This window comes from Pseudonaja textilis, chromosome Z (genome assembly GCF_049901715.1).
Source record: "Pseudonaja textilis isolate UNSWEBS1 chromosome Z, rPseTex1.2, whole genome shotgun sequence".
NCBI lineage: Eukaryota > Metazoa > Chordata > Lepidosauria > Squamata > Elapidae > Pseudonaja > Pseudonaja textilis.
The window spans coordinates 128,407,463-128,550,736 of record NC_142008.1 but is presented as its reverse complement, the minus strand read 5'-3'; the positions used below and the strand labels follow the sequence as shown (position 1 = coordinate 128,550,736).

General features: G+C 43.3%; 5 protein-coding genes across 5 annotated transcripts in view; 4 read left to right on the top strand and 1 right to left on the bottom strand.

Annotated features, from left to right (window-relative positions):
• ARMC5 (armadillo repeat containing 5) overlaps positions 1-6,568 on the top strand; it is a 14,402-nt gene extending 7,834 nt beyond the window's left edge. The window contains exons 4-6 of the mRNA XM_026711887.2: positions 775-2,009; positions 4,140-4,272; positions 4,877-6,568. Of these exons, the coding sequence (XP_026567672.1) occupies positions 775-2,009; positions 4,140-4,272; positions 4,877-5,672 (2,164 nt within the window). The 3' untranslated portion in view covers positions 5,673-6,568. The remainder of the gene's footprint in view (positions 1-774; positions 2,010-4,139; positions 4,273-4,876) is intronic.
• A 4,104-nt stretch (positions 6,569-10,672) lies between these two features.
• Positions 10,673-43,610, top strand: TGFB1I1 (transforming growth factor beta 1 induced transcript 1). Its single transcript, XM_026711941.2, has 11 exons — positions 10,673-11,056; positions 21,228-21,364; positions 24,218-24,297; positions 25,496-25,638; positions 28,745-28,841; positions 30,721-30,820; positions 32,264-32,536; positions 35,415-35,588; positions 37,551-37,632; positions 39,589-39,737; positions 41,893-43,610. Exons 1-11 carry the CDS (start codon positions 11,044-11,046, stop codon positions 42,157-42,159), a joined length of 1,515 nt encoding a protein of 504 aa, XP_026567726.1. The 5' UTR covers positions 10,673-11,043; the 3' UTR covers positions 42,160-43,610.
• Positions 43,611-55,948: 12,338 nt separating this feature from the next.
• On the top strand, positions 55,949-82,365 carry LOC113443750 (integrin alpha-D-like). Its single transcript, XM_087918271.1, has 18 exons — positions 55,949-56,082; positions 57,977-58,192; positions 59,324-59,454; positions 60,539-60,696; positions 62,043-62,194; positions 67,998-68,129; positions 70,214-70,287; positions 71,152-71,296; positions 72,241-72,354; positions 72,458-72,537; positions 73,889-73,969; positions 74,098-74,176; positions 74,399-74,506; positions 75,029-75,109; positions 75,380-75,496; positions 81,317-81,409; positions 81,586-81,696; positions 82,151-82,365. Exons 1-18 carry the CDS (start codon positions 56,032-56,034, stop codon positions 82,271-82,273), a joined length of 2,046 nt encoding a protein of 681 aa, XP_087774397.1. The 5' UTR covers positions 55,949-56,031; the 3' UTR covers positions 82,274-82,365.
• A 5,446-nt stretch (positions 82,366-87,811) lies between these two features.
• COX6A2 (cytochrome c oxidase subunit 6A2) lies at positions 87,812-94,655 on the top strand. Its single transcript, XM_026712013.2, has 3 exons — positions 87,812-88,064; positions 93,293-93,435; positions 94,434-94,655. The coding sequence occupies exons 1-3, from the start codon at positions 87,977-87,979 to the stop codon at positions 94,527-94,529; spliced, it is 327 nt and encodes a 108-aa protein (XP_026567798.1). The 5' UTR covers positions 87,812-87,976; the 3' UTR covers positions 94,530-94,655.
• An 854-nt stretch (positions 94,656-95,509) lies between these two features.
• ITGAX (integrin subunit alpha X) lies at positions 95,510-142,279 on the bottom strand. The gene is made up of 30 exons (XM_087918239.1): positions 142,133-142,279; positions 137,336-137,450; positions 136,273-136,385; positions 134,759-134,823; positions 132,888-133,002; positions 131,067-131,197; positions 126,543-126,688; positions 125,122-125,275; positions 122,650-122,800; positions 121,270-121,355; positions 120,709-120,838; positions 118,598-118,740; positions 117,861-118,004; positions 115,828-116,034; positions 114,738-114,868; positions 113,740-113,897; positions 113,146-113,306; positions 112,852-112,986; positions 110,695-110,768; positions 106,629-106,770; positions 106,405-106,518; positions 105,478-105,557; positions 104,912-104,995; positions 104,626-104,704; positions 101,782-101,889; positions 100,731-100,814; positions 100,456-100,569; positions 98,997-99,089; positions 98,480-98,590; positions 95,510-97,166 (listed from the first exon to the last, which is right to left on the bottom strand). Exons 1-30 carry the CDS (start codon positions 142,173-142,175, stop codon positions 97,059-97,061), a joined length of 3,519 nt encoding a protein of 1,172 aa, XP_087774365.1. The 5' UTR covers positions 142,176-142,279; the 3' UTR covers positions 95,510-97,058.
• Between the last annotated feature and the right edge of the window lie 995 nt (positions 142,280-143,274).

Here is a 143,274-nt window from a genome sequence, read left to right as displayed (position 1 = left end):
GCTAGTCCTTTACTTACATGAATTCAGTTAGTGACCATTCAAAGTTGTAATGGCACTGAAAAAAGTGACTTACAACAGCTGGTCCTCACACTTATGACTTTCACAATGCCCCTGGGGTCCCATGAGCAAATTTTGGATCATCTGGCATCCTGCATGTATTTACAATCGTCGTAGCATCCTGGAGTCATGTGATGAATATCTGCAACCTTCCCAGCTGCCTTCAGAGGAGCAAAGGCAGTGGAGGAAGCCAGACTTGCTTAACGACTGTATGATTTATTTAACAGCTGCAATGATTTGCTTAACAATTGTGGCTTGTGGTTGTAAAATCGTGCATGACTCACTTAACAAGTGCCTTGCTTAGCAACGGAAATTCTGGTCCCAGTGTCTGGCTGGGGACTTCTGGGTGTTGAAGTCCACATATCTCAAAAGTTGTCGAGATTGAGAATACACTGCATTGTAATAACGTGAAAATCCAGTGTCAGGACGCAACTATAAACCAGTGGGCTTTGTGCCCCGAATGGCTTGGCACACCTTCTTTCTACCACGCATGGATGGCTTGTGGCAGCATCGCTCTGCAGAAGGAGAATCTTCTGACTTGCTAATTTGGATAATTGAAAAATTTGCAATTGAGAGAGTTCCAAGCGTACAATCCGTACAGAATTTTTCTACCAGTGATTTTAGCCAAACGTGCTCCTCTCCCCACTCCAGACCTTCCACCATGCATATATTTCAAAGCTTATTCTTCTGTGTCTCTCTTCTTTGTCCCCAACGCAGATCCTGGCTTGTCTCAGAAGGTTATATTTCCAGTCCGGGAGATCTTTCTCCCCAGTGGTCTCCTGATGTCACCCTTTCCGAATTGGAGGCCCGAGGAGAAATCAGTCCCACCCAAGAACTGCAAGATGAATCTCTAGAACCTTGCCACAGCACGTCTGGGATGAAGATCCACTCTGGAGCTGAATCTCCCGACTTCATACATTCTCCTTTCTTGGATTTGCCTCTTGGGGGGCAGCCCAGCCTTTCAAAGACTTTAAACTCATCAACAAAAGGCCGGATTCTTCCAGATCACAACCTCAGTCCTACAGCATTACCTTTGTCGGGTGAATCTGAAAAACTCCACCCAGAAGCTGTTTTGGAGATCCCACATTCAGAGGGGAATACGGAGGAAAAAATAGACGGGGCCAATAAGACACCGAAGGAGCTGGCTTGGTCAGAACTGGCAAATTTAGAGGAGGAGGTTCTATCTGGAGATGATGCGTTAGAGCTGCCTTGTTCCTCCACGCCAGAGGAAATGCCAAATTCAGAGAACGTCGGTGGACGAGCTGAACAATCCCCTTGGGTTACATTGGTAGCCAGCCAAAACAGCCCCGGGGCCAACTCCATTCCGTTGATCGTGATTCCAAGCCACAGTGACCGAAGCCAGCCGTCACGCGCTCCTGTTGCCAAATCCCCAGCCTCAGAGGAAGTGTGCTTGGCCTCTCCGAAGCTGAATGTTCAGGCTCTCCCAGCTTCTCCCGAGGAGCACAAGGCATCTAAACGGCGTGCCAAGCTCCGCTCCTCCTTGGAGCAAAGCACACCGCCGTATCAGGGCGTGTTCCCTCTCCCTGAGGTGTCATCTCCCTGGCTCTCCTTGGCCCTGCCATTGTCGTTCTCTCCCCACGTGGGCGACCCAGACCTCCACGCTCCCGAAGCGCCAGCCCTCCTGCTCCTTTCCCGTTTCTCTCAAGCCGAGGATCCTAGCCGGAGTTTGGTGACGCCAGACACGCTGCAGGGACTCTTGCGTTACGTCACCGGGAGCCCTTCCCCTTCGTCCCGCTGCCTTCGGCTGCTGCACCGCCTCACCTGCAATCCGGCTTGTCTGGAAGCCTTCGTGCGCTCCCACGGGCCCTCCCTCATCCGGTCTTGGTTGATACTGGGCGTGTCCCCTGAACAAGCCGCTGCCGCCATCACTGGGGAAGCCAAAGAAGAGGAGACAAGTGGTCCGGACGATCCCAGGAGATTCAAGGAACTTGGTGTGTGTGTGTGTGTGTGTGTGTGTGTGTGTGATTATCCCCGTTGTTTAGGACAACCTTCCCCCACCTCTGACGGATGTATGGCTCCCTTCATCCTAGCCAACATGCTTCCTTGGGATTACAATTAGCCCTTGACTTAACCACCACGGTTGAGCCCAACGTTTCTGTTGCTAAGCGAGGACAGTTTTTGAGTGACTTTTGCACCGTTTTGCAACATTTCTTGCCACAGTTGTTAAGTGAATGACTGCAGTTCTTAAGTTAGTGACACGGTGGACAAGTAAATCTGGATTCCCCCTTCGGCTTCGTTTGTCATAAGGTCTCAGAAGGGGAACCCAGTCGCCCCGGGGCACTGCAACCATCAGTTGCCAAGTGGCCAAATTTTGATCACGTGACCATGGGGATGCTGCAGTGGTCATAAATGTCATCAGCCATTTCCCCTCAGTGCTATTACAACTTGGTGCAGTCATTAAATGAATGATAGTAAGTTGAGGACTTCCTGTGTAGGTGTTGGGTGGCTCAGGCTACGTTCCTAGGTTAGGAAGCCTTCCCAGAATTCTGTAACGGGGTTTTGTCTCTATTTACAGGTAGTTCTTGACTTAACAACAGTTCATTTAGCAAACGTTCAAAGTTACAACGACGGCACTGAAAAAAGTGGCTTATGACTGTTTTTCACACTTATGACTCTTGCGGCCTCACTGTCATTAAACAGGATCAAAATTCAGATACTTGGCATCTGACTCATATTTATGACGGTTTCAGTGTCCCGTGATCCCCTTTAGCGACCTTCTGACAAGCCGAAGCAATGGGAAGGAAAGATTCGCTTACCAACCATGTGACTTACTGAACAACTGCAGTGACTCACTTAACAACTGTGGCAAGAAAGGTCATAAACCATGACAAAACTCGCTTGACAAATGTCTCACTTGGCAAGAGAAATTTTGGATTCAATTGTGGTAGTAAGCCGTGGATTACCTATACTGGAGTCGATGTCGGTTCAACTGCGAAGGAAGACAATTGTTAAGTGAATTTGTGTTCATTTTACTACCTTTTTGCCATGTTCGCTAAATGAATCACTGAACTTGTTAAGTGAACCATGTGGTCGTTAAGTGAATCTGGCTTACCACATTGACTTTGCTGGTCAGAAGCTCCCTAGAAAAGTTGCAAATGGCAATCCCAGCACTCCAGGATGCTGCAACCATCATAAATGGATGGCGGGTCATGTGCCTATGGGGATGCTGCAACAGTTGTAAGTGTGAGAACTGGTCATAAGTCACTTTTTTCAGTGCCGTCGTAACTTTGAATGGACATTAGGCGAATGTTTGTCAGTCGAGAACTCCTGACATCAGTGGCTCTCGCACTGGGGATCTTCTCTGCTTTGGCCCTAATGTCCCACCTCACTGGGACTTTGATACTGCGGCAGCCCCTGTTAGAGATTTCGGGGTCTCCAAACTTGACAGCCTTAAGCCAGCAGGGAGACTCCTGATCTCTTCTAAGTATTACAGGTGGTGCCATCAACCAACATTCAGTGGGCCTTGGGGACGGGATGGGCAACAAGCAGCAGTTCCAGATGTTAAGCTGCAGTTCTCATTGAGGTCTTGTCTGGGATCACGAGAGCTATAGCCATAGCACTTGCATGCTGCTTCAAAATGCTTTTACAGCCCTCCCTAAGAGGTTTACCAGAGTCAGCTTATTGTCCCCAACAATCTGGGCCCTCCTTTTACTAACCTACCTCGGAAGGAATGGAAGGCTGAGTCCATCTTGAGCCTGGTGAGGTTTGAACTGCCCGATTGCAGGAGTCAGCAGAAGTAGCTTGCAGTACTGCTCTCTAACCACCGGGGCTCATTATAGCTGAGAAGGTCTGGGGTTCATCAGCGTGAGATGGGGAACATTATTTCCCTTACTGCTTTTCAGCCGGGAGATTACCCGTGCAATCAGTGAAATGGGCCTCTTTAGCTTAAAGCGGATCAGGGAGAGAAATTGGGGTGGGGGTGGGGTGGGGACACCGTTCAAGTTAGTAGGACATATTGATTTACCCAGATTGTTGGCTGCTGTTCTCCCCAGTCAGTACAGCTTACCATTCTGGATGGCGACGCTGCGTCTAACCCTCTTGCTTTCCCCCCCGCTCCACAGGAGAGGCGCTACTGATGAACCTCTGCGTGCAGGCAGAGTCCCCCTTTGGCGTGGGGCTCCTCACTCACATGCTACTGTCAGGCTGCGAATCGGACCAGGCATCCGCTGCGCTGGCGCTGCCCCTCATCTGCCGGTGAGTTGGGCACCAGAAGAGGCCTCAAACTGGACCCTGTGGGCAAAAACATTTATTCCTTGGGTAGCTGGTCAAACTGGCAGCAAACTTTTGGAATGAGACACAGGCTGCATTCACAGGACTCGCTTAAAATCCCAGCAGATACTTATCCGAAGTCTTCACGTTAACCTGGGTGGTCTTTTTTGCAGTTGAGTTTCGTGTGAACGCAGTCTGTTTTTTTGAGAACAGAAATAATATGTAAATACAGCCCTTGCATGTGGTTGTCTCGGATTTTCCTATTGATCCCCAGAAGTTTAAACATTGGGAGGAGGGAGGCTTAGTGACTCTGGAATCTCGAAGCTACATCCATGCTGCTTATCCTCTGATGGATGAGGTCACTTTAAACGGTGGGAGATATTTTTGAAAGAGACCGAGATGTGAGAGGCGACCAGTAAATGCTGGAGGTACAACCTCACGGAACTGGAAGATGAGGGGAGAAGGGTGCATACCACCTGAGGTGGCTCCAAATTTGGGGAGAAATATTGTCAGGAGTAGGAGTGGGGAGAGAAATGAGATTGAGTTGCCACGGTCAGCAATGTTTTTCGTTGTTTCCTCCCTGCTGCAGGAAGGATCTTGTTTGTCGGAAGCTGCTGGTGGGCCTCTCTGGCCTGCGGATCTTGCTAGGGGTCCTGGCACGGGACCATGACCCCCACTTAATCTTCTATACCTCAGATGTTCTTTCCCGCCTCCTGAGCTCCCCAGCTCCGTCTCCACCTTCTTTCTCGCCTCCTGCCTTGAAGCGGCCTCGCCTGGACTCCTCACAGCCTTGCCGTTACTCCCACATGGTGGCGGAAGGTGGGGTCGACTTGTTCTTTCAGTTGGACTCTGGCCGCAGGGTGCCTGCCGTGCGGCAGGTGATCAGCGACGCTTCCGAGGTCTTCCGGGCCATGCTGAGTGGGGGCTTTGCAGAGTCGTCCCACACCACCGTGATGCTTCACGACGTGTCCCCAGAGCCTTTCCTGGCTCTGACCCATTTCCTCCACGGCTGTCGTGGCAGGGCCTGCCAGGTGTTGGGAACGCCGTTCCCCCTCGCTTTAGCGGAAGAAATCTTGGTGGTTGCTGAACAGTATCTCCTCCCGGACCTCCAGGCCTTGGTGGACGAGGCCTTGTGCCAAGACTCTCTCTGCCCTGGGACTCTCGGGGAGGTGTACCGGCTGGCCGAGCGGCAGAACCGGCCCCGTCTCCTTCGGGATTGTGTGGCATCCATTTTCATCCGGGAGGGGTCGACCTCCAGCCACCGAGCTGCTGCCCTGGCAGAGCTGCTGCGATCTGCTGCAGATCCCAGCGGTTTAGCTGCCAAGCTGCTGGCAGTGGTGTTGGAATCCCCGTGGGGCAGTGGCTCGGAGGGCCAGCTAAGCTGACCCATGGGTCCTTCGGTCTCCTCTCTCCCGGTTCTTACAGCTGGTGCTGTTGTGGGTCGGGCAAGGGAGGGAGCGGTTGGAGTGTTAAGCGAATAAACGGCAGGGTGCTTGGAGAAGGGTCAGCGGATGGTCTCCAGAGTGGTCAGGACTCGAGCCTAGCAGGGAGAAAGGTGCGGGACGAAGCACTGTTGGATTATTTGAGGGTGATGCTGGGGGCAGAAAGAGAGAGGCCTGGTTTCAGAAGTAAGATTTGTTGCCCCGCCAGCTGCTACAACAGCATTTCTTAATCTCTCTGACTTTAAGAGGGGGTTGGGGGGACTTAGGCTCCCCAGGAATTCTGGCTGGGGAATTCTGGGAGTTGAAGTGCATCACCCTTCTTAAAGTCACAGAGGTCGAGAAACACTGTGCTGGACTAACCGACCTGGGTAGAAGCCATAGAGCTCCTGTTCAGCAGCTTTGAGAATCCTCCCTCTCCTAAAGGGACTCCTGCTTTTTGATTGGTCGAAACTCAAAAGAGGGGGAGTCTCCCTTTGGCCAGGGGCCAGCTGTGAAAAGGGTCCGCTTTGACTACGTAGCCTATGGGGCAACCCAGTCCTGGTGCTAGTTAATTCAGAAACGAACCCCAGTCTCGGGATTGGAGACGTTTCTTCTCCACAGGAAGGAGACATCAAAAGCGGGTGACTGTAGCAGAAGGAAACTGAGTCAGCAGGAGCCCCCCTGATGTCCCCAGGCACCTGAAGGAACTTGGCAGAGGTTGAGATGTCGTCTCCTTCCAGACGAGGCGAAGAAGCAGTTGTCCCGAGAACTTGGTATAAAAAGATCGTGCAGTTGGAACGATAAATGTATTATCAACTGTTGTACATAGTGAAATACAGAGAGCCACAAAACTCTCAGAACGGCTGTGTAATTTGCCCTTATTTCCTCAACAGCACCTAAGAAAGACCGGGGCAGCTCTTCGCGATTCACAGTGGAGACTCGCGCTCCGTGGATAGCCTGCCGAAATCAAAATTGAAAACCGGTCGAGAGACTCCGTTGTGCAAATCCACCAAGAATGTATTCAATTACTCTCTTTCCTGTGGGCTAGATATCGTGCTGCCGACTTTCGGCCCGAAGTCCTCTGGGATACCCTGGTCTCCGATCTGCTGAGTAAGCCGAGAGAGCTGGATGGAATTTGCCTGCCCTCTTCATGCCAGTTACGTCCCTTTGAATTGAATTGTGAGGCCTCCTGGCCCTGCTCCCGCCCTCCCCTTCTCCGCCTTCCCAGGCTGAGAACAGGAAACGCCTGTTTCTAACTGCATCCAGATGGTCTCCAGCACCCGGAGAAGGGAGAGAGAGAAACCACTTCCTAAGAGTCTTGGTTTCTATAGGCCACGTTTGTCTGGAATGGGGCGGGAAAAGGAGTCCAAATTTCCCCCCCCCACCACCTTTTTGGGGAGGGTGTACTGTCATCTGGTTATTCTGTTCCTTTTTTTTTTTTTTTGCTATTCGTGGGCACATCCTGCAGCAGCCAAGATATGCAGTTTTTTTCCCCCACTGAGATAATGAGAGCATATATTCTTACATTAGCTACTTTTTCCCTTGCTTCTGCTGCAGCTTCAACCAAATTGAGAAAATTATCCTCTTTCGTATCTCCGGGGCTTTGTGTTATGGAAAGCCACAGGAGTCATCCACCAGCGCTGGCAGCTGATTTTTCACAGAGCTGTCATTTTGGCACTGAAGCAAACCAAGTCATATAACTTCTTTGTTTCTGAACCTGTGTCCTTTGCCCAAAATTGGGATAGGGTGCACGCCTCTGCTTTTGTAATTCTGCTAGTCCACACCGAGAGTGCATTCAGCTCTTACGTCTTGCATAAGCCTTTGCTATAGCCAAAATGTCGTGTTTTGTGTGATCTTGTCAAAGCCTTTATCAAATGTTCCCTCTGGATTAGTTCTTATTCCCTAGAACAGTCTTTCCCAATTTTTCAGATGCGTGGACTTCCATCCCACAATTTCCCAGCCGGCATACCAGTTAGGAAATTCTAGGAGTTAAAATCCACACTTCTTAAAGTTGTTGAAGTTCAAAAACAAACAAACAAGCCAGTGCATGAAGACTTAGGGAAGTTGTTAACGTGATGTAGGTAGTCCTCAACTTATGACCTCTTAGTGACTGAAGGTACAATGGCACTGGAAAAAGTGACAAATGGCCCGTGCACTTTTGCAGTGTCCGCATGGTCGCCTGAATAAAATTCAGATTTGGGGGCAACTGGTATGTACTGATGGTGGTTGGAGCACCCTAGGAGCAATGATTGCCATTTGCAACCTTCCCAGCCAGGGAAACTGGATTTATTGAATGATCCTCTGAGTTGCTTAACAGTTTTTGCAAAAAAGAAAGAAAAAAAAGAAAAAAGAAAAATACAGAATAACAAGATTTGGGGAATCTATTCAGATGAAACTTAGGACCACAATTGGCACCAGATATTTTGTTGCTAAGTTGTTCCAATTTTGTTGCTAAGCCATGCCCGATTTTACTGCCTTTTTACCATGGTCATTAAGCGAATCTGGTTTCCCCTATTGACTTTGCTCATGAGAAGCTGGCTGGAAAGTCCCAAATGGTGACTACATGATTCCAGGACCCTGCAATCATCCTAGTAGATACATGCTGGTTGCCAATTTTGATCATGTGACCATGAAGGTACTGTTCTGGTTGTTAAGTGGGAGAACCAGACATAAGTAGCTTCTTTCAGTGCCGTTGTAATTTTGAACCGTCACTAAACGAATGGCTGTAAATCAAGGGTTACCTGTACATTCCACAGGCCATACTGTCTATGAATTGTACTCAAATAGCAGAATGTACCTTAACTTTTCCATCTAGACATCTTCCAGATGTCAGAAGACTTGAGTCCCACCACATCTGGTACATACCAGAGCTGCAACAGAAAAGTTGTTGTGAAACCTCTACTTGGTCTTAGTAACTAGAGATTAGGGTCTACAGCTGTGTCCTGCAAACTCTTGAGTACACAAGCACACACGGAGACTTCCTTAGGGAGGAAAAGGCTGTGTATATTTGGCTTAGGAGGCCTGGAATAGGCCCTTTTCTGCTTCAGGACTCTCACAGCTAACTGCTTCTCGATCTCACTGATAACATTTTGTACATTTGCCGTTTTTCAGTTTTTCTTTTTATTCTCTCTCTTTCTCTCTCCTCCTCCCCTCCCCCCATCCCCGTGTGTGTGTTACTGTTCAATCGTGTCTTGACTATCTTGAAGATTCTTGGACAAGTCCTGCAGTTTGCTTGGCAAAGTTTTTCCAGAAATGGTTTGCCATTCATTGCCTCCTTCCTAGGGCTGCGAGGAAGTGGCTGGCCTAAGGTGAAACCCAGCTGGCTTCGTGGACTAGAACCAGCTTTCAGAAAGTGGATTTTGGGGAGAGTCAACAGAATAGGAAAAGGTGCTCAGGGACGTTTTTCTGTTGATCATCAAAACATCCTGCCCCAGGACTGCATTAGCATCCATATTTGATGACTTTTTCTCTCCTCTCTCATTCTCCAACTTTTGTTCAGATTCCCGCCCCCTCTTTGTATCTTGCCTCCTCCCCCCAAAAAAAAAATCCTCTTGAGTCAAATCATTTCAATGATTCAGTGACTAAATTCTCCCACGATTCCCCAGACAGGAATATCATCGTTCACAAAACCACTCCTTAATTCCAGAACCGCAAACCTCTTTCTCTGTTTTTTGGCATCCGGAATACCTGGGGGCAAACAGATGTGATATCACAGAACTGCTTAAACTGGACTTGCCTTATGGGTGCCCAACATCTCTCTGGATGTGAACCTCAAAAAGTGTGGGAAAGAAAGATGCCTGTGCAAATGTTGGGACACCTGGAGCTTGATTTAAGATGATTTAAGGAGCTGGGAATCTTTGTTTTATATAGAACATTGTTCAATTAGAATTGGATGCAGGTTTCATACAGGTAGTCCTCTGCTTATGACCACAATTAAGCCCGAAGTTTATGTTGCTAAGTGAGACATTTGTTCAGTGAGTTTTGCCCTGTTTTGCGACATTCCTTGCCATATTTGTTAAGTGAATCACCATGGCTGTTGAATTAGTAACCTGGGAGGCTGCAACCATCATAAGTTGTGAGTCAGTTGTCAAGCATCCAAATGTCAACCACGTGACATGGGGATGCTGCCACGGCTGTAAATGTGAAAAATGATCTTAGGTCACCTTTTTCAGTAGTGCCACTTCGAACAGTCACTAAGTGAACTGTTGTAAGTTGAGGGCTACCTGTACGTCCTCCTCTTCCTTAACTCTCACTGGCATTGTTGTGGCTACTGTTGTGTGTTAATATAGCCACACAGTGCTAGTTTCTCTTAAGCATCAAGGATCCCCTTCTTCGCCCACCCAAGGGGCCTAGAAGTTTGCAAAAGGAAGCTGAAAAAGCCGCCTCTTTTGGAAACTCCCGGAGGTTCTCACTTCTCAACACCCTGCAGCACGTGGGAATGCGCCTCTTTGCTTGACATTCATTCCGTATCACAGAATTCTTCCCAGAGGGGCGTCCGGGGAGTTCTTCAGAACGGTTCCAAAATCCTGATACCCTCAACTCAAAATGTCTGTGTTGGTTCTGTCACCCAGACCCTATCCATCCAGGCCCGCTCCTACTGAATTTTGGAGGTGTGGGGCAATGGGGGAGAGGGGTGGATTTTGAGATGAGAGTCCCAAAGGTGGTTTTTTTCAAGAGGCAACTGGACTTTCTGGTTTTTCTTTGAGGACGTTTCGTTTCTCATCCAAGAAGCTTCCTCAGCTCTTCCAGAGAGCTGAAGAAGCTTCTTGGACAAGAAGCGAAACGTCCTCAAGGGGAGGGGGGAAACCACCCAGAAAGTCCAGTCGCCTCTTGGAAAAAAACCCCATTTGGGACTCAAAATCCACCCCTCACCCCACGCCTCCAAAATGTCACTAGGAGCGGGGCGTCCTGCCTGGAGAGGCGGGAGGGGGGGGGAGTTCACTTGGATGGTCCGACGGTCCCTCGCTCTTAATTTAACCATCTTCCCCGGAGTAGACACGAGGCCACGAACACCCGCGCGACGTGTGTGTTTCTAGCTCCGCGTCGGGGCGGATTGCGGCGGTGTGTGTGTGTGTGTGTGTGTGTGTGTGTGTGTGTGTGTGTGTGTCGGGGGGGCGCGTCCATCCTTCCTGCCCGAGCGCGAATCCCCTTTGCCATAAATGGTCACCCGCAACTGAAGCAGCAGCGGCGGCGGCGGCAAGGCAGCCAAGTCGGGCTGACGGGCGGGCGCGGCAACAACGCGGAGCCGCGCTCCGGGAAGGCGCGTCACTGGGGAGGGGGCCGCCCAGCCTGCAACTGCCGGCTCTGAGTCCGGATCCAGCTGCGCCGGCCCGTGATGGACGATCTGGGTAAGAATCGCCCGGAGGGGAAGAGACACCCCCCCCCCCCGCCGCCACCTCTGTCTCCGCCGCTGCCGCCGCGTCCTTTGGGTCTCCCCTCGCCCTTTCCCCCCCCCGCCTTCCCCCTTCGCCTCTCGGCTTGCTTTATTCTTCCACCGCGTCCCGGCCGATCTTCCCTTCTTCTGCGTTGCCCGATCGTCATTTCTTCTTCTTCTTCTCCTCCTCCTCCTCCTCTTTTTTCCTCCTTCCTTCTTAACATTCCCGCCTTCGTTTATTGCTCTATTTCCTTCCTTCGGCCGGACTTTTTTTCCGCTCTTTTTCTTCCTTCTTTTCATTTCCAAACGGAGTTATATGGGGGCGGGGGTTGAGAGGCCGCTGCCGTCGCTGCACATCATTTTTTCCAATTCCACTTTAAAAACAACAACAAAAACTCTTTTCTCTTTCTCGCACAGCGACCGCCGCGTTTTTTATTACTCTTTTTTTTAAAAAAAACACACTCGACTCCCCCGACCCCAACAGCTTTATCCACGCCCTTTGCAAAATGCCCTTCCTTCCCTCCTTCCTCCGAGACTCCTTCGCGTGAGGGTCGCCTCCTTTTTCACCGGGATTGCCCTTGCGAGGGAAGGGCGGGGTGGGTGGATGGGAAACCGTCTGGCTTCTTCCCACGAGAACGTGGGAATGCGACTGCCGCGAGGGACGCGCGTTTTGCAAACTTCGGTTTTTGTCTTGCGCGCGTAGGGTCCCTAGTTTTAATTCCAAATTGGAGGATTAAGCCTGACATTCATGAGGGGACCATCACGTGTGAAGGGGCTGTCGTGCTTTGCAAATTTCCAGGATTGCAAGTTCTTAAGTGTGACCTCTGAAGAAGAATTAGGGGTGACATAATAGCAATATTCCGGTATTTGAGGGGCAGCCACAAAGAAGAGGCTGTCAAATTATTCTCCAAAGCATGGGAGGGCAGGAAGAGAAACAATGGTTGGAAAGTAATCAATTAACCAGTGGGCCCTCCATCACTGGAAGTTTTTAAGAAGAGACTAGACAGCCATTTGGTCTGAAACGATATAGGATCTCCTACTTGAGCAGGGGCTGGACTAGAAGACCTCCAAGGTCCCTTCCAGCTCTATTTTCTATTCTTTTACCTTTCTCAGGGTGGGGGTGGGGAGCGAGAATGGGAGAACTTGCCATGGGCAACTCATTACAGGATAACTCGCTGTGGGACAATTTAACAGTTTTATTTAGTTATTTAAAATAAATAAAAATTATTTTCATTTTTGCCATTCACATTTCATTCTGTCCTTCCCTTTGCATCCTTTCTTTCATGAGTCTATTCCACCATTCGTTGATATTAGCGTAATTCTCGTCCCGCAGTTAATTCTCCTGCAGCGAGTTGGCTGTAGGGAATTGTCATAGACCCTTCTGGAGTGGGACAGCTTGCTGCAGCCAACTTGCTGTGGCCAAGTCACCATGGCCTCTCATCCTTGTAGCTGGGGGGCGGGGGGGGGGAGGAGAAGGAGAGTGTGCCTTTCCTCAGCCCTTCCCTTCTCAAGAAGGAAGGAATGCTATTTCTCAGCGTATTCCTGTGGCTTTGTGGAATTGCTGAACCAGCCTGCTAGATGAGCTTGCTTTACAGACTTAATTCTCCTCTCCTACCTTCTACATCCTACAACTACTTCCAAAGAAATCACGCCCCCCCTTCTCATTTTGCCTTGGGAGAAAGCATCAAAACGCAGGGGGATTAAGACCTGGATCCATCACTCCAAAAAGTGCTTTGATGCTGTCTTGCAAATTTCTCTGGAAGCTGCCGCTGGAGCTGAAAGCTAAATTTACCCCACCTGACCCTGTGCAGTAACAACTACAAAGCCCATCCACTCCGGGCCAGTTAGGGGAAGTTGTGCAATATAAAGTTGTGCAATGTAAAGCCACCCAAGGCAGCAGTTGCCAAACCCCAAAAGAGGACTCTTCGCATTTGTTCTGTTTTCTTTCCCCCATCCTGCCCTTCTGTTCCTAACATCCCAGTTTTCCAGTGGTTTTGGTCATTGGCATGGTTTTTATCTGGGACGAGATGCAGATTTCTTGGCTGTTGGCCTGAATTAGTATTTATCAAACTTGGCCTCTGGTGTGGACTTCAACTCCCAGAATTCTCTAGCCAAGCCATGCTGGGTGGAAAATCCTGAGAGTTGAGGTCCATAAATCTTCAAGTGGTTCCACAGGTCTTCAAGTGGAGTTGCGGTCCACAAGATCTTCAGGTGGTTCCATAGATCTTCAGGTAGCTGAGATTAAGAAGCACGGGTGATACAAGCACCCCAGGGCATCTTCTTATGTGCAGGAAATCAAACCATAATAGGCCTAGAAGGAGGATTTTCTGGTTACCAGCGAGCTCGCTTGCCCCATTCCGCAATGCATGCTTGTGAATAAAAGCTTCATTCCAGCCTCTGTAAAAAGATCCTATGTTAGTTTCTGCATTCTCTAAAATGGATTCCACAAGGATTTGCTAAAATACCTCTTCTACCAAGCAGGAAGCAGATTCGTGGGGGCGGGGGGGTGATTCCTGAGCTGGGTCATCGTCTTTTGCAAAATTCTCCCAAAGTGGCCTCAGAAATCCACCCGGTAATCTTGGTTAGCTCCCAACCTAGCCTTCCTTGCAGGGCTGTTGTGGAAGTGCAAATGGTGGAATTAGGCCTAGAGGAAGCTGAGCAGGATTACGGTAGGAGAAATAAAATGAGAATGAAGTTGCTGATCTGGTGAGGATCTTCCAATGGGATACTCTGGCTGGGGCATCAGGGTGAGGGATCCATGCTATGGAGAAGGGGGGGGGTGGATTGATCCTGTCTCTTTCCCTCCTCTCCCGCCCCTTTCCATGTCTTACTCTCCCTTCTAGTGCATTGCATTCCTGCCTCTCCCTTTGTGGTTTCTCCCTAGACACATTTCTGCCCCATGACATCAGACCAACGGGAGCAGGAATGAGAGAGATCTTTCTTCGTCCCCTTTCCCCCCTTTTTATGCTTTGCCATCCCAGAAAGTGGCTGGAAAAACGGATAAAAAGCCCCCCTTTTCTAAGAAGGATTTCCAAAGCTCTCTCCTTCCGACACCCTCTTCCACTTCTATCCAAGGATAATCTGGAAGCGAAAGCCTGCATTGCCTGGCAAAGAGAGGGGTACAGAAGGGAGGGGGCTTGCTGTGGGGTAGGGAGTTGGAGGACTGTGGGTCAAGGGGAGGTTCCAGGGGAAGAGAGAGAGAGAGAGAGAGAGGAGGGGAGGGAGGGAGAGAGAGAGAGAGAGAGAGAGAGATGTGAGAGGGATTTCTGGGTAAGGACAAATGCAAAAGTCACCCCTCCAACCTAGAACTTCCTGGCAGTTGGAACAATTAATCACTGGGACATCTTGCCTTCAGAAGTTGTGGGTATCTCAACACTGGAGGTTTTTAAGAAGAGGCTGGACAGCCATTTGTCCAGAATGGTATAGAATCTCCTGCTTGACAAGTTTTCGGACTAGAACAGGGGTCCCCAATCTCCGGTCCGTGGACCAGCACAGACCCATGACATGCCAGAAACCCAGCCATGCAAGCAAGCGAAGCCCCGTCGGCAGAATGCAGGCAGCACCCAAAACCACGCCACGGAAATACCTCTCTCCACAGAACCGGTTCCTGGTGCCCAAAAGATCAGAGGCCGCTGGACTAGAAGACCTGCAAGCTCTCTTCCAAATTCTGCTATCCTGTTATTTTTTGGATACCAGAATCAGTCCCTTGGTCTTGTCTGGGGAGATTAGGCGAGACCAGAGTTGGCCGGACTGTTTATTGTAGAAGAGGGTTTCTGTGTGTGTTGCAGGGCCCCTCTTTGGAATATTAATTCCTCCCCCCAGTCAGATTTGCCCTGATCCTACTTTCACAAGACATTTAAAACCTGGCCTTGCTATCAAGCCAGGGACCCTGAATATAGTGGGAGCGAACCAATTAATTCCTGGATTATATTGATTATGGGATGTTCTCGAGGGTTCCTGCCTGTTATTTGATGTCAGTTCCATTTAATATTTTGGTGGTGGGTTTATTCTGTTTTAATCGTCAGCCACCTAGAGTCATGTACATGAGTTGAGGAGAGCATATACATTTATTAAATAAGTACATAAATTTTCAAGAACAATTAGAAATAATCAGATCTTTTTGATAGGAGTGATCTGCTTAAAGAATTGAGGTAAAAAAAATAGATTTTTTTGTTCCACTTTTATTATGGGTCATAGATCATTCAAGGTGGCAAGCATACTTTAATACTCCTTCCTCCTGTTTTTCACACAACAACCATCCTGGGAGGTGGATTGGGCTGAGAGAGAGGGAGTGGCCCCAAATCACCCAGCTGCCTGGGTGAATGAAACCGGGGGAGGGGAGAGGGAGGGAGGGGAAGAGGGAGGGAGGAAAGGAAGGAGGTAAAGAGGGGGAAATGAGGTAGGGAGTGAAAGAAGCAGATTGGGAAGGGAGAGAGGGAAGGAGAGAGTGGGAGAGGGAGGAAGGGGAGGAAGAGAGGGGAGGGAGAGAGGGAGGGAAGGAAGAAGACAGTGGAAGAGGGAGGGAGAGGGGGAAGGAAGGAGAGAGGGAAGGAGGAAGAGGGGAGAAGGAGGGAGGGGAAGGGAGGAGAGACGGAGAGGGGTGAGGGAGAGTGGGAAGGAAGGAGAGAGGGGAGGGAGGGGAGGGAGAGAGGGAAGGAGGGAGAGAGGGAGAGGCAGGGGGAGGGGGGAGGGAGGGGAGAAGGAGCGAGGGAAGGAGGGGAGGGAGAGAGGGAGGGAAGGAAGAAGACAGTGGAAGAGGGAGGGAGAGGGGAAGGAAGGAGAGAGGGGCAAGGAGGAAGAGGGGAGAAGGAGGGAGGGAAGGAGGGGAAAGGGGAGAGGGGAGGGAGAGGGAAGGAAGAAGAGAGGGGAAGGAAGGAGAGGGAGAAGGAGGGAGGGAAGGAGGGAGAGAGAGAGGCAGAGGGAGAGGGGGAGGAGGGAGAGAGGGGGAAGGAAGGAGAGAGGGAAGAAGGAGCGAGGGAAGGAGGGGGAAGAGGAGGGAGAGGGGGAAGGAGGAAGAGAGGGGAGAAGGAGGAAGGGAAGGAGGGGGAGGGAAGAAGGGAGAGAGAGGGAAGGAAGGAGGGAGAGAGGGAAAGAGATGTGAAACACATCAGAGGCCACAGTATGAATTATAATCCAAAATGGGAAATCTGAATAAAATAGGAAGATACTATTTGAAAAGACGGTTCCAACCAAATACTTCCATGAACCATGTTTCTGTGTTGTCTTGGTGTGATTAGCTGCTGCTAATTTTTCTTCGGTAGTGTTCATGGACTGTGTTACTGTCTACATAGAATCAGAAGTGGCACAGTCCTTCATTTGGAATTTAAAAGCACTTAAAACGTCCATGGAAGAAATACCAAACTGCCCTGGATTTTGGGGAGATACTAACACAAGTATTACCAACCAAGTATTATCATATGAGTGGATGCATCTGGTAATACTTGGTTTGTGTTCATAGCTCCCCAAAATTTAGGACAGTGTAGTATTTCCTCCGTGGTAATTTTATATATATTTTCTCACTGACCAAACACTACACAGAACCCATAAGAAATATAAAATATACACATTTTTTGTTAAGCATAAGGTATTTTGGTTAAGATTTGGACTGATAACCGTAACCTGGCAAGGAAACTGGTCCTCCAGAGCAGATTGAATTTCTACCCCTTGTTATCCCCGCCAGCATGGACAGCGGTCAGGAGTTAAGGGATTTGCACTTCCACAAATGACCAATTTAAATGGTAAGACCTTTTGTCAAGATTTTGCATTCCATGGCTTGTCCTCAAAACCCAAGACTGAATGCTGTCTTCTTGGCGAGGGCTATGGATGCAAATGAGGAGGGAGCTAGGTCTGGAGAAACATTTTATTTATATTTTAGGAAATTTTTTAGCTGGCAGTGTTTAATACCATAGTTGGTAGAGCCTTCCCCAGTCTGGTCCCCTGCAGAATTCCCAAAATTGCTGACTGGAATTTTGAAAATTGATCCAGGGGTGTCTAATCTTGGCAACTTTAAGACTTGTGGACTTCAACTCCCAGAATTCCTCAGCCAACTGGTTGAGGAATTCTGGGAACTGAAGTCCACAAGTCTTAAAGTTGCCATAGTTGGAGACCCCTGCTCTAATCCAATACTTTCGGCCATAGGCTACCAGCTTTCTGAAACTCTAGAGCAGTGTTTCTCAACCTTAGTAACTAAGATATGTGGACTTCAATTCCCAGAATTCCTCAGCCAGAGTGTTTGTGCATTCAAAAATGAACGCCTAAGCTGAGGACAATGAAAAAAATGTCACCCTTATTTAAAAGGTGGACTGCTTTAGTCAGGGAGAGGCCTTGGAGGACCCTAGCACCATGAAAGGTAGAACAGAAATCTTATTTAAATTACTAGGACAGTGTTTCTCAACTTTGGCACCTTTATAATGTGTGGACTACCAAGCAAAGTGGGATGGGGAATTCTGGGAGTTGAAGTCCTCACATCTTAAAAGGGGCCAGGATTGAGAAAAACTGAAATAGGGAATTGTATGAGGTTAGGAAGAAATACAATAAACAGATTATAACATAAATTGCCTGTTTATAGCGCAATTCAAAGAGTTTTTGTGTCCTTAAGCACTGTGGGAGCAGAGGATGGTGCAAAGAGGATAGAAGTGAGGAAGACAAAGATTTATGGATGGCTCACCCTGCTGGGTTTCAGAAAGGCCATCCAAACTAACTTGTTTTTTGCAACAGGCCTGCTTTGGGAGGAGGGGCAGAGGGAGAAGGAGATGTGAGCTGCTGCTTCCTATAATTTGGAGATTAATGAAAACAGAATTATCTGTCTCTGGCCCTGTGTTTTCCATTAGGTGATCCTTTGCATTTCAGGCTGTGTAGTTTTAAATTTGATTGATATAACCGGAACCTGGAAGCTACCCCAAAGTAGCTTCAACTGGAGTGGCACATCAGCCCTGCAAATAAATAAAACAAATATTTGTTAGATTTATATCCTGTCTTTTTTCTAAGGGAAAAAAAGCTTCCATTGTTAGGAGCTAAAAATGTCAGGATGGTTGGCAGAAATGAGCAATTAAACCTCTGCCTTCCCCATTTTTTTGCACATTTTACAAAAGGATCAGAACTTTGATTCCACTGTTATACCCACGATTTTGATTTTTTCCCCCTCACACACATATAGGGAGTCCTCGACTTACAAGCATTCATTTAGTGACCGTTTGAAGTTATAACGGCACCAGAAAAGTGACTTATGACCATTTTTCACCTTATGAGCATTAATGGGATGCAATAATGACAGTTGCAGGGTCTGTCTCGGGGTTGCGTGATCCCCTTTTGCAACCTTCTGACAAACAAAATCAGCAGTGAAGTCAGATTTGCTCAACCATCGTGCTACTAATTTAACAACTGTGGCAATTTGGTTACCATCTGTGGCAAGAAGGGTTGTAAAGTGGGCAGAACTCACTTAACCACTGTCTTGCTTAGCAACAGAAATTTGGGGCTCAATTGTAGTCATAGGTTGAGGACTACTTGTATCCCACGTGGACAGTTCAAGCGCTCAAAGTGCTTAAAGGAGATTTTTGTGGCATTTTATCCCCACGGGAGAGAAACAAGTTGGACAGGAATGAATTTCCAGGGTTGAGGGTAAAGTCACACCTGGATGTCCTCACTCCTTGTCTGACACCTTCACCCCAAACTGCTCCTGTGGGCCATTGGGGAGCTGTTTAAACCAGCTGTTGTTCCCGCAAATAACTCTTTCTTTTTAACCGACCAGGCCGCAGAACACTGAATTTGGGGTGTGAATGTGTATCTCTCTGTGTGTGTCAAAAGAACCTCTATAAAACTTGCTCCGGGGTTGAAGAAGTTTCTTGCACAAAAGGTTAATTGTGCGGAAAGCAAAGAATGTTTTGGAGGGTTGAAAAAGATGCAGAAAAAGACAGAACAAAATGGCGTCACAAATCTCTACAGGGAAATGATGTCAGAGTTAGAAATCCTGGGCTTTTTAGTTTTGAATACGAAGCAGTGAGAATGTTTCTGAAACATGTGCAAAGGACTCCTTCCTTCCCAAGGTAGCCTGGAAAGCTCATGCTGACAAGACGTGAGCACACATAGAATTATGAAACTCCTGGATCTTGGATCTGTTCTCTTTCTCCCAGCCTGTGGCAGCCTATCTTATCCTTTTATTTTTAGCCTTTTTAATTTAAAAAAAAAAGCCTTTCAATCAGCATTGACTCCTGGCAAATGCCTGGAATACTCCCTGTTTTTTTTGTTTTGTTTTTAACAAGATTGCAGAAATGGTCTGCCATTGCCTACTTCCTAGGGCTGAGAGACAGTGGCTGGCCCAAGGTCATTCAACTGGCTTTGTGCCTAAAATGGGGCTAGAATTCAGTCTCCCGGTGCTTTAACCGCTACACCACACTGATTCTCTTTCTAGCCCAGTCCCTCTCTGTTTCTCTTATTGGGTCCTCATGGGCTTATTGCAAACGGCTTGGCATCACACGAGTGGAATTTCCTATTGTGTCATTAGTGAGGACTAGTGACTTAGACAAGCCTCTGCTTTAGTTAACTGTTTCAGGTTAAGGGGCTTGGAGATGAGGCCCAAATTTTGCAAGTTTCCACATACTTCCTTGCCTTAGAACATGGGGTTTTTTTTTTTGCAGAAGGAATTAGCTTTATGCTTCAGTTAGCCATAGTTGATTTCAATGGGACTGAAGGATGTAATATTTTAAAATTTAACCAACATCGGAAATATCATGTTGTGGCCAAATATAGATAGTCCTTGACTTACAACAGTTCATTTCCTGACCGAAGTTACAACATCACTGACCGGTGTCATGTGATCAAAATTCAGGCGCTTGGCAAATGACTCGTATTTATGACGGTTGCAGTGTCCCGGAGTCCTGTGATCCCCTTTTGTGACCTTTGGACAAGCAAAGTCAATGGGGAAGCCGGATTCACTTAACAACTGTGTTACCTAACTTAACTGCACTGATTCACTTAACAATGGTGGCAAGAAAGGTCGTAAAATGGGGCAAAACTTAATTCACACCTATCCCACTTATCAACAGAAATTTTTGGACTCAATTATGGTCGTAAGTTGAGGATCACCTGTAGATCAAGCATTTTTCTTCCTTGTTGGAATCCCCACTTAAAATCCTTCTAAATCCGTGAGGGATTAGAGGAAGAAAGAACAATTCCACAAATGTGTGTTTGTTTAAACTTTGTCACCTTCTCTATCTTTCTTTTACGTTGCTGGGAACATTTTGACATTGTGGTGCGGGGGGTGCCTTATTTATTTATTTATTGGATTTGTTTTTTTGGCTTTCTGTTCAATAAAGACGGTTAAGACAGTTCACAAAACATCAAAGACAAAGGCAGGAAAAAGAGGCTAGGACTCTATATTAAATACAACAGCAATCATGGTGATAGTCCAACCTGGAATTTGTTTTTTCTGGAGAGGTGGAATAATAATAATAATAATAATAATAATAATAATAATAATAATAATAATAATAATAATAATAATAATAATAGTCACAAATTTCCCAGTGGGATAACATTTGATATCCAGCCAGGATTTCTGCCCTATGATGGGAATAACAACCCAACGGGGGCTGTCCTCGATTTATGACTGCAACTGAGGCCAAAATTTCTGTTGCTAGGCGAGACGTTTGTTAAATGAGTTTTGCCCCCATTTCACAACTTTTCTTGCCATCGGTTGTTAAGGGAATCACTGCAGTTGTTAAATTAGTTACACAATTGTTAAGTGAAGCTGGTTTTCCCCCGGTGACTTTGCTTGTCACAAGGTCGCAAAAGTGAGGATCAAACGAACCCAGAACACTACAACCGTCATAAATACATGTCAGTTGCCAAGCACCTGAATTTTGATCACATGACCACAAGGATGGTGCAATGGTTGTAAGTGCGAAAAGTGGTCATTAAGTCACTTTTTTCAGTGCCGTTGTAACCTCAAACCGTCACTAAATGAACTGTTGTAAGAAATACTACCCGTATTTCTTTGCAACATTTCTCTTTCCTCTGCTGCTCACAAGATTTTTTAATCTCTGCTCTCTCCCCTTAATATCTGGGGAGACACCCTTCCACCTTCCCTTTCTGCCGCTTCTGTTTCTTCCTGAGTCTCATTCTCGGTTATGCGGTCTTTCCCCCTGCAGATGCTCTCCTGGCTGATCTGGAGACCACCACCTCTCACATCTCCAAACGCCCGGTTCTTCTCACCGACTCCGGGGGATCCCACACTCAAGAGAGGACTCCAGTTTCCAAGCCGGCAACTTCATCTTACAACTCCCAGGTGGGCCGAGAGTAGCGGAAGGCCACGGAATCAACTCACTTGTTCTGTCTAGCACAGTGTTTTTTCAAATTCGACAACTTTAAGATGTATGGACTTCAACTCCCAGCAAAGGGAGTTCTGGGAGTTGAAGTCCATACATATTAAAAGTTGCTGAATTTGAAAAACAGTCAGCTATCCAGTTAAAGTGCTGGAACAGAGGTGAAACAAATCATGGGAGCAATTAATAGTTTCTTTCTTTCTTTCTTTCTTTCTTTCTTTCTTTCTTTCTTTCTTTCTTTCTTTCTTTCTTTCTTTCCTTCCTTCCTTCCTTCCTTCCTTCTTTCTTTCCTTCCTTCCTTCCTTCCTTCCTTCCTTCCTTCCTTCCTTCCTTCCTTCCTTCCTTCCTTCCTTCTTTCCTTCTTTCTTTCTTCCTTTCTTTCTTCCTTTCTTTCCCCCTCTCTTTCTCCACTTTTTCTTTCCCCCCTCTCTTTCTCCCATTCTTTCCTTTCTCTCCCCTCCTCCCTCCCTCTCTTTTTCTCTCTCTCTTCCTTCCTTCCCTCCCTCCCCTTCCTTTTACCTTTCTTTCTCTCTCTTTCTCTCTCTCTCTTTACTCTCTCTCCCCCTCCCTTCTCTCTTTCTTTCTCCTCCCCACTCTCTTCCTCCCTCCCTCCCTCCCTCTCCCTCCCTCCCTCCCTCCCCTGCCTCCTTCCTTCCTTCCTTCCTTCCTTCACATATCCCATTTGTTCCTACTTTGGCAATGCATGGGGATCTCATCCTGTCTTCCTAGGCTGAAAGCCTTTACATCCTAAAGTGAGCCTGTAGAAGGCAGAAATGGTGAAGCTTTCTGAGGTCTCAAGATCAAGTTTCATTCCTAACTACCAGCATCTTTTCATGACATCAAGTCCTTGTTCTATTAAAACAAAAGACAGTCACTATGTTTTCACTGTGGTACACCAACCCAAAATTGCATCAGCACTAATATCATAATCAACTATTCTCCATAAATAAACTACTGCTTCTGCTTACTTCAGAGTTATTCTGGGTGTAAAACTATCCTGGGAAGTTGCACAGGAACAATAGATTTGTGGTTAAATGTGTGAAACAAGAAACTTGGTGGGTTCCCTGTCCCCTCAGTTCAGACGGGCTTGCTTTCCTCTTTGCAATTGATAGCCCATTGTGGTTAGGGGTTTCAATGCTATTCCAGTAATTTTTGATCTCATTCCTTCTCGTTTCTCTCAAGTAGCTTAAAAAAAAAAACCCACTGTTTATTCAGGCCAAGTATTTTGTCTCTTTTTGAAGGACAGCAGCACACGTAGTTTCCACCCCCCCAAAAGTAAAAGGCAGATGGATTAATTGTCCTCGACTTACAACCATTTGTTTAGTGACCATTTGAAGTTACAATGGCACTGAAAAAAGTGACCTATGGCTGTTTTTCACACTTATGACCATTGCAGCATCCCCATGGTCACGTGACCTAAGCTCAGTCACTTGGCAGCTGCCCTGTATTTATGACGGTTTGCAAGTGTCCTGGGGTCATGTCATCCCCTTTCTGACAAGTAAGATCAATGAGGAAGCCATTTAGCCACCATGTTACTAACTGAAACAACTGCGGTGGTTCAGTTAAAACAGTGGCAAGAAAGGTTGTTAAATGGGACACTTAACGACTCCCATGCTTAGCAGCAGAAATTTTCAGCTCATTGTTGTGAGTGGGGACTACTTCTATGCGTTAGTTTCCAGCCTTGTGCCTCCATACTAAAATCACTTTCTGTATTTACTCAGCAGGTTTGTTTCCCCTCTGTAGGGAAGAAAATAATTTCTCTGACAAAATGCAGAGGATAAAGCTTTATTTATGGTGTCTGTCTGCACGTCCACAGATCCAAATGGGAATTTAGCCCAGTTTTCTTTTCTATAATGTGCACACACACACGCGTTTTGGTCCAGCTGCCTGTTTATGAGCAATTTTTTCCATAAACCTATAAAACCTTTACATTGTACAGAAACCTAAGAAAACTTTAAGATGTTTCCAGCCTCCGGGGGCAAAGAACATAATGTTCTTGGAACATTTGGTTGAAATTTTTACTGCAAGGCTCATTGGTGTCTGGCAGAAGCTCCAATGACATCATGGCATAATGATGTCATCACACAAGTGATGTCATGAAACAGATGGCATCACCCATACCCACGGCGGTTGTGGAAATTCTGCTAATGGAATAGAGTCCTGCTGCAATTAAGGGAGTAGCCTGCTTAGGTTAGTAGGCCTCCCATATTGCTCCTAGCTTTAGATTTCAGCAGAAGAAAACATCCGGAGATTTTAGAGCAAGGGGTCTTCAAACTTGACAGCTGTAAGACTTATGGACTTCAATTCCCAGAATTGCTCCTCCAGTCATATTAGCTCAGGAATTCTGGGAGCTGAAGTCCAAAAGTCTTAAACTTGCCAAGTTTGAAGACCCCTTGCTTTAGAGCAAGGGTGGGCAATTAATTTTCCCAAGGGGCCGCATCAGAAACTGGAACTGTTATGGAGGGCCAGACCAATAGAGCTGTGAAGCAGTGGTGAAATGCTCCTGGTTCAGCTTGGTTCACCTGAACCGGGAAAGAAGAGAAAAGTGCAGGATTGGCCCTCCCACCCGCCCTGAGCTTTTCACCCGCCCCCAGTTGTGGCCCCAGTCTGTTTTAGAGCAATGTTTTTCAACCTAGTTGAAAGCCTTTCAACTTTAAAATGCAGAGACTTCAGTTTTTCAAGCCTTCTGCTGTTCTTTGCTGTGAAGTTGTATTATTCGGGCTCATCAGCATTGAAATTCTTATTTGCCTTCTGAGTCCAGTTCTACTCCAACTCTTCCTTCTGCTTTATAAGTCACATCATCTCGTTTCTTTCAGGCTGGGAAAGCAGTCATGTCGGTTGATCCAATCCCAGCATCAACCCTGCAAGGCGGGAGCGACAAGGAGCATCTCTATAGGTAAACCGCAGGGCAGGGGTGTCAAACTCGTGTCGTCATGGCTGCGTCACGTGATGTATCGGGACTTTGCTAAACTGGGTGTGGACGTGGCCAGCACGTGACGCATCTGGCCTATCGGCTTGGAGTTTGACACTCCTGCCATAGGGCATTCTGCGAACAGAGGTGTGCTGGTGGGTTTCTTTAACGTGTGAAGTCACTATTCTTTTCATTTTATTTTGCTTAACCATTGCAGGAGGGGGGGAAAAAAAGACCCTGAAATATAAAAGGACAGAAATAATTGGATCAAACAGGCCTTGAGTAATCCCTGGCAATTCTAAGCAGACTTGATAGACTCCGGATGGAAGACCGCTATGAGAGCTCAACGTCAAGCTAGATATAGAAGTAGAAAAGCCTTTTTTAAAAGAAAAACCAGACTATTTCTATGCTGCTGTTGCCATGGTCCCCAGGATTCAAGCTTGTTACAAGGGGGTGCTTTATTTTCTATGCAGAGGAGGACCATTTGGTGAAGAGTAGGGAGTGGAAGGAATAGAGAGGGACAGAAGCCTCCATGGGGAAGAAAAGACATGATATGAGGAGGAGGAGGAGGAGGATCTGGGCTGGGAAAAAGCCAGGTGTTGGAAGTCACTCCAGTGCTCTGCAGGGCTGGCCTGCTTACATAAAGAAAGGCAGGCCCTGCTGTTTCTGTTGTCCCTGATGGAAACAGAGCGAGCAGCTGCTGCTTCTGCTATCAGGGCAACTGTTAGGTGGCAGAGCCACAGCTGGAAACATTCCTCTACCCTCTTAGCAAGGCAGAAGCTTCATATGCGACATCCTGGAAGGAGAGGGTGCAGTTACCCCCTGGGGTAGCCTTTAAGCTGGCAGGGCATGGGGGCAGCGAACATTGATCAGGGGACGGAGGAAGAATGATGGGGGGGGGAGAGAGAGGAGTCTGGAGGCATTTGGCCTCCCTGGGAGCTTTGCCCAGATCCTCTGGCCTCAGTCCAGGGCTTCCATTAAGCGAAGGGGTCCTATAAATAGCTGCCACCCTTTCTTCTCCATCTTCCCCAAAGAGGCAGGCACCGCATCGCTCTCTTTCAAGGTGCGGTGTGAATTTCAGACTCCTCTCCCTCCTCCTCCTCCTCCTCCTCGCCTTCCTGGAGGGGCTGCCCCCAAGCCCTCTTCAGCCGCTCACGCTGGCCTCTTTTGCTTCCCACCTCAGCACGGTGTGCAAGCCCCTCTCGCCCAAGGCGAAGGAAGCTGCCCCTCCGCCCTTCTCCTCCTCCAGCGGGGTGCTCGGAGCTGGGCTTTGCGAACTGGATCGGCTTCTCCAAGAACTCAACGCAACCCAGTTCAACATCACCGGTACGTACGTACGTACGTGTGTGTGTGTGTGTGTGTGTGTGTAGGGGGGGGTGCTATAGTGCTTTGGATGGCTTTTCACATGCAGAAACGCTGGGCCTTGGAGTAGTTATTTTGTGATGTACACATACCTTACATTTCTTCTGGCACGTAGAATCCACTAGCATAGACGGCTTTGGAAACAAAATTGCTCCGGTTATAGAGGTGGTAGGCCGCTAGCTTTTAAAATAGAACCTCCATGGACAGAGGCAATTTACCTCAGAGGATTAGATGAAGTTGCGAGCCAGCTTCAAGGGGCACTTTTTGGTGCTGCCAACCTCCTTGGCAGGAGGTCTTTTCCGTATTGTCCTTCGCGTGATTGGAAGTGGCATCAAACTAGACTCTGAAGCATCACACCAAGCCGGAATGTCTATTGTTTTTGGCTTGGTGTGATGCGTGAACCCAACCATTGTCATTTGTTAACCGTGATTTATGGCTCGGCGTAATGTGTGTGAACCCAGCCAACCCAGTGGTGGTTTTTCAGTAAACCATCGCTAAACTAATCATGACTTTGAGTGCCAATGTTTGCTGTTGTCCAGAAGAGTGATTCTAAAAGGATGAAATCATACATTACAGCCCTCTCTGGGTGTGCTGGACCAGGGGTCGCCAACCTTTTGGACCTCGGGACCACCAAACTCATAATTTTAAATCCCATGGACCACTAATATGAATTTTGACTGACGGCAGCTTGCGCTGACGTTGGTGGAAAGTTGGTCCCATATTCGAAAACTGCAGTAGTCACAGAACTGGTCCTTTGGTTATCCCAGAGCAGCTGCTCCTCCACTCCTGCCCTGGACTGTAGGAGCTGCTCCGGGATGACCAAAGGGCCAGTCTTGTGACTACTGCAGCTCTGGAATATGGGACCGACTTTCCCACCAACAAGCCACCCCGGGCTGGATTCCCCTCCCTTGCCATTGGTCTTACTTTCGGTTCCAGCTCGTGGCTCTACTCAAGGTAAGGTTTGTGTTCGGCCAAAGGATGGGCCCAGCAGGTGGGTGAGCCATGTGGATGACACAGCCTTGTGTTCCCGTGCAGCCTGGATTAATTCCTTTTTGGGGGGGTGCTTTGGGGGGGACATTTCTCTGCGGACCACCAAAATTTTCTCACCAGTGGTCCCCGGCCCACCAGTTGGCGACCACTGTACTGGACTACAACCCTCATAATTTCTAGCTGGCCTAGGACCAAAATGGGCCATGAGTTGTAGGAGACGTGGTCCAATACATCTGGAGAACATCTGGTTTGCAGTGGGGTGAGGGGAGATAAGCAACCTCTGAGGCGGCTCCAGATCCTGAAACTGAGGCTGGACTAGCTAGTGGGACACGAGGATTTCAGAATAAGGTTTTCTCCTTGGTCTTTAGGTTATCTTCTGGTTTGGCGCTCCTTGTCTCCCTATTATCAGTAGTCCTCGACTTAACAATAGTTCATTTAGTGACCATTCAAAGTTACAATGGCGCTGAAAAATGTGACTTATGACCATTTTTCATAGTTACAACCTCTTCCGCAACCCCATGGTCATGTGATCAGACCTCACTTAACAAACGTCTCACTTAACAACAGTAATTTTGGACTCCATTGTGGTTGTAAATAGAGGACAACCTGAGTTCTTAATTTAGCTGTTATAGGTGGTCCTTGGCTTACGAACACAATTGAGCCCAAAGTTTCTTTGGCTAAGCGAGACATTTGTGAAGTGAGTTTTGCTTCATTTACTTTTTCTTGCCGCAGTTGTTAAGCGGATTGCTTGCAGTTGATAAGTTGGTAACCTGGATGTTAAGTGAACCTGACTCCCCCGTTGACTTTGCTTGTCAGAAGGTCACAAAAGGGGATCACGGGACCCCGGGATACAGCAATCAATGGTCATGAATCATATGAGTTTTGATCATAGGATCATGGGGATACTGCAAAGATAACTCGATAACTGTGAAAAATGGTCATAAGTCACATTTTTCAGTGCTGTTGTAACTTCAAACAGTCACTAAACACATTGTTGTAAGTCGAGGACTACCTGGAGTTCTTAATTTAGCAGTTATATGTATGTTCTGCCTTTTCCTTTGAGGCTCAACTTGGGGTGGCTGGGATTTCGCCTTCTTTTATTATTACCACAACAATCCTGTCAGTCAGGTCAGGCTGAGAGAAACATTCAGTAAGCTCTATGGTTGAGTGAGAATTAAAATGGAGTCTTTTCTGACCCCCCCACCCCAGTCTCTAGATGTTCTCAAACGTTCAGTACTAGGTAAATAAATCTGGGTGGTCCTTAAAGTCCCAAGAATACAAGGGTTGGTTTGAGTGAAAGGGCTGTGAAAATTGGCTCCAGGCTGTGGTATCTGGGTGTTTATTTGGTGCTGGTTGGGGAAATTCTGGGAGTTGAAGCCCATACGTTTTATGCTTGCCAAGTTTTGAAAACATGTTGTAAATAGTCCTGGGCTGATATAAAGCTGGGCACCCAAAGTCTGTTTCATTTCTCAAAGTTTGTAACTTCCAAAACCAGCCTAAGGCTGTTTCTCTCTCTCTCTCTCTCTCTCTCTTGGCGGCAACAATCCCGTCCGCTTCTACGTCTTAGAGGCTCTCCTGTTTGCAAGCAGATTTGCCCCACCCACTGCCAATATATCCCATGAGGCTTGACCTTTCCTTGCAATGGAGCATTTATTCCTTCCTCCATCCGCTTCCTATGATTTGCACTTTCCAACATGAGGCAGGTTTGAATGAAGAGTGGAAGTTCCTTCTCTGCCCTGGGTGAGGTAGCCAGATCTCAGAGCAGCAGGAGGAAGTTGCTTCTTCCTTTCCATGTATTTCTGCCCAATTTTCCAAGCTTTTCTTTTTAACATGTACTTCCTCTGTGGGTGTAATATGTGTTCTCCAGATGTTCTTTCATGCCTAGAAGTGTGCCAGTGCTGCCCTCTGATGGCTGGTATGTGGAATAGCACATGACTCAAAAATTTCCCCTTTCCTTTCCTTTCCTTTCCTTTCCTTTCCTTTCCTTTCCTTTCCTTTCCTTTCCTTTCCTTTCCTTTCCCCTTCCCCTTCCCCTTCCCCTTCCCCTTCCTTTCCTCTTTCCTCTCCTTTTTATCTCCAGATGAAATAATGTCCCAATTCCCATCCAGCAAAAGTCCTGCTACAGACAAGGACAAAGAGAGATTGGAAGATTCGACAGATGGTACTTCTTTATCCCGGTAAGTGGCAGATGCATGGGAGAAACTGAGACAGAATTTGTCACTAGGTCTGACAAACATAGTTTTTGATGCACCAAATTTAAATGCTAACCAAAATTGGTAATTAGCATTCCCGTTTTATAGCCCGGAGCAGTGTTTCTCCATTGTGATGGCCAGTTTAAGATGGGTGGACTTCAACTCCCAGAATTCCCCAACCAGCCATGCTGCCTGAAGAATTCCAGAATTCCACCCACCTTAATGGTCAAGGTTGAGAAACACTGGCCTAGAGAATGGAGAGATCAAAATATCCACTGCTGAAGTGGAATACATTACCATGAGCCGTAGTGGCACAGTGGTTAGAATGCAGTACTGCAGGCTACTTCTGCTGACTGCCAGCTGCCTGCAATTTGGCAGTTCTAATCTCACCAGGCTCAAAGTTGACTCAGCCTTTCATCCTAAAATGAGGACCCAAATTATTGGGGGCTGTAAACCACTTAGGCTGTAAAGCTCTGTGAAGCGGTATATAAATCTAAGTGCTATTGCTATAGCTAACTCTTCCTACTGCCAGGAGTTTGATCCTGAGCGGCTCAAGGTCGACTCAGCCTTCCATCCTTCCGAGATGGGTAAAATGAGGACCCGGATTGTTGGGGGTAAGAGGCCGACTCTGTAAACCACTTAGAGGGGGCTGTAAAAGCACTGTGAAGCAGTATGTAAGTCTAACTGTTCCCTCTTTTGAGAGTTATAAAAAGGATAATTTTTCAAGGACAGATTTTTCTATCATAGGAAATTGGATGCAAAGATGTTTCTCCATTAGAGACTTTTTTTAATGGTTTTTGTTGTTCTTTTTCAATTTTAACACACATTAATCTTGATTTTAACAGTATAGTGTCATTGTTGTTATACAAATTATTCTACACATCAATCTCATACAAATATCTACATTTGATATATCTTTATGTACAATCATTTACTTTAATCTACAATTTTCTTATTACCTTTATCTTTATTTCTATTATTCAGCCAATTATACCAATTATCCCAAATTTCATAATATTCCAATTCTTCTTTCTCTTTAAGTTTGAATATCAATTTGTCCATTTTGGCACAGTCTAATATTTTTTGAATTATTAATTCCTCAGTAGGCAGATTATTTTATTTCCAACATTGTGCGTATATTATTCTTGAAGCTGTCAGAATGTGTAATAAAATATATTTAATCTTCTTTCTATAATTTCCTTTGACTACTCCCAATAGAAACAATTCCAGTTTAAATTCTATTCGTTCTTCCACTATCTCTTGTAGCCAATTCCATATTTTAGTCAATATTTCTGGGCTTATGGGCATGACCAGTGGAGAGATTTTTAAGATACAGTCATTTAGGATTTGCAGTTAGTTATTAGAGTGAGGATATAGATATGTAACCCCATCTCTAACTCCTTAACTGAAGCAGCCATACAGGTAGTCCTTGTTTTCTGACCATAACTGGGGCCCTTGCTAAGCAAGATGGTTGTTAAATGAATCTCAACCGACTTTATGACCTTTTTTGCCACTGCTGTTAAGAAAATCACTACAGTTTTTAAGTGAATTGTGTGGTTGTTAAGAAAATCCAGCTTCCCGCAATGACTTTGTCAGAAGGCACAAATGCTGATCACATGACCGCAGGACCACTGCAACGATCATAAATAAATTCCTGTTACCAAGTTCCTGAATTTTGATCCCATGACCGTACGGATGCTGAGGTGGTTGTAAGTTATATGGCCCATTTTACACTGCTGGTGTAACTTCTAACAGTCACTAAAACGAATGGTTGTAAGTCAAGGATTACCTGTATCATCCTGCGAGTGGGAGAACCATAGAAACACCTCCCCTTCCCGCCTTTTCATGGCTGTTCTTATCACAGGTCAACAACGTCTCCATCTGCCAAGCCAACGGCCACCTCAGCGACTCTGGAGCTGGACAAGCTCATGGCTTCCCTGTCAGATTTCCGCGTCCAGAGCAATGTAAGCATGCTGATGAGGTAGTCCTAGGGATGAAGGTGAAGGGGCCCCAGAGGTATTCAGGGCTGTTTGGGGTTTGATGACAGTATTATGCATGTAAGTGTAGATATTTGAGTATCAATAGGATATTTGTAGTTCAAGGTTGAACTGTGGGGCCCTTGGTTCTCTCTGAGCCTGGTGGTTTCATTACCAAACTAAGTGACATCATCAGTGCCATTTGGCAGTGGCAGAGAGTGGAGAGAGAGCAAATCCCAACACCCTACTAGCACTGATGATGTTGTCTGGCATGGTAATGAAACGTCTACCAGAAAAGCTCAGAGAGCACCAAGGACCACACAAATATTTGAGTGCAAAAGGTACAATGCGATTTCTTTTTTAAAAAAAAAATCCTTAGTTGCAAAGAAAGGCAGAAGATTGTGATAAACTATAGAAGCTTTGTGCGTACAATTGGTGTGTGTGCGTATTTCCTACAGATAGAAATTTTGAGAAAGGTTCAAGAGCCTGCATTATTTCCTCTACGTAACACATAATTTCTATAGACAAGGTAGAAAGATTAGGTTTGCCTAAATTAAAATAAATGGCATGAATAATTGGGCTGCACAAAAAGCAACCCATTGCCTATATCCACACACACACGCATACACACAAACACACACCAGTTCTACTTCCAGCTGCCTCCTTAGAACGTAATGGCTCTCGATGCCCTCAAAATCTTTTTTCCTGAAGTGAAACTACCCGCAAAAGTTTTTAAAAACAAAACAAAAAAAATGCTTGAAGATTCTCTGACCAATTTTTGAGCCATGAGTTTACTCAGAGAAATTAGATGTTTGGGGTTTCCCCCACCCCCGCCACCCCGCCCAGCTATACCAGGCATTATTCTAACTTTATTTGATCAAAACATACAGGTAGTTCTCGACTTACGACCACAATGGAGCCCAAAATTTCTGTGAGAAATTTGTTAAGTGAGTTCTGCTGCATTTTATGACCTTTCTTGTCAGAGTTGTTAAGTGAATCCCTACAGTTGTTAAATTAGTAACACGGTTGTTAAGCGGATCTGGCTCCCCCATTGACTTCTGTTGTCAGAAGGGCGCAAAAGGTGATCACATGACCCCAGGACATTGTGACCATCATAAATATGAGTCAAGCCTCCGAATATAAATCACATGACTGTGAAGATGCGACAATGGATGTAAGTGTGAAAATGGTCATAAGTCACTTTTTTTCAGTGCCGTTGCAACTTTGAAAGGTCACTAAATGAACTGTTGTTGTAATTCGAAGACCGCCTGTGTTGTAAATTCACATCCTTTTCTCCCAGCACAGAAGAAAGCATTTCTCTTAAGGTTTCTGCAGATCGATTCTGGAGCCTTGCCCCAAATAAGAGAAATAGCAATGGATAACTCTCTTCACACGTGACTCTTAACTACCTTGTGTTCCCTAAACCTTTAGCTTCCAGGAGCCTCTGTCCCAACCACGACCGTCACCACAACCACCACGGTTCCTCCAGCACCGGCTCCTGCCCAAGTGCCCTCAGCTCAGCAGCCTGTGGTGTCATCTGTCTGCCCAGGGCCCACGGCTCTGTCCCCCCAGATGTCCCCAGGCCAGCCCAGCGGGAACCTGGATAGCATGCTCGTGATGCTGGAGTCGGATCTCAGCCGCCAAGGCATTTCCACCACAGCCAAGGGGCTGTGTGCTTCCTGTCAAAAACCCATCGCCGGGCAGGTCAGTCTCATCTTGCATATCTGGGTCGATCTGACAGGTACAAACAGGGAAATAAGGAAGAGCCAACGTCGCATCTGGAATTAGGAAGGCATTTGCCTGCCAAACTTTCCCCCTTCTTGTGAATTGCTAACTGCGGTGGAATCCTTCTCCACCTTTGCTGCCCTTCTGAATTATCATAGAAGGCTGAAGGAGAAATTGCTGGCCCTCTCTAGTCCTGTAGACTTAGGTTTATGCCTAGGCTTAGGTTGTGGAGGCTAAAACATATGAAGAACGGTTGCTAGAATTGGGTATGTCTAATTAAATGAAAAGAAGGACTAGGGGAGACATGATAGCAGTCTTCCAATATCTCAGGGGCTGCCCACAAAGAAGAGGGAGTCAAGCTATTCTCCAAAGCACCTGAGGGCAGGACAAGAAGCAACCTGGATGGAAGCTAATCAAGGAGAGAAGCAACCGAGAACTAAGGAGGAATTTCCTGACAGTTAGAACAGTTAGTCAGTGGAACAACTTGCCTCCAGAAGTTGTGAATGCTCCAAGACTATAAGTTTTTAAGAAGAGATTGGATAACCTATTTGTCTGAAATGGTATTTCCTGCCTGAGCAAAGGGTTGGACTAGAAGACCTCCAAGGTACCTTCCAAGTCTATTATTCTATTATTTATAACTGTTCTGCTTATTATTCTCTGGATGGTATAAAGCAAACAGTGTAACACCACAAAATATCCATAACAAAGTATTTTTATTGGTTCATCAGGTATCCTCATAACTCACATTTGTGACGAAGTTCTTCTTAATGTCCAATCCTTTGCATATCTGTCTTGTAGTGTAGAAAGATAAAAAGGTCTCAACCCCATGATAATTGAAGCATGGTATCGTATGGTGGTTTCAGGCAAGAGTGAGGGAGCCTTTCCCAACCCATCAAGGGTCAATATAGTGACCAATCAGGATTACAGATGTGGTCACGTGACATGGACTACATTTCCCGGGAAACCTTTAACTACATTTACCACAATGCATTCCCTTAAAGGGGCAGCTCACAATTCCTAAGTAACTATCCCAAATCCGATTAGCTCTAAACTGTCTGGACAGCACAATAGCTGCTGCGTACTCTGATCTGAACCTTTTAAAGACATTTCAGAACTGGAGTGGCCAATGAGATGAGTGGCCTTTAGCAGGGCTCGGCCAACCCATGTCTTGAACTCATTTACTGCTGGACTTGCACAAAAGGCTGAATTAGTTCAGTTTAAAGGCTCAATGTAGTCTTTTTCTTCCCACTTCCCTCTTGACCTCGTGCAAACCAGTTCGTTTGGCTACTTTACAGTTAAGTTTCCTTGTATGAATCCAGGAAATGGGTTGATCCAGGAACTGACTCCACTGGCCATTGAGTTCCACAGTGTACAGGAAAAGGGCCTTTTCTGCTGTGGCTCCCGGTCTCTGGAACATTGTGACCCTCAAGATGAGACTGTCTCTACCCTCTCGGCCCTCTGAAAGAGTCTCAAAACCTGACTCTGCTGATTGGCCTGGGGCCACAAAGCGGGCATCCCCCACTGTAAGTGGTTGGTGGACTAGGAAGAAGATCTACCCTTTCATATCCTGGGTTTTAACTCTTTTAATCTTCATTCATTTTAATATTTAATTTTGCACTTTTGTTTTTATGATGTAAGTGAGACAGGTGGCAAATAAATTTAATTAATAAAATAAATAAATTGCAATCCATGGAAGAAAAGAGGAACAAGAGACTTTTGGGAGCAGAGATCTTTCATAATAAAGGTAAAGGTTTTCCTCGCACATACGTGCTAGTCGTTTCCGGCTCTAGGGGATGGTGCTCATCTCTGTTATACAAAGCCAAAGAGCCAGCGCTGTCCAAAAACGTCTCCGTGGTCATGTGGCCGGCATGACAAAACCTCAAAGGAACACTGTTACCTTCCCACCAAAGTGGCCCCTATTTTTCTACTTGCATTTTTACATGCTTTCGAACTGCTAGTCTGGCAGAAGCTGGAACAAGTAACAGGAGCTCACTCTGTTATGCGGTGATAGGGATTCGAACCACTGAACTGCCGACCTTTCTGATTAACAAGCTCAGCGTCTTAGCCACTGAGCCACCACATCCCATGAGATCCATCATAGAGATCTTTCATTAATCTGGTGGTTAAGGTGCTGGCCTAGAAATCAGGGGACCGTGATTTCTAGTCCTGCTTTAGCTGTGAAGGCCAGCTGGGTGACTTTGGGCCAGTCCCTGGGAGACAGTGATTTCTAGTTCATGTTGGGCCTGAAAGCCATATAAGTAACTTTGGGACAGTCCCTAGGAGACCGTGCTTTCTAATCCCACTTTAGGCATGAAAAACGGCTGACTGACTTTGGGCCAGTCACTCTCCCTCAGCCCAGCCCACCTCACGGGGTTGTTGAAAATTGGAGGGAAAGGTACATGTTGGGTATGTTCATCTTCTTGAACGATTTGTAAAAATAATATTCTACCGTTTTGGACTGGTTCAGGCAAACCGGATGTTAAATTTATATCTGGTTTGCTGAACTGATAGTTGAACCGACCAGCTGGCCCTGCCCACCCCACCCCGCCCCTCCAGAGGGCCTCCAAGCCCCCGGGGAGACCATTTTTGCCCTCCCAGAGGCCCGAGGGAAGCCTCCGGACCCTAAGGAAGGTGAAAAACGGCCCTCCCGGAAGTTCTGGGATTTTTGAATCCCACCACTGGTTGTAAGAGTGAAAAATGGTCCTAAGTCACTCTTTTCAGTACTGTTGTAACTTTGAACGGTCACTAAACAAACTATTGTGAGTTGAGGACTAACTGTCATGTCACCGTCGGATAGACAACATGCCAGTTGTTGACGTGGTCTTTCTATTTTTCCCCGTCTTCTATTTTCTTCCAGGTGGTAACTGCCTTGGGGAGCACCTGGCACCCGGAGCACTTTGTCTGCACTTACTGCCAGAAGGAGATGGGGGGCAGCAACTTTTTTGAGAAGGATGGCGCCCCCTACTGCGAGAGAGATTACTTTCAGCTCTTCTCTCCCCGCTGTGGATTCTGCAACGAACCCATTCTGGATGTGAGAGTTTTTTCCCCTCCTCCTGCTTGAAAACGTTTGGTGTGGTCTTGAGCAAGTGCTGTGTGTGATCTGTGTGTGGTTTTTCTGAGAGTCCAATCTTGAATGTGGGTTTTGGGGTCTGTTCACTCATCTCTTTTTCTCCTCAACGCCCTGACCACCAGATAAGCAGTAGGGGGACAGTTTCTCTTTTTATTTCAGACCACAAAGCTACTACAAGGGCCTTTCCTGTTTTTCATGCTCTGATAGGGTTAGAAACCACTGGGTGTCATGTTATTTGCATGGGTGAAATTCAATTTTTTTCCCTACCGGCTCTGTGGACATAGCTTGGTATACTTGGTATAATAGTAATAGCAACCAGGGGTGATTTTTTTACTGATTCAAATTATCCCTATCACCTCTCCCAAGGTGGGCCGAGGTGGTTGAATTTCACCCCTGGTAAACACCTGCAACGTTCAGTTCCTGAATGGTAGCAGGAAGTGGGTGGTATGATAGTCCTTGACATATGGCCATAATTGAGCCCAGAGTTGCTGTTATAAATCATGGCAATCGTTCAGTGGGTCAGCACCTGACTGTGGAATGGAACAATTTGTCTCAGCCAACTCACCACAAGTCAATTCAACAATTCAATTATTTAAAATAATTTTTAAAAAAATATTTTAATTTTTGTCATTCACATTTCACTTCATCCCTCTTCTGGCATCCTTTCTTTAATTATTCTATTCCACCATTTCTTGACATTAGAAAAGAATAGAATAGAATAGATTTAGTTTACTTTACTTTAGTTTACTTTATTGTCATTTCATTGTACAATGAAATCAAACACCATCTTCAGTGCACATCATGACCATGACCATGAAAATAAAGACAAACATACACCCTTCACCTTTCACACATTGAACCGAAACTCCCCGACACCACACCAACACTGCACCACACAGTAGAATTCAAAAGAGCTCCTGCCCTGGGATAGAAGCTGTTTTTCAGCCTATTTGTCCTTGTTTTTATTTTCCTGTACTGTCTGCCAGATGGTAACAGTTCAAAAAAAGGGTTCCCAGGATGAGATGGATCTTTGAGAATGTTTTGAACTTTCTTAAGGCAGCGGGAGCTATAAAGCTCTTCCAAAGAGGGGAGAGGGCAACCAATGATCTTCTGGGCAATGACATTAACCCTCTGGAGGGCTTTCCTACCTGCCACTGTGCAATTGGCAAACCATACAGAGGTGCAGTATGTTAAAATGCTCTCTACGGTGCAGCGGTAGAAGGTCACCAGCATAGAGTAGAGTAGAGTAGAGTAGAGTAGAGTAGAGTAGAGTAGAATAAGAAATGAATAGAATAGAATAAGAAATGAATAGAATAAGAATAGAATAGAATAAGAAATGAATAGAATATAGAACAGAACAGAATAGAATAGCATAGAATTCTTTATTGGCCAAGTGTGATTGGACACACAAGGAATTTGTCTTTGTTGCATATGCTCTCAGTGTACAAAAGAAAAAATAAAATACAACCCCAGCGAGTTGCCTTATGGCGAGTTGGCTGTGGCAAAATGGCCATGGGCAGTTGGCTGCAATGAATTATCCTAAATTTACCTAACTGTGCCTGATTTTACCATCATTTTGGGGGGGAGGGGGTGACAGTCGTTAAGCCAACTCTGCAGTCTTTAAGAAACACTACAGGTTTGTAAGCAAACTCTATTTTTTTTCTGGCATTTTTTTTGCCAGGGAACTGGAAGTAAATGCCAGCACCCAGCAAACAATAGGTTTAGAATTTTAAATTTGCTGGGAAATTCACAGGGAGCGGTGATAGAGCAGGAATGGGTTGAAACATAGGAGGTTGAAAAAGAGGGCTGAGCAAGTAAACCCTGGGAAATGCAGAGCAGCGGTAATAGCCTTGTTTAGCGCATTTCTGACAAAGCGTTTTTTTTTTTCCCCTCCCACCTTCGGCCTTCCTGTGGTCCATTCAGAAAATGGTGACTGCGCTGGACAAGAATTGGCACCCAGAGCACTTCTGCTGTGTTAAGTGTAGGCGGCCCTTTGGAGAGGAAGGTCAGTACGGCGGCTGGCAGGGAGACATTTTGACTTTGACCAGTTCCATCCCGTTTGGGTCTCTTTAGATCACGGGCCCCAAACTTGGCAACTTTAAGACTTGTGGACTTCAACTCCCAGAATTCTTCAGCCAGCATAGAAGTCCACAAGACTTAAAGTTGCCAAGTTTGGAGACCTCTGCTTTAGATGAAGCTAGCCGGATCTTTCAGTGGGGTTCAAAATTTTGCCAGGAATTGACTTCACCTGGGTAATAGGTAGTCCTTGATTTACCACCGGTTGCTTAGCAACTGTCCAAAGTTACATCCAACCTAGGAAAGGATCTCTTCTGTAGTCACGTGACCAAGCTCCAGGAGCTGAGCAATATGGCTGCATTGACCATGGTTTGCAGCATCCTGCAGTCGCGTGATCGTGTTTTACAATGGTTTTGGTGAAAACTGGTACTTGGTTCTGGTTTTCGGGAAAACTTTGCACCACAGTGAACCATTGGTTCACTTAATGACTGCACATTCACTTTAGAACTGCAGTGTCTGGATTATGGTCTTTAGTTAAGGACTGCCTGAGGTAGTTCTCGACTTATAACCTCAATCAAAATTTTTGTGGCAAACCGAGACAGTCAAGTGAGTTTTGCCCCATTTTATGAGCTTTCTCGCCACAGTTGTTAAGTGAATCACTGCAGTTGTTAAGTTAGTAACGTGGTTTAAGTGAATCTGACTTCCCCGTGGACTTTACTGGTCAAAGGTCGTAAAAGGGGATCACATGATCTTGGGACACTGTAATCTTCATAAAGATGAGTCAGTTGCCAACATCTGAATTTTGATCATGTGACTATGAGGATGGTGCAATGGCCGTAAGTGCGAAAAACAATCATAAGTCACTTTTTCAGCGCCATTGTGACTTCAAACAGTCATTAAATGAATGGTTGTAAGCCAAGGACTATCTATAATGGTATGTGGGAAAGACCTTGGGAGACAGGAGGAAGAAAGGCTGCCTAGTGGATGATTAGATAAGAAATGGGGGAACCTGGAGCTGGGTAACAGGCAGAGAAAGAATCTTCTTGCCATGCTGGAAAAAGAGACAGTGGGAGACCTGTACTTTCAGACTTGTTAAATTCTCAAATGGAATCTTGCAATAATGTAGAATTAACCGTGGTAGGGGCCGTGGTGGTTCACGTGGTAAGACGCTGGGTCTGCGTGCTGCTGAGGTCGACAGCTCGGTGGGCTCAATTCCCGTGAGCACATAAACCGCAGAGGGACAATAAAGGAGCTTCCTCTGATTGCCTACTGGCATTTAGGCATCCCGCGAATAAAGATAACACCACCCTAAAAAATTCCTTTCACAGAAGCAGCCAGCCACAACATGGTGATCCCTACCATACGCTACATAAATAAATAAAGCTTGTTTAGTTGTGTTTTCTGTCTTGATCTAATCTGAGAGGGATGATATAAGGCAGTTGGTTGTATCTACTAAATCATGAGCAAGTCTCTTTTTTGCGTCAATGTTTAAAATGTATCCTTTTATGCTCCAAAAGTCATAGGGAGAATGGCAGAAATGGAATGATGTCATGAAGAAGGTTGGGTACAATGTATGACTGGGTAACAATCTTTTTCGCATGCAACACAAATATTCAGTTGAGTATCATGGTGCTTGTTGGCCGTTATGGGCTTTTGGTTGCCCACAGAACCAGTCTTCCCAACCAGGGTCTCCTCAAGGTTTTTAAATTTCATTTCCTGTTGTCCCCACCCAAATGCCTGCTGCCCATTATATGGCCTGAGGTCCATCTCAGTTGGAGATCTGGTTGGAGAAAGTTGTGGTGTCCTTAACTAAATTTCCACAGCTTCAACATTGCAAAAGAATTCTGAATTGGGCCTTGTGCAATACTACTGATTTACCTTAGATGGCCGCTGAACTGCACCATTTTTGGTCCCTTCCCCATTGACTCTTTGTCTCCCCCTGCAGGCTTTCACGAGAAAGACGGGAAGCAGTACTGTCGCCAGGACTTTTATGAGCTCTTCTCCACTCGCTGTCAAGGATGCAGCCAGGCCATCTTGGAGAACTACATCTCGGCTCTCAACGCCTTGTGGCACCCAGAATGTTTTGTTTGCAGGGTAAGCATCAGCTCTGGACCAGGGTTGGATTGTGTGCAATCTTGTCAGAATGGCTAGAAAACCAATGATGGGAAATGGCTTTTCAAAGGAGAATATTTAGTCATTTTGTGTTCTCAAGCTGAAAATGAAACTGACCGGCTGTGGTTCTTCTCTCACTGTCTTATTGGCTTAGTTTTAATTTTGCCCTAGCTTCAATTGACAGGGGAATTCTCCATGGGGGAGAATTTGTTGATGTATCGACTTGTGGCTCTTCCTTGCAAAGGTGATAGAAGTTGGGTGAGAAGAAGAAAAATGGTTGCTTCGTTAATCATACTGACATTTGCAAGAGGAAGAAAACAGCAGTTCGGTGCTAGCTCCTGAAAGCAACCTAAGATTTTACTTATTATGTTTCTCTTAGCTTGGCAAAATAACTCGACTCCTTTGTGCCAGCTGAAGACGGCTCTGAAATTGGGGAATATGGTACCTCCAAGAAACTCATTTTGGGACGTTAAAGGTGTGATTGAAACCCAGAACACCCGGATCTGGTCCATAGCTGAGTCTTGAAACAGCTGGGAACCTAGATCTTGATGTACAGTAGGTTGACTTGAGCCCAAAATGTCTGTTGCTAAGTGAGACATTTTTAAAATGAGTTTTGCCCCATGTTATGACCTTCCTTGCTATAGTTGTTAAGTGAATCGTGTCAGTGTTGTTAAGGGAATCTGGCTTCCCCACTGACTTTGCTTGTCAGAAGGTCGCAAAAGGGGGTGACATGAACCATGGGATACTGCAACCGTCATAAGTATGAGTCAGTTCCCAAGTGCCTGAATTTTGATCACGTGACCTTGGGGATGCTGCAATGGCCTTGAGTGTGAAAAATGGTCCTAAGTCACTTGTTTCAGTGCCGTTGTAACTTTGAACGGTCACTAAACAAACTATTGTAAGTCAAGGACTATAGGTACATAATGCCATCTAAACCAGAACGCACAGCACAAATTAAGGGGGAAAATGCCATCTGGCAGAAATGGACTCTTAGTAAAGGGTTTCTGGGCAGAATTCAAGAAAGATAAAAGGCAAGGAACTTTTTTTTTTTTAAAAAAAGAAAGATCTGCCCAAATTAGGAAAACAAGTTAAGATAATTACTAAACAAAAAATTAAGTTAAGAACAAATAAAGAACGTCGTGTGGGTCTACTTGGCGCACAAATCCCAGCATTTTTCATCTTCTAATAGTTCATCCTAAAATCAACTTCTGATCAAGCCTTACTTGGAGGCCATCAAATCCCACAGATTGTGAACCGGCCTCGCATTGTTGGGCTGCTGCCAGTAGTGAACTGGTAGTTCCGACCATCAGCTGGCCCCGCCCGCCCACCCACACCGATCCTATCCTATAGGCTCAGCTGATTTGCACAGCACAGCTGATTTCCACGCCTCCTGTTGTGGTTCGCCAGCAGCCTGTGCAGACGGCAGTGGAATCAGACAGTGATGAAGAACAGGGACCAGTCCGGGGTTCTAGAAAGGACTCGCCCGATACAGAGATGGGGCCAGGACCACCTGGGAGTTATGTGTTGACTCCGGAGCCTCCAGAATCTGGCAGCAGCAAGGAAGAGGAACAAGGAGAGCCTGTTCCCAGTGTGTGTGTGCACAGAACTGCTAGAAGGCAAGAGCAGCTAAGACAAAAGGGACAATTCAGGAAGGAAAAATGTAGCTTTGTTACAGGTTGTTTTTGACGTATGACCACAATTTGTCCTCAACGTGACCAAATTGGGACCAGCATTTCCATTACTAAACAAGGCAATTGTTAAGTGAGCTCCACCCAATTTTATGTCTTCTGCCATGGTCGCTAAGTGAATTACTTCAGCTTTTAAGTGAACTGTACGGCTATTAAGTGAATCCAGCTTCCCCCACGGTCTTCGCATGTTGGAAGTCAGCTGGGACGGTCCCTAATGGTGACCCCATTACCCCTAGGATGCTGCAACTATCACATAAATACAAGTGCATAAATTCTGATTGCGTGACCATGGGGATGCTGTGACGGCTATGAGCAAGAGGATTGATTGTGTAAGTCCCTTTTTTTATGTCCAGTTGTCACTTCAGTCACTAAAACAAATGGTTGGTAAGTTGAGGACTACCTGTAGAGGTGGCCTTCTTTAATCCCTTATGGTCTGTTCTCTGTTCTAGGAATGCTACACCCCTTTCATGAACGGCAGCTTCTTCGAGCACGGCGGGCGGCCCTTCTGCGAAATCCATTACCACAAGCAACGCGGCTCGCTCTGTTCTGGCTGCGAGAAACCCATCACTGGCCGTTGCATCACCGCCATGGGCCGGAAGTTCCACCCGGAGCATTTTGTCTGTGCCTTCTGCCTCAAGCAGCTCAACAAAGGCACCTTCAAGGAGCAAAACGAGAAGCCCTATTGCCACCCTTGCTTTATCAAGCTCTTTGGGTGATTGGGAGGGCCCTGGCCTTGCTGGGGTCAGGCCACGCCTCCTGATGGCGTGGGAAAGGGGGGGGCATCGTCGGCTTTTGAATGAGCCACACCCGCTGCCACGCATGGGGGGTGGGGGGAAATACCTGTGCCTTAAGGGGCTCAACCTGGGAGCCCATCCACCATTGCCAAAAACCACGCCTGTAGATCAGAGCTACTCGCAAGCAAGCAACAAAGGAAGCAAGTCGGACCTGCTCCTCCTGCTCTTCTCAGGAGCCAGCCCAGCGTTATCTCCCATCCCATCCCAGGCCACCTTTAAGCCCCCATTCCCTACTCCAGCACCAGCACTTCTGACAGGAGGCCCTGCCTTAAGCCACATCTCCAAGATCAGCTGGTGAAGTCCTCAGGAGACCAGGATGTGATGGAACCACATCTCTGGTGTTTTTACCCCTAGGTCCAGCTTTATGGGTTGGAGGCCTGGGGGTTGAGAGCTCTGCCCTACAGCTCTTCTAAACCATAAAGCTATCTTGGTGGGAGCCAGCTTAATCACATCCAAAATTCTTTAGAAAATCTGGATAATTTTATCCTGGTATTTAATTTGTGGAGAGCAGTGACTCCATTCAGATCTGTCTCAAAGACCTCTTGATCTCAACCCCCAAATTAATTCCATTGCAACCAAAGATCAACAGTAACTCCTTAGCCGACCTCTATTTTTATTGTGTATGGATACAGAACTGTGACCATCCAAACATCTCCCAGAAGCTCCTGCCAACAGAAAGAGATGCTAAGAAGATGCTCAGGAATGTCTGGAGTCTTCCAGCTTAGTTTATGGACTTCGATGCATTGAGTGACTCCTTTGTGAGTTGGGATAGGAGAGGAGAGGGGTGTCGATATTTCTAAGGGAGTTGGTGGCACAAGGGCCTTTTTCAACAGTGGGGAGACTGACAAAACATACATGGTTGTATGATGCTGCAGTTTATGCATTTGCCTCAGATAACCAGGATGCAAGTTGTGCATTGACCCTGCTGCAGGTTATTTTTGTCTCCTTGTGGCCTGATGTGGAGCTCTGTGGTTTATGGCCTGTTGGACTTCCTTGAAGGAACTTTTGATAAGGGACCAGCTAATGCAGGGGAAAAAAGGATACAACATCTTCGCCCCCCGCCACTTGCGTCTTCAGTTTTTTATTTCCCCTTGAAAAAAATGCCACAAATGATGACAATCCTTCTTTTATTTAAAATAAATGACCCCGTAGAGAAAGCAGGGAAGGAGAATATGTCACAGCTCGCCATTAGGCTGCATCAGGGCCATTTTTAAAAACCTTATTGTGTAAATCCCCATGGCGGCTTTTATTATAATACGACTTGGCCGGGTTTAAAGAGCACGACTATTCCTTCTGCCACTCAGTTTTTTATGCCAACTTTTTACCTGCTCACTGCTGTATTATATAATAAAATTCACTTAATTAAAAAAAAACCAAGCAATTAGAATCAGGTTTATTGTCTTTTGAGCTAACCATGTCTTTATAATATCATTAATAATATCATTAATTATAATATAATTATAATGTATGGTATCAATACAAAGACTGTAGACAGCCACTGCTCCATGGATCTGGAGTACATGACTCTTAAATGTAGACCCATATATCTTCAGCGGGAATTCAGCGTGGTTTTGATTACTGCACCCTATGTCCCACCTGATGCCAATGCTACCATAGCTTTGGGATTCTTGTATAACATTGTAAGTAATCAGCAAAATAAGTATCCTGATGCTGTACATATCATAGCAGGGGACTTAAATCAAGCTGATTTAAAAGAAGCGCTCCCTAAATTCTATCAGCATGTTAAGTGTGCTACTAGAGGAGCAAACATATCGCACAAAGTATATACCAACATCAAACATGGCTATAAGGTTATACAATTACCACATTTGGGGCAATGAGACTATACGTCACTGCTTTTAGCACCAGCGTACATCCCTTTTAGGAGATGGGCTCTGACTATAATAAAGACAGTGAAATCTTCACCAGAAGATGCTTTCCAACAACTTCAGGATTGTTTTGAGAACACAAACATCTTTTACCACCCTGACCTAGAGGAGCACACTGCAACTGTTCTGTGCTATATTAAACACTGCACAGATACTATCACTGTGGATAAACATATTAGGATCTATCCCAATCAAACCCTGGATGACCAAGGAAGTCCAGTGCCTCTTGCGTGACAGGACCAAGGCCTTTAGGTCCGGTGATGGGGTAAGAAACAGTGTTGCCAGAGCTAATCTGAAGAAAGGTATTTGGAAGGCCAAGACTGATTATAAGAGGAAGATTGAGGATAATTTTTCTAGCAATAACATGAGGCAGGTGTGGTGAGGGATTCAACAAATTACAAACCATCAACCGACCAGTTGTCATCCCTGCTGAGGGGGATGCTTCATTGGCAGAGGAACTGAATCAATACTTTGCTCGCTTTGAAGTGGAGACATCGAAGACAGATAAAATACAACTAGCAGCTAATTGTAGCCTCCACTTCATTGTGGAGGAACTAAACTAAATAAGGTTTGGAAGACTGAAGTGCCTTATTTTCACTTCTAATTCCCTATGAGTGAAGGCAAATATACGTATTCCAGGATACGTGCCTCACCAGACACATCCTGGTCCCGGAAGAACTTTCACTTCCATCGTGAATCCAAAAGCTCCGAAGACTAAACCTCTTGCCCAATGACCAAGCCAGATTGGATCCAGTTCCTTGTTTGATGTGCAGTGATTTAACTAATGCTGTGCCGTAAAAGAATAATGATTAGGCTGCTGTGTGGGCAACTTTTCGGTCATCAGTGACCATTTGGGGAAGTACAGAGTTGGAATTTATAACACAAAGTGTGTGGGATAGAGAGATAGGCAAGTCATATATTCCTCAAATATTACACAGAAAAGATATTAGTCATTTAGTCTATTTTAGTTTACTTCATTGTCATTGTACCTCATACGATGAAATCAAACATCATCTTCAGTGCACACGTGACCATGAAAATAAACACAACAGACATCCTTCATCCTCCACACATTGAACTGAAAACCCCCGACAATGCACCAACACTGCACTATACAGTAGAATTCAAAAGAGCTCCTGCCCTGGGATAGAAGCTGTTTTTCAGCCTATTTGTCCTTATTTTTATTATTCTGTACTGTCTGCCAGATGGTAATAGTTCAAAAAAAGGGGGTTCCCAGGATGACATGGATCTCTGAGAATGTTTTGAACTTTCTTAAGGCAGCGGGAGCTATAAAGCTCTTCCAAAGAGGGGAGAGGGCAACCAATGATCTTCCGGGCAATGACATTAACCCTCTGGAGTGCTTTCCTACCTGCCACTGTGCAATTGGCAAAACCTACAGAGGTGCAGTATGTTAAAATGCTCTCTATGGTGCAGCGGTAGAGGGTCACCAGCAATTTCTCATTCAGTTGTTTTCTGAGAAGTCTCAGGTAGCATAATCTCTGCTGGGCCCTTTTGACCAGGGCTGCAATGTGGGCACCCCAGGTCAGGTCCTCTTTTAGGGTAACACCCAGAAACTTAAAACTGGCCACTTGCTCCACTCAGTCTCCATTGATAAGCAAGGACTGAATGTCTGATCTGTTCCTTCTATAGTCCACTATAACCTCCTTGGTCTTATTGGCATTAAGGACCAAGTTATTGTCTCCACACCACGAAAGCAACCGGTCCACCTCATCTTGATAGGCAGACTCAGCTCCCCCAGAGATAAGTCCCACCACTGTTGTATCATCTGCAAATTTAGCAATAGTATTACTAGCATGAGTGGGAATGCAGTCATGCACATGAAGAGTATACAGTAAGGGACTCAGCATGCAACCCTGTGGTGTACCAGGGTTAAGAATAAGGGCTGAAAAGGTATGATGACCTAATCTGACCCTCTGTGAGCGGCCAGTCAGGAAATCCATAATCCAAAGGCAGATTGAGTTGGAAAGCCCAAAGTCCAGAAGTTTAGACACTAGTCTATGTGGAAAAATTGTGTTAAATGCAGAACTAAAATCCACAAAAAGCATCCTCACATAGCCCCCGCTGTTCTAGATGAGTCAGAGCAGTGCGAAGAGTGATGGCTATAGCATCCTCTGTAGATCTATTTTTTCTGTATGCAAACTGGTACTTATCAAATGTGTGCGGAAAACCAGAAATGATATGCTAGCAGACCAATTTCTCAAAGCACTTCATGATGATAGGAGTGAGTGTCACTGGTCTGTAATTGTTGAGGTTATTGATAGGGAACTTCTTTGGCAGAGGAACAATGATGGAAGCTTCAAACAAGATGGAATAGTGGACTGGGATAAAGACAGGGGTGGGATTCAAAATTTTTAACAATCGTTTCTGTGGGTGTGGCTTAGTTGGTGGGTGTGGCTTGGTGGTCATGTAACTTTGAATGGTCACCCCACACAAGCAAAGTGCCAGCAAAGGTGGGGGGAAAAACTCCAGAGAAGTTCCTGAGACAGGAAGTCTAGTCCTGCCAAGAAAGTAATAAGGGTTAACGGAGAGGCAGTTTCTGTAAGCAACACCAGAATGTTTCCTTCCTGCCTTCCTTACAGGATTAGGCCAGTAATTTCTTCTAACAACCAGTTCTCCGAACTGCTTAGAATGTTAACAACTGGTTCTAGCGAATAGGTGTGAACTGGTGGAATCCCACCCCTGGATAAAGACCGATTGAAGATCCTGGTAAGGACTCCAGTCAACTGATCAGCACAGTCTTTAAGCACTTGGCCAGAGATACTGTCAGGACTAGCAGCCTTTCTAGGGTCCATGGCCCTCAGAATGCTCCTCACCTCCTGTTCCTCCACAATTAGGTGGGGGCTACAATTGGCTGGTAGTTGTATTTTATCTGTCTCTGATGTCTCCATATTTATTCTGCAGTTGACTATTACTGCACCTGAAAAAAGTAGTATTAGCTTGTGATGTGGACAATATTTTGGTCATTAGTTTTAGAGTTTATTGCAGAAATCAAATCCAGAAAGCACACATAGACGACTGATTCAGCACGATTCATTAACTTATTTATATACATAATAATACATGAGTAAAATGTACAATACCAATAGTAGATTCTTCCAAAGTAACACAAGCAAAACACAAGCAGTAGCTTCAAAAGGTTGGAGCAGAGAACAGAGATAAACCATGCCCAGACTCTCTTTAAGTTTCAGTTTCTAATTCAGCTCCCATTGGCTGACCTTGTTACCGTGTCTCTGCCAGATCATGAATATTCTGACAATTAGGAACCAGTTTCTTATCCTTGGCAATTTTAAGCTGGGTGGACTTCAACTCCCAGGATTCCCCAATGCTGACTGGGGAATTCTGAGAGTCGAAGTTCAAAACACTTAAAGTTCTTAAGGTTAAGAAACACTGTCAGACATTATCTGGGAGAAGTGCAATGCACGTATTTATAATACATATGTGGGTAGAATCAAAGGGATGGGAAAATTGTATATTCTTATAATGTTAACACAGGAGAAAGAGTAGAGTATCTATTTCTGCAGAAATTTCCTTGCGTTTATGTCACATTTATCTGCCTTCCCACCTGAATTGTTTCTCTAGCCTCAAACATCCCTGCTACTTAAGAATGATGGGGAAACTTCCTTCCTCATGGAAATGCCAAATGTGGGAATCACTCTGAATTCCCAGCTTCAAAGAGACATATCTGCATTACCCATCATTCCAGCATCCAAGTTCATCCCAGGCTCATCTGCCTTCCTACCCATTTCCTCTCATGGTAATGGAAGGGATGAAGGCCTCAAGGCTAACCAACACTGGAAACACACGATCAAGAATGAAGATAAATCTACAGAGGTGATCAATGGATGTTGTCCAATTTTTCATGGAGAATAAGTATTCTATGTAAGGTTCTAGGAAGCTAGTCTATGTCTTGGCCAGTTTTTGTCAACCTTGACAACTTTAAGATCGGTGGACTTCCAACTTCCAGAATTCCCCCATAAGAGGAGTGTGCTGGCTGGGGAATTCTGGGAGTTGAAGTCCACCCATCTTAAAGTCGTCAGGGTTCTCAAACACTGGCCTATATGATAGTCCTTGTTGACATCTCTATGGAATGCCGGATGTTCCAGAAGTTAGTCTCTTGGCCCAAAGGTCAACCCACGATCCCCCCACTTATTCACCATCTCTCCAGTGTGGCATCTCTTGTGTTTCATCTGGATAGAGCTATCGCAAAATCCTTTGTCACAATAAGGACATTTATAAGGTTGCTGCCCTGCATGGAGTTTCTGGTGGGTGATCACTTGGCACCACTGGTGGAAACACCAGGCATAACCCTAAGTGTGAGTCCAGTGCTAATTCAGATAAACAGAATTTAGGACAAACTGCTTTCTATGCATGTCACACATATAGGGTTTCTCCCTCTTTTTTTTTGTCAGGCTGGGTAATTTGGGGCCTATTAGTGTCTCAGAGCTTACTCCACTGGGCAGTTGTTGTGGGGAAAATAGGGGGGAGGAAAAAGTAATCATGTAGTTTGCTTCTTTGAGTTACTTATAAAGCAATAAAGTGGGGATAAATAATAAATAAACAAAACCAGCCCCTTGAACTGAGTCTGGTAGCCAGTGTAGATGGGAAAGGATTGGAATAGTATGTTACATAATTCCAATCCTCCTTTCCTACCCCTTTCTCCCAAATATTCATTTCTTCCAAATAATTTTACTGCTATGTAAAATTATTGCATAGTTTCACCTTAACTTTCTCACTAATTAATCTCAATTTATCCCTAAACTTTTGGACATTTTATCTTATGGTATTTTATCTTAAGTATTGATCTCACTATAAAAAGAAGAAACTAAGAAAGGGCTCACAGGAAGAGAAGAAAATAAATGAGAGGCAATTCTTCTCAGGACAGAAATAAAATGAGGATGTGGCTTTTTTGGCTAAGAGAATTAACTTCCGGTTCACATAGTCCTACTTTTCATGTCTTTTTTGTCCTGTAAGAAATTGCCCAAATTCCTTCTCTGCAGGGAAGGGTCAAAAAAATTCAAGATGGTGGTTGCCATAATGGCAATCATAGGTGACACCGATAAAAGATGGTGGGTGTTTAATCATGCTGCCATCTTAATCCTGTTCCCTTGCAACCGATGTCCCTGCTTCCCTCCTGTTCTTCCTGAATTTCCATTTCAGTGTTTTTTGCATATGATACATACAAAAATCACAAGACAATGGGTTCACAACAGTGATTAACTAAGGTTGCAACCCTTCAGAGAGAAATATCTTTCAGAAAATTAGAGGAAGCCAATATCGGCTTCTCCAAATTATCCTGTCACAAGTCATGGTTTTTGAAAGGTTAGACTAAATTCAGTTGTGCACCTCAGTTAGGAGCTGGGACATTTAAAAAAAACATTTCTTGGTTATTTTTCTATCTCCCCTTCCTGCTAAATATTGAGGTGGCATGCATCATAGTCCTTTCATCAAATGTTAATACCACAATGACTACTTTGTCACCTATGTTGAGTTGAGAAAAAAACACACACAAAGTTGAGTCTTTCAGCACCTTTCTTGACAGCTAAATTATAGGAAAGGCAAAATTTTATTTAAAAAAGTGTTACCGGTAAGGGAAACGGGCAGCATACTTGAGTTAACCACATCTATGGTTGTGAGCAAGCTGTAAAATGTTAATTGTTTCTTTCACAGCACGGATGCTTCCTTTCAGATCAATTTGCTCACCATTACATTTTGTGAAAAATAAAAGTTCCTTTCAAGGGTCACTTAGGCTAATTTCAGCCCAATTGTAATAAATGTATTGCACTGATGAGGTTACTTAATTTGGTAATGAAATGTCTGCAAGAAAACCATAAAAGAGAGAGCAACAAGGACACCACACTTTGACCCTAAGCTACACATATTTTCTATTTATAAACATATTTTATAGTAGGTATGAATTTAAACATTTCTTTCTATGTATCTAAAGTATTGGAGGAATATAGTAAATGCTCCAGTTAAAATTTCTTCTACTAAATACTTCACTGTGTGGATCACAGTTGTTCAGTCAATATATATATTCGAATTTTGATGTGAGAGAAGTGTCTAAAATTAACATGGACAGTTTAAGAAAATAAAGAAGTGGATCATCAAACAAATCAACCTACAATTTTTGGCTCCTTTGTCTCTCTGAGGTACATGATGATGATATCTAGTTGTGTAATTAAACACCTGCAAGAAAACAACCAAGCTCAGCAAGAACTAAGGAGGCCTCATTTCAAGCCTGAGTTGCAAACGTTCTTCTTTATCGCAACCTAGCATTCTCATTCAAAGCACAGATGACCAGCTTCAAATGATCATACTTTGGGCATATTATGGGAAGACTTGGTTCTCTGGGGAAGGCCTTAATACAGGGGTGTCAAACTCAAGGCCTTTTGGGCCTTAGATCTGGCCCGTGTCCCCCCCTGGAAACAGTGAAGTACTGGCCAGCGGTGCCTCTGTCAGCAAAAACTGAGCTTGTAGGGGGCATGCATGGACCTCCCAAACTCCGTTTCTTCTGGCAGAGAGTTGCAGGAGGCCATTGCAGCTGAAAACAGAGCTCGGGTGCCCGTTTACCCTGGCAGAGCTCTCAGGACACCACAGGTACCCCTGACATGAGTGACATTGAGCTGGCCAAGCCCACCCTGGCCATGCCCACCCCATTGAAGACCACACCCACCTCACTGAAGGCCACACCCACCCTGATGCAGCGCTCAATAAAATATAGTTTGACACCCCTGCTTAATACTAGAAAGCATAGAAGTAAAGACGAAAAGAAAGTGATCAGCAGCAAGGTATAGTGATGAAAGCTTCAGTGTTGGAAGACCCACAAACCAAGTTAGAGATAGGTTCAAAAAAAATGAGAATATTAGTAGATGGTTGAACTAGGGAGTTTTTAATGTTCTCTGGGCATGTTTGCTTGTAATCATGTTGTTTGCTTACAACCATGATCATACTTGAAATATGCAGTTCTGATCACCACAATTAAAAAAAAATCGAAACCTCAAAAGTATGGAGAGAAGAGCAAGAAAGAAGGTTAAGGATCTGGAAGCTAAATTGTATGACAAACGTTGAGGGACCTAGGTAGGTCTAGCCAATTGGAGAAGTGGGAAAGGGGACACACATGATAACTGTCTTCCAGTATTTGGGGGGCAATCAAAAGGAGAGGGGATTGACTTATTTTCTAGGGCACTGATGGACAACTTTTCCTGACAGCTATGCATTGTGGATACTCCAACATTGGAGGTTTTCAAGATGAGACTGGACAACCATTTGATTGGGATGGTATGAAACTTGAGCAGAGGGTTAGATTAGAAGACTTCTGAGTTCTAGCCTTATGATTCTATGGTATTATTGCAGATGTTTCATAACCCAGCTTGGTCACACCACCCGTGCTGACAATGTGACTAAATCCTGGTTTATGATTCTGCAGGTTAGAAGAGCAACTCCACAGTGATCTGCGCTCTACACTGACAGTTTTGCAAGGGTTTTCACTTGTTTTTAAATTTTGTATTCCCTCATTGCTTTTATTGAGAGTTTAGCTGCCTTGCTTGATTGCAATGAGTAATCATAAAGATCAGCTAATTTTAAAATAAGCAAAGTTTGCAAAAGTATTGCAATGGCATTCTTATAAAATTAAGATTGCCATATGGACTGAAAACCTCAAATTATCCATTAGATGGCAATAAGGATTTATACCTTTATTGATCTCTTTGCTGCCATCTAGTGGACCAGCATGGTTATGCAACTCCAACTGGCAATTTTATTGTTACCTATTGGTAATATTTTTAGTCTCTGCCTGGATGCTGTCCATGAAACCTTACATCATGAAACCTGTTAATCTTTAAGATATTCCTGGACTTTCCATTGTTTTGGTTGTAACCAAAACAATTGAAACAAAGCACATTTATGCCTTTGCTAAACAAAAGCTAGTTTTAATATGAGGGGGAGGGAAACAAAGAGCAGAGAAGAAGGAAGCTTCTATCCTGTTTTAACTTAATCACACTAATTTTATACCAAGTTTTGGTAATGAACCAAAATCCTCTAGTATATCTCTGCTTCTCAACCTCCTTTAACGTATGTCCCCACCCCTTCTCTCTCCTTTGAGGGATGGACTTTCTTTTCAATATAAAAAAAAACCTCTCTCAGGTTAGAGCTGATTGCAAATTCCCTGCAAAGCTCTCTCGGAGTTTTTTCTTATCTTCTTTCCTTGGGAACCAATCTTACTGCAAACTAATTTCTTATCCTTCCAGGCATGGATTTTCCATCGATGCTTTTCTACCTGGGCACAGGTGAGTGTCCCAAGCAAGGGAAATCCTATTTGCATTAATTGGGGACCCCCCCTCTTTATCTCACCAATGTCTTTATCCTAATTAAGATCCTAAACATAAAAAACTTGTAAAGTCCAGCTGCAAAAATCAGCTACTTTCCACCCCACCCCCCAAAAAATCACATTTCTTTTCTTAAAGCGTTGGTTTAAAAAGCTGTGCTACTTAGTCCTTTAACACTATCTGCAGTCTGGGGCAAATTGACTCTTTCACCAGCTTCACAAACAATGCCAATTCCTGTGTTAACAATACCACAGGACAAAGTAATTTATAATAACTTTTTTCAGCTTCTCCTTTCTGAAGGAGGAAATCATAATACTCCAGTCATCTAAGGGAGTAGATCTGCGAAATGGGTAACGTTAATTTTTCTTTAAAAAGATTTACTTGACATCTACAAGGTATCTTTATTTTGTCACTAATAGCCTACCCTGCCAGCAAAAATATTCCTAATTTTGCAATGGTGTTGAATATCTGTAGCTCGGGTGTAAGATGAAGGTGAGGGTTTGTTCTCCAAGCTTCTGGGTGGCTTCCAAGTACTTTGTTACCAGACTGAGTCACATCTTCAGGGGAGTTTATGGGATGTCGGGGTCAGTGTTCCTGTGTTTATAAGGGCTCCAGGTATGGGCATGTCAAGGGAGGGTCTAGTAATGGGTCAGCTGTGAGTTATCAGGGAATCTTGTGATGGGTCTTGAGGTGGGTTGTGATAAGGAGATTACATCCGGGTCATTGGGAGGTGAACTGCGGCTGATTGGGGGGGTGGGATTGTATGGGTTGGTTGAGGGTCAGTGCTGTCCCTGGTTGGTTGTGTGGTTGATTTGGATTCTGAGGGGTTTGTAGGCTGGTTATAGGTCGATGTGTCTGTTGAAGGGATTGCTTGTGGAGTGCCAGGCTTTGATGAACCCACGAGCGTGGCAGGTGCTAGCGTAGCCACCAATTTTTGTGTTGCTGCAATCAAATTGGTGCTGTTTGGTGGCAGTGTGGGTAGGGTTTAAGGATTTGGGATTGTGGTGTTTGTGGATCTTGGTTTTTAATTGACAAGGATGTTTTGTCCCCCATAGAATTGGTTGCAATGGTCAGAGTTGATTTTGTCGATTACATTCTTTCAGGGATGTCAAACTAGTTTCTTCGAGGGGGTGGATCAGCTTTGTAGTTCTCCTCTGCAGGCTGGCCGGGGTGGGGGAAGATGGAGACAGGACAGATGCCTCCTGCAGCACTCTGCTGGCCAAAATGGGGAGTGGGGAGACTGACAGGGCACGTCCCGCTGCACTCCTACACCCTGTTTTGGCTGCCAGACATTCATGGGCCAGTCCTTTGCTATTTCCAGGCCAACCCCATGGGTCAGATTTAAGCATCCCTGCACTGCTGCTTTCATCCTTCTGTATCTTGTCTTTGGTTCTTGATAATTTCTGGCGGAGTGTGGCTGTGGGTTTGTGAACTATTGTTATTCCTAGCCATTGGAGGATTCTGGCTGTCGTTTACAACATTCCTTTTGTGTACAGTAGGGTAGAAAATAGGGGACATATCCCCTAAACTCAGGGGTGGGTTTCAAAAAACCTAGCAACTCGTTCTCTGCCCAGTTGCTGGGTGGGCATGGGCGTGCCCATGATGGGCGTGGCCTAGTTGGCCTCCTGTACCACAGCAGCACGGCCATTTTCCCCCTCTCCATTCTCCAAAGGCTTTCCTTGAGCCTACAGGAGGAATGTTTCCCCCCACCCCCCAGCTCTATTCCAATAGTTCCAGGACGGCCATTTTTCTCCCTCACAGAGCCTCCACATGGACACCGCACTTACCTGGGATCCAAAATGGGCTGCATGGAAACTCCTGGGAAGGGAGGGGTGGGGTGGGAGGAGCTACCCAGTCATTGCAACTACCTGTTCAGGAAACCTCATGTAAAATTAATATCCGGTTCGCCCAAACCGGGGCGAAGCAGTAGCAGCCCACCCCCATCTAAACTTTGCTGAAGATGTTACCTAGCCTCATAACTAAACATTGGGAGACCAACCCACAAGCTCGAAGAATGAACCTTCACTTCATATTCCTGATTCTGCTTCCTTGATAAAGGGGAGATAATTCCAGGTAGAATTCTGAGCCTCCTTAAATCCATCATTCTAGCCCTCTTCTACAATTCTCTCTTCCTGACGGAATGTAATTTGAGGAAAAATGTCTGATTTTAAGAGGCTCAGTGAAAGTCTCTTTATCTCCAACAGTGTGGGTGCACTTGTGCTACGGATTCAATGTGGATGTGGATACCCCAACGATATTTGAAGGCCAGAGTCAGAGTTTTGGCATAAGTATCGCCCAGATTGAGAATAAGTAAGAGGAAATGGGTTTTTAATTTGGTTTTTACACTCATTGCAATGCTCAGGGTGGCTTGCTTCAACTCTCATTTTCTATCCTTACCTCTTCCTCATCTGCAGTGTTTACTCCTGTTTGTTGGAGACAGTCACTGATTTGTTCCAAGCATTGTTCAGTTTTTGTAGAACAAAAACTGTATAAATTAAGATATGACATTGATTCAGCTTCAGATCCTCTCTGAAGAATCTGACAGTGGAGCTAACAAAATATTAGTCTATGTTCATTGTCTCACTAAACAATTCCCTTGTTGATAAAATAATAGCTGCAAAAATCTTTACATTTCTATGTAACTTACTGTATTATTTCTAATCTCTCTCTATCGTGTATTTGTCTGTCTATCTATCTATCTATCTATCTATCTATCTATCTATCTATCTATCTATCTATCTATCTATCTATCTATCTATATCTGCCTGCTCGCCTGCCTGCCTCTCTGTATTTTTCTCTCTCTCTGTTTCTATGTCTCTGTCTCTTTTGTCTCTCTGTCTGTGTGTGTGTGTATGTCTCTGTGACTCTTTCTCTGTGTCTCCCTGTCTTTGCCTCTGTGTCTCTCTCTCTCCCTTTCTGTCTGTCTGTCTGTCTGTCTGTCTGTCTATCTATCTATCTATCTATCTATCTATCTATCTATCTATCTATCTAATCATCCATACATATATATATTCTTAAGTTTTCGCGGGTACTTACATGTATGGCATTCAGCTTTGTTCGGGTATTTTCCCACGTCATTGTAGTTGTGCTTTTAAAGTTGTAGCAACGTTCGGCAGAATCTCATCTGCCATCATCAGGCTTCTGTATATATATATATTCTGTATCATCTATCTATCTATCTATCTATCTATCTATCTATCTATCTATCTATCTATCTATCATCAATTACCTTACGACTACCAAGTAGAAGGACACTAAGCATCTGAAAATGTACCTTTTTCCTTTATTGCCTGCATGCCTCAAAACCTAAGGTTGCAGACTTAAAGACTGATACTTCAAAAACATACTTCTTGCACCCAGCAGTAACATCTCTGCTTCTGCAATTAGAACATGAAACATGCAAATGATGCTTGGCCTTGCTCCATTATTATTTTTTAAGTCGAATGAAATTAAGAAGTGATTATTCGATGCAACAGGTTGGTTCTTACTTTGGAGCAACTCTGTGCTCGGTGGACCTCAATCAAGACACAAACACAGATTTAGTTCTGGTTGGAGCTCCCATGTACTACGATGCCACTGCAGGAGGAAGGGTTCACATCTGTCTTTTTAAGGTAAGAGACTTCTTGATCTATGAACCACAGAATAAATGATGGTTGAAGATGGGCAGCTCTAGAATTTCTATGATTTCCAACATCTGCTCAAAATACCCAGGTGTACATTGTAAAAGGTGGAAGAGAAACTTTTGCTTTTATCACAGGTAGTCCTCAATTTACAACTGGTCGCCTAGTGACCATCTGAAGTTACAATGGACCTCCTCAGGTTGTTTGTGGCCTGGTATTGAAGTTCTGGTCTGCATTTGGGCAACCAGCAACCAGCAACCAGCCTGCATTCACAGCTCTTTGGAGCATCTTTTGGTCACATGACCCTATTTTATTACACTTTTGCTGAGAACTGGCATTTTCTTCTGATTTTTGGCAAAACTGTCCCATGGTGATTAATTGGTTTGCTTGACATCTGTGGCAGTTGCTTTACAATCATGGTGTTTGCTTAACAACCATTGCACAAAAAAAGCCATAAAATCAGGCCAGTGACATGGATAACCTAATTTTCAATTCTCACAACTTATGACTGATAATGGGAAGGCTCCTTTACCATTGTAAGTCGAGGACTACTTAATATTTCTTGATATTTTTTTTAGGCTGAGCTCCAATATGGCAAACAAATATTTGAAATGAGTGTGACACTTGACATAAGCATCTTTATTTGGCAATGGAATCTTCCATTTGTTGCATCTGAGGAAAATTCTGTTTTAAACACAGGCTCTATCTTGAAAGAGAGAGAAAGAGGGAAGGAGGGAGGGAGAGAGAGAGGGAGGGAGAGAGAAAAAACCTGTATATGTGGCAGGAGATGTGAAACACTGAGGATCCATTTATGCAATAAACCCCCAATGGGTTGGGAACCATATTTATTCTTTCTGGGAAACTCTAGAAATGATGATTTATGCAATAAAAGGAAAGGCTAAGTGTTGAGAACCTTCACTAAACTACAGTCAATGACTACTTCAGCTTCAACCGCAACAATACAAAAGCACACAACAGATACTAATTCAATGTAAACCACTCCAAACTTGATTCCAGAAAGTACGACTTCAGCAACAGAGTGGTCAATGCCTGGAATGCACTACCTGACTCTGTTGTTACATCCTCAAACCCCAACTCCTTTAACCACAAACTATCCATTATTGACCTCACCCATTCCTAAGAGGTCTGAAAGGGGAGTGCATAAGCGCACCATCGTGCCTACCTTCCCTGTCCTATTGTCCCCATTTATTCGCACCTATTTTCTGTATTCTTACCCATGTTTATACTTATACCTATTATCTTGTAAGCGATTGACAAATCAAATAAATCAAATAAATAAACAAGTCCCAGAATTCCTTGGGGAATTATGGCAGTCCACAATGGAATAAAATTGTATCCTAAAGTAGATATGTTTACAGGTGTTTAATAAAACGTACTAATAGATTAACAGATAATCAAAGTTGGAAGGGACCTTATAGGTCATCTAGTCCAACCCTCTGCCCAAGCGGGAGACCCTATACTATTTCTGACAAATGGCAGTCCAATGTCTTCTTGAAGGTCTCAAGGGATGGCACTCCCACAACTTCTGAGGGAAAGCTGTTCCATTGGTTGATTGTTCTTACTGTCAGAAAGTTTCTTCTTATTTCCAGGTTAAATCTCTCCTTGTTCAGTTTCCATCCATTATTCCTTGTCTGGCTTACAGGCGCTTTAGAAAATAGCTTGACCCCTTCCTTTCTGTGGCAGCCCCTCAAATATTGGAAGACTGCTATCATGTCTCTCCTGGTCCTTCTCTTCACTAGACTAGCTAGACTAGTACTGAAGTAGTAGGTGTAAATTTTTTAAGAAATTTGTAAAGACCATATTGTGGGGGCAGCCTTCTGAGAAATTCATTTGCATTTCAGTGTATTTTTCTTACATTTTGCAGAATGAAGCATTTTCTTGTACAAACAGCCACAGAGCTTTGAAAGGAGAGCCAGGGCATTTGTTTGGTCGCTTTGGGGCCAGCATTGCAGAAGTGGGTGACATCACTGGGGATAAATGGACAGATGTAGCCATTGGGGCCCCCTTGGAAGATGAGAATGCAGGAGCCGTGTATATCTTTTCAGGGAAAAGGGCATCCATCAATCGCAGATATGTTCAGGTGAGCTGACCCTCAGGCCTTGCTTGAGCAAAAGGCCCTCTTTTTTCTCTGGAAGCAAGACTTGGCGTTGCCCTGAAGAAAGACACCTAGGAGTACCTTTGCACTGTTCTCAACAATCGCCGTCTTCTGTCCCCTTCCTCTTTGCAGAGTCTCAAAACTACATCCTTACACATTACACAGACTTTTTTGTGTTGTCATTAAAAAACAAAAGCATGAACACCAGGGTAGTAGGGTGATGCTCAGGTGCTGTGAATGCTCCAGGGTGTTTTCTCTTGAGTTACTGGGAAGAACTCTACTCTGTACCAGTCTACTCTGTATATGTGTGGGGGGAGCTCTGAGTACCTACAATGAGTCATTCATCCACCCCCATTCCCACATGATTTGCCTTTCAGACATTATCACAGAAGGCAACTGGAAGGAGGATACACCAGCTGTATCTTTTGGCATCAGCACATTGTTACTGTGTAGGGTTAATAATAACACATCAAGGTTCTATATTGAACAACCATGAATGGATGAAGAATATCTAAAAATGAATATTTTATGATATTGATTATCTGTCTGTCTGTCTGTCTATCTATCTAATATGTATCTAATAATATATATCTATTATCTATCTAATATCTATTACTATCAATCATATCTCCCCTATTATCTAGTCTGTCTGTCTATCTATCTATCTATCTATCTATCTATCTATCTATCTATCTATCTATCTATCTAATATCTATCATCTATTGTCTATCAATCATCTTTCCCTCTATTGTTTATTATCTTTCATCTCTATTTACTTGTCCTCTCTGTCTTTCTCTCTTTCTCTCTCTCCACACACACAAACACACACACACACACACACACACACACACACACACACACACACACACATTCAAGCTGGCAAATATGCTTAACACTGTTGTATTTGAAGTTATGATTGCCCTGAAAAAATTATGGGCTGCCTTGGCACTTACGACTGACACAGCATTCCCGTGATCATGTGGTCACAATCTGGGCAACTGGCAACTGGCATTTATGACCTGGGCAACATCCCAGTGTCATATATGTCACATACCACAAATCCCATTTGCGACCCTCATTTTTTTCCTTGCTTACCTTCCTTTTCTCTTTCCACAGCGCATTCAGGGACTGAAGTTTTCTGGAAGGTTTTCTTATTTTGGCCAAGCCATCAGTGGAGGAAGAGATCTTACAGGGGATGGTTTGAAGGACATCATTGTGGGACAACAAGGAAGAGTTTTGTTGTTGAGGTGAGGAGGATAACAGCCCCATTTTCTCCCAGTTCTTCTGCATTCTTAAACAGGCATAATCAGGCCCATACCCTCAGTAAATAGAGATGTTTACATTAAGGCATGATTATATTTATATATTTGTTTAATGTTTACGTTTCTTATCTTCTAAACATAGAGACTCAGGATTCCTCCAGTTCCTCCTGTTCCTGGATTTGAATCTGCTGGGTTGGTGAATGTAATGCTGAGCTGCCATCTTGGAGAAAATGTTATCATAAAAATAGGGGGTCTACAAGTTAGGCAGATTCCCATTGGCTGTTATCCTGTCTTCTGGTTCTGTGGGTGTTATGTCTTTAGGACTGGTTGGAGTCCCCAACCAGGTCCGCTGTTTGAGCGGGAGCACCAGCAGCTCCCATTGGTTGGCTCCGTTTGACAGTCGGCTATAAAAGCCGGCTGTCGAGCAGAGCCAGCCGTTGTTCGCTTGCAGTCTGCCTTGTTAGCTGGCAGATGCGACAACCCTTTATTCCCTGAATAAAGACTGTTACTTGTATGCTCTGGTCTAAGCCTCATCTGTTCCATCGCTCTACAACAGTGGGTTTGGCCTCTTTTGAAGAAGTTGAGGTCTCCAGGCCCTCTACTTTTGAAACTAACAAGTCTATTGTTTCTCACTAACCAAAAGACAACAATGAAACTGGAGGAGGGGGAATTGGCTTCAGGACAGTTTTTGAACCCTGGAGGGAGCATGGTTTGGCCAGTGGAAGAAGTAAGGATGGTAAGGTTGACGCCTTACCACCAGATGGTAAGGTTGACACCACTCACTATGTGGTAAAAAAATTCTCCTCAGAGATTGGGAAGGCAGTGGCTGTGATCAGTGTTTCTCAACCTTGGTAACTTTAAGAAGTTTGGACTTCGACTCCCAGAATTCTCTGACTGAAAAGAAAACAGACAGACTGGGGGATTCTGGAAGTTGAAATCTAGATGTCTTAAAGTTGCCCAGATTGCGAAACATCGGCTTATATGCTTTATGCTGGCTCATGCTGGATGCTGAGTCCTGATCACACAGTATCTTAATGAAAATGATCTTCTCTTCTCTTCTTGCTTCCAGGTCTCGTCCTGTTCTGCAAGTGAAGGTCTCCATCGTGTTCCACCCACCTTCCATCCCAACCTCAGTCTTCCAATGGCAGAGGCCAACATCTCAGGAAAATGTGACCAGCATGGCAGAAGTGTGCTTTACCATTTCGAAAGTCACTCAGGATTTCCTAGGTGATGGGAAACGGTGTAGTCCTTTGGGGTCCTACAGCAATCCACATCCTTCAAACCCTTGCAGTGTTGATTTAAATATGCAAAAGAAGTGTGTAATATAACCTTCTTATTGGCCTCCTGCTCCCAACAGCATGTCGTTGGTTCGGCTTTTCTAATATTTCTCCATATTTACTGAGGGAACCTCCCACACACCACCTCCTGCACTGAAGAATCTAACACAGTGTTTTTCAACCCTAGCAATTTGAAGATGTGTGGACTTCCGCTCTCAGAATTCCCCAGCCAGCTTGGAATTCTGTGAGTTGAAGTCCATACATTTTAAAGTGGTCAAATTGAGAAACATTGGCCTGACAGATATCAGTTACCATTATAACTTATTTTAACTCTTCATTTAACTTCCACATTTTAATAATTCCCTTGCTCACAACATGGCTCATCTCTCCCTTGTATCAGATATTGGGTAAAAGTAAGGGAATCTGTCACCAATTGTATTTTGCTGAAAATTTGGAAGATGGCTTTTGTGTCCCAGATTATTCATTATTATTATTACATTAGAAGAGAATAATAGTAGCTCAGGATTAAGCTTGGAGTCCTTAGTGGTCTCTGAAGTTAGTTGTCTTCTTGCAGACATGATGAAAACTCCTTAATTACACAGCATAGGGACAGATTTCACCATAGTTTTAACTGGGAAACTGTGAGCATCCTAGACAAATCCAAAGAACATTAGAGAGTTCCTGGAAACCCGTCGCTGAGATAAATCAACATCAACAGGCACATAGACACAAACAACATCTACATATCATTCAAAAGAGACAACTCAAAAGTTTTTTTTTTAAAGCCTCTAATATACCACTTCTCCAGCAATCAACACCCAGTTAAGCAGATTAACATCAAGACTAGCACCAGACCATTAATCAAGCAGTAAAGAACACCCCAATCCAGGACCCACCAAGTCAGACAGACAACCAAACAGTAAACAACAGCTTAAGGAACTACCAAGATCACTCCCACCAACACTGACAGAGCAAGCCACTGATATATAAATAGAAAGAAACCCCACTCCCTTTCTAGCACTGATGATGTTACCTAATTGGGTAATGAAACATTTGCAAGAAAACAACCAAGTTCAGAGAACACCAAGGACCCCCAGGGTATTATTACATTCAGATGAAAACTTGACATCATCGTTTATCAAAAACTTGGGGCAAGGACAAGTAAAGGGAAGGGAAATACCACCATTCTTCCACTGACAGAACGAAACTTTTACACTCTGCTGAGAGTAAACATTCTTCTAAGAACAGCAATCCATGGGCTAAGTTTTGAAGCTCTTTTTTTCTTTTTCCACCTAGATGAAATCTATAGTGAGCTTTCCTACAGCCTGACCCTGGATTCTCACAGAATAAAAGCCAGGGCCTCCTTCACTTCTATGTCTCCCACCCTGCAAGCGAACATTTTGATTGGACTTGAGCAGAAGTGTCAGAATCACCAGATTGAAATATCTGTGAGTTGGTGTTGTGTCCTGATGATCTTCCTGTTCTATTGCCAGAACAAGATAGACTCGAGATCAGAGTTGAGTTCAGCTCTTTATTTCACTGTCAGTAACTTCAACTAAACTTGAGCCGTGGCAGCCTCTTTTATAGCGACTGCTCGTGGCTCGCAACCAATGGCATCATTTTAAACCTCCCGCCGTTTAGGCGGTCAATCATAATATGTTGTTGACCACCAATCCCTAGGCGGTAGTGATTGTCCAATCGGAACGTAGTATTACGAGTATGCAAATGTCTTATATACAACACCTCCCATAGTTATTGTTGGAGGAACTGAAGGTCTGGGGTCAGAGAACAAAAAAAATTCTGCCTTTTTTTATCAATCGCTTAGGACCTAATTGGTCTCAATCACCCTGGTCAGGGAGCCAGGAGGACACTTCTTCTTGAAGCCTCAAGCTATCTAGATAATTACCAAGAGCAAGTTCTCTCCTTCCTTTGTAAATCATAAAACTTGCCTCCATGTGTGGCTACATACATCTCAGTGCTGAATTGTAATTAACCTCACTGAAGATTCCTGAAAGACAGAAAGTCAGTTGGGGCAATATTTCTGCAAGGAGCATGTTTTGTGCCATTCACTGCATGGAAACCCTAATAAGAAATATAAAATGGTAAGAACATGTTGTGTGTGTGTGTGTGTGTGTGTGTGTGTGTGTGTGTGCACGTGCACACCTGCACACACCTGCACACACACATATAGTCCTCATATACATGGACTACATATATGTGATGACCCGGGGCATGGCACGAAGGCAACATAGTCAGATAAGCAATAAGAGTCCCTTTATTATCTCCAATTTTGCCCCCAATGTCCAGGTTACCTTTGGCTGGAGAAAAACTCTCCCAGGAACAGCCTCTGACTAGAAAATTCAGTCCAAAACAAGGTACACACAAACTATAACTTAAAATCCAAACAAACCAAGCTGAAGTAATTAATCTGACAGGGGAGGAGCAGAAATTTCAAACTTGAAAGCATGGCAAAACTCATACAGTTGGGAAGACGCCAGGAACATAGATAAGCCACAATGATACAAGATAAAAGCACGTTTGCTCCCAACACCTTGCTGCACGTAGCTTGCCTTTTTTATACACTGTGTTCCCAGCTGCAGCTAATGAAGGGAATCAGGGCCCTTTCCTCCCCTGTAAGCCATGCAACCCACTCTTGCTCTCTTCTCCATTCCTCCCTGCCTGTCCTAGGATGAAGAGGGGATGGGCCTGGGTCTTCCTCTGAATTCTCTCTCCCTTGTTCTACCTTTTCCCTGCTCTGCCCAGCCAGACTTTGCCCTTCCCCAGTTTCTTCCACAGCCAACAGAGCCACACTCTCACTCCCTGTCAGCTGTTTGGCTTCCTTCTCCGAGTCATATTCTGATAGGGGCATGATAATATATATATATATATATATATATATATATATATATATATGTGTGTGTGTGTGTGTGTGTGTGTGTGTGTGTGTATGTATATGTATATGTATACTTCGAATCTTACGCGGGAGAAAACCCGAACAACCAAAGATCCACATACAAATACCCATGAGAACCTCAGAAAACATATATATATATATATATATATATATGGATCTTTGGTTGTTCGGGTTTTCTCCGCGTAAGATTCGAAGTATCTAGGCAGCGTTTCGATGAAGTCTCATTCATCATCTTCAGGCTTCTGTCTCCGGCTCTGTGCTTCTCAGAGTAATGTGAGATTGCAGCTGCTTCCTCCTTTTAACTGCCAGTGGGGTGGGACTTGATTGGGTGGGGGCTTGGCTGTGTTCTGATTGGGTGGGGTGTGTTCTCATTGGTAGGGGTTTGGCTGTGTTCTGATTGGTTGGGGGTTAGCCGTGTTCTGATTGGTTGGAGCGTGTTCTGTTCAGGTGGGGGCTTGGTTGTGCTCAGGTTAGTCTTAGTTGCTGGGGGATTTGAGCTGGTGAGTTGTGATCTTGCTGTTTGGCTTCTAGTACGTGGTCCTGCTGCATCTTCATAGTGGGTGTCGGTTTGCTTCATGTATGGCTCAGAGGGGTTTGAAGTGGGTAGTGATGCAGCTGCAGTGCAGCTTCTGGTCCATGGTCGTGTCTCATTTTCTGAATGGGTGGGAGTCTGTTTTCTACATGGAAGTGTGGTGGTGGCATCTTGTGTGGCTCTCATGGGTGTGGGTCTGGTGTCCTTCTTCATGTTAGGTACTCATCTGTTCATGAGGGCGGGTTTCCAAATGGCTGGAAGGCGGGAGGTGTCATCTCGTTTGTTCATGCTGTGTGGGCGTTTTTCTATCTCTATGGCTTCTCTGATTATTCTGCTGTTGAAGTGTTCGGTTTTGGCGATAGTTCTGGTATTTTTAAAATCAATTTCATGACCTGTGGCTTTGAGGTGTTGGACTAGGGAAGAGGATGAACTTGAAATCACCAACATCCTCTGCACTAGCAAACCACCCAAAAGCAACTTATCCAAAGAAGAACAAACTGCACTACTTAACCTGAAAGAAGACACCAGCATAATAATTCTACCAGCAGACAAGGGCAATGCGACAGTGGTTATGAACACATCTGACTACCAAACCAAGTTAACCAACCTACTCCAAGACCCCGCATACAAACCCTAAAGACAGACCCCACCACCTACCTAGAAAAAACTACCAAATCCAAAATAAAAGCCTCCCCCCATCAGTGAAGAAATCCAGCAACGAATCATACCCAGAGAAAAATCATCCAGATGCCCCAAGCTTTATGGTCTCCCCAAAATACACAAAGAAGGAACCCCACTCAGACCAATAGTCAGCTCCATAGGCTCACCTCTACAAAACCTAGCCAAATTTCTCGCCAAACAACTACAACCTTATGCAGAATCCATCAACTCACATGTAAGAAACTCATTCCAATTCATCGAGATTATAAAGAAACAAAACTTACAACCTAGTGACCTACTAGTAAGCTTCGATGTCATATCCCTCTTCACCCAAGTGCCAATAAAAGAAGCCTTGACAGCCATCCAAAACAAATACAACCCCCAAAGCACATCCTAGATCTAACCAACCACTGCCTATCCAATACATACTTCACCTACAATGGACAAAAATACAAACAAATAGAAGGAGCACCCATGGGATCACCCCTCTCACCTGTCATCGCAAACCTCTACATGGAACACTTTGAAACACAAGCTCTAGAAAAATACGACCACAAACCCAAACTCTGGCTCAGATACGTAGATGACACCTTCATAATCTGGCCACATGGGAAAGAAAAACTGAACAACTTCCTCACACACCTCAACAGCCTACACCCCAAAATACAATTCACCATGGAAACAGAAGCCAACAACCAACTTCCCTTCCTAGATGTCTTGGTATACAAAAGATCCAATGGCTCCCTAGGACACACCATCTACCAGAAGAAAACACATACTAACCGCTATCTACATGCACTCTCACACCACCACCCAGCACAGATCAATTCCGTAGCCAAGACACTCATCTCCAGAACAAAATGCTTAGCCAATGAACAACACCAAAAAACCCGAACTACACACTCTCACCAACGTACTTGCAGCCAATGGATTCCAAAGAAAGAAGATTACCCACCTAATCCAAAAAGAAACCCCAACCAAAATCCAAGACAGAGAACAAGAAAACGGCAAAGCCCTCCTCCCATATATAAAAGGCACTACAGACAAAATTAGCAAGATCCTCCAAAACACAACATCAAAACAGCATTCTGCACAAACAGAAAAATATCCACCATCCTAAGAAACCCCAAAGACAAAATCGAATTAGAAAACCAAGGAGTATGAAATCCCCTGCACTGCCTGCCCTACCACATACATTGGACAAACTAACAGAAGAATAAGTGCACGCATTGAAGAACATAAGAACTCAATCAAAAAGAAGAAACGACCTCTTTCCTGGTCCAACACCTCAAAGCCACAGGACATGAAATTGATTTTAAAAATACCAGAACTATCGCCAAAACCGAACACTTCAACAGCAGAATAATCAGAGAAGCCATAGAGATAGAAAAACGCCCACACAGCATGAACAAACGAGATGACACCTCCCGCCTTCCAGCCATTTGGAAACCTGCCCTCATGAACAGACGAGTACCTAACATGAAGAAGGACACCAGACCCACACCCATGAGAGCCACACAAGATGCCACCACCACACTTCCATGTAGAAAACAGACTCCCACCCACTCAGAAGATGAGACACGACCATGGACCAGAAGCTGCACGGCAGCTGCATCACTACCCACTTCAAACCCCTCCGAGCCATACATGAAGCAAACCGACACCCACTATGAAGATGCAGAAGGACCACGAACTCGAAGCCAAACAGCAAGATCACAACTCACCAGCTCAAATCCCCAGCAACTAAGACTAACCTGAGCACAACCAAGCCCCCACCTGAACAGAACACGCCTCCAACCAATCAGAACACGGCTAACCCCCAACCAATCAGAACACAGCCAAACCCCTACCAATGAGAACACACCCCACCCAATCAGAACACAGCCAAGCCCCCACCCAATCAAGTCCCACCCCACTGGCAGTTAAAAGGAGGAAGCAGCTGCAATCTCACATTACTCTGAGAAGCACAGAGCCGGAGACAGAAGCCTGAAGATGATGAATGAGACTTCATCGAAAGCGTTGCCTAGATACTTGAATCTTACGCGGGAGAAAACCGAACAACCAAAGATCCATATATATATATATATATATATATATATATATATATACATGGTATACATATATGTAGTCCTCAACTTATGATCCCAATTGAGAATTTATGTGAGAAAGTTCTTAAGTAAGTTTTGCCCCATTTTACGACCTTTCTTGCCACAGTTATTAAGTGAATCATTGCAGTTGTTAAATTAGTAACACAGTTGTTGAGTGAATGTGGCTTCCCCATTGCTTGTCAGAAGGTCGCAAAAGGGGATCACATGACCCCCAGGACACTGCAACTGTCATAAAGTTGAGTCAGTTGTCAAGCATCCAAATGTAAATCACATGACCAGGGGGAAGTGTCACTGTCGTAAGTGTGAAAAATGGTCATGACTCATAAGTCACTTGTTTCAGTGCTGTTGTAACTTTGAATGGTCACTAAATGAACTGTTGTAAGCCAAGGACTACTGCAATTAAAGTTGTTGCAGCTTTCATATGGTTGTATAGTTTTATGGGGAGGGCAGTGAGAATCTTTGGATGCAGTGAAAAAATACTTGTGGGATTCACTTGGCTACTGAGGGCATTCTTGGCAATGTTGTTCATCTCAAGAACAGGTGTTCCCTCTTAAGAAAAAAGGATAGGTAGTCCTTGACCATAATTCAGCCCGAAATTTATGTTGCTAAGCAAGACAGTTGATAAGTGAGTTTTGCCCCATTTTGCCCCTTTCTAACCACAGATGTTAAGAGAATCATTGCAGTTTTTAAATTAGTAACACAGTTGTTAAGTGAATCTGGCTTCCCCATTGACTTTGCTTGTCCAAAGCTCACAAAAGGTGATAAGGACGCTGCAGCCGTCATAAGTACGAACCAGTTGCCAAACACCTGAATTTTGATCACGTGACCATGAGGATGCTGCAATGGTCGTAAAGCATGAAAAATGGTCATAAGTCACATTGTAACTTTGAATGGTCGCTAAATGAATGGTTGTAAGTCGAGGACTACCTGTAATTCATTCTCTTGAAGTCCAAAAAAAGTGGTTCATTCTTTTTGCAGAAGGAGCTGGTTACTATACACATTTTTAGATGTATTTTTCTCTGTGTTGCCTCTCTCAGGTTGGCGCCGAGGACACCGTGACCCCCATTATTTTAAGGCTGAATTATAACCTCACAGGAAAGTCCATCACTAAAGTCCCAGACCTCCTGCCCATCCTGATGAAATGGGCAAAGCCAAGCTACACAGCTGAGGTGACTGTCCCTAAGGTTTATCATGGTACCCAGGGGTGGGTTTCAAAAATTTTTTCCTGCCGGTTTGGAGAGTGTGCTTCACGTGAGTGTCCACCGGGCTCAAAGACCACCCTCTGTATAAATGCTGGTGAGCTGTGCAGATGTGTCTAGCGCACATGCTCACCAAATGCACACTTCACACGTGTGGTGCGCAGGGCTCAGAGACTGCCCTCTGGTGAGCTGGGCTGTTTTTTTTTACCTCAGCTGAGGCGCGGCAATCTGCTTTGCCGCATGAATCAGCTGAGCTAATAAACAACAGAATAGGAGAGGTAAGAGCGGGGGCCGGTGGGCGGGGCCAGCCAGAGGTGGTATTAACCAGTCAGAACCGGCTGAATGCCACCTCTGATGGTATCCCAAAAGCCAACAACAGTTGGAGCCATTGTGTTGTAGTGGTGAGGAGTTAGACTCGGAGTGAGGAGGAAACCCAGATTGTAGTCCTCCTCAGCCATGGAAGCTAACTAAGTGTCTTTCGGCCAGTCCCTTTCTCTCACTCTGAAAGCTGGAATAAGGTTGTGAGGCTGGCCGAGGAGCTAGGAAATCCAGGTTTTCTTTTACCCTGAATCATAGAAATGTCCTAAAGGTGCTTTTTCAGGAGGCAACTGGACTTTCTTGGGTTGTTGTTTTTTTGTCGTTGTTGAAGACCTTTCACTTCTCATCCAAGAAGCTTTTTTAACTCTAATGGTGAATAGAAGGATTCTTATTCCCCACTATCCTGTCACAGATGAAGAAGCTTCTTGGATAAGAAGACAAAAGTCTTCAAAACAAAAAAACAGAAAGTCCACTTGCCTCCTGAAAAAGCACCTTTGGGACCACCATGACTGAATCTCTACAGACTTCTCAACCATAGAAACTTCTTGGAGCACTTTGGGTTAATCTCTCTTAATCCAAGAACCATGTTATATAGCAGTGAGAAGGTGTTGGAGTAGGAATGGGGAGATCCAAGTTCTTGTTCTTCCCCCATCCTGGCCACAGAAGCCCTTCGGGGTCTTTGGGCCAGTCTCTCTCTCTCTCTCTCTCTCTCTCTCTCTCTCTCTCTCTCTCTCTCTCTCTCTCTCTCTCTCTCTCTCCCTCCCTCCCAAAACCAGGGTGTGTAGTGGTGAAGGTCGCCCCCAAGGTGGTTTTTCAAAAGGCTACTGGATTTTGTTTTTGCTTGAAGATGTTTCGCTTCTCATACAAGAAGCTTCTTCAGTCCTGAGTGAATGGTGGAGAATGGAAGGATGTGGAATGAAAGAAGGGAAGCTTCTTGGATGAGAAGTGAAACGTCTTCAAGAAAAGTCAGAGAAAATCCGGTTGCTTTTTGAAAAAGCACCTTTGGGACAACCATGACCTGGATGACTGAGAATCTCCATAGACATTCAGTGATGAAGAGGTTGGACTTAGAAGCAGAGAGATCCAAGATCCGGTCCCCACCTCAGCTGTGGAAGCTCACCAGGTGACTTTGGGTCAGTCCCTCTCTCTGAGCCCAAACTACCTCATAGGGTTGCTGTTGTGAGGACAGATGGCAGAAGGAAGCATTAGGTATGCCACCTGACACTCGTGTATAAGGAAAAGGTAGGTCATTAATCAAATAATCGAGTAAAATAGTTAGCCACCTGTAGGATCACGTAAGTCCCCTCCTCTATACACAACTGAGTGGTGGAGAGGAACAAAGCAAGTTAGACATGTTAGGTAGTAACAGAAGATCACACATCAGTAGCAAGTGGGGCTACAACAGAGCAGTAGGGGCAGCAGTTGTCACTTTCAGAAATTTCTATTTAGCAAGAAGGAAGGGGAAGTTTGTCAGATGCATATGAGCTCTGGGTTCCCCTTATTAAATGCCATTAACTCTCATGGTGATTTTTGACTTGTCTTTCCGTTACTGTACAGTGACTGCACTGTAAATGATTATCATGGATAAGAAAACCAATGCCATAAAGGAAGAGAAGATTGGTGCAAGGTTCAAGGAATAGTTAAACCATCAAAACTGAGGTCTACTTTGTCTTTAAGTTCTCTCTCTCTCTCTCTCTCCCTCTTCCCCCCCAACTCTCTGTGTGTCTTTCTTTCAGCTCCCCTTTGAGAAGAACTGTGGGAATGATGGACTATGTGAAGATATTTTGCAAACCTCATTTACTTTCTCAGGGTAAGGGAAATATTTCATTATGCACCTTCTGCCATATTTCTGTTATGTATGGCAGCCTTTCTCAACTTTGGTAATATAAGAGGTATGGACTTCAACTCTCGGAATTCCCCAGCTGTCTGGCTGGGGAATTCTGGGAGTTGAAGTCCACACTTCTTAAATTACCAAGATTGAGAAACACTGATCTATGCATACCTTAGCGGACCAAATTCCGAATGCTCTACCAAATTACCCTTTGTAACAACTTTAGGAAGGTTTCTATAACAAAAACATTCTTTAGTCCCCTGCCTTACCACTCGGTTTAGATTTTAAAATTTAAACTTCTATTTGTTCCTTCGTGGTTATATTAATAGTACTGCTTTGCACACCAATCTGTATATAGCCCCAATTTTTTGTTGTTAAGCAAGTCAGTTGTTAGTAAATTTCACCCCATTTTATGACCTTTCTTGCAACCCTTGTTAAGTGAATCACTGCAGCTGTTAAATTAGTAAGATGGCTGTTAAATGAATCTGGTTTCCCCAATGACTTTGCTTGGCAGAAGTTAGCAAAAGGGAGCCACGTGACCCTGGGACATTTCAACTGTCATAAATATGAGTCAGTCAAGCATCTGAATTTCTATCACCTCACCATGGGGGTGTTGCAATGGTCATACATGTAAAAAACAGTTCAATTTAATTTCAGGGCTGTTGTAATTGGAAAAACAATTATAATTGTAGTTCTCAACTTACAACTACCTCTATAATTGCAAGTACTGAAAGTATTGATTTTCTTTTACTGATTCATCAAACATCCTGGCCTTATGTGAGACCTTCATAATCTGAGACTTCTAATTAGGACACAGAGATTCTTTCCTTCACTCCCACTCAGCCTGCAAACTTTAGATGTGGGTTTGACTCCCGAGTTCACTGTAACAGCCTCCCTTCAGAACCAAGGGGAGGACTCCTATGGCAGCACTCTACGCTTCTTCTACCCTGCAGGGCTGTCCTACCGCAAAGTCACCTTGCTGCAACAGGTAAGGGAATAAAGGATGCTAGCAGAGGTGTAGAATAGAGGCAGGTCTAGTTGGATTGCTATATATCTTGGAATGTGGGAAAAGACCCAGGGAGACTAGGCAAGACATGTTACCTAGGAAATAGATAATAGAATAGAACAGAATGCCAGGACAATTACACTGTTGTATTCAATATATTTATATGTAAACAATAATATATAATAGAACTGAATAGAATAGAATAACAGAGATTGGAGGTCTTCTAGTCCAACCCCCTGTTCAGGCAGGAAACCTATACTGTTTCAGACAAATTTTTGTCCAATCTCATCTTAAAAACTTCCAGTCTTGAAGCAGTCACAGCTTCCAGAGGCAGTTTTTTCCACTGGTTAATTGTTCTGCCAGGAAATTTATTCTTAGTTCTAGGTTGCTTCTCTCCTTGATTAGTTTTCACTTGATTAGTGCTTTGTTTGGAGAATAGGTCGACTCCCTCTTCTTTGTGGCAGCCTCTCAACTATTTATTTATTTTATTTATTATTAAATTTATATTGCCGCCTATTCGCTCATAGTGGCTCAAGGCGGCTTACAGAATATATTGAAACATGCTATCATGTCACCCCAGTCCTTCTTTTCATCAAACTAGACATACCCAATTCCAGGAACTATTCTTTATATGTTTTAGCCTCCAGCCCCCTAATCATCTTTGTTGCTCTTTGTTGTTCAGATAAGAGACAGCATAGCCCAGAGCAGCATATTGGGTGGACCAAGAGGTTCGGAAGGGACTCTCCTTAATTAAGCTGTAAAGGTGACATTGGGAGAACTGCACCTTCAGACCTGATAGATTCTGTTAATGTAGCTTTATACGAAAGTAGAATTTGTTTACCTGGTTGTGTTTGCTGTCTGGGCTACCTAGTAATGCTGAAATTATGTTCCACCTCTCAAAACTTGGTGTGTAACTCCTGCCTTAGGCCAGCAGGAAGGTGACGCGAGTCCAATGCCATTCATCCCCTACCCTGGAAGAAGCGGCCAGCTGGAACGTCACCTGTAACATCAACCACCCTATTTTCTGGAGTGGAGCAGAGGTGGGAAACTGCTGCCTTTTTTTCTATTTGTGTTGACCGCCACAACAGTTGAGGAGGACTGCAGCCGTACCCCACTTACCCTCTCTATCTTTGCATGTTTCAGGCTATTTTTGTTGCTACTTTTGATGTCTCCCCAGACGCTGACCTAGGGGACACCCTGCAGATTGTGGTCAAAGCTGACAGGTATCATCCATGCTCCTGGGTTTTATGGGTTAATAAAAGCCAACATTATTCAACTGCTTTTGAGGGTGGAGGACGGTGATGGCCAACAATAAGACCATGATAGTGTGTGTGTGTTTGTGTGTGTGTTACTGAAATTACTGTCAATAAAGGAGAATATTTGTAGAGTTGAAATGAGAGGTCCTTGCTGCTCTCTGAGCTTGGTTGTTTTCTTGCAGGTGTTTCATTATCCAATCTAGATAACATCATTAGTGCTAGACTTGACTAGCACTGATGATGTTACCTAGTTTGGTAATGAAACATTTGTAAGAAAACAACCAAGCTCAGAGAGCAGCAAGGATCCCCCTGATATTATTTCAAGATATAAATTATTTGGATGCCAACCCTGCAGTATGAGATACTCTACTGCACAGCTTTTAAGCTGTCTTATTGGGGTGCCCTGAGATTTCTCTGAAGACTTATTAGGAATTTCTCATAAGGGAAATAAAAAAAGAAGACCTTGAGGTCAATGAAGTTATTGCAGTTGAGTATGCACTGCAGTATGTAGAAAAATAATGAAACCTAAATAGGTTGCCTAGTGTTATATGTAAGCAATAGCAATAACAACAGCACTTACTTGTGTATTGCTTCAAGGTACTTTATAGTCCTTTCTGAGCTGTTTACAAATGTTAGCATATTGCCTCCAACAATTTGGGTCTTCGTTTTACCAACCTGGAAGGGACAGAAGTCTGAGTCAACCTTGAGCCAATTAGAATTGAATTGCTGGAAGTCGGCAGAATTAAGCCTGCAATACTGCATTCTAACCATGTGCCACCATGGCTCATGAGGAGATGTTTAATGTCTTCAGTGGTGATCTAGTACTAAAAGAAGGTAAATTTAGGTAGATTGTGATCCTCAAATGTTTGAAAATGCATGAATGTAAATCATATTTTTGTAAAACATTGCTGGCCTCCCTCGTAATTTTGAGGGCAGCAGAAAAATATTTAGACAAAATAGAGAGATTTACAAAGAGGCCAAAAACACTGTATACTTATCTATAGTAGGGTGTTCTTATCATACTGAGATTTAATTTTTAACTTACCTGTACTAATTCTGTAGACCTCTTGCTCAGTTTTTTTCCCAGGGATATGAAATATTACAAATTTTAAAGAATACTGCCCGGTGGGAAAAATGAAGGAAGATTCATATTAAGACAGATGAGACGGAGAGGAAAAAAGGGACCTAAAGATTCACATATATCAAACCATTTTTGCTACAGGGGACGGAGATGTAAAAATCATCAGGTGATAGAATAATGTAGATTGCTTTAAAATTTCTGGATTAAATAAAATCATTTTTTCTTCCACTTGTTCAGTGAAAATGAGAACAGCACCAAGGACATTAGTTATGAAGCCACTTTGCCTGTCAGATATGCAATATATCTCCTTATCAACATGTAAGTGACTACGGATATTTTAAAAAGGAAATAGAAGTGGACTCTGCAAACCTCATCCTTCTCTCAAGGATGCTGTCTTGGAATCTTCCATTTCTACCAAAATTCTTGTCTCTGTTAAATCTTCTCAGGGGTAAGGAATCCACCAAGTATGTGAACTTCACCGTTGGCCAAGAAGGCACACAAAAGATTGTTGAACATCGATATCAGGTGAAGCAAAAGGAATAAGAAACTATAGTCTGGGGGTTGGTGGGAAAAGGAGAAAGCTGGGGCTAGGGAATTCTGGGAATTGAAGTCATGGCCTACTTTATGACCTCTGCTGCTACCACTTTTTCCCTACTTTCTTGGAGAACAGCACCAAAAGGGTGGGAGGACTTCTTTCTGGTGGAAAATTGGTGAAAACACTTGATCAGAATTTGTTTTTTTTTTCAGGTGAAGAATCTTCATGAACGAAGCATCCCTTTCAAGGTGACATTTTGGATCCCAGTAAAACTGAGAGGGATCCCAGTTTGGAATGTCTCTCTAGTCATTCCTTCTGAGGTATGCTATCTATCTTGGATCATTTTGTTGTGGACATTCCACTGAGGAACCCCCTGGTTGGGAAAATATGTGCTCGAGATATTTAGCCTTCCTGGATCGGTTGCTGACCATGACATTTATTGAAGCACTTCATCTTGTGATGTGATTTGACCCACTTCACCTCAGGCTGGGCTACTCTGACTCATTAACCTGCTTTGGTTTGGTAAGAAAGGAAATCTATGTGGGTGTTTAGTGCATTTGTAGAAGACCCTGTTTTAGATCAGGTTGAATCAGTACAATTTCTCCACTCCCCAACAATGAGAACCGGGTTCCTGGCTTGTTTTAAATAAGTCCTTTAGTTGAACCTCTGCTAAAGATCTGAAGATGTACGAAGCCCAATTGAAGATTCTTCTGGAACTTAATTGGAACCAGGATTTGGAGAAGCAAAGGTCTTACAGAGGAGAAGCAAAATATGCCCCCATTTGTCTTCTGCTCCATCCACCACTTTCTGTTACTAAGGACTGGGTCTCTCTTTTTCTGCAGCCTGAAGTGGCCAAGTGTGTTTTTGAGAGAGAAACTCAAGGCGCCAAGGATCTCCTGGCAGATGAAGCAAGGCCCCAGTTGGTGAGCATGCTGGTCCTTTTCTTTAGAAAGAAAAGCTGAATTCTGCAGTTCCTTCAGAGAGAAGTTGTATATATTGATTTATGAGAATTGCCATATGCTACATAAATAAATATGAAAGAAAAAGAATCTAATTTATAAAGATAGTTTTGGATTTAATTTTGGACTAATAGTGCAGAATTGCAGTTTGCCAAGGGCCCTTTTGCCCTTGCATGATTCCCTCCCTTTGATCTTATCATGGCCTTGCCTTTTTATTCTCTCTCCATCCCGCAGGATTGTTCCACCGCTTCTTGCAAAATCATCCAGTGTAATGTTTTGCCACTGAAGATACACAAAAGGGCACTGGAGTTCAGGATCAAAGGAGATATCCATTTCAGTTGGACATCCCAGGTATAAGGGCTGGGTTTCTTGAACTGTGAGATATTCACAATTAGTCCTGCTCCACCCCACATCTAGAAAAGTTTGGTTTTTGTATTTATTTATTTGATAGCTGCTCAACCCAAGTGACTCTGGGCAACTTACATTTCTAAAACAATTAAAAAACATTAAAGCAATAAAAGTATCTGTTAAGTTTGGGTAATGAGAGGCTGAACCAGAGCATGAGTGCAACAAATACTTTATTGTGATAATAAAGGACTGAACGTGCTAGCCAAGCCTGGAACTGGCTGCAGCGATCAGCAACTGGTTGGACCCCGCAGCCTGCTTTTATAGCTGGCTGCTGGGAGAACAACCAATGAGCGAGGGGGCAGCCGCCCCAACGCGAACGGACACTGAGTGGGAACTCCTTAGAGTTCCAGGGACATAACACCCCTTTCCCCCAGATGCGAACACGCATAGTCTTTGAGGTAGGCAGGAGGTTTATGCTGGCGCCCAGAACGGCAGCAACTCGGGTGGGTTGTCTGTCAGTTCAGAGTCTGTAGGGAAGGCAGGATCGGTAGAGAGTCACAAACGCGTTCCTCGGTTCGGGTTGGCTCGGGACTCGTAGGGCTGGTTACTGGGGACGTGCTTCCGTTGACTGGTTCGGACTGGTCAGCCATCTGGACGCGCTGTCCGTGTTCGGATTCCCTGGATCGGCTGCTGGTATAAGCAGGTCACGAATTGGTGCTGATGTGGGATGATGCTGTGGCTTTGCCCCGGTCTGTAATTCTGGGTCACTGCTGACGAGGGTGCTGTGACGCTCGCAGCTGGTCTAGGTGTCTTCTCCAGACTCGGCCATCCTCCAGTCTGACCCGATATGACCTGGGTCCGGTGATGGCCACGATCTCGCCCGGGATCCACAGTGGGTCTCCAGTGAAGTTCCTCGCGATCACGGGTTCCTGTAAGACAAAATGCCTAACCCCGATGTGGAAGCGAGGAGAGTCAGAGGCAGTAATGTGGGTGAAGCCTGTCCAATACAGTCCGCAGGCGTCTGCCCATCAGGAGCTCAGCTGGGGACTTATTAGTGACTGTGCACGGAGTTGAGTGCTGGCTCATCAGGAAGCGGGAGAGTTTATGGTGCCAGTCATCCTTGCTGAACCTAGCTGGAGCTTCTTTAGTGGTCCTAACGGCTCTTTCAGCCAATCCGTTACTGGCAGGATGAAATGGGGCCGTGAAGATGTGGCGGATGCCCAGGTTGGCAGCTTGGCTGAACTCGGCTGATGTGGAATTGGGGGCCATTGTCGGAAACAATGGAGTCTGGAAGCCCGTGTGTTACAAACAGGCGAGTTAATACCTTGGTAATCGCTAGTGTGGTGGTTGTGGATAGTTGTGCCACGTCAATCCACTTAGAGTAGGAGTCCACGACCACCAGGAACATTTTCCGTGCAATGGGCACTGGGTCGATGTGAATTCTGGACCACGGAGCGCTGGCGCTTTCCCACTTAGTGGGGGTGGCAATTGGAGGGGGCTGGACGGGATTCCTGGCAGGGATGGCAGGAGCTTACCCATCTGATGATGTCTTCGTCGAGGCCCGGCCACCATACGTAGCTGCGTGCTAATGCCTTCATTCTGACGATGCCAGGGTGCCCTGCAACGCTTCCAGAACTCGGGTATGCAGTGAGGTCGGGATGACCACTCAAGTGCCCCACAGCAAACAGCCCTGCAAACTGGATAATTCCTGCAGGCGGGTCTTGAAAGGTGTAAATTTGTTTTCAACATCACCGCCCGGCCACCCCTCCTCACCCAGTCCAGTACCTGGGCGATCGTTGTGTCAGTCTTGGATTTGCCGCAATGTCAAGGGCAGTGATGGGGAGGTCCAATTGGGTGACCTCAAAGATAGCATGGACCGAGCAGGGTCTTCAGCTGGAGCCGGCAGGGGGCAGCGGCTGAGGGCGTCTGTGTGGGACAATGTTTTACCTGGGCGGTGTATGAGTCTATCACGAGTATGCCGCTGGAAAAGGGTCCATCTCGTCATTCTAGGAGACAGGACTTGAGGGGTCTGTTTGTCCCCAGCTAGTAGACCCAGGAGAGGCTTATGATCCGTGACCAGCTCGAAAAAGTGGCCAAAGAGAAATTCGTGAAATTTCTTCACTGCTGCGACAGCTGCTAGAGCTTCCTTATCGATCTGGCTATAATTGCGCTCTGTCGCAGAGAGCGTCCTGGAAAAAAAAGCGATGGGAGCCTCGGAGCCATTGGGGAGCCTGTGGCTTAACACTGCCCCAATTCCAAAAGGGGATGCGTCTGCTGCTAGCACTAATGGAAGGTTGGGGTCGAACTGAATAAGGACCGCCTCTGGCGTGATTAGTGATTTGACGGCGCGAAAAGCGGAGTCTTCTTTGTGACCCCAGTGCCAAGGCGATTTTTTATCCAACAGTCTGTGCAGGGGTTCTGCCACTGATGCTTTATGGGGCAGGAAGGATGCATAAAAATTCAATAGCCCCAAGAAGGCCTGCAGTTCAGTTTTGGAGGTTGGAGTGGGTGCCTCGTGAATTGCCTTAACCTTGGACTCCAGGGGGTGAATGCCTGAGGCGTCAATTTTATAACCCAGAAAGTCCACCTGTCTAGTGGCAATGGCACATTTTTCTTTTTCAATTTGAGGCCATGCTGTCTGAACCTCTCTAACACCGCTCGAACTCTCTGGAAGAGTTGGGGTCTGTCCCTGGCCGAGACTAAGATGTCGTCAAGTAGGGTACTACACCAGGGAGGCCCTGCAAAATCCGCTCCATGAGGGATTGAAAAATGCCTGGGGAAACACTTACGCCAAATTGGAGACGCTTGCACCGGAAAGCACCCCTGTGGGTGACAATGGTCTGGAGTTCCACTGTTTGGTTGTCAACAGGGAACTGTTGATATGCTTGAGACATGTCCAATTTGGCAAAAATGCTGCCAGGTTCAAAAGTGTGTAATAAATGCTGAATGACGGGCACTGGGTAAGTGCTAACTTGTAAAAACTTATTAATTGTGGTCTTGTAGTCCGAGCAAATTCTCAGGCTACCGTCTTTTTTGAGGGGTGTGACAATGGGCGTCTCCCATTTGGCGAAATCTGTTGGCTCAATGACCCCTTGTTTTAATAATTTATCCAATTCCGCATCTAATTTAGGCCGAATAGCGAATGGGACTCTACGCGGTTTTAGCCTGATTGGGACTGCCTGGGGGTCGACTGAGAATGAGATGGGGTACCGTTATAACACCCCAGCTCATCGCTGAATACATCTGAGTAATCAGCGAATAAGGAGTCAGTGTCAGAGGTTGAGACAGCATGGACTCCTGTTAGCCCTAGGCCGAGATGGGGAAACCAATCAAGCCCCAAGAGTGTGGGGAGGTTGCCGTTAACTACCACTAGAGGTAGGTGACCTTTGAAAGCTCTAAAATTGACAAGGAACTTGCCTCTGCCGATTACAGGAATGTCCTTCCCTGGTAGTCCTTCAGGCTAAACTGGCACTTCTGGAGCCGGCTTCTTGATAGACTGGGCTGTAGCCTCTTGAGGGTGCTCCACGAGATAATTGAGAGCGCTGACCCTGTGTCAACCTCCATGCGACAAGGTTTACCTTCTAACAAAACGGAGAGAGAGATTTTACTAATGGTATGGCAAGTGTGCTTGGCATGGTGGTGAGTGCGACAGTTCAATACTTGCCTCTGAGGTCCAGAATGTGAGAAGGAAGGGTGCCTTTGTGCCGAGGTTGTGAGAGGCTTGACAGACTCTCGCGATGTGCCCCTTTGTGGCAGATGTTGCAGGTGGCTCCTTTGAATTTGCAGGTGGCCCTCGGATGAGATCCACCACAGGATAGGCACAGGGTGATGTGCTTGGGTGGACTGATGCTTTCTTGCTTGGCCCACCTGCGGTTGCCTGGCGTTGGTGAGGCGGTGGATGTCGGTTTCATCACTGGGGCTTCCTCTATAACCACCTCCTCGGAGTGGACTGGAACTGTCGTTAGCTTGGAAGTTGGACCATGGATTTCGGTGGCTGAGTGTGCTGCCAGTTCTGCTGCCAGGGCCTCCTCGACGGCTTGTGCGAGGTTGAGGTCCTTCTTAGCGAGTAGGCGCCTTTGGAGGTGGAGATCCTTGACTCCGCAGACTAGCTGATCGAGGAGCATGTCCTCCTCCAGGTAGGTTCCAAACCCACAATGTAGTGCTGCGGTCCTGAGGGCAGCCATGTACTGGTTGATGGTCTCTTTGTCTGATTGTTTCCTCTCATACGGAAGGTGAATCGCCTGGCAATCTGTGAAGGTCTGGGAGAATAGTGGTTAGTAAGGATTTCTAACAGTTCAGACCATGGAACATTTTTAACTCACGTGGAGCCACGAGTGCTGTGGCAGTGTCAAAAGCGATGGCTCCACAGTAGATCAGGAAATATGATTTTTTCCGGTGCTCCCCTGCGTCAGCCAGCCCAATTGCGTCGATGTAATGGTTAAAGCGGTTCTTGTATGACTCCCACTTCTCCTCATCCGGCTTGAACGCTGGGAAGACTGGATTGGAATTCATAGTGAGGAAATCGGTTGTACAATCTGTTGGGAAAAATCTCTCTGGGGCAGCAGCAGAAGGTTTCTAGTGCCTGTGGCAGGCAAGTGATTTCAGCTCTGGAGAGGCTTTTCACAATCCTCTCTCTCTGGGCTAAACACGAGGTTAGGCTGCCGGCCGTTGGCAGCGTTTTGAAATTCGCGCCTGCGTGGCGTCAGTGACTTGACTCACAGCACCGCGCTGTGCTTTTAGGGCAGAAATTCAAATGACAGCCGTTTGAATTTCGCGCCTAAAGAAACGGCGGCTGCGGCTCGCAGCGCTTCGCTTCCCTGTAGCTAGGCTAACAAGCAGCTACAGACGCTTCTCACTTTCGTTGCTCGCTGACCGCTTTCTCTGGCTGCGGATCAGCGTTCGCTCTCGTTGCTTGCTGACCGCTTTCTCTGGCTGCGGATCAGCGTTCGCTCGTTGATTGCTGACCGCTCTCTCTGGCTGCGGATCAGCGTTGTTTCTATCGCCTGCCGATCGTTCTCTCTGGCTACGGATCGGCGGCTAGTGATTCAGCGGTTGCATTGTGCTTCTGGTAGCCATCCCATCTTCGTCGCCAGTGTTAAGTTTGGGTAATGAGAGGCTGAACCAGAGCATGAGTGCAACAAATACTTTATTGTGATAATAAAGGACTGAACGTGCTAGCCAAGCCTGGAACTGGCTCGCAGCGATCAGCAACTGGTTGGACCCCGCAGCCTGCTTTTATAGCTGGCTGCTGGGGAGAACCAACTAATGAGCGAGGGGGCAGCCGCCCCCGCAACGCGAACGGACCTGAGTGGGAACTCCTTAGAGTTCCAGGGACATAACAGTATCCATAAAATAACAGCAGCCACGATGATTAATCCAATAATAGTAAAGCCAAGTAACAGGGCCCTTAACACATTCTGAGTCCCAGACTGAGGTAAATAGCCAAGTTTTTAAAGCTTTGCAGAAAAATCAACAGGGTTGGGACCTTCAAATTTCTTGTGCGGAAGAGGATTTCCAGCTTCAGCTTGCTTTGTAGCTTCTTCTTCTTCTTCTTCTTCTTCTTCTTCTTCTTCTTCTTCTTCTTCTTCTTCTTCTTCTTCTTCTTCTTCTTCTTCTTCTTCTTCTTCTTCTTCTTCTTCTTCTTCTGGCTTCTGGCTTCTGGCTTCTGGCTTCTTCTTTTCTTCTTCTTCTTCTGGCTTCTGGCTTTGGCTTCTTCTGGCTTCTTCTGGCTTCTTGCTTCTTGCTTCTTGCTTCTCCTCTCCTTCTTCTTCCTCCTCCTCAAGTAGCACATCATCTTTCAAAAATAATGAATCTCTCTTCCAGGTCCAACAGAAGACAATTATTTTGGTGAGCTCCGCACAGATTTCTTATAACAACAGAAAATACACACAGCAAGTGGGCTTTCCACAAACTCAGGTGAAGAAAAAGGGAGAGAGGTGGGGTGTAGACAGGAAACTGAGCCTCAGGACTTTCTTTCCCAATCCTTGGAGGAAAGGGATGTCTAAAGGCTAGAACTGGTCCTGGACACCTGGATGCCTGGGCTGCCAGATTGGGTCCAACTTCTAAGACTTTGTGTTTCCTGCCATTCCCAGGTGCAGACAGTGGTGGAGCGGATCGAGATCTACAACAGCTTCCCCATTATCATAGGCAGCTCTTTTGGAGGCTTAATCCTGCTAGCTCTGTCAACGGCAGCTTTATATAAGGTGAAGTGGAACCTGGGGAGGGAAAGGGTAGAGAATGGAGTTCTTGCTACCCTTCCCAATTATGTTTTGAACTGCACAAAGGCAGTTATGTCTGCATGTTCAAAAGATTTATCATCAAAGGATTATATAGCTGTTTATCAACCCTTCTTGGAGATAGGAATCAAGGCCTTGGCCAAATGTCAAGGTGTAGTTTTCACAGCCCTCTGAGTCTTGGCAGCTCTCTTAAGCACCAAGACAGGGTTTTCCAACCTTGGCAACTTTAATATACGTGGACTTCAACAGAATTCCAGCATGGCTGGCTGGAGAATTCTGGGAGCTGAAGTCCACATATTCTATAGTTGTCAAAGTTGGGAAAACCTGTGCTAAGGGCTGGTATGCTCATTTTGCTGGAGGAGAAATCTCGTGTTTGTTTTCTGTTCCTCTTACTTTCACTTCTTTCTATCTTTTTCTCTAGGTTGGGTTCTTCAAGCGTCAATACAAGCAGATGCTGGAGGAGGCTGGAGCTGGTAATGACACTGTTGACACATCCTCACAAAATGTAGACTCCTCTCCTCCTAGCAATGACACTGTTTCCTAATAAACTTGCCGAGTCTTTTCAGAAGTTCTGGCATCTCTGTTTCTTAGCTTTACTTCTTAGCTTCTCAAAAGTCCATCAATGGATCCATCGATTAGGTTCTCAAAAGTCCATCAGTAGGTCCATTGATGTACATAGAAGCAACAGGTGCCGGCTTGATACACATTCTTTAAGTTAGCAAATTAGTTAGGTAACTTGATTCAAAAAAACATTGCCCTGTGATGCATTGTTTCTATTAATTGAAGGTGACAAACAGATAAACAGATGAAAGAATTAAGTAGTAGTTGATACAAGCAATAGCAGTACTCAGAGCTAGGGATATAGTTGGTAATGCCTGAAAGTAGCCAGCGGAGTACACAAAAGTTGTAAAAGTAGGGAAAGAAGTCCTGTCTCCCTCTCAAAATACTAAAAACAGAAAGCGTAGCCATCAAGAACCTCTTGCTGAAAACAATGAAAACCTTTAATAAATTCATTTGAGGCAAAACATCTCTTTCACAATTTTAATCAAGCAGTCTTTTCAAATAGTCATGGAATGCAGATAGTCCTCAACTTATGACTACAACTATGGCTACAACTGATTTCAGTTGCTAAGTTATTAAGAGAGATTTGCCCCGTTTATGACTTCCCTTACTATAGCTGTTAAGTAAACCATTTCTGTTGTTAACAGGGCTGGGATTCTACTGGTTCTGACCGGTTCTATAGAACCCCTTGTTAACTTTCTAAGCAGTTTGGAGAACAGGTAGTTAGAAGAAATCTCCTTTTGTTTTTTTCCATCCTTATTACATTCTTGGCAGACAGCCTAGACTTACTGTCTCAGAAGGAGGTTTTTTGTTTTTTTTTCCTTAAAGGGTAAAGGTTATATTAAGCTTTTTACACTGCTGTTGGAAGGAAATAGTCCCCTGGAAATACTTCTCCTTGACTAGCTAGAAAGATTGACATTCAAACGTGAGTTTACATACCCTTTCTGAGTTTTGTTCTAAAACTGGTTTTTGCTGAAGTTTAATTCTGTGCTTGGTGACGTATAATCCTGTGTTTATTGATGGGATAGTTTTCCCTATTCAGCTTTGTTTGGAAGGAAAAAGACTAATCTCTGTTCCTGAAAAGAAACTGGTTTGAGAAATCTGCTAGTTCCATTGTCTATTTGTTCTGGTAATTGGTTTAACAAGCAACAGCTACTGTTGTGGTTTAATTATTTGTATTGTGATTGAATTTTTTCCTGCCTCATGGTTTCTTTTTCTATCTGGGGAGGGAGATCTTTCTTCACTGCTTTAGTGGTATCTGGCACTGATTTTTTACTGCCTTTCTGGGGGGCATGAGATCCTTCCTTAAATCTGGATGATTTCCTTCGGATATCTTGTGAGATAACAGATAACAGATAATCAGAGTTGGAAGGCACCTTGTAGGTCATCTCGTCCAACTCCCCGCCCAAGCGGGAGACCCTACACCATTTCTGACAAATGGCAGTCCAATCTCTTCTTGAAAGTCTCAAGTGATGGCGCTCCCACAACTTCCGAGGGCAAGCTGTTCCATTGGTTGATTGTTCTCACTGTCAGAAAGTTTCTCCTTGTTTCCAGGTTAAATCTCTCCTTGTTCAGTTTCCATCCATTATTCCTTGTCTGGCCTATAGGAGCTTTAGAAAATAGCTTGACCCCTTCCTCCTGTGGCAGTCCCTCAAATATTGGAAGACCGCTATCATGTCTCCCCTGGTCCTTCTCTTTACTAGACTAGCCAAGCCCAGTTCCTGCAAACGTTCATTGTATGTTTTAGCCTCCAGTCCCCTAATCATCCTGGTTGCTATTCTCTGTACTTTTTCTAGAGTCTCAACATCTTTTTTATAATGTGGTGAACAAAACTGGATGCAGTACTCTAGGTGGGTGGTCTTATTAAGGCTTTATAGAGTGGTATTAGTACTTCCCTTGATCTTGATTGTATTCCTCTGTTGATACAATTTAGGATTGCATTAGCTTTTTTGGCTGCTGCTGCACACTGCTGGCTCATATTTAGCTGGTTGTCCACTAAGACTCCAAGCTCCCTCTCACAGTTACTGCTATTGAGCATGGTTTCACCCAGTCTATATGTACACTTTTGGTTTTTCTTGCCTAAGTGTAGGACTTTATTTTTCTCTACATTGAATTTCATTTTGTTAGATACGGCCCAGTGTTCTAGTCTGTCAAGATCCATCTGGATCTTGAGCCTATCTTGGGTATTAGCTATTCCTGCCAGCTTAGTACCACCTGCAAATTTAGTAAGTTCCCCTTCTATTCCCTTATCTAAGTCGTTAATGAAGATATTGAAGAGTACTGGGCCTAAGAAGGAACCTTGTGGCACCCCACTGCTTCTTCCCTCCATGCAGACTTAGACCCATTAAGGACTACTCATTGAGTATGAGTTGCGAGTCCATCTAGTGGTGGTGCTATCTATTCCACCTTTTTCTAGCTTACTAAGAAGTAGGTTGTGGTCTACTTTGTTGAATGCCTTGCTGAAATCTAAATATTGTATATTATGTCCACAGTATTTTGCTGGTCTACTAATTTAGTCACTGTGTTGAAGAATGAAATAAGATTGGTTTGGCATGGTCAGTTTTTAACAAACCCGTGCTGACTGCTAGTTATTACTTTACTTGTTTCTAGATGTTGACAGATCTGTTTTTTAATTATCTTTTCTAGTATCTTCCTGGGTCAGGCAGTTAGGCAGTCTATAGTTTCCTGGGCCTGTTTTTTTCCCCCTTTTTTGAAGATGGGAACCACACAGTTGAGTGAGACCAGCTGGTATCTTTAAGTGGTGCAAACTCGGTGTGCTCTTTCTGGAGAGCTTAAATGACATCTCTGCTAAAGGCTTTCACTTTATGAGCAAGGGTTAACTGCTGATAGTTATCACTGCATTTTAACTATTTTAATTCCTCAAGGTGCTCTGGCACCCTGCCTGATTTGTAACCCTGGCTTGCATGTATTTTTAATCTAATGATTGGTATTTAGGGCAGCTTTTTGCAAGCAAAGAAGCTTTTTGTATTTTTGTACAGGTAATCCTTGACTTTACAACAGTTCATTTAGTGACCATTCAAAGTTACAATGGCACTGAAAAAAGTGATTTATGATTGTTTTTCACACTTACGACCATTGCAGCATCCCCACTGTCATGAGAGGTCAGGCGAGGAGAAGCGTCCCTTGATGTGAGTGATGTTGAGTTGGCCATGCCCATCCAGTCACATAACCACCAAGCCACACCCACTAACTAAGCCACTTTGAATCCCACCACTGGTTGTTAAGATAGTAACAGGGTTGTTAACCAAATCACCATTGAATTTGCTCGTCAGATGGTCGCAACTGTTGATTGTGTGACCTCTGGATACTGCAACGATCATAAATAGGAGTCAGTGGCCAAGCACCTGAGTTTTGATCGCATGATTATGGAGACGCTCAATGGTCGTAAGTATGACCAACAAGTCACTTTTTCAGCTCCGTTGCAATGTTGAACGGTCACTATATAAACTGTTAAAAAAGTCAACCTCTGCTGTATGTCAAAACTGGGCAAAGGAGAAACCTAGGTTGCCCCCCTAGAGTGGGAGGAGGATGAAACAGAGGCTGCATCATGGAGATCTCCACATGTTTATTGTGGTGTTTTGGGGGCTGTGATTAGCAAGATAGGCAAACGAACCTTTCAGCTCCTGCCTTAGATCAGTCCGGGGGATTTTTTCATGATTACCTCAGAGAATACTTAATTACCCTGTCGAATGTTCTCCTAATTTAGACTTCCATATTTAACTTGCTCCTGCTTTCAATTGTCATTCTACTTTCTAAGCTTTCATTCTGGACGACGCCATTTGTTAAAAATTGGGTATGGTCTCCTGCTTGGGCGGAGGGTGTTGGACTACTGGATGACCTACAAGATCCCTTCCAACACTGTTATTCTGTATCTATCTAAGTGCGAGGACCAGTTTCGTCACTTTCTTCAGTGCTGTGATAATTTCAAACAGTTGCTAAACAAATGAGTTGAAAAGTTTCAAGATGGAAGAAATGGGGTCTCTGCCTCCCTTCCCAATTTGTGCTTCATCCTACCAACCAGGGTCAACCCCTCCCTCCCTCTCCAATCAACAGCTTCTTATCACAGTTGCTTTTTAGGAGTCTCCAAACTTGGCAACTTTAAGATTTGTGGATTTCAGCGTCCAGAATTCTGGAAGTCTTAAAGTTGCCAAGTTTGGAGACCCCTATTTGATGCCATGGGGTGAAACCACATTGTTCCCCCAGGGGTCAGCAGAACACAACAGTGGCCTCTTAAGTTAGCAAGCTGCACAGATGAGGCAATTCAGAGAGTTAACTTTATTTCTTGCAATCAGCTTGCATTGCTGGAGGCAAGCATTTTTGGATTTGTGGTGGACAGCTTTCTAATTTCCCAGACAACCTTTTGAAATGGTAACAACATGGAAGATTTCATTAAACATCTATGTAACTATTTGGGGTTGAATGGAGGAGACACTGTATTAAGGGGATATTCTCCTGCTTGTAAATAAGAAAAATAGGAAAAGACCAAAAGAAGCATTTTTTCTTAGGGAAAAAAAAGAAAGCCAGTTAGTTATTCTGTGTGGTGCAAATTCTCCTGGAGATGATTTGGGCCACAAACAAAGCAGTCTCAACTCTATCCTAAATGCCTCATAGAACATAGAATCATTAGATTGGAAGGCACTTTGGAGGTCTTCTAGTCTAACCCCCTGCCCATGGTAGAAGATCTTATACCATTCATACCACATTCATTCATATCCAGAATTATCAACCCAAATCAGCCACCTGGAACAGAGTTTCTCAATCTTGGCAGCTTTAAGTTATGTTGACTTCAGCTCCCAGAATTCATCAGCCAGGTGGACTGAGAGCTTTTCAATTTTCCACCTACACAGATAGACCTTCACTTACAACTGCAATTGAGCTCAGCGTTTCTGTAATCATGTGAGACCTTTATGAAGTGAGTTTTGACTCGTTTTTACAACATTTCTTACCACAATGGTTAAGTGAATCACTAAAGTTGTTAAGTTAGTAGTCTGGTTGTTAAGTGAATCAGGCTTCCCCATTGACCCCAGGATGCTGCAACCATCATAAATATGAACCAGTTGCCAAGCATCTGAATTTTGATCGCATGACCGTGGGGATGCTGCAAAGATTATAACTGTAAAAAATGGTAAAATCACTTTATTTGGTGCCATTGTCAAGGACCGGTTGTATAAAACTCCTATGAGCACATATCAGTCTTTGCTTGCAACAGGCCGAAAATTCACTCATCATCTACTAGAACACTTTAAGCGCTTGCTCTAATAATACCTCCCTTGTCGCTCTCTTTGGAACCTGGACTTTCTGCATTTGGTTTTTGCTTGGCTTATAAATAGACCATGAAATCCACTGTAGGGAGGGGAGGATTGTTAGTTCCCAGGTCTCATGCCAATCTAAGTGAGAAGTTGGCTCTTCGTCCTGGGTTGGGTGTCAGTCTTGCGATAGAAGCTCCAAGCTGGGTTGGGTTTCTCTTATAACTTCATTGGCCAAAGAGGATCAGATGAACACAACTGTCAGGTCCAAGGAGGAGGGAGCAGTGTGAGTGAAAGAGCAATTGGACAGGAAGGCCTTGACCCAGCAAAGACAGTGACCAGCCACAGGGAAGGATTCAAGGTCTCCATTAGAGACATCAACTGCCAGACAAAAGTCCTTGGAGCTCTGTGTTTCCAGGATGATTCCCAGATGGAGAACTGCTCAACTGGTGGGTCAGACAAGGAATTTTGCTACAGCAGCAGCTGGCCATGAAGAAGGATCTAGTGGTAAGTGAACTCAGTAATTACTATTTAGCAGACTACTACTGTTAGTACTACCTACATTGACAATAGCTCCAACAATACCTGGGAACAGCAGAAGGAAGAAGGAAGAATAGGGGGGAAATCTAAAATAGGGAGGGCTGATATTTAAAGATTCCTTGATACCTGGTTGGAGGTTGAATTTCCCACAAACATCAAAATGAGATTTGTTGGTTACTTGTGTTGTTTCTTGATGTACAAAATAATAGTAATGGAAAAATGGTGTACCTTTTTCAAGGAAACACATCCCTGTTTCATTAGTGCTTTTCATTTAAGGAGAAACAATATGCACTTTTAAACTAATGCTGAAAAATCCTTTATTTTCCTTCGGATCGGTCCATTATGTCCTATATAACAAATTGTCCTCTGCTTCCCAAACTTGGTTCCCCCCTCTTCTGCCAACGTTTTACAGAGGTCATTGCCTTTTATTTCATTTAAATATATTTTAAGATTTAAAGAAGAAAATAGATGACTACATAAAAGAAAAAAGTAGAAAATGAATCTTAATCTTACTATGAATAAACAAGCTGTAATCCTGCAATATAAAAGGGTTACGCTGATAGATGCCGATGAGAGTGTTTCCAGTGAAATACATTTTAATTATCTAATGATTAAGCATTTTTAAGATTAACTAGAATGCAGCATTGATTGCTTTGCCTAGCATTTGTCTTCTGAGAAAGCATTTTGGCTTTTGATGTATTGTCCCACAAAAAAAAAAAAGGTGGAGGGAAGACAGCAGAAACGACCTTGATAATATCCCTAGCTGGTTTCCTCAGAAGCAAAAATGTTAGTGACTTGAAGTTACACTAGGAGGCTGCTAACAGAACAGAATAACAGAATAATAGAATTGGAAGGGACCTTGTAAGTCATTTAATCCAACCCTCTGCCCCAGCAGGAGACCTTACACCATTTCTGACAGATGGCAGTTCAGTCTCTTCTTGAAAACGTCCAGTGATGAACTCCCACAACATCTGAAGGCAAGCCTTCAGATGGTGGATTGTTCTCACTGTCAGAAAATTTCTCCTAATTTCCAGGTTGAATCTCTCCTTGATCAACTTCCATCCATTATTCCTTGTCTGACCTTCAGTGCTTTGGAAAATAGCTTGACCCCTTCCTCTCTGTGGCAGCCCCTCAAATATTGGAAGACTGCTATCATGTCTCCCCTGGTCCTTCTCTTTACTAGACTAGCCAAGCCCAGTTCCTGCAAACGTTCATTGTATGTTTTAGCCTCCAGTCCCCTAATCATCCTGGTTGCTATTCTCTGCACTCTTTCTAGAATCTCAACAGCTATTTTATAATGTGGTGATCTGTTTTATATATATATATGTGTGTGTGTGTGTGTGTGTGTGTGTGTGTGTGTGTGTGTGTGTATGTATATCTATATCTATATCCATATCCATATCTATATATTTGTTTTCTTAAGTTTTCGCTGGTATTTATATATATGGTATTCAGCTTTGTTCGGGAATTTTCCCATGTCATTATAGTTGTGCTTTTAAAGTTGTAGCAACGTTTCGGCAGAATCTCATCCGCCATCATCAGGCTTCTGTATAGTGTTCGTCTGTGAGTCAGACTTTCACAGCCGTTTCTGTTTTAAATTTGGTGCTAGCCTACACTGTGCCAGAATGGTTTTTTCTTCATCCTGATTGGTTGGGAACATTGTGTTTCCTATATTGGAGGCTTTTAGTGTGGCTTGGCTCCGAGTAAATGGACAGTGATCATTTATTAGGAAGCTAGATTTCATCTGGGTGCCTGGTTGGGGTGTGTTTGAGCTGGAGGTATCAGGGGGGATCTGTTTGTGCCCAGGTGTTTGGCTGGTTTGTGATGTGGAGATCTTTTTTGTTTGAGAGTGCAGGCTTCCAAATTATTGACAGTCTGCTGGAATCATCCCTTCTATTTATGCTTTCAGGTCTTTTTTCAATCTCTGTGGCTTCTCTGATAATTCTGTAGCTGGGGTTTTCTATAATGGCTAGCCAATCAAGACAAAAAAAAAGCCACAAAACAGACAGAAGATATTAGAAACACCAATCAAGCAGAACACAGCAAACTCCAAGACCAATAAACACAGACCAAGACTCCCAACCAATTAGGATGAAGAAAAAACCATCCTGACACAGCAATAGGCTAGCCCCAAATTTAAAACAGAAATGGCTGTGAAAATCTGACTCACAGACGAACACAATACAGAAGCCTGATGAGGACAGATGAGATTTTGCCGAAATGTTGCTACAACTTTAAAAGCACAACTATAATGACATGGGAAAATACCCAAACAAAGCTGAATACCATACATACATACGTACATACATACATACATACATGTTCTGTCTCACTTTTCTTCTTTCCCAAAAGATGAAAGAATACAAACTCACACAAACACAGGCAGGCAAGCTGGCTCGGACTTCACAGAGTTAATTCTTTGGAACTGATAATATCCTTGGCATTTCAACATGCTCTGCCTGCCAAGTCTGAACTGATAACAAATAAAAATCTACTCACAGAAAATTACAAGGCAGTCCACAAAAAATCATTCACAAAAAAAATCTGCAGTAAGATTAAACTTTGTCCCGTACAAAGTTCCAGCCCACTTTTATCCCCTGTGGGGTGTGGCTTAATGACTCAACTCACTCTCTGACCCTCCCACGCCTCCTACGTTGCTGCTCACCTTTTTCCCTACGACGCTCCTTAGGATCAAGCCAACACTCTTCCTCTTTACTCCCTGTCAGGGGCTGCTCCGATATGCCTTCCTCCTGATTAATCTCAGGCTGTTCCTCTCGGTTGTCTGATGAAACCTGAGGCATTATCAGGGAGGAAGGCATTGCCAGAGAGAAAGGCCCTGGGGAGGAAGGCATTCCCAGTTCCTCCTCCTCATCTTCCAGGTCTTCTTTCTCTGACAGCATAAGCTCAGGAATCAGGGCCACAGCACTATCCCCCACTGAAGGGCCCTTCCCCCAAGTCTGACGGTCAGGATGTGGTCGCAAGGGGAAATGGTCATGGAACATCCATATAAGGTCCGGGGTGTGGATCATGGAAGCATCCACCCAGGAGAGGGCCTCTGGCCCATCCCCCTGCGTCTCGATCAAATACTGGAACTGCCCTTTCAGCCAGCGGGAATCCCTAATGCTGGCCACCTTGCCTTCAACTGTGCCATCTTCACTGGGTACAGGTGGTGGATCAACAGCTATGGGATGTCGGAGATAACATGAAGGGGCATCAGGGACCAAAAGGGAATGGTGGAAGACTGGATGAATTCACATGGAGTGTGGTAGAGTCAGTCAATAGTCTACGGGATTGATGACCGCCTCGATGGGAAATGGGCCGATGAACCAATGGTCCAGCTTCTTTATCAGGTGGTCGACCTGAAGATGTTTTGTGGATAACCACACATGGTCTCCTACAGCCAGCGGAGGTGCACCCATCATGGTTTTTGCTTGCCTGCACGGTACACAGGACGTGACATAGGCGTGGACATCATGCCGTACTCAAGGCCACCAAAAAGTCGGTGTTACAAGATGGAGGGTCTTTAAAAACCCAAAATGGCTGGCTGCAGGATTGTCATGACACTGAGTCATAATAAGGGCTCGAAGCGGCCCTGTGGGTATGTACAACCAGCCCCGATGCTTGAGTAAACCCTCCTCCAAAGTCCATAGGAATTCAGGTCCAATCTCCCCCATCCTCTGCTGCAACCAAATGTCTAGGCACTGTGCCTCTTGCACCTGAGTCCGCAAGTCCACCGGTTCCTGGACTGTGACCAAGGATTCTGCTGGCAGCACCGTCCGCAGAGGAAGGGGGTCCTCGGGGCAAAGGTACTCAGATTTGCAGTCCGCCCTCCAATTGTGACCACTGGGGATATAGGTCACAAAAAAATTGAACCGGGCAAAAAACAACGACCACCGGATATGCCGCTGGTTCAACTTTCTCGCTGTTGACAAGTGTTCTAAATTCCGATGGTCCGTCCGGACCTCCACCTTGTGTTGGGCCCCCTCGAGATGATGTCACCAAGCCTCAAACGCAGCCTTGATAGCCAGCAACTCTTTTTCCCAGATGGTGTAGTTGCATTCAGAAAGAGTGAGTTTTTGGGAATAATAAGCACAGGGAAAAAGAGCGGCGCTATCCACCGGGGCTTGCAACAGCACCGCCCCAATAGCCATGTTGGATACATTCGTTTCCACCACAAAAGGACGATGCGGATCAGGGTGCTTCAGGACAGGTTCTGTGATGAAGGCATTCTTGAGGGCCTCAAAAGCCTGTTGCTGTCGGGGGGCCCACTGGAACGGGACCATCTTTTGAAGGAGCTGGGTTATTGGACCTGTCAGCTTGGCAAAACCTGGGATGAAGTCTGGAAGAAGAGACATTTCTCTAGCTTCGCATAAAGGTGGTGCGCTCGAAGGCATTGCAAGACCAGACAAACATGTTGAAAGTGGCTGTCCCTGGACCCGGAATAGATCAGAATATCATCCAGGTACACCACTACGAACCAATCTAACATATCCCAAAACACATCATTCATCAGGTGCTGGATGACTGCAGGGGCATTGGTCAACCCAAACGGCATCACCGTGTACTCAAAATGGCCGTATTGGTTGCCAAATGCCGTTTTCCATTTGTCCCCCTCTCGCATCCACACCAGGTTGTAGGCCCGTCAAAGAGTGAGCTTGGTGAAGATAGTGGCCTCCCTCAACCTCTCTAACAACTCCGGAATGAGCAGCAAGGGGTAGCTATTCCGCACCGTGAGGGCGTGTAGTCGACGGTAATCACAGCACAAATGTAAGTCTCCTGTCTTCTTCTTGACAAAGAGGACTTGGGCTGAGAGAGGGGACGACGAAGGCCGTATTCATAACTATGTTTTTACTTATACCTATTATCTTGTAAGCAATTGACAAACCAAATAAAGTAAAATAAAATAAATAAACCGGATGCAGTATTTTAGGTGTGGTCTTACTAAGGCTTTATTGAGGGGTATTAGTACCTCACTTGATCTTGATTGAATTCCTCTGTTAATGCACTTTAGGATTACATTGGGTTTTTTGGCTGTCTCCAAAGACTATTGGCTCCTATTTAACTTGTTGTCCACTAAGACTCCTCTGTTAACCAAAAGAACACAGATCTTATTTTTTTATATACAACTTAGCACTCATCTAATTATTCTCTGTCCTGCACTGTTGGTTATTTTGTTTTTCCCTTTTGCATATCAGCTAGGTTATGGAAGATTTTGAGCTTTGTGGTGGCACTTCCTGCAGTAGGCATCTGCTGGCTGAATGTGCAGCTGATAAAGAGAGATCACCCCCATGAACGTCCTGAGTTCATTGCATATCCCCACCTGAGGATTCGGACAAAGGTAAAAATGTAGCAGGAGAGGGAATCAAAGTGGTAAGGCTTTTCACACTGGATTCGTGAAGGACTTCTTCCTTCTGAAGCTAATAGTACTGCCAGTAGTAGATCTTCTCCCTTAATCTTCCAGTCCTCCAAAATTAGGATGGTGACCACCTTTTGGCCCTAAAGCTTCATCGTCTGAAGCTCTGCTCACAAGGGACCCCAATTTTTTTTATGGTATTAATTGAGTAGCTCTTTTATTTTTCTGGGTGAGCTGAATTTTCATACACAGATAGTTCTTGATTTAGGGTCACAATTGAGCCCAGAATGCTAAATACAACAGTAGCTAAGTGAGTTTTGCCCCATTTTATCATCTTTTTTGCCACAGTTGTTAAGCGAATCGTGGTCATTAAGCAAATCTGGCTTCCTCCATTGACTTTGCTTGTTGGAAGTCAGCTGGGAAGGTTGGAAATGGTCACCTGACCCCAGGTCATAAATACATGATGCCAAGTTCCTGAATTTTGATTTTGTTGACCAGGGGATGCTAAACGGTTGTAATTTTGAAAAAAACTATCATACTGTAAGTCACTTTTTTCAGTGCTATGGTAACTTCGAATGCTCACTGGATGTAATTCAAGGACTGGCAGTATTTAATTGCTTGCTATGTTGTGGTGGGTTTTCAGCTGAGGTATTGATAGTTAAGCAGTTGTTCATAAGGGGAAATAATCATCTATATTAAGATCCAGAGGCAAGTGAAAGTTGGTGGGTGTGTGGAACAATGTTCATAAGGGATTATAAAAAAACAACAACCTCAAGATGGCGGCCATGGCCCACAATTGAAGCCCCACCCCCTTTTAAAATATTCATCACATGATGCATGGCATATATTAAAAAGGGGTGGGACTCCCATCATGTCGTCAAGGCTACCATCTTAACTTTTCTGACCTCCCCTCCATAGCCATCCTGATGTGTCTCCTCAGTGAGCTTTCTTTCTGTATTCCCTTTTTATCTTATTTATTTTAGGCTTATCCATGGGGCGATGGAAATCACACTTTCTTTCACAATCCCCACACCAACGCTCTACCCACTGGCTACGAAGATGTGGGCAGCCATCACTGAGAGCCCCTTAACCTTCTTCTTCTTACTGGCTTCCTCTCTCTTAGTGAGAAGAAAGAGTTACAGCTGTTCAACACATCTTTGAGACAGGTGTCTATCTCTGGAGTCAATAAAGCGCATTTCACTGAACATATTGCCTTCCTTTTATTTCAAACGAGTTTGTGGATAGTGCTACTAAACGTCCAGATTTTAAGTACAAACAAGCACTTATCCAGGTACTGCTGAAAGAGATGCAAAATCCCTTTCAACCAAAACTTGTTTGCTACTGAAAATGCTAGGGCTTCGGGCCATTTTCATTTTTATTTTGTTTCCACGTACTGATTCTTTGCAAACCATTACAAAGCCCATTTTTATTTACTTCTTTTGATCACAAAGGCAGAGAAGAAAAGGCATCAAATCTACTGTCCTTCAGATGTCTAATAGGAGAGAGGCAAAGTGAGGTTAACCCATTGTCCTGTCCTAGAGTGGAAAAAAAAGCAGTGGTGTCACTCGTGCCAATGATCTCAGGCCTTTGACCAGGGGTGGGATTCAAAAATCCCAGCAACCGGGTTGCTGCCCAGTTGTGGGTGGGCATGGCCTACTGGTACTTCTGGGAGGGCATTTTTCACCTTCCCGAGGGTCCAGAGGCTTGCCTCAGGGAGGGCAAAAACAGCCTCTGGGCTCCGAAGGCTCTCCAGAAGCTGGAAACAGGCCTGTTCCGCGATTTCTGGTAGTTCCAAGAGGGCCGTTTTTTCTCCCTCACAAAGCCTCCACGTGGACCCTGCACTTACCTGCATCAAAAATGGCCTCATGGAGACTCCTGGAAGGGGAAGAGTGGGTGGGGCCATCTGGTCGGTTCAAATACCAGTTCGGCAAACCAGATTCAAATGTAACATCTGGTTCATCCGAACCAGTCCGAACCAGTAGAATCCCACCCCTGCCTTTGACTACCCATAAATTTTGTCCTTTCTTTAGTGTAAGTTTGATTTTGCTCTTCACCAGGATCAATCCACAAATTTCTTTATTTCTTTATGAAATTTATATGCCGCCCATCCAACCGTTGAGCAACAATATGCCTATTTTCTCACAAAACACATGCATGCAAAAGAATGTGACCAATAATACAATATTTCGTTCATACATTTGTATGTTCTTCATTCACTAAGAACCTACAGCTGTGTGATGTTTCTCATCACGACCATATACATCAAATATCAGAATAGGTGTGTTTCCTAGCATGCTTTATACTTCCATTAAATCTCCTTTTATATCTTTTATATTTTATTGAATCGTGGCAACTGGATATCTTTTTTTTTTAATTGGTTCAAAATGTTTCATTGCTAGTCCAAGTAGTTTCCTTGGTTGGAGCAAGGTGGGTAGGCCAGTGGGCCCCCCTCAATCTGTTGGGCACCAGGGACCGGTTCCATGGAGAGAGGTTTTTCTGTGGACCTGGTTTCTTGTGCTACCAGCATCCTGTGGATGGAGCTTCACTTATTTGTAGGGCCCGGTTTCTGGCATGCCATGGACTGGTGTTGGTCCATGGACTGGGTGTTGGGGACCTCTGAGTTAGAGGAAAGGTGTCTCCAGAAAGGTGTCATTTTCTCTCCTCATCTGGATAGGCTTGTTGGGTGAGAAGTCAGAGAGTTGTTGGGAAGTAAATGTTCCAGCTCCTAAATCCTTTACCTTAGAACACATAATACGGTCACCCCAACCAATTTGCTAAAACTGAAGAACAGCAACAAACATTTTGAACCAACAAGAAAACAAATCCAATTGCCCTTACTCAACTTCCAAACAACTCTACCTGGAATTACTGAAAGTTTTCATCAACATGCTCCTTATGTATGGGTAGTCTTTGACTTACGACCACAATGGAGCCCAAAATTTCTGTTCCTAAGTGAGACAGTTCTTACATGAATTTTGGCCCATTTCATGACCTTTCTGACCACAGTTATTAAGTGAATCACTGCAGTTGTTAAGTTAGTAACATAGTTGTTAAGTGAATCTGGCTTCCCTATTGATTTTGCTTATCAGAAGTTCAGAAAAAGTGATCACATGACCCCGGGGTATTGCAACCGTCATAAATATGAATTGCCAAGTGTCTGATTTTGATCGTGTAAATATGGGGGATACTGCAATGGTTGTGAGTGTGAAAAATTGTCATGTCACTTTTTTTGGTGCCATTGATTATCCTTTGGTAGCCCCAAAGGTGCTTTTTCAAAAGGCAATTGGACTTACTTTGTTTTTGCTTGAAGACTTTTCTGCTTCTCATCCAAGATAGTTCTCCCTTCCCCACCTCTCACTCTGTTGAACATTTCTCTCCCCCTCTCCTCTCCATGAATCCCTTCCCCTTCCCTCCTCTCTACTCTACTCTACTCTAGTCTGGTCTAATTCTATTGTTGATTCTCAATTTCTGATTCATTTAGAACTGAAGAAGCTTCTTGGGTGAAAAGCAAAATGTCTCCAGGCAAAAACAAAGAAAGTCCAGTTGACTTTTGAAAAAGCACCTTTGGGACAACCATGACCTGGATGATTGAGATTCTCCATAGACATTTATCCTTTGGTAGCATCAGAAGGGGTGCTGGTTTCTGGTGGACCTTCAGCCACCTCATTATGTGCCTCATCTATCATCAGTTTGTACTGTCTTTTGAAGAATCCAAGCTGGAAGGAAAAAAAGAAAAGAAAATTCAGTTTAGCATTGAGCAATAATGGTGGCAAATTAGATAGATACGCAGTCTGAAAAGGTGTCCAATCTAGAGGAGTCCACAAACCAGTTGGTTCATTCTCAAGATGGTTTTCAAAATGGCAACTGGAATTCCTTGATTTCTTCCTTGAAAATGTCTTTACAGGTTAACAGAGTTGGAAGGGACCTTGTAAGTCATTTAGTCCAACCCTCCACCCAAGCAGGAAACCCTACACCAGTGGTAGTCAACCTGGTCCCTACTACCCACTAGTGGGCGTTCCAGCTTTCATGGTGGGCAGTAGTCCCCTACTTTATAAATCACCATTACTGTGGAACCAGTGAGCGGTTAGAGAAAACATTTACTACTAACAGAGATACAAAAGTGGGTGGTAGGTATAAAAAGGTTGACTACTCCTGCCCTACCCCATTTCTGACAGATGGCAACTTTTGCTTCTCATCCAAGAAGCTTCTTCAGTTCTGACAGAATGGTATGGACTGGAAGGATTGAGGGAGAAGGTTCATTCTTCCAGCTTGTGGGTTGGTTTCCGAGTGTTTCATTACCAGGCTAGGTAACACCTTCAGCTGAGTTTTAGGGGATGTCAGTGTTGGTGTTCTTCTGACACCATAAAATAAATAAATCCTTCCATTCCCCACCGCCATTCAGTCAGAACTGAAGAAACTTCTTGGACGAGAAGCAAAATATTTTCAAGGGAGTTAAAAAACCAAAGAAACCCAGTTGCCTTTTGGAAAAGTATCTTTGGGTCAATTATGACTTAGATGATTCTGAATCTCCATAGACAAATTGGTTTATTGTAAGACTGAAGGATGGACAATAATGGACACCCTTCACTTTATTCGTAGATTTTTCTCCTCTGTTTCAGGCACCTCTCTCCCTCTTGGCTTTAGCAGAACCACTTTCATTTGAGAAAAGCAATAACTTGATATATTGTCTCATAATATAAAGGTAAATGCGGGAATGACTTTTGGAGATGGGGAGAAAAGTTAAGATGCTACCTACGCAACAGTTAGATAAGAAATGATATAGCCTGAGGTTGTGTAATGGGTAAAGGAAGAGTTCAATTCTCCCTATTTTCTCTGGCTATAAAAAAGACAATGGGAGATTTGTACCCAAACTTGCAATCTTCTGTTAATGTAGTCTTACAACAAAGTAGAATTGTTTTATCTGCTCATGTTTCCTGTCCCATCTATCTGGGAAGGCTGATAACATAACTAGGATGGAAGTGGGTTACTAAAATGTTTACTGCAGGCCGTTTGCTCTCTCAGGGCTTACCTTATACAGAATTGCTACAATCAGAACAAGGAGTACCAGACCAACCAGACAGCTGCCAATAATGATGGGCAGGTAGTTGTAGTCTTTAAAGAACTCCACGGTGGTCTTCGCCTAGAAGAATGGAAGGACTGGATCATACAAGGGAAATCACAATCCTTTGGTCACAACTTCCTTTCTTCATACTGTGCTTATCTTCCGTTGGAGCCAGAAGTTCTGATGACAATCTTGGTGGGATTCAAAAATTTTTTACTACCGGTTCTTTGGGCATTACTTGGCGAGAGTGGCAGGGGAAGGATACTGCAAAATCCCCATTCCCTCCCCACCCCACTAACCTGCTTTCCAGCTCTGTTCTCCTGTGCAACAAAAGAAGACCAAGCCAATCAGCTGGGACTCGGGAGGCAGAGAATAGATGGGGGTGGGGCCAGTCAGAAGTGGTATTTGCTGGTTCTCTAGAACTACTCAAAATTTCCACTAGGTTCACTTCTTTAGTTATTCCTTAGAGGAGGGGAATCATTACCTGGCTTTTCATGAATTCTTCTATCTGCTTGTATTTGCTCTTGTCATAAGAAATTTGGGCGGAGCTCACCAAAGTCACCTTATTCTGCTGGATCTGAAAAAAGATATAAACAGCCTCAGAAGTGGAGAGTTAGGTTGCTTGAAAGGTTGTACCAAGAGAGGGAAGGCTAAGAATTAAAGGTAGTCCTTGACTTACAACCATCACTGAGCCCAAAATTTCCAATGCTAAGCAAGACACTTGTCAAGTGACTTTTGCCCCATTTTACAACTTTCTTGCCACACTCGTTAAGTGAATCACTGCAGTTTTTAAGTCACTAACATGTTTGTTAAGTGAATCTGGCTTCCCCATTGACGTCTGCTGGTCAGAAGGTTGCAAAAGGGGATCCCATGACCCCTGGGGCACTGCAACTGTCATAAATATGAATCAGTGGCCAAATGTCTGAATTTTCATCACATGATCATGGGGGATGCTGCAACAGTCATAAGTGTAAAAAGTGGTCATAACTCACTTTTCTCAGTGCTGTTGTAACTTCAAACAGTCACTAAACAAACTGTTCTAAATCGAGGATTACCTGTACTGATGTTAATAGAAATGTTACTTATGGACATAGACTTGCCAGTGGCCATTGGCCTATCTTCATGGGCCAAATCCCATCCAGCAACAAAATATATATGGAAGAATCCTATGAATTATCATTTGTTGAAGGTGATAATGAAACTGTGGGACAGTTTTCACTATTATATATTGCAGAGCTATTCCATATACAGGGGCTTTTGGTCTGAAATCAGCATTGTGCTCCTATGTCCCCATGCTGTTTTGGCATTTCTCTTGGTCTCCTCAATCTAAGCTAAAGAACGTTTGGCTCAGCAGTTCCTCCGTAGGAAAGACAATTTTACAGGATTTCTTTTGGAGCTGAGAACTAGACAATTTCCCACTAGCTTTGTCCTAACCCCCAGCTTCCCAAGACTCCTTTTCTGCTTGAAGTGATGGTATTGTGGTATTTTCACTTCATCCTTTCTTATTGCTTTGATGGTAGGCTCCACCACTTCTATGTATTGGCCAGTTGCTTTTATCTTTTGTTGCCTCGCCACAAATAGTCAACATAATGAAGGAAAAATGAAGATGAGAACTAAAAGCCATCCACATTTTTGTATCACAGGCTAGGTAGAGGCAGCACCGGTCAGCTCAATGGAAAGATGAAGTCCACATGAAAATGAGAACCAAGAAACACCTGTGTTTCTCTATCATGGGACAGATTGAGGTCAATGCTGTGTGCAAAATTAGGGAATACATATGGTACTGAAGTCAATGCATATGTGGAAACGCCCTTATGCAAACATGTCCTAAAATGTAGTTGCTTTTCTATATGTGTGATGGTGTGTTATTATTATTATACCACAAAAGGCGTTTTCCTGTCCTGCTGTCTAACCCAATAAAGACCCAGCAGATGCCTCCATACCTGTGAAAACCACTTGAAGCCAATGTCCCCTTTGATCTTGAACTCAATAAGTTGACGGAATTCCAAGGATGGAACATTGCAAGTGATTGTTTTACAGGTGGCTACAGAGCAGTCCTGGAAGACACAGAAGAACACTGTCAAGTCTGGTTGTAGGAATGTTAAGACTATTAATTTCTTGTCACCACAGTGGGCAGCCCATGTGGCCACCAAGATTCCCCCAAGTCCATCTGCTTTTTCAAAGGAGACTTGCCAGCAAGAGCACCAGGTATGCTTACCAAAACAGGTTGCTTGTTTAGTTGCTTCACAAATTCCTTGGATCCTGGAGTGTTTGCTCCGGGCACACAAATGATCTGAGGGAACTGATGGACAAAAGAAAGGAACAATCTGAAGGTATATTTTAATCATTGAGGTGTCACACTCAAAACAGTAAAAGGGGGGAAACCTATACTCGTTTGTTTGTTTGTTTTTTAGTGTTAAAATTCGTATTAATCTAGAATTTATAAAAAGAATGTGTAATGGAAAGGGAATATGGCAGACTAAAGAACCAACTAAATTAATAAGTTAATATAGACTATTAAAAGCAAGGAGAGACATTGGTAACTTTTATTATTATTATTATTATTAGGCAAACACATATTGTTTATCTTTATTTTTAAAATAAATATTAAAGGATTATATTTGAAATAATTGAAATGAAACAAAAAGATGTTTCGACTGAGATTAATGAAAGAGGCTAGAATTAATGTGTTTGTTTCTCTCCTTACTCAAAATTTGGAATGGAAAAGGTATAATAGAATTAAGTATGCATATATGAATGTATAATTGCTGTCATATTTGTATGTAAAAGTGATGACCCGGAAATACATTGTCCACTAAAAAGAGATTTTTGTTTTTAATGTGAAAAACTGAATAAAATTTGTTAAAAAAAAAAAAGAATGCAGGAACTGGTCTTCAAATGAACTAATGGTCTCCTGCAAAATCCCACTCCTCCTTTGCTCCTCTTTTATTCCCTATGGGAGGGGCCATTCACCATCCACCTGTGGCTTTATTCCCAAGTTGGCTCTTGTTCCTTAGCTGTTCCCTTCTTCTGGCAGTTCTGCACATGCGCACACTGGGAACAGGCTCCAGCTGTCCTACCTCACTGATGTCCGACTCTGGAGGCAGCTGATAACTGTCAGATGGCCCTGGCTCCATTTCTGCCTCTGATGCAGAGCACTCGCCAGAGCTTTCCTCAGACTCCAGGACTGGCCCAAGTTCCCCCCCAACCTCCTCACTGTCCGAGTCTGCCACCCAGCTCCGCTGGCTGCTATCGGGCCACAACAATACCTCTTGAGGGACGTCCAAGGTTGCATCCCAAATCTGTGTTCCATTCAGTGACACAGGAATATGAAATGTTACTGAAACAGAAACATTTCGAAGATACGCATTCTTCATCTAAATTGGAAGAAAATTCAGCGTAAGAAAATGCACAGACATCCAACATTCTTAGTGCAAGTCAATACTTTGCTTTTATAGGGATGGTTTCCCCTCTTATCTAGACATGAGAAGTACAACTCTGTACTTAAAATTCTTTACTCGTGTTTCCAAGACTCTACCTCCGGAGAGTCCAGTACAGGTAGTCCTTGACTTATGACCACAACTAAGCCCAAAAATTGGAAGAGTGAGAAAATACCATCACAGGAAGAAATTATTAAGAAAATATTGGAATGTGCTGAAATGAGTAGGTTGACATTTGAAATTAGAGAACAAGAAGATAAACAATTTTATGAAGTTTGGGACCTTTTCTATCAATGGTTAGATAATAAAATATAATGATAGAATATTTAGAACCTTAGGAAACAATGAATACATATTTCCTTTTTTTCTATGATATTATCTTTATAAAATTTTATTAAGATAGACTTGCTATGACTTTATGATTTGCTATAAAATAAATTAAGTAAACTATAGTTATCTCGCTAAAGTATGAATTAATAAAATTATAGTCAAATGATTGTTTAATAATGATATCAGGCTATATAATTGTTGATTGATAATATGAGCTATTATGTAACATAATTACAATGGAGAGTATGAAATGGATGCACAAAAAAAAGTGGTAAACCAACCGATACACTCTCTGTAAACTCATAAAGGAAAGGATGATGTTTTTATGTTTTATGGGTTTTTGTTTGTTGTCAAAATTAATAAAACTGTTTTCAAAAAAAAAAAAACTAAGTCCAAAATTTCTGTTGCTAAATGAGACAGTTGTTCAGTGAATTTTGTCCAATTTACTTTCTTGCCACAGTTGTTAAGTGAATTATTGCAGTTGTTCAATTAGTAACAGGTGAATCTGGCTTTCCCATTGACTTTGCTTGTCAGAAGGTCACAAAAGGGGATCACATGACCTTGGGGCATCGTAACCATCATAAATCCATGTCAAGTGTCTGAATTATGACCATGTGATCATAGGGATGCTGCAGTGGTCTTAAGTGTGAAAAAAAGGTCATAAGTTACTTTTTTCAGTGCTGTTGAAACCTTGAACAATCATTAAATGAACTGTTGTAAGTTGAGGACTATCTGTACAAGCTATCCTGGTGCCTGGGGTCATGGAGTGGGGGGCTTTCTGGGTGCCAGGTCTGAGGCCCTTTTGCTCCCTTCCAGGGCTTGCTTGGAATAGGGGCTTCCCCACCCTCCCCGCTTTTTGTATCTTCAGAGTGGGCTAGAAAAAATGGAGGGAATGAGTGGTGCTTGGCAGGCAGCCTTGTCTGGGGATAGGCTTATTGCCCAATGTGCCCTTTTTCAGGTGCACTGCAGATATTAAAAAATGAGAATATTTGTAGCTCAGGGTTGAAATGAGGGGTCCTTGGTGCTCTCTGAGCTTGTTTTCTTGCAGACGTTTCATTACCCTAACTAGGTAACATCATCAGTGCAGTAAGGAGTGCTGTTTGCTTTCAGTTTATATTCTGTGATTTGCCCTGTCAGTGTTGGTGGGAGTGGTCTTGGAGATTCTTTGCTTGTTTATTAATGGCTGTTTGGCAGGGGGGTTGGCCTGAAGTTTATCTTGATCTATGGTGATCTGAGTCCTGGTTACTGGTGGAGAGGTGATAGAGCAGGTCCATGAAGGGCTTAGATCTGGCCCACAGGGCCATCCTGGAAACAGTGAAGGACCAGCCCTCAGTGCCTCTGCCAGTAAAAACAGAGCTTGATGGGGACGCATGCACACACACTCCCGCCCGAGCTCCATTTTCACTGGCAGAGGGCTGAAGGAGGTCGTTGTGGCCAAAAACGGAGTTCAGGAGTCTGTTTTCACAGGCAGAGCAGAGCACTCAGGCTGCCACAGGCAGTCCCGATATGAGTGATGTCAAGCTGTCCACACCCACCCTGGCCATGCCCATCCCACCCCTGAGGTCAAACACAGCCATGATGCGGCCCTCAATGAAATCAAGTTTGACACCCCTGTGCTAGAGTCTTTCTGTTCTCATTTGGGCTGGCTGATTGTCTCTTTTGCATAGTCTATAGATGTTGCTAATGCCTATGTCTCTATAGATGGCTGATTTGTCAGAGTGCCAGCTTTCTAAAATTTCCAGTATTAAATTGCCACCAGATGAGGGTCAATGGAATTCAAGAGGAATTGGACTTTGACCATTTGTGGCAACATAATAACTCTAAACTGATGGCCTGTTTAACTCTGCCCCACTAGCTCTGCCTGCTTTTCCCCTATATCATCACACCAGTCTGTTCTTCCAGCTTTCCCCAAGATCCTTAAATTCACAGAGGATGGCAGAAATCTTAGTTAGTTCATTTAATATTTACTTACTTACTTCTGTGCTATTCTAATCCATGCGGACATGGATTTCCTGATTAGGTTTAAATTGATGTATCATTAAGCTGATATATCTACTGTTGTACACTTCCAGGAGTTGTTGAGATGCAGGGATGTGTTGAAATTTAATGAATGACAAATCAGCCATCAATTGACACATAGACATTAGCAACATCTATACATTATGCAACAGAGATCAGTCCAAAAGAGAACAAAAAGATGAGAAGCAAATACTTTTCAAAGGAAGAATGCATCCATCGCTACATAAACGCGCTCCATTCTTAAGAAACTCTTCCTCTGTCTTAATAAATAAGCCCCTCTCTGTTCTAACTCCTTGACCACAAAACGATCCACATCTCTTTCACCTCGTAATGATGTTCCACAGTCTGGGTTTCATCTTCCTGTCCAGCAGAAATATTAACATACTTGGTTGATGAATCCAAGCTGGAAAAGTGAAAGGTTGAGGGGGGGGGGAGAAACATTATATGTGATTGACCATAATTTTGAGTTAATTAAGATTACAGCTGTGCTCCACTCATTCCTTAGCAATGTAAATCATGAAAAATGGATTCACATAGGTGGCTGTGCAAACAATCTAAGACTTCACGGCAACTTCTTGAGATACGATATAAGCAGGGGGAGGCCACTTACTTATTGATGAAAATGTTGATTGCATACTTGACAGGCAGCTCCATTTGATAAACCATGTCCTTTGTGACAGTGACATTATTTTCACTGGAGGGATGCAAGGAAAAATGGGCACAGCTTCAATCACAGTACACCTGCATCTCTCTTACCGGTCCTCCCTCCCCTATCATATCACATTCAACATCATCTGATATAACAGTGAGAACCTCGGTATCAGTGAAGTTGAATTTATTTAAGGAACATTTGCACAAGATTATAACTTGAGAAAACGCTGTAAATTGCTAGTGGAAAAACAGTCATAGACATCATGGAGGCTAATCTGATTTACATTGGAGAATGTTTGCAAGAACTTGGTGCTGCGGTGGTTAGAATGCAGTACTGCAGGCTACTTCTGCTAACTGCCAACTGCCTGAAATTTGACAGTTTGAATCTCACCAGACTCAAGGTTGAGTCAGCCTTCCATCCTTTTGAGGGCAGTAAAATGAGGACCCAGATTGTTGGGGACAGTATGCTGACTATGTAAATTGCTTAGAGAAAGCTATTGCTATTTTAGTCATGGGAAGTTTTACCTGGAAGCTGTGGCACTGATGCTCACCACACTTCCTAGATTTGCATCTTGGGAAACAAAAAAGGTGACAATAAAGATCACCTGGAAAGAAGGAGACACAAAAGAAGATGACTCAGAATGCTTAAAGCAGAGCCGTGTTATACATTCAATCCAAATTTATACTTCATTAATAACCAAAACATTGGCCATGAGAAACTTGGAAACTTCTCAGTTATTTTCCCATCTCTGTTGAAGAGCTACAATCCCTAGAAATTGGGAATGGGAATGACCTTTGTGCAAGATAAATTTTAGAGTCAGATTTGTACACAATTATTTATTGTGAAGCAATTCAACTAGATCAGGTACACAGCATTCTACCTTAATGCTGTTTTGTGATTTTTGAGAACAAGCTATGAACCTTCTCACAAAATAGCCACTCTGGACTCTTTTTATAGAGAGTTGCAATGCCTTGAGTTGCTGAATGTCCATGGAGATTCTCAGTCATCCAGGTCATGGTTGTCCCAAAGGTGTTTTTTTCCCCAAAAGCTAACTGGACTTTGTTTCTTCCTTGAAGGCATTTCACTTCTCGTTCAAGAAGCTTTTTCAGTTCTGAAGAAGAACTGAAGAAGCTTCTTGGATGAGAAGTTGAAACATCTTCAAGGAGAAAACAGTCCAGTTGTTTTTTTAAAAAATACCTTTGGGACAACCATGACCTGGAGGACTGAGAATCTCCATGGACATTTAGCAACTTGAGTTGCTACTAACCCTTGAATTTATGGATAAAGCCAACCTCCTCAATTGGCAAAAGGTTCCACGTGTTAGAATATTACCAACACCATAAGACAGTCTTTGAAAGGAAATGGTCAATCTTTCTTGGACTTTGGGTGGATACTGTCAACAATTCTGGGTTCACAGATGGCCACTAGACTAACATACAAGAGGACAGTACCTCAGCCATGCTTCGGAAGATGGGATGATTGATGCCACAGATGGTTTTCCTCACAGGGACTTCCTCTGTACCATGAGGAGAGATGCATTTAATAATCACGTATTTTCTGTTGGTCTGAGGAGGACAGGACATGATGATTATCACTGGTGATGGACAGCACCTTCTTTGGCCATTTCCCAACACTCTCCCCTCTGGTGTCTCTGATTTCTTTCCTATCTTCATACCTGCACTAATATAAATCTGCGATAGGACAGTGAAGATGGATGGATGAAAGTCAAGTTGGTGCTGTAAGAATCCTCTCCGTCATTCCGGATGAAAACAGTAAGATTGAGTTCAGAGGTCAGGCCAACCACCAATTCATTCAAGCTAAAGGAAAGAGGGGAAATGTCCTTGTTTAATCTCGAAAACAAGAATTCTTGAAGTGAAATTCCATCTGGAAGCCACTTCCTTTAACTTGGAGAAACCTACCTGAGATATATAGAGACTTTCTAAAGAAGAAAACCATTATTGTGAAGATGGTTTACATGTTCAGGTTTTTTAAAATAATGGCTTTAGATGTGCTATAGATAGTGTGGCTTTGAAGACTACTCATACTTTATCCAACAAAGTTTGGAGAGATTTTATGAAGAAATGTCACCCACAAAGCACTCCCACAAAGCAATTAATCCAGGCTGTGCAGGAACATAAGGCTATGCTGCCCACATGTCCTGCAGGAACACAAGGCTTGCATCACTTGCATTGTGAACTGTAACTACATAGCCAAAAAGGCATTAAGAGTTGTTAACCTAATCTTACATAGCTTTTTCTCTGGTAATATAACACTACTACCTAGAGCATACAAAACATTTGCTAGACCAATACTCGAATACAGCTCATCAGTCTGGAACCCACATTATGTATCTGATATTAACACAGTTGAGAAAGTCCAGAAATATTTCACAAGAAGAGTTCTCCACTCCTCTATTCGTTGCAGAATACCTTATGCCACCAGACTCGAAATTCTAGACCTAGAAAACCTAGAACTACGCCGCCTTTGGTCCGATGTAAGTATAGTATATAAAATCATACATTACAATGTCCTACCTGTCAATGAATACTTCAGCTTCAACCATATCAATACAAGAGCAAACAATAGATACAAACTCAAGGTTAATCGCACCAAACTTGATTGCAGGAAATAGGACTTCAGGAACAGAGTGGTCAATGTCTGGAATACTCTACCTGACTCTGTGGTTTCTTCCCCAAACTCCAAAAACTTCAGCTTTAGACTTTCTACTATTGACCTCACCCCTTTCCTAAGAGGTCTGTAGGGGACATGCATAAGCACACCAATGTGCCTACCGTCCCTGTCCTATTGTTTCTTTTTATTTTTCTTATATGTACCCCTGTATTCATAAATATGTTTTTACTTATACCTATTATCTTGTAAGCAATTGACAAACCAAATAAAATAAGTAAAATAAACACAAGGTAGTGAGGGGAGGGGGGAAAGGGCAGAGGGGGAATTCACCCCTCGCGCCCTGGCTGGCCACTGGGATGCTTCTTTCCACTTCTTTCTTCTTCTGCTTTTGGCTGCACACAAGGAAAGCAGCAAAAGTCTTTCTTCCTCTCCCCCAAACTCCGCCAGAAGTGAGTCTTTGGGACCCTGCAAAGCATCCTGCTCCAAGAGACAAATCTCACAAAGGCTCATTTCTGGTGGAGTTTTGGGGAGAGAAAGAAAGACTTTTTCTGCTTCTGCTGCTTTCCTTGCTTGAAGTCAAAAGTCTCTCCCCCCCCCATCCCCCCACTCCGAGAATGGAGCTGGAGAGGGTATCCTGCAATCTCAAATAAAGAATGATCAGTTGGTATGAAAACGGAATGGGGAATTTTTCCTGCAGACTTTTTTGAGGATTTTCCCAGGGTCTCTGCTGCTTTCTGCAGAGACTCTAGGAAAATGTCAGCAAGCCACCGTCAGTCAAAATTCATATTCGTGGTCCACAGGATTTAAAATTATGAATTTGGTGGTCCCTGACATACAAAAGGTTGGCGACTTCTGGTCTAACGCATCTAAAAATGATCTGTTATGACTGTGGTGTCAAAGAATAAGAGCATTGATTTTGGAACTCGAGGATGGATCAGGATTGGTGGCTGGATGCGAACCAGTTGGAATAGTGGTTAAAGTACTGTTCTAGAAAGCAGAAGATGGTGAGTTGTAGGCCTCCCTTAGGCATGTAAGTCAGTCTCTCTTTCTCAGTACAATCCAACTAACAGGGCTGCTGTTGTAGTAAAATAAGCAGTAGTAAGTATGCTCAGCATCTTGAGTTATTTATAAAAAAGCAGATAAAATGAGAATAACTGATTGAAAAGAAGAACATGTGGATAAATGGTAATGCCAGGAAACCATAAAATAGCAGGCAAAGAATTGGAGAAGATCACAAAGTATCAAGATCTGAACACCTGAATTTAGTAGATTTTGGGATAAACCGGTCTTGATAGTTACAATGGTTATTGGCATTATTTAAAAAATCTGCTCATTGATAAAGTCCATTTGTCAGTTATAAAAGACAACATTGCTTAGATCCGCAAACAGGTAGTCCTTGAGTTACGACCACAATTGAGCCCAAAATTTCTTTCTCCACTGAGACATTTGTTAAGTGAATTTTGCCCCATTTTTGCCCCCTTTCTTGCCTTGGTTGTTAAGTGAATTAATGCAGTTGATAAGTTAGTAACCCGGCTGTTAAATGAATCTGGCTTCCCCACTGACTTTGATTGTCAGAAGGGCACAAAAGGGGATCATGTGATCTTGGGACACAGACACAGTCTGTGGTCATCAATATGGACCAGTTGACAAGCACCTGAATGTTGATTCCATGATCACGGGGATGCTGGAAAAATCGTAACTTTGAAAAATTGTCATGTCGCTTTTTTCAGTGCAGTTTTAATGGTCACTAAGTGAACTGTTGTAAGTTGAGGACTACCTGCAAATACATTACAACACTCTGGGAAGAACTGGATGCATATGAAAGGCCAACCTCAGCTAAACAACTGGTAGGTGCAGTTTCATATTTTTGTGTAAATAATAATAATAATAATAATAATAATAATAATAATACAGACCGACAAAGTTTTGGAACACAATACTCCGGATATCACAATTGTGGAGAAGAAAAAAGTGTGGATCGTCGACATTACCATACCTGGTGACAGCAGAATTGCCGAGAAACAACTTGAAAAAGTCACCAGATATCAGGACTTGAGAATCGAACTGCAGAGACTCTGGCATAAACCAGTGCAGGTGGTTCCAGTGGTAATCGGCACACTGGGTGCTGTGTCTAAAGACCTAGGCAAGCACTCAAAAACAATTGGCGCTGACAAGATCATCATTGGTCAGCTGCAGAAGGCCACCTTACTGGGACCTGCTCGCATAATCCAACGATATATCACGCAGTACTAAACACTTGGGAAATGTTCGACTAGTGATTTGTGATACGAAACCCAGCATGGTTATCTCGTTTGCTGTGTATACTGTCATTTTTGTGTATAGTAATAGTAATAGTAGTAGTAGTAGTAGTAGTGAATTCTGGCAGTTTTAAATTCACCTAGCTTAAAGTTGCCAAGGTTGGACAACACCAGTTTCCAAACAGAGTATTCTGGTAATGCAGTGAGAGTTCTGCCTTATACAAATAGTCCTCACTTAGTGACTGGTTGCTTAGCAACCATTCAAAATTACAATGGAATCCCCAAAAGCTATTTACGACCTGGTTCCAGAATTCCAAAGGCTGCCCACACCCCCAATCACGTGACCGTATTTTGGATGCTTGGTACATGGCTAGCTTTTATGGCCATTTGCAGCATTCTTTGATCACGGGAAGATGATTTTGAACATTTTTCCCAGTTCACAGCTTTTTTGGCAGATTTCCATTAAAAAAATGCCCATTTTTATTTTATTTATCAAATTTATTTGCCGCCCATTTTGTGATTCAGGTAAAGGATGCCTATAGGAATACATGGATTCATTTAACAGTGTTCACTTAATGACTGCCATGTTTGCTTAATGACCACCACAAAAAATGTGTAAAATTGGGCCTAGTCATGCGGATGTCTGACTTATAATCTATCATGAGTTACAAAGGAAATTCCAGGCACCGCTACAGTCGTAAGTCGAGGTCTACCAGTAATTTTATACATATTGAACACCTAAACACAACTGTTGAACAGTAAATACTGTTCATTGACTTAGATCAGCTTTTAGCATGCATGAATGAAGTCTGTTGAAATGTGGTTGCTATAAAGATGAAAAGTGTACTGTACCGTGAGAAACCGAAGGATGTTTTTAACTGGTCTTTACAGATTCCATCTCTTCCGCAGTTCTTCTCAAAGTGCAGCTACGAGGACATGCAGAAAAGATAGAGAGGAAATATCAGCCTCCATGAATAGGTGAGGTGAGAGATAAAATATTAGAGCAGGATTTCCTAATCTTGGCAACTTTAAGATGCATGGATTTCAACTCCCAGAATTCCACATGGATTCCCAGATGTGTGGAATTCTGGGAGTTGAAGTCCATAGGTCTTAAAGTTGCCACGGTTGGAAAACCTTGTAATACAAGTTGAATCTATACAATGCACCTTTCAGTTCCAAGTCTTTCTTTGTAGAAGTTGACACCACCACATTTATTTATCGTCTTGTTTATATCACTACCTGTAGAAGCTTGCTTTGTGCAGAGAATTGATTCACGATTTAATTCTGAAAATCTTGGACTTAGTCCTTCAGAGACAGAACCCACTGGTTCACAGCCACTCAACTGGATTCCTCGATGGACTTGCATCCATGTTATTTGAGGGACCTCCTCTTACGGATTACATCTGACAATTCCATCAGATCCATTAGAGGAGGCATGATGTGGTCCTTCCTCCAGTAGAAGAGGTGTGCTATGGGTCCTATTACTACTAAGAGTCTGCTAAATTGCTATTATCTGGCAGGACCTAAAGACAGGCCTTTTCTGCTATGGCATCCACCTTAAGGGATATCCTACAAGCCCCTTAGATGAGGCTGGGTTTGTCATTATTAACTTTAGGGAAGTCCTTTAAAACAAGACAATGTCATCAAAATTGTGAGCACCAAGGCAAGGGCAAATTGTTGAGGTGGCTCGATTGTTAACATCTGCTGCTCTCTCTTTGCCTTTTAATTATAATATGAATATTTAATTGTCTGTTGTTTTTATAAAATATATTTTAAATTTTCTTATTGTTTGCTGCCCAGAGTCACATTTTTGTGAGAGGTGCGGTTATATAAATATGATGAAAAAATAAATAAATGTTAAATTAATATCTGTCAATTGACTAGCTGAGCTTTTATAACCAGAAAGACTTGTCACATGACAAATAAACAAACTTTGTGTTGCTGAGGTAAAACTTCCAGCAAGATCATTTTTGATGGAAAGAATTTTCAGAAATAAGTATAAGGGCTTGTTACTTCCCCGTTGTCAGCTCTGCAAGCTAGACCAGACTAAGAAATGGACATTGAACAGACCTAAAGCTATGGTTATTAGAATAGCTGTAGCAACAAAATCTTGAACCTCTATATGAACTTCTTTCCTCCTCATTTTATCTTCACGAGAATTAGCGTAGGAGATCTGCCTCAGAGTTTTTGTAAAGCATTATGTTGGTGCAGTGATTAGAATGCAGTATTCTGTCAACTGTCAACAGTTCAATCCTGACCAGCTCAAGGTTCCTTCCAGGGTCAGTAAAATGAGGACCCAGATTGTTGGGGGCAATATGCTGATTCTGCAAAATGCTTAGAGAGGGCTGTAAAGCACTGTGAAGCAGTATAAAAGCCTAAAATCTTATTGCTATTTTTATAGGCTCAGCTCAAGCCTTGTTTATTTGATCATTTATTTTATTGATTTATCAAATTTATGCTGCCATCCATCTGAGCAGAAGATGGTGATATACCACTGCCTTAGCAGAAGATCTTCCCTCTGTCCTTCAAGGCCATTCTCTTTACTCACTACATCTTTATACAGTGGTACATTGTCTTTAATGGGTTCAGGGAAGCACGAGTACCAAAAAGGATTAGTACCAAACAACTTTTTCCCATAAGGAATAATATAGGGAATCATAAGGCAGCTGTCCTTCCCCTCTCCTGCCCATCCCGTCACCTCATTTCAGTTATCACCATTTATGCATCCCCCCTTCATTCCATGCACATGCAAAATCAAAATAGGTAAGGCAGGATGTTGCAAGGAAGGTGACCCACAAATGGAAGAAAAATGACCTCCATTCCTGAATATGTAGCTTGTACACTGAGTACCAAACAATGAGTACCAGGACAAAACGTTTGCATCAAAACATGTGGAGTATCAAATTCAAAGCAGTCGAGTATCAGGTACCACCGTATTAAACTTCAGTTCCACATCTTTCCTGTTCAACCAAGTGACACTAGGGGAATGCACGCTGGGCATGGACTTACAGATGCCAAAAGCAGATTAGACTCATCATCTTTCTTCAGGATGGCCCGTAGATTGTTGGCCTGTGGGATTGGCTCTCCCGTCAGGGTATAATTCAGCTGAAGGATTATGGGGGTGAGGCTGTCTTCTACGCAAGTCTGTCCTCATGAGGAATCAGGGGGGAACAAAAAAGAACGGCTTGATTTCATGGCAGCATCTTACGTTCCACATTAAAGATCAGACTTTTTTTTAAAAAAAAAACTGTTTCTGATCTGAACCCTGCCCATCCCCACCCCTTCCAAAACCTCTTCTCTCACCGGTAATATTATACGGTACACCCTGGATTCTGGCCTCATACCGATCTTCATCTCTTCTGTGGTGGTAGACAAATTCGAACCCTGGTGAAAAACAGCTCGTACTTTCTGGCGACCAGGATCCAAGGTCAAAGTGTACCGAATGGTGTTGAAAATGTTTTTGCCTGAAGGAGATTACAATCAAGTTCAGAACACCTGTATTCTAAAAACTTCCCTTACAAGAGCACAAAATTTTGGTGAATTACAACTAGGAAGTCCCATCTATTGTCTCGGATTTCTCTGAAGGCATTGTCTTTAGGGATGCTAGGTTTAATGAAGGGTTGTATTGCAATGATACTCTGGTGAATTTTCCACAATCATTTATTTATGGAAGAACGCTGCAGAAAATAGTGAACAATAATCCGGTGCAGTGAAACCCTCTGAATTTATGAGGTGCTACTCAGATCTCTGGAGGCTTCCTATGGACTGACTCAAATCAAAACTACACTTGAGAAGATTCCATCATTGCCCTTCAGATGCAGATGAGCAGTGGGGAAGAAATAATCTGAGAAAGTGTGCAGGAGCCCAAACAGTACCTTTGAAGACCTGTAAACCTACCGAAGGCAAACCAGGAGTCTCCTAGGATTTTAAAATGGACTGTCGCTGTGCTGATTTCTTTGTTCAGCACATTCTGGCCTTCACACTCAAAGGCAGACATGGGGATGATAGTTGGGTTTAAGGTTATTCCAGTCACCACACTGACCACAGGTCGGGCTCTATGGCAGATATAAATAGGACACGTTAGAGTGAGCTATAAGGAATTACTCCAGATCCATTCTGAGAAGATTACACACTATTAAAAAGATGTTGAGACTTTAGAAAAAGTGCAGAGAAAAGCAACCAAGATGATTAGGGGACTGGAGGCTAAAACATACGATGAATGGTTGCAGGAACTGGGCACGGCTAGTCTAGTGAAGAGAAGGACCAGGGAAGGCATGATAACAGTTCATTAGAAATGGACTATTGTCTATTCTACTTCAGACAGTGCATTCACACTGATAGTCTTTACATAAAATCCAGGGAAGCTGGATATAAGATGGCTGGCTATATTAATATTTTAAAGAACAAAACAGAACAGAACAAGTACAGAGAAGAACAAAGATGATTTGGGATCTGGAAGCTAAACCATACAATGAACAATTGAGGGACGTAGGCATGTCTAATCTAACAAAGAGACGGACCAGGGTTGACATGATAGCAGTCTTCCAATACTTGAGGGACTGTCACAGAAAAAGGTCAACCTTTTTTCCAATGCACCAGAAGGCAAGACAAGAAATAACAGATGGAAGATTATCAAGGAAAGATCCAACCTAGAACTAAACAGAAATTTCCTGACAGTGAGAACAATTAACCAGTGGAATGGCTCGCCTTCAGAAGTTGTGGGTGCTGCATTTCTGGAAGTTTTTAAAGAAGAGATTGGACATCCATTTCTCAAGAATGGTATAGACAGGTCTCCTGCTTGAGCAGGGGGTAGGACTAGAAGACCTTCAAAGTTCCTTCCAACTCTGTTATTCTATATTCAGGGTAGAACAGAGCAGAATAGAAACCAGATTTACCTTAGGAGCAGCACTTGTCTGTCAGCCCCAACAGCCAGATCCGGGAGTCCATCACCTGTAAGTTCTGACCCCCCATCAAGAGCTTGTCCAAAATACTGAAGCCTACTGGCAACAATAGAAGATTGGATGCGCTGCAAAGAAGAAACATAGCAAAGGAACTTATATATGTGTGTATGTATGTATGTATATATATAGTATTTTGGCGACGTTTCGACAAAATATCATTCATCATCTTCAGGCTTGTGTCTTTGGCTTTGTGCTTCTTGGAGTAATGTGAGCTTGCAGCTGTTTCTTCTTTTAACTGCCAGTGGGAGTGAGACTTGATTGGGTGGGGGCTTGGCTGTGTTCTCATTGGTTGGGGGTCGAAACATCACCAAAATACTTCCAATTTTATGCAAGAGCAAACCCTAATAACCAAAGATCCAGCTTTGTTCGGGTATTGTCCCACATCACTGTAGCTGTGCTTTTAAAGTTGTAGCAACGTTTCAGCAGAATCTCATCTGCCATCATAGGCTTGTGATGATGATGATGATGTTGCTTGCACTGGCACAAAGCCGAAAGCACCGGCCTGAGGATGGTGAGTGGGACCTCGCAGAAACGTCGCCAAGATATCTATCTATCTATCTATCTATCTATCTATCTATCTATCTATCTATCTATCTATCTCCAGGGGAGCTGGATATAAAATCCAGGGGAGCTGGATATAAGATGGCTGGCTATATTAATATTTTAAAGAACAAAACAGAACAGAACAAGTACAGAGAAGAACAACAAAGATGATTAGGGATCTGGAAGCTAAACCATACAGTGAACAATTGAGGGAAGTAGGCATGTTTAATCTAACAAAGAGACGGACCAAGGTTGACATGATAGCAGTCTTCCAATACTTGAGCGACTGTCACCCTATTGCCCCCAACAATCTGGGTCCTGGAAGGCTGAGTCAACCTTGAGCCGGTAAGGATTGAACTCCTGGTTGTAGGCAGAGTCAGCTTGCAATACTGCATTCTAACCACTGCACCACCACAGCTCATAGAATCAGAAGATAGAGAGGCAGAGGAGTGAAAAAGAATGTGGGTAGCTGAAGGCTCACCTGGCTAAAAACATGGTTGAGGGATCTTCTCCGCCCCTGGAAGATGTACACAGCTCCTTGATTCTCATCCTCCAGTGGTGCCCCGACAGCCACATCTGTCCACTGATCCCCAGTAATTTCCCCAGCTTCTGCTATGCTGGTCCCAAAGCGACCCAAGGGGTGATGGGGCTCCCCTTGCAATTCCTTGCCACAGAAAAATGTTTCTCCCTGGGAAATGGGGATGAAAGAAAGACACGTGAATTGGGCAGAAAGCATTTTCTCCAGAAGCTGTCATGCCTGGGGGGTTGGGGAAATCAAACCCATTAATAACAGCCCAGCATGTATTTCTGTTCATCTTCCCTGCAGGATATGGTCCAAAATGTCAGGATGGAGCCTGCAATGGTACAATGAAAGCTTCGCAATGCACTTAAATGAAAAACGGGGATTGTTTGGCACTGCTGCAGCTGACATTTTGACTTTTTTGACCTTATCTTGCAGCCACCATTCTATCAATCAGTTCACATCCACAAGCCTCTGTCTTTTTGATTCTCCAACAACCTGAGCTAAACACTGGTACTTTGCCTCAGGATTCATTGTAGCTAGACTCAGCCTAGCTGCTTGGGAAAAGCAGCAGAAAATAGTAGAATAGAATAGAATAGAATAGAATAGAATAGAATAGAATAGAATAGAATAGAATAGAATAGAATAGAATAGAATAGAATAGAATAGAAGGATGGGATGGGATGGGATGGGATGGGATGGGATGGGATGGGATGGGATAGAGCAGAGCAGAGCAGAGCAGAACAGAACAGAACAGAACAGAACAGAACAGAACAGAATAAAAAATATGGAATGGAATGGAATGGAATTGAACGGAACGGAACAGAACAGAACAGAACAGAATAGAATTCTTTATTGGCCAAATGTGATGGAACACACAAGGAATTTATCTCTGGTGCATAGGCTCTCAGTGTACATTCAAGCAACAATTGATAAATCCTAATTATAATCATAAAATACATTCATCATAAATCATAAGATACAACACTCATTGGTAGTCAAAGGATGCTAAATAAGCAATCAACATGAATCATACTAGGATACTAAATAAAAATTAATATAAATAAGATACAAGGAACAAAGTTATAGTCATAAGAAGATAAGGAATAGATATTAGGAAAAATGGGAAGGATAATAGTAATGCCGTCCTACTAGTAATTTAATAGTGTTGTTGGAATTAGTTGTTTAGCAGAATGATGGCATGGAGGAAAAAAACTGTCCTTGTGTCTAGTTGTTCTGGAGTGAATAAATGAATGAATGAACAAATGAATCAATGAATCAATCAATCAGTAAATGATGCTTTTTAAAATGGATGCAAATTCAGTTTATATTATTCTCAAAGGTTCCAAGGATCTCAATGCAACTCATTCCAAATTCACAAATGAAGGCAAATATAAGTGTACCACGATAATGTTGCAGGATACAATCTGGGTCAGTCATTGGAACCAGAGGAGCTTTCAGACTTGTACAGGAGCCCATCCTCAGGGAACTTCTATCTACCGGAATATGTGCTTCGGGTTATTTTATGTGATGCCTGGTTGTGTGTAGTTTTTTCTTTGTTGATTGGGGGTGTTGATAGCCGGCTGTTAAGCTGCTGGCTGTTGTTTCCTTGTGCTGCTAATTCCTCAGCTCCTAAGTACCTAATAAACTGATGGTAAATCAGCACTCCCGTTAACTGACAAGGGACCTGTTTCCAGGCTTCAATAATTCCTCTGGCTATTTTTGTATCTACTCAGCCAACAATCTTAGTAGCTGCAAAATTGAATAATATCCTTGTTCATTGAAATGTGATGCTACTGACCACTCACTTGTGTTCTTGAAATCTCATGGTTAGCTTCCTCCCCATCTTTCCTGCGTAGTCACAGGGGCTTGGAAGACTAAACCTCCAGATTGAATCCTGCAACATTTCAAACTACTGGGAAGAAAATCTAGTCCAGCCCAGCCTGGCCCACCCCAGCCCCAGCCCTCAACCCCCAGCCCAGTGTTTTACTCACCTGTCTTTGGCAAATGTAGACCCTTCCTCCTGCAATGCCATCGTAGTACATAGGTGCACCAATGAGGATCAAGTCAGTATTCCTGTCTCTGTCCAAGTCCACAGCACACAGGGTAGCCCCAAAATATGAGCCAATCTGGGGGGACTTTAAAATTTCCATGTTAAACAATATTTTCCTAGGATTCCCCAAGTTTGACCAGTTTCCCTGCCTGATACCCACTCCCTTTTTTGCTTTATCCACTGTGTGTCCCAGAAAAGTCCCCATTGACAGAGACAGAAAGGAAAGCAGCTTTGCAATGATCATCAGCATCATCTTTTAATAACCCCATAATCCCTTGCAGGATAGAGTCTAGGCAACTGAATGGAACTAGCAGAGGGTTTAATGGCCGGATACCCTTCCTATCACCAATACGGAGTTTTGTCCAGCAGACCTATTCTCGTTGTGCCCAGAGAGAAATATCTGCCTCTAACCTAGATTGAACTCACAGCCTTCTGATTATGAGGCAAGAGCTCCACCTCTAGGTTGTATCTCTGATAAGTTTCCACCTGTTAATTCTTGTCTTGCCCTCCAGTGCTTTGGAGAAAAGGTCGTCCCTCTCTTCTTTGTGACAGCCTCTCCAAACACTGGAAGGTTGCTATGAGGAGAGAAGTGTTCTTCTCTGGTTGATGGACCATACGCCCAATCAGAATATACCTACAAGCTAAATCATTCCTGCAGGTCATCAGAAGGCCATTTACCTCCTTTAAAGAGAGCTCTGACTTCTGCGTCCACTGTCCTCTCCTTTGGCTGAACCAGACCACCTTGCCCACGTGTTGATAACGTGGGGCTCCCACGATGAAGCTGCTCTGTCCGTTGACTTGAACTTCCTGAATTGAATAACCTGGTGAGGACGCAAGAATGAACAAGGAAGAGGAGGGAACAAAGACACACAACTTACTTACAATTTCATGAATGGCCTTCTCAACTAACAAGGATAACGCAGATGCTTCTAGGGTATACTTAGTCCAAGATTAAAACCAGCCATAAGCAGCTGTTCATGGTAGTAAAAACAGTGCCTATATCTCCTTTTCTTACATTCTCAAATTACATTTTTAAATAATATTTTTATTATTTAAGTTTCAACATTGTGCATCAGAAGAGACTACTACAACCACATAGAATCAGCGTAGAACACAAACCAACTTAAGCCGTTCAAAATATCCCAAGCACACCCAAAGACCCAGCAACCCCAGAAGAAAAAAACAGGAGTCATTTACAATAGGGGTCACCAACCTTTTGGACCTCAGGGACCACCAAACTCATAATTTTAAATCCCATGGATCACTAATATGAATTTTGACTGATGGTGGCTTGCTGACATTTTCCCAGGGTCTCTGCAGGAAGCAGCAGAGACCCTGGGAAAATCCTCAAAAAAGTCTGCAGGAAAATTCCCCATCCTCTTTTCCTACTAATCGATCATTTCTTATTTGGGATCGCAGGATACCATCTCCAGCTCCATTCTCTTCATGCAAGGAAAGCAGCTGGAGCAGCAAAGTCTTTCTTTCTTTCCCCCAAACTCCGCCATAAATGAGTCTTTGGAGACTTGTCATGCTAGCGCAGCCTCTTGGAGCAGGATGCCTTGCAGGGTCCCAAAGACTCATTTCTGGTGGAGTTTGGGGGAGAGAAAGAAAGACTTTTGCTGCTTTCCTTACGTGCAGCCAAAAGCAGAAGAAAGAAGAGAAAGAAGCAGCCCTGTGGCCAGACCAGGCACATGGAGTGTGTGGGGCAAGTTCCCCCCTCCGCCCTTTTCCCCCTCCCCTCACTATCTTGAGTTGTTCACAATGCAAGTGACACAAGCTTTCTGTTCCCATGGGCCATGTGGGCTGCGCAGCCTTGTGTTCCTGCACAGCCTGGATTAATTGCTTTGGAGGTGACATTTCTCTGCGGACCACCAAATTTTCTCACGGACCACCAGTGGTCCCTGGCCCACTGGTTGGTGACCACTGATCTACAACATACAGTGTAACAACTGCAACAACCACTACATAGGACATACAGGAAGAAGACTGGCAGAATGCATCCAGGAACACCAACTGGCAGTCAGAAGAAATGACTAAAATTCTTTAATTTCACAAGATGTAGACAGATTTAACCATAGTTTCATGTGACAATCCTAGAGAAGGCCTAGTCCAAAAATGCCAGGGAATTTCTAGAAGCCTAGAACTCTGACAACTCAGCCATCAATAGACACATAGATATTAACAACATCTACAGACTATGCAAAAGTGACAGCTCCAGGCAACAGCACTTCTCCACCAATAATCAGCACCCAGATCAGCATAGATTAAGTCCAAGGTCAACCTCAGAACAACAACCAAGTAAACAATATCCCAATCAAGAAACTGCCAAAGAGTAAACAGCCCAACCAAAGAATCTCTAAGACTTGCTCCTACCCACATAGACTAGGCAAGACACCAAAATATAAACTGACAGCACTCAGCACTCCTTACTACACTGATAATGTTACCTAGTTGGGTAGTGAACCATCAGCAAGAAAACAAGCAAACTCAGAAAGCACCAAGGACCCTTCATTGATTAAATTGTACTCTTCTCATTACTATATGGCAAGAGGGTCAAGTTGGCCATGAACACAGTGCACACTTGCTTCCACACTCCTATGATCAGCTACTCAAGTTCTCCTTTTAAAAATATATTGGAGACACCATTTTTGCAGAGGTTTGCCAGCTTAAGTTATTTATTAAAAAATATTAAAGGTGGGATGCAAATATATGAATAAATAAATTTTGCAGTCTGCCCAGCCTTTCCACCCAGAATGGATCTAGAGCGATTGTTTGCATGTGGCTCTTACCAAGATAAGCAGATTTCAAATCATCTGTGGAGCTGGAGGTATTAATAAAAGCCGCATCACCCTGGCTGTTGAAAAGGAAGAGTCCTCCAGCCCAATCATAGGCTCCAACAGCCCCTAGTATGGAGCCACTCTAAAAAGAAACAGCAAAGCAGAGATGTTAATCAACTGAAAGAAAATCAATCCTTCAGAAAGTCTTCCTCCTTTCGTAGAATACTAAGACATTTCAATTTTTCTTTTCTACAGCCCACCTGTAATATCCATATCTGGGACAAATCAAACATTCAAAAAACCCCTTACTCTTAATTAGCTAAAGCAAGGTACCTTTGTGAAAATCAGGAACCCCAAGAAGTCTAATTCTGAACACTTTCCTTCCAGACATTGAAGTCCACAAAGATTAAGGCCTCTACCAATGATTTGTCCAAGGAAGCCCACTAATCTCCATTTCCACAGGCCTTTAATTCTGAATTGTTTTCCTCTCTATTTTATGTTTCTATCTAAGTCTGACCTGCTACTTATTGACATCTAATTTGCATGGGAGAACCTGAGATGAAGGAGACTAACCTGGGTGTGTAAGGCACTGAATCCTTCCTGAGACAACTCTAACTCGAAGGACTGAGAGATGTTGCCAGTGTTCTGGGACTGAGTACCTGCAGAAGGAAATTGGAAAGGCAGACAAAGTTTAGGCCCTGGGATGCTTTACTGGATCAGAGGGTGAACCATGCTGGGATAGGAGAGGTTCCAATGGAGCAGAAGAGGGCATGAAAGAAATGAAAGAAACATCAAGCAAGTCTCTTGGTGCAATATAATGGCTTTGGGAAGGTAATGCTGTTGGAGCAATGGCAAGCCAAGCAGATGGATAGTCTGCCAACTTAGTTCTGTTCCATTGATTTTGATGGAGGTTTATTCAAAATATAGATAAATCTGGATATAGGTCACATTTCCAACTGACAAAGTAAAGAATAGGTGGATGGATAGATATATTGATGAATGGAATAGAATGGAATGGAATAGGAATAGGAATAGAATAACAGAGTTGGATAGGTAGATGGATGCTAGAGATGGGTGGGTAGATGGATGGATGGATGGACGGACGGACAGATAGACAGACAGACAGGTCTATGTTCCTACCTATCAATAGACCTATGCTCCTCCCTGTCCTGGTACTCCTCAACTTATGACCACAAACGAGGCTGGAATTTTAGTTGCATTGGGGGTCAACAAATGAGATGCCCATATGACCACTTTGCTCAATGACTGCAATGCTGGTGTTCTCATTTGCAATTGTTAAGTGACTGCATGGACTGTTAAGTTGAGGGACTGAAAGACTGAAAGGATGGCAGCCCCCATCTATATGCATAAGGGAACTCCCATGGTTGGCTAGATAAATGATCCCGGCTTCATTTCACTATCACACCATAGGAGTTCTCCACCCCTTCATGTGCAGAAGGGAACACCAGCATTGGGTCAGACAAACAAAGCTGGGGTCTTAGCTTTGTTTCTCCAGCCCATCATAGGAATCTTCTGGCCATGCACTAAGGCAAGAAGAAATCCTTTGGTGAGTGGCAGCATCCTGCAAGTTTTCCCGTTGGCTTCCCCAATGACTTTCTGGGGAAGTTGTCAGAGAAGATTGTAAATGATGATCACGTGATTGTGCAGTCATGACTTTGAGGACTGGCCGTTAAGTAATTTTTTCTTTGTAACTTTGAATGATTGTTAAGTGACTGGTCATAAATTGAGGAGCACCTCTACTGCTGAAAGTTAGTCACAAAAGTCAGTCCTGAATGACCCTCATGGCAGCTGGATACAGAATCTAACAGTCATATCATGTCTCTCTCACTACTAGGGAGACAATCCATCAATTACCTAGGATACTGAGTTCTGACTGCCAGTTTGAGCCCCAGATCCTAGCATTATTTCTAGGCAAAACATCAGATGTGATACCTTCTATGGCAAAAATTTTATTCTGAAGATTGTTCTGGATGTCCTTGAGAGCATCAAAATTGCTCACGGAGAAAACATAGTCCATAGATGGTTCGGAGGCAATAGCAATGAGTTCTTCACGAGCAGATCCGTATGAGAAACTAAACCCAACCTTGATGGCATGCCAGAAATGGCAAGGGGAGATAAAAACAGAGACTGAATTGAGAAGACCATTGTTACTATGCGCACAGTAAAGATTCTGTATGTTAGCCCTCCTTCCCTGCATTTTGAAGAGTTGCCTTTGGTTGATAGAGTGAGAGAGAATACAATTCCCTCTTTACCATCTGTTCCTATTGGTTAGCTGCTGCTCTCTATATATTACAACAATCAGGAAAATAGCATGTTCTCATTTTCTTATACAGGTAGTCCTTGACTTATTACCATAACAGAGCCCAGACTTTCCATTTTAAGTCATAATGATAACGGCACCCATATGACTAGACAAGATAACCTTTATTGACATTTTTTTACTGTGGGCACATTGGCACACATTAAAAATGAAATTTCGTTGCCTGCTTTCAAAAGATGGTATCTATCTACCGATATGCATGTATGTATGTATATATATGTGTGTGTGTGTGTGTGTGTGTGTGTGTATGGAACTTTGGTTATTCGGGTTTTCTCCCGCGTAGGATTGGAAGTACCTGAGGCAGCGTTTCAATGAAGTCTCATTCATCATCTTCAGGCTTGTGTCTTCGGCTCTGTGCTTCTCACTCTGAGAAGCACAGAGCCGAGGCACAAGCCTGAGATGATGAATGAGACTTCATGAAATGTTGCCTAGGTACTCCAATCTATGGGAGAAAACCAATAGCCAAAGATCCACATACAAATACCCGCGAGAACCTCACAAAACAAATATATATATATATATATATATGGCATTCAGCTTTGTTCGGGTATTTTCCCACATCATTATAGTTGTACTTTTAAAGCTGAAGTGACGTTTCAGCAGAATCTCATCTGCCATCATCTGGCTTCTGTATAGTGTTCATCTGTGAATCAGGCTTTTATAGTGGTTTCAGATTTAAATTTGGGGCAGCTTATTGCTGTGCCAGAATGTTTTTTTCTTCACCCTGATTGGTTGGGAGTCTTGGTCTGTTTATTGGTCTTGGAGTTTGCTGTGTTCTGCTTGATTGGTGTTTCTAATATCTCCTGTCTGTTTTTTGGCTCTTTTTGTCTCTTGATTGGCTGGCAACATTGTGTTACTTTATTGGAGGCCTTTAGTGCAGCTTGGCTCCGGGTAAATGGACGGCTATCATTAGTTAGGAAGCTAGGTTTCATCTCGGTGCCTGGTTGGGGTGTGTTTGAGCTGGAGGTATCAGGGGGGATCTGTCTGTGCCCAGGTGTTTGCCTGGCTTGTGGTGTGGAGATTTTTTTGTTTGTGAGTGCAGGCTTCCAAATGATTGACAGTCTGGTAGAATCATCTCTTCTATTCATGCTTTCTGGTCTTTTTTCAATCTCTATGGCTTCTCTGATGATTCTGTGGCTGGGGTTTTCTATAGTGGCTAGGGTTTTGGTGCCATTGAAGTTGATGCTATGACCTGATGCTAAACCACTATAAAAGCCTGACTCACAGATGAACAGTATACAGAAGCCTGATGATGGCAGATGAGATTCTGCTGAAACGTCACTACAACTTTAAAAGCACAATTACAATGATGTGGGAAAATACCCAAACAAAACTGAATGCCATACATGTAAGTACCCGCGAAAACTTAAGAAAATATATATTGGTCTGAATCTGGATGTTCTGCTTCGGATACCACGAAGCCCCCACCCAGAAGATAGCAAGGAAAACACTTCATGAAGAGGATGTGTAGTGTCCCAGATAATCCTGCACACCCTACTCAAGCATCACTTATATGTTACGCCCTGGATAGAAAGGAGTGAACTGCCAATAATCTTTTCTGCTGTCCTCACCACTCTCTGCACCACCTCCCTGTAGGAAGCAGTGATGCTTCCAAACCAGACTGTAATGAAAAACGACAGGATGCTCTTGATCGTATCTCTATAGAAAATGGTAAGAAGAGGAGGAGGATGTACTTTTTTCATGCAGTGCAGAAAATGATTTTAGATCTGATTTTATGTCTTGTTTTGCAGTGGTCCTTAAGTAAATGCCATGGTTATTAATTGACACCATGGTTATTAGTATTCATATGGGCATTTCTTGCCAGAAACTGGCTGAAAAGTTTGGAAACTGATAAAAATGCCATAAATTGGGGTCACATTGACCCTAGAACTCTGCAAATGGCAGTACGGGTGATTAAACACCTGGAATGTGGTCATGTGATCATAAGATGTGTGTGTGCAGCTGTTCAAATTCCAGAAATGGGTCATAATTTGCTTTTGGGGAATCCATCATAATTCCAAATGGTCACTAAGCGACCAGTTATTAAGCAAGGACTATCTATAATGGTCTGCTAATGTTCTCACCCCAATAGCAAAGCGGATAATGTTAGCCATTTGTGCTTCTGGAATCACATCATTATATTGTAGAGGATCTCCTGTTTTTTTCCCATCAGTTATCACAATGAGAATTTTAGATGCATCACTGCGGGCTCCTTTTTCGGGGAGAAACATTTCACGCCTAAAGAAAATGAGAAGAGTAGTAACAAGTTAAACCTTTGCCTTCCTTCTTTCTCGGCCAATTTCTGAAAAACATGATCTACAGGTGTCTATGGAGATTCTCAGTCCTCCGGGTCATGGTTGTCCGACAGGTGCTTTTTCAAGAGGCAACTGGTTTTTTCTGGTTATTCTTTGAAAGCGTTTCATTTTTAGCTCTGAAGAAGCTTCTTGGATGAGAAGCGAAACATCTTCAAAGAAAAATCAGAAAGTCCAGTTGCCTCTTGAAAAAAGCATCTTCAGGATGATCTACAGATAAATGTCCTGTAAAGAAAAAAAAGTGAAAATCTTATAGAAGCAACCTAGAACTAAGGAGAAATTTCCCAACAGTTAGAACAATTAATCAGTGGAACAATTTGCCTCCAGAAGTTGTAAATGCTCCAACACTGGAAATTTTAAAGAAGAGATTAGATAACCACTTGTCTGAAATGGTATAGGATTACCTGCCTAGGCAGGGGGTTGGACTAGAAGACCTCCAAGATCCCTTCCAACTCTGTTGTTCTATCTATGAGCAAGATCCAGCATACTTTCTATGCAAATGATCAGAGCTGATTAATTCATTATATTCACTCATTATGAATGAACATTTTTGCAAATTAAATCCTTTTCTGGTAAAAAGCAAACAAAAAATACGTCTTAACCTTGCTCACTGACTGCCTCATTTAGCGACTGTTCAAAATTATGATGGTACTGAAGAAGTAACCTTACAGCTAGTCCTCATGTTTACAGCAACTTGCAGTCAGATGATTGCAATTTGTGTGTGCTTCACAACCAGCCTCCAACAAGCAGAGTCAATGAAGAAGCCATTGGTAGAATCTCAAGGGACAGTCATATGACATCTCATTTCATAACTGCAGTGATTTATTCGATGACCATAGCAGTATAACTTGAATGGAAGTCCCAAACCCAGGAAATTGGAAGAATTTGGTAAAACAATTCTGTTGAGGTTCGATAAACAAAATCAAGATAAAAGCAAATATACATCTCCCAGGACAACGTTGCATGATCCAATACTTCACTGGGACCAGAGGAGCTGAGTGACCAGCCCAGATTGAATCCTGAAAAATCAGGATAGCAGCTGTGTTGGTGCAATAAAAACTGGTTTTTTAAAACCACAATGTGCATGGATCCTCTTTTAAATACAAGTAAAAATGAGCATTCTGGGCTAAGCAGCTGAAGCAAACACCAACATGTTGTGTTAAATTAAAAAGAACCAACTAATGAATACTTACACCACTTTCTGGATATATGTAGCTGTGTGAGTAGCTCCATTCAGCTGCGAGACTTGTTTAATCAAATCATCTGGATTTGGGGTAGCTTTGAAACGGAGAAAGTCAAAGTGTTCTACGTATTGATCAGAGTACTGGGACAAGCCAAACTAGAGAAAGGGAGACAGAGAAAGAGAAAAGTAGGAAAGAATTATCCTCCTTTAAAAAATCTATTATTTTTTATTTGATCATTTATATGGCTGTCCACCTTGCTTTGGTACTGGGTGTTCAATGGCACATAAAAACATCTAGATGTTAGGTCAAGTTGATTGGATAGACAGAGTTGTGGAAGATAATAAACTGTGGGCTTATTTTGCAAGGGAGGAAATTATTATGATTGAAATATATTTATCAGTATCAACCAGAGAGGATAATCTATATCAGGGCTATCAAACACATGTTATCACATCGTTATCACATGATGTATCCAGAGGTGGTATTCAGCAGGTTCTGACCAGTTCTGGAGAACCGGTAGCAGAAATTTTGAGTAGTTCGGAGACCTGGCAAATACCACCTCTGACTGGAGATTTTATAGTATCCTTCCTCTGCCATGCCAACCAAGCCACACCCACAGAACCGGTAGTAAAAAAAAATTGAATCCCACCACTGGATGTATCGTGACTCCCCCCACTTCGCTAAACCACAGGAACCAACTAATCTTAACAGCCCAGCTTGGGAATACACCCAGACCTTCAAAACCTTTGGGAAAGCTGACAGGGTTGAGGCCAATCTAATCTCAGGGATTGTGTTGTTCTAAAATGGAGGCACAGCAACAGAAAAGATAATATGCTTTAATTGAGGGGACCCGTGGCATGCCTAGCCTGCTATACCTAATGGGGCCACTAGAAACAATTGAGAGGAAGCACTGCCCCTCAGATCATGTGGATAAAATTCAGCCCCGCCCACCTTTATGACTACACCTCCTGCCATCAGTGTCCCCAACTCAACTAAGTCTTCACTATCCTCAGAGGACCAGAACACAGTTCTTTGAAAGTTCAGCAAATCTAACCTAACAGGCAAACAGGCAACAAATTGTCAAAATAGGGAGTGCCCTATCAAATTCCATACCTGTCAATAGCAGTGTCCCCCAAGGCAGCGTTCTAGGACCAGCTCAAGAGATATACTTTACATAAATGACCTTTGTGATCATAATAATAACTACTGTGTTCTTTTCGCTGATGATGTAAAACTATGCAATACTACCGACCATACTGCTACTCTTCAAAAAGATCTCGACTATGTGTCAGAATGGTCAAACATGTGGCAACTTCAAATCTCAACAAACAAATGCTCTGCTTATGTATTGGAAAAAAATACATTAGAAAATAAAATGCAAGCTGAATAGACATGACCTTGTAAATGACCCCCCACTCTGTCAAGGACTTTGGAGTACTCACCTCTAAAGATCTAAGTGCCAGAGCCCATTGTAATTACATAGCCTGGTCAATGCCTGGAATATCCTACCTGACTCTGTGGTTTCTTCCCTAAACCCTAAAAACTTTAACCTTAGACTGTCTACTGTTGACCTCACCTCGTTCATAAGTGGTCTGTAAGGGACATGCATAAGCACATCAACATGCCTACCATCCCTGTCCTAATGCTTTATTTTATTCTTATCCATGTTATGTATTAATAATCATGTTTATACTTATATTTGTTATCTAATACATGCTTGGCAAACAAATAAATAAAATAAATAAAAATAAACTAATCACATCCATCCAGTTTCTATCAATGACTCTGGGCAGTTTACAATTAAAAAATTATACACAGATAATCCTTGGCTTATGACCACAATTGAGCCCAAATTTCTGCAGCTAAGGGAGACATTTGTTAAGTGAGTTTTGCCCATTTTATGACCTTTCTTGCCACATTTATTAAGTGAATCATTGCAGTTGACTTTACTTGTTAGGTCGTAAAAGATGACCATACAATCCCGGGACACTGCCTCCATCATAAATATAGATCAGTTTTGATCACATGACCATGAGGATGCTGCAATGGTCGTGTGAAAAATAGCCTACGTCATTTTTTTCAGTAACATTGTAAGTTTGAACAGTCACTAAATAAACTCTTTTTTTTTGTAAATTTTATTTGAGTTTTCACAAAGAGGAAAAAATACAAATAAAACATCTTTTTTGAAAGCAGCATAATCCCGGGTTACATTTCAGGTTCATGCTCATTTTTATATTCTATTCCGTATCTTATTACTATTTTATATTCTCTGCATAGCTTCTCCCCTCTTTTAATTTTCTCAATTTTATTTTAATTATCTCATCTCAATTCAAATCATTGTATTTATATTTTTTGTCTGTCCTGTTTCAATTATCTATTATCTTTTCTCATTAAACAAAATTTCTCCTGTAGTTACTGATTGGAGTATGACACCTTTATATCTTTTCCCTAAAGTTGTAACATTCAATATAATGCATAACTTCCATTCGGATTCTGCTTGGTACATTCTTAAAATACACACTGTATTCTTAAAAAAAGAAAAAAATTATAAATGTATATAATTAAAACAACATTCCATTCCAATTCAATTCTATCATTAATATTAATATTCATTAAAGTCTTAACATCTTTAACATTACTTTTCAATTAAATATCATACTTCTATGGGAACAATTATAAGCTTTCCATAATTCCGCCCCTTCACTTATATTTTATAAAACATTAACTAATTAAAATGTTCCCGTTCCTTCCTAATTCAATTTTCTCATTTATTTTATTTCACTTATTTTATTCACAAACATTTCACTAAATTACACTAACTATTTTATCCCTCATTGTAATCATACATTGTTTCCAATTTTCTACAGTTATTTCTATTACTAATATAACAATACAATCTTGCGTACCTTTACAGAATCCCCTTTTCAGTTAGATTTTCACCCATTATCTCTAAATAGTCCTGTTTCTCTATATCTTGCTCTGGTCCTTTATAACTTCTTTTCCTTTCCTTCTTCCCTCTCTTCTTCTCTCTCTCCTTTTTACCCCCTTGTCTCTCTATCTCTATTTCTCTCTTCGTATTCCCCTTTTCTGTTGCTTTCCAGTATTATACTTATTTTTCGAATTATTTTTCTTTTCTTTGGTTGTTTTCTTAAGTCTTAAATTCTCCATTCTCTTTCCCCCCTTTCCTTTTTCTTCCCCACATAGAATTACTTGTTCATTAAAGATGGCTTCTTCTTTGTCCCAGTCTTCTTGTTTTGCAGACTTTTCTTGTTGTTTCTCATAGTTCCAAATCTCCATTTCTAAAAATTGAAAGACAAAGCCAAAAGAACCTTTCCCTTCTTGTGCATCTTCTTTGTACTTTTTAAGTTCCATTTTCAATTCATCCAGAAGTGGTGCCATTGTATAAATTTTTAATCAACCACCTGATTGATTTTAGTCATTCAAATGTAATAACCAAAAATCCAAAGATCACCAAATAATCCAAATACAGGCAAGCTGTTTCTTTTTTGCTCTTTTTTTTCACTTTCTCTTCCTAGGGTTACTATTTAGTTGCAAAGTTTCAGTTAAAATGTATCTTTTAGAAGTCTTGTTGAAGTTTTACTTTAGATTCTTTTTAATTCCAGGCAGTATCCTTCCTCTTCCAGATCCTGCCCTTATTCTTTTTCTCTCCCTTCCTGCTTATGAAAAAGAAAGTTTTTAATGTCCAGAAATCTTTATTATCCCTTTGGCATTTTGTTTTATTTTCAGCTTAATTGCCTATTGATGTCAAAGCGGATTTTTCTGATTTCTTATTTAAGTCTCCTTTCAGTATAGGGAAGGAGAGAGAAGAAAAAAAAAAAGCCAAACCTTTCCCTTTTCATTTTCCTTTGCTGCTTCCGACTCTTCTTTGGGAGCGATGTTATTTTTTGTAAGTTTAAATTCCAGAGTACCTTGGTTGTTGCTTTTACAATTTAACCCGGTCAGCCAAAACTTTCACTTCTTATCTTCCTCCTGCACATTCTTTTCTGGTCGAGTTCTTCTTTGTGGTGGCCATTTCTGACCACTGCTGCAACCGCCTTCGGGAAAGGGAGTAATGGCCAGCTGAGGAGGAGAGATGCGGCTCTCCTCAACCCTGCTGGCAGTCTCCCCCCTCTTCACCACCTCTACGGGGTGGCTTAGACCCGAAACCAACCAACTCGGGGCGCTCCAGCGGCAAACCCAGACAGAAACTGCTGAAGCCCTTCAAACCGGAAGTCTCTAAATAAACTCTTGTAAGTCAAGGACTAAACTGTATTACGATTAAAACTCTAAAAACATTTTAAAAGTGAAAAATAAAAACATCCAAAATAAATATACATATATATTATAAGATAATAGCAAACATAGTATGGAAATTGCCACAGACTGAATATCAAAGGCTTCTAATTAGAAAGAGCATATTATAGCCCAGTAAAAAAATTAAATGATTATATACTACTACAGATATTAATGAGGGACTCAACATTTTCAACTCTGAATATTATGGTTTCATCCAGTCTGATCTCTTAACATTACCTGAGTGTTTGTATTTTGGAAACGCTTTATGACCTCAGAAATAAAGGTTTTCATTTGTATGAATTGACGAGTTTTTATGCTTCCTGAACCATCAATCAGAAAAACAATGTCAGCAGGGCGTCTGGAACATTCTACGGAAGCAAGGCCAATGGAGAAGAAAATGGAAAAAAAAAAGAATAGCACATAGTCAAGCAGATGACAAAATAAAATAACATACATAATAAATAAATTATGCAAAAAATGAATCATGATTGTGCATGTCTGTGTCTGCATGTGAGATACTGTAAGTTGACTGACATTTAATTATCCCGCATTCTTTTCCGAATGAGCTGACCTTCATCCTTGTGTGTATAATTCTACAAAAATCCTGTTCACGCTTATTTCAGAATAAGCTCCATTCAGCTCAATGCATCTGGGCCTCCTGGAGAGCTTAGGTGGTCCTTGACATTATTGTAACTGACCCTGAAATATGGTTTTTAGCAGAGTTGGTATTCAGCAGGTTCTGACCAGTTCTGGAGAAGCAATAGTGGACATTTTGAATAGTTCAGAGAACCGGCAAATGCCACCTCTGACTTCCCCTGCCATGCCCACCAAGCCACGCCCACAGAACTGGTAATAAAAACATTTGAATCCCACCACTGGGTTTTAGTCATAAGTGGAGGCATCAAGAGTTGTAGTGGTGCAGTGGTTAGAATACAGTACTGCAGGCTACTGATTGCCGGCTGCCAGCAGTTTGGCATTTCAAATCTCACTGGCTCAAGGTTGACTCAGCCTTCCGAGATCAGTAAAATGAGGACCCAGATTGTTGGAGGCAGTAGGATGACTCTGTAAACTGCTTAGAGAAAGCTTTCAAACACTGTGAAGTGGTATATAAGTCCAGGGATGGGCTGCTATGGGTTCGCTCAGATTCAAGAGAACCCGTAGCTAATGTTATGGCTGGTTCAGAGAACCACCAAATCCCACCCCTGGCTGGCCCTGCCCACCCTGCCCTGCCCCTCCCACCCAGCCTGCCCCTCTCAAAAGTCTCCATGCAGCCCGCTTTGGATGTGAGGCAAGTGCAGAGCCCACGCAAAGGCTTGGATAGGGCGAAAAATAGGCCTCCCGGAAGTTCCAGAAAGCCAGAAATGGGCCCCTTTCCAGCTTCTAGAGGCCTCCGGAGCCTGGGGGAGGCCGTTTTTGCCCTCCCAGAGGCTTGAGGAAAGCCTCTGGAGCAAAAACATACCACCACCACCCTCAGCTGTGGTGCAGGAGGCTGACTAGGCCACTCCTACCATGGCCACGCCCACCCAGCAACGGGGCAGAGAGCTTGTTGCTGAAATTTTTGAATTATACTTACTTATACCCCTGTATAAGTAAGTATTATTGCTATCACATGATCAGATTGAAGGTTACTACCAATTTTAATGACAGTTCTTATGCAAACACAATGGTTGTTAAGTGAATCTATTTCCCCCCAGTGGAGATTTTTGTTGTTGTTGTTGTTAGAAACCAGAAGTAAATACTAGAAACCAGCAAAAAAAAATAGTCACAAATTGTAGCCACATGACTGTGGGGCACCAAAAATGACTTTAAAGGTGTGCCAGTCACCAAATACCTCAAACGGGATCATGTGATCATGTAATATTATATATGTGGCCATTGCAACTTCAAAAACAGGTTGTTCTTAGCTTGGAGGAGATCAATTTTAACTTCAAACAGTTGTTAAGCAACAACTCATAAGACTATGGGAAAATTATGAATGATATGAATGAAATTATATTTTCCCATACATGATCTCTAACATTTGTAGGTGGGTGGTGGTGATTTGCATCTGGATCTCACCTGGCAATTGATCAGGAAAGCGCTGGATCTGCCTCAAATTCTGGTCCAAGAGGAAGCAATAACCTTTGAGATATATGTATTCCCCACACGTTTGGTGTACCCTGGGCCCACACACCTGTGGGGTAAAGGAGAGCCATCTACAGTGACCAGACACAGAAAATCTAGCAAGGTCAACTTCACTTAAATTGTTTTATCTTGTTTTAACTTTGAATTTTAATTATTTTACTCCTGATTTAATTGCCTCCTAATATCAGCCTTCCACCCTCTGAGGACAGTAAGAGGAGAACTCAAATTATTGGGGGCAATATATTGACTTTGTAAACTGCTTAGAGAAGGCTGTGAAGCACTGTGAAGCGGTATATAAGTAAGTGCTATTACTATATAGTTTATGTTTTTCTACAGTATTTAAATTGTATACCACCCTGAGTCAATCCGTGAGGAATATGGGCAGTTTCTAAATTTGATATATAAGTAAATGAAATAAAACTTTTATGGAGCCTTAAGCCTCCTAATCCTTAACTTCATATACAGGTAGTTCTCAATTTATAACCACAACTGAGCCCAAAATTTATGCTGCTAAGCGAGATAGTTGTTAAGTGGATTTGGGTTCATTTTACCATCTTTCTTCCCACAGTTGTTAAGTGAATTATTGCAGTTGTTAAGTGAGTAACATGGTTGCAAAGTGAATCTGGATTCCACAATTGACTTGCTTGTCAGAAAGTCACAAAAGGTGTTCAATGACCCCGGCACACTGCAACCGTCATAAATATGAGCCAGTTGCTAAGCATCTGAATTTAGATCATGTGACCCTGGGGATGCTGCAATGGTCATAAGTGTGAAAAACAGTCATAAGTCACCTTTTTCATTGTTGTTGTAACTTCAAACTGTCATTAAACAAATAGTTGTAATTCGGGGACTACTTGTATAACACTGCTGTGTCGATGTAATGGAAAGGAGGAATATTCCTGAAGAACAAAAGGAAAACTTGCAACCAAGACAACAGGCTGATAAGAGAAATCTGAATCCGGGCTAGAACTGTAACCTGGAAAAGCCTTGTTATTTCCTTACAGCTAGCATTCACGTGCAATTCCTTATTTAATCTCCCATTAGGGTTTTAGGTTATACAGAGGATAAATACGGTTCCTTTACAGGAATAATTTTTATTTCCCTGAATCTCAAACAAGACCCCACCCCTAGTTCTTATGAAGATAGGGATGCGGGAGAGAGCACATTCAGGTTTGCAAGACTGATGTCCGCTCTCCAAGGTAGAAACCAAAGGCAAATGCTATTTTTATTACAAGGTTATAATAACAGAACTTTGCAGTCTGAATGTGCTTCTTCCCTTTATCTTCATCCTTTATTACTTCCCAGAGATCCAGTGTCTTGCAGTTAGCTTTTTGAGGCCTCCTAAGGTCAGCAGTCAGCAGTCTCCTAAGGGACGTGGTGGCTCAGTGGCTAGAATGCTGAGTTTGTCAATCAGAGAGGTTGGTAGTTCGGCAGTTTGAATCCCCAGCACTGCTTAATGGAATGAGCTCCCGTTACTTGTCCCAGCTTCTGCCAACCTAGCAGTTTGAAAGCATGTAAAAATGCAAGTAGAAAAATAGGGACCACTTCGGTGGGAAGGTAACAGTGTTCCATGCATGCGTCTTCAACATTTAGTCATGCTGGCCACATGACCACAGAGATATCTTCGGACAGTGCTGGCTCTTCATTTTTATAACGGAGATGAGCACCGCCCCCTAGAGCCAGAAATGACTAGCACATATGTGCGAGGATAACCTTTACCTTTACCTTAAGGTGAGAAGTGCTTCCACCTGCTATGCAAAGACCATCTCATTGCTACCAACCTAATGACAAAGACAATACCTTACCAACACTTGAGAATCATGGGCTGAAACAGATAAACCAAGAGACATGTTGATTGCATCAGGAGGTCCTGAGAAGGCAAAAAAAAAATTACTAAAGGAAAACACACACGCACACACACATACACACTGAATAGCATTTGCTATAAATTTTCCATTCTAACTGTATTTTATTCATTAATTCATTCAGTTTGATGCTGCCCATCTCCATATGACTTGAGTAGCTCATAATAATAGTGATTCTTATTTATGTTTTTTTAAGCCCATCCTAGATTTTAAGAATATGGTTGATGATTACTTCAAAATAAGCCGGAATTACAGGAAGTTATGCCTTAGGAGGATACAGGCATGGTACTCAGCTGGTAATCATCAAAGGGTTTCACCTAGAATAAGTTTTATTCATGGCTTAAGGGACATATAAGAGAAGTCTAGACCAGTGTCTTCAAACTGTGTTCTGTGGAAATCATAAGATTTCAAGAGATAATGATGTGGGTTTAAATTTATAATCCATCCAGTGATGCATGGGTGGATGGATGGAGAGAGGGAGGGAGGGAAGGTAGGGTGGAAGGAGGGAGGGGAGGGAGAAAGGGAGCGAGGGGAGGGAGCAAAGGCAGGCAGGAAAGAAGGGAAGAGGGAAGAAGGAAGGAAGGGGGAAGGAAGGGGGAAGGAAGGAAGGAAGGAAGGAAGGAAGGAAGGAAGGAAGGAAGGAAGGAAGGAAGGAAGGAAGGAAGGAAGGAAGGAAGGAAGGAAGGAAGGAAAGAGAGTGTTGGGAGTATAAGTCACCTAATAGTTGGGTTGGAAAATATATAAACCAGGATAGACATTTTAATACTGTCTCTTTAAGAGAATGCTAAAACTGTAATTGGGTGTGGTTCCTCAAATGGCCATAAGATGGAGCCAGAAACCTGGGTTGTTTAGTTCTTGTTCTGTTGTTCTGGAGAGTGTTGCCTTCCTATTGAGTGTTACTGATCATAGTTCATCTGGGATTTGATGTAAGTCTGTTACTGAATTGTTTTTGATACTGGACTTTGTTATTGGATTATCCCTGGACTGAAAACTGACTGATTTAACTGTGAATGATTTGGACTGCTTGTTTGGACTTTGCTTAAACGTTTATTGGAGGTAAAAACCTACATTTTACTATACAGTGTATCTGTGTGCTGTTTGTGTGTTATTCTTCACCACTCTCACTACGTCTCCCTGTATGCTCTCATTCTCCTAATGGGGAAGTACCTCAACAGACATCTTGATTTATCGTGTTAATGTACCTCCCCAAAGAGAGGAAATGCAATACAGTTTACATAATGTGGCCCTGGATAACTTAAATACAATAAACTTTTTCTTTTGAAATTCAATATACATATAAAATATAAGTGTTTAAAATATGAATAAAAATATAGTATTTTAGTACTTATCTTCCTCATTTATTATTTATGAGGAACAAAAGCAATAAATAAGTCAATATTAAATGCTGAAGTTCCTGCCTTAAACATCAAGGGATCAAAGAGTTCAGCACTTACTTTGAAGAATCAACTCCTGGCATCCGCCTGACTTGCTTGCAGTCACCTGGCATTTGTATATTTTCCCTGTTTCATTCACAACTCCCTGCTGAAGTGGAGCACCTACTAACACCCTGTCAAGAGGAGGCGAAACACAGACTAAGTAGAATAGGCAAATCAGAAATCTACCTGCTCAAGGACCCAAACAGGATTCAGCCACTCGGACTAAACAACCAGGGAGTGAGGGAGGGAGGGAGGGGGCGAGGGAAGGAAGGAAAGAAGGAAGGAAGGAAGGAAGGAAGGAAGGAAGGAAGGAAGGAAGGAGAAGGAGGGAGAGAAGGAGGGAAGAAGGCAGGAAGGAAGGAAGGAGGGAGGGAGGGAGCGAGGGAGGGAAGGAAGGAAGGAAGGAAGGAAGGAAGGAAGGAAGGAAGGAAGGAAGGAAGGAAGGAAGGAAGGAAGGAAGGAAGGAGAGAACACCACTCAGGTGACCCCGAGGACACAGATAAACTTCCAAGTGGCCTAGATGACTTGCTAAAAGAAAGCAAATGACCAGCTGTCTCCAAGGAGTGTAAATACGTTCATTCCCCACCATCCAGTCCAAGCTGAAGAAGCTTCTTGGATGAGAAGTGAAATGTCTTTGAATAAAAACAAGAAAGTCCAGTTGCCTTTTGAAAAGCCACCTTTGGGACACCCATCTTTAACTTGTCATGTTGAGAAACATTGTTCTAGACCATGGGCGTCAAACACAAGGCCCTCAGGCCAGATCCACCCTACAATATTGTTGGATACGGCCCTCAGGACCATTCTGGAAAACGTACAGGGCTGGCCTGTGTCACTTCAGCCCAGTCTACCCAATGTGAAGAGGAAACACGCCAGCAGTTTGAGGAGTGGCGTTAAGCTGGCCACGCCCACCCAGTCAGCCACACCCATCCAGTCAGTCACACCCAGTGAGTGGCATCAAGCTGTTCACGCCCGTCCAGCTGGCCATACCCACCCGGGATTGAGGTCAACCACAGCCCTGATATGGCCCTCAATGAAATTGAGTTTGACATATTCCTGTTATAGACAGACTGGGGTCACCTACCCGGCATTTGTGCCGCTTCCAAATTGCGCCACACTGTAGCCAAAACTTTTCACCGTTTCCCGGAAGATAATCGGTTGTTCAGTGTCCACACTGAATCCATGGCATGGGGTCAGCACTGCAGGATTAAACAAAATAAAGATTTTCTTTAGCCTTTTCCCCATAGCCAGAAGGGAAGGACACTGTAAGGGGCAGAATAAGCTTTAACATCCATTTCTTTGGGCATAGGTGCCTTTGCAACCAGCCATGTTGCAAAGTTTGTAACAATCAGACTGATTTAGGAATCACACCTTCTATGTGGTTCATAGTTGTATAAGACAGCAGGTCCTTCCTGAGCACCAGCAACCAAAAACAACAGCTTGGTTAGTCAATCAGTTGTGTCTGTTCCTAGCTGACTTCTAATTCATTTTGGATCTGCTCGTAAAGTTTTGTCAAGGGGTAAAAAAGAAGATCAAGATATTCTCTGGAAGAAAAAAATACTATCCACAGAACCACCCAAAAAATGACTTGCGCCTGTAGGCCAGACAAGGAATAATGGATGGAAACTGAACAAGGAGAGATTTAACCTGGAAATAAGGAGAAACTTTCTGACAGTGAGAACAATCACGCAATGGAACAGAAGTTGCCCTCGGAAGTTGTGGGAGCGCCATCACTTGAGACTTTCAAGAAGAGATTGGACTGCCATTTGTCAGAAATGGTGTAGGGTCTCCCGCTTGGGCAGGGAGCTGGACTAGATGACCTACAAGGTCCCTTCCAACTCTGATTCTTTGTTATCTGTTTGATTGTTGTTGTTTTATGTTTTTGTTTGGGGTAGTTTGAAGAGGTGGGCAGCTGTGTATGCAAGAGGAAAAATCTTTTTTGGGAGTGTTAAAAAAAGGAAGAAAATGACTTTCAGTATGTGGCAACACCAACTTTTAAATTTCTTTGAATCGTGTCATCATTTCGACTGTAGGAAAATAGAGCTGACTTCCTCATTTATGGCGGGGATTTCTTTTTTTAAACACAGCTTTAATGTTTTAAATAACAAAGAGGTTTGCTTATTGAGTAGATCAGAAATAATGCAGATCACAGTTCTTGTTTAACAACTGCCTCATACAATGACTATTTACATTTACGATGGCAATGAAAAAGGAACTTTGAGACCAATCCTGACATGATCTTCACAAGACTGTAAAGCAAAGGAAAGTTGAAATAAGAGTTTACGTGCAATTGCAATTTCATTTAGTTCTCCTTCACTTAGTAACCAAGGTGCTTGTTCCAACTGTGGTTGCTAAACAAGGACTATCTGTAGTGGACAGATATTTTTGATTTTTTAGTCTAAGTAAGTAAGAAAGCCTAGCCCAAAATTACCTAATATAGGGGGGTCCCCAACCAGGGTTGGGATGCTATGGGTTCTCCCCAGTTTAGGTGAACCTGTAGTTAACATTATGGCCAGTTCGGCAAACCGGCAAATCAGTTTATTATTTATTTCACAAATATGTACAGCCAAGTCTATTGTTATGGGAGGATTAACAAGACAAAAGCAAACAAAATAGCAAAAATGTATATAACATTAAAATATCAACAGAAAGTCAACAACAGGCATTGTGTATATCCATAAAATTCCTTCCTTCCTTTCTTCCTCCCTACCTCCCTTCTTCTCTTGCCAGGTTTTAGTCTGGAGAGAATCTGTCTATATGTGTGTGAGCAAATAAAGAACTGAACTCTGGTTGGATTGTTCTAATCTACATCATTCTGAATTGTTCATTATATGATTTGGATTTAAAAAAAATCAAAGATGGAAATATAAATGGATCAGAAGGCAGGAAGTGAGTCTGCAATTGGTTTTGCATATCATTTTAAACCAAGTTTTGCTTAAACTCTGTTCATTGACATAACTATAGTTAACCAGGCTTGCAAGGCTATTACACACCATTTATAATGTGAGAGCACTACCATAGATATCTGATCCAAGTCACAGTAACATCATAGGTACCATGATGTCCTTATGCAAATCATGCAAATCATAGTGGACAATCACTTCCACATCAGCCAGCAGTGTGCAGCAGCAGCCAAAAATGTGAACACAATCCTTGGTTGTACAAATAAAAGCATAGAATCAAACTCAAGTGAAGTATTAGTATCGTTTTATAAAACCTTAGTAAGGCCATACCTGGAATACTGCATCCAGTTTTGGTCACTACATTATAAAAAAGGTTTTGAGACTTTGGAAAAAATGCTACTAAGAGGAGTAAGGGCCCAGAGACAAAAACATATTAAGAATGGTTGCAAGAATTGGGTATGGCCAATCTAGAGAAAAGAAGGGCTAGTCGGAACATGATACCAGTATTCCAGTAACTGAGAGGCTGCCACAAAGAAGAGGGGGCCAAATTATTCTCCAAAGTACCAGAAGGGCAGACAAGAAACAATAGATGGAAACTAACCCAGGAGAGAAGCAACCTAGAACTAAGGAGAAACTTCCTCACAGTGAGGACAGCTTGCCTTCAGACATTGTATGTGCTCCATCCCTGGAGGTTTTTAAGAAGAGACTGGACAGCCATTTGTCTGAAATGCTATAGGGTCTCCAGCTTGAGCAGGGGGCTGGACTAGAAGACCTCCAAGGCCCCTTCCAGCTCTATTCTGATTGGTCAGTCAAAGCAGCAGTATTTGTAAGCTGGGTTCTAATACTGGGAGGCCTAAAGGCACGAAGAAACACAATACCTCCCAGGTTCCTTATTCATAACAAATACAAATTATTTCAATGAATAAATAAATGATAAAAATCACCAATGCATATTTTTATGGTGCAATCCAGATATACATGTCAGTAAATCTCACAGTACCCAGCGATACTAACTTTTGCAGAGAAATTTGCTGACGGGTCCCAATTCTGCCCTAAATACCCATTCTGCTGCACAGGGAGTGCCAGACTTATGACCCCAACTGAGAACAGAATTTCCATTGCTAAATGAAGTGGTTGTTAAGTGAATCACGCCTGGTTTTAAGTTTTTTTTTTTTTTTTGCCACCACTGTTAAGCGAACCATTGCAATTATTAATCCAGCTTTCCCCTTTGACTTTACTGGTCAGAAGCGAGCTAGAAAAGTTGCCAAAGGTGATCATGTGACCCTGGGATGCTGCATCCCTCATAAATACACAATGGTTGCTAAGTGTCTGAATTTTGATGACATGACCATTGGGATGCTGGATGGTCATAACCGCAATGACTGATCATAAATCACTCTTTTCAGTCATGGGAAGCCTCCTCCCTGTCCTAGAGAATGAAATGTTTTGGGGAATATTAAAAGAGGCAGAATATTATATTTCCCCAAAGGAGAAATAGAGAAACATGTTTTTAAAGGCAGAAAGTAGCTCCCAATCGTTCTTAATGTGCCCATTAAGAAAGGTTGGGCCAGCCTACTGACAAACAAAACACCTTCACCCCCAGCAATGAGATTAAAATTTACATTCTCCTCCACCCAAATTCTAAGAAAAGATGTGACCTTTTAGGACATAATAGGATTAACCCATCACCATTAGAATAGCAAAAGACACAAAGTTCATTACATTGCACAACCCCAGGATATTTCAGATATTGTACAACTCCCAGCAACATCTCAGAAACCTGTAAAGATCCATCCACTCATTCAACCGGTAGGTCAGCTGCCCCAGAACCACATGCTGTTAGTGTTTCTGCTCATCAATAAAAATAATCTTTCTTTCCAATCAGCCTCCATTTTGTTTCCAGTACCTTTTTCTCAGCTTGGAACTGAACCAGATGGATTTTTCTTCCAATATAGTGCGGTTGTAACTTTGAATGGTCACTAAAGAAATTGTTGTAGGTCAAGTAGGTTTCACAATGCAACCAAAACATTGTCTCCTGCATCTCCAGGCTTGGTTTTTCTACACAGGTAGTCCTCGACGTACAACAATTTGCTTAGTGAGCATTTAAAGTTACAACAGCACTGAAAAAAGTGACTTATGACCATTATTCATAGTTACGACCATTCCAGCAACCCCATGGTCATGTCATAAAAATTCAGATGGTTGACAACTGACTCGTATTTATGACCTTTGCTTTGTCCCAAGATCACTTGACCCCCTTTTGCGATCTTCTGACAAGCAAAGTCAATGGGAGAAGCAAGATTCATTTAACAACAAGGTTACTAACTTATCAACTGCAGTGGTTCACTTAACAACTGACGCAAGAAAAGTCATTCTCCTCTGAGTTCCCTCTAGTCTTCCTCAGAATTCACATCTTTTCCAAATATTTTGGAAAACTTCCATTTATTTTTCTTGCAAAACATCAAAAGTCTGCCTGCAACAGCATAATGCAAGAGAAGTGGGTTAAAGAGAAAAAGTATACAAATAATGAAATAGTCTAGAGAAAGCCCGTTTGGTTTAGAGCAAGAATCTCCAAACATGGCTGGCTGAGGAATTCTGAGAGTTGATGTCCACAAGTTTTAAAGTTACCAAGTTCGGAGACCTCCAGGTCTTAGTGGTTAAGGCGTCTGGTTAGAAATCATGAGACGGTGAGTTCGTCCCATCTTAGGGGTGAAACCCAGCTAGCTGACTTTGAGCCATTCACTCTCTCTCAGCCTAGCCCACCTCACAGAGTTGTTGTGGGGAAAATAGGAAAAAGGAAAAATGTTAGATATATTCATCACCTTGAGCTACCTGGATATATAAAACAAATATAATAAATAAATAAATTAATTAATAAGCAGCTGAGCCTAGCTAATGCAAGAGAATAAGAGCCACAAACTCCACAATAACCCTGATATATTCATACATCTATCGAAATATTTAAAAAAGGCACTTGCCGGCAACGGCTGAAAAACAGAAAAACAGCTGCACCAACTCCATCCTCAGCTGTTGACGGCCCCTTGCACCCAAGCCTTGTAAAGGTCAGCGAACATGAGGAACATTTATCTGTCCAGAAGTGGGTGTTTCAGCCATGGTTTAACATCGCTGATTTGCACAAAGCAGCTTGGATAAACGGGAAGCTGCCTCAAGAATGAGAGAGGGAAGTATGGTCTGTGTGGGTTTGGCACGGAGGCCAAAATAGTAGATAAAAGCAGTAATAGTAATTTCTTGAGGAAATGACTCATCAACTTTATCTCCATGGCCGCCTTTATCATTTCACACATTCTACAGGCTTATTGTGGCGTTTCGGAGCTCGTGGAAACCGTAAACTTATTTTCGGAAAGATTTTGGGATTGTGTTATAGCTCTTTGCACTTCAGGCCTGTGGAGTCCTGCTCTCATTTTCTGGAATGAATGAAGAACAAACTGAACATTACACATAGGCTTAACACCTACACAGGCAGTCCTCAACTTACAACAGCTCACTTAGCAACCTTTTGAAATTACAACGCAGTGAAAAAAGTGATTTATGAGTGTTTTTTTTCATACTTACGGCTGTTGCAGCACATTCCCGAGGTCAAAATTCAGGTGCTTGGCAACTGACTCATATTTATGACAGTTGCAGTGTCCCAGGAGTCACATGATCCGCTTTTGTGACCTTCTGACAAGCAAAGTCAATGGGGAGGCCAGATTCACTTAACCACATTACCAGCTTAACAACTGCAGTGATTCACTTAACAATTAAGAAAGGTCATAAACTGGGAGCAAAACTCTCTTAACAACTGTCTCAGTTAGCAACAGAAATGTTGGACTCAGTTGTGGTCGTAAGTCAAGAACTACGTGCACTGACATTTTGTTCCCAACAAAAAGAGCAAATGAGGAAACTGTGGCCAAATTGAATGTCTATGAAGATTCTTAGTCATCCAAGTCATGGTTGTCCCAAAGGTGCTTTTCTGATGGCAGCTGGACCATCTGGTTTTTCTTTGAAGACGTTTAGCTTCTCATCCAAGAGTTGAAGATGCTCCTTGGATGAGAAGCTAAACGTCTTCAAAGAAAAACAAGAAAGTCCAGTTGCCTGTTGAAAAAAAGCACCCCTGAGG

What these genes read in the sequence shown, in the direction of transcription:
- LOC113443750 (XM_087918271.1), top strand. Translation starts at nt 56,032, where the DNA reads ATGTACTACGATGCCACTGCAGGAGGAAGGGTTCACATCTGTCTTTTT. An exon ending in TTCACATCTGTCTTTTTAAG is followed by an intron (nt 56,083 to 57,976) that starts GTAAGAGACTTC and finishes TACATTTTGCAG; the next exon opens with AATGAAGCATTTTCTTGTAC. An exon ending in TTGTTGAACATCGATATCAG is followed by an intron (nt 74,177 to 74,398) that starts GTGAAGCAAAAG and finishes TTTTTTTTTCAG; the next exon opens with GTGAAGAATCTTCATGAACG.
- ITGAX (XM_087918239.1), bottom strand. Translation starts at nt 142,175, where the DNA reads ATGGAGTTGGTGCAGCTGTTTTTCTGTTTTTCAGCCGTTGCCG. An exon ending in CTGTTTTTCAGCCGTTGCCG is followed by an intron (nt 137,451 to 142,132) that starts GCAAGTGCCTTT and finishes TTAATCCTGCAG; the next exon opens with TGCTGACCCCATGCCATGGA. An exon ending in TGTACCGTATAATATTACCG is followed by an intron (nt 112,987 to 113,145) that starts GTGAGAGAAGAG and finishes TCATGAGGACAG; the next exon opens with ACTTGCGTAGAAGACAGCCT.
- COX6A2 (XM_026712013.2), top strand. Translation starts at nt 87,977, where the DNA reads ATGATTCCCAGATGGAGAACTGCTCAACTGGTGGGTCAGACAAGGAAT. An exon ending in CCATGAAGAAGGATCTAGTG is followed by an intron (nt 88,065 to 93,292) that starts GTAAGTGAACTC and finishes TTTGCATATCAG; the next exon opens with CTAGGTTATGGAAGATTTTG. An exon ending in ACCTGAGGATTCGGACAAAG is followed by an intron (nt 93,436 to 94,433) that starts GTAAAAATGTAG and finishes TATTTATTTTAG; the next exon opens with GCTTATCCATGGGGCGATGG.
- TGFB1I1 (XM_026711941.2), top strand. An exon ending in ATTTCCGCGTCCAGAGCAAT is followed by an intron (nt 30,821 to 32,263) that starts GTAAGCATGCTG and finishes CTAAACCTTTAG; the next exon opens with CTTCCAGGAGCCTCTGTCCC. An exon ending in CAGAATGTTTTGTTTGCAGG is followed by an intron (nt 39,738 to 41,892) that starts GTAAGCATCAGC and finishes TCTCTGTTCTAG; the next exon opens with GAATGCTACACCCCTTTCAT.